This window comes from Staurois parvus, unplaced genomic scaffold, assembly GCF_062004578.1.
Source record: "Staurois parvus isolate SC_StPar_1 unplaced genomic scaffold, SC_StPar_1.0 ptg000059l, whole genome shotgun sequence".
In the NCBI taxonomy this organism is placed as follows: Eukaryota; Metazoa; Chordata; class Amphibia; order Anura; family Ranidae; genus Staurois; species Staurois parvus.
The window spans coordinates 10,571,123-10,715,301 of record NW_028317855.1 but is presented as its reverse complement, the minus strand read 5'-3'; positions in this window follow the sequence as shown (position 1 = coordinate 10,715,301).

Below are 144,179 nucleotides of genomic sequence, written 5' to 3'. Positions count from 1 at the left end.
CCTGGCATCACAAATCCCCCCCCAACAGTAGTGTTCTCTGCCCTCCTCACATCAACTCCCCCCACACCACTGCCCCCTCCCCTTTACATCACCCCTTCAGAGCACTGCCCCCTATACATCACCCCCCCACCATATGCACATAGCACTGCCTCTCTTCACATTTTGCCCCCCTTTGAGAAGTACAGCACAGCACTGAAAAGAGCACGGGAGCTGCAGGGGTTAACTTTTTGTATTAATCAGAAGGTGATTGGCTGCTAGCACTGCCCTGCTTCGAATCAGCCACTGGTTAACTTAAAAAGTTAACCCCGGCAGCTCTTACACTCTATGAAATGCTGTATTGTGCTTTCCACATCTGATCCAGAAATGTTATGACAGTTCCCACTCACGCGATCTGTTCAATACTGTGCTGTTATTCCACACTTGCTTCAGGAATGTTCTGTCTCTTGCTGTCCGCTCTGCTGTTATGACAGCGGTGGAGGATGGGGGGGAAAGAAGCGGCTACTATATGGCATGATCAGGTCTGGATGAAACAGTGGCTAGGTCCGCGTGCGGACCACGGTCTGCCCATTAGTGATGCCTGTTTTATAACAAAACAAAAAATTTAAAAATAATGCAATGTGACATAAAAATCATGATACAACTAATCCTGATATAATATACAGTGTATTGCAAGTGGTGACTGTTATGGCACTTACCATAGGACACCAGGTGGAGCTACAAGGTCTGGTCACAATGAGGCGCCAAGCAAAGAGCCCCTGGGAGAATGTAGGCAAGTCTTTAGACCATAACTGCCTATATGCATATAATGAAAATTCTTTTAGCATAAACAACATATCATGACTATATCCATTTTCAACTAGGAATGATAGGAAACATACCAGGCATGTAGCAACACCACACTTCCAAAATGGGGCTCATGGGACTTAGGCTGAACAACACATGGTGCACACCCCTCAGATCACAAGATGTATAATAATGCAGTGAAAATATTAAGTGGTTGTTAAATCAAGAAGTTCAAAAGATGAACTCACATCACTGCATGATTATATCCATCTTCAACTGAATAGTAAGAAAAGGTATAAAACATACCAGGCATGTGACAACACCACACTTCCAGACTGGGGCTTATGAGACCTGATGCACACCCCTCAGATCACAAGATATATAATAAAGCAATAAGATTGTTTGGATGTTAAGCAATGTGGTTGTTAAATCAAGGAGTTCAAAGGGTGAAAACACACCACTGCATCTGCAAATGGTAACATATACACCCCATAAATATACTGTATGTATATCCATGGCTATGTTGTATAGAACATGTTTAAAGTGTATCCCCAGGACAAAACAACTCACCTCACTAACAAGGACGGCTTCGTAAACAGTACAGCAACCAAATCTATGTATCATTAGCCACAGAAGTGGGAGACCAAACATCCAGATGGCCACTGGGTTGTAAGAAACAACCCAGACATAGTAAGCTCCTATGTAATAACCACTCCAAATGCATCAGACAAAATAAAAATTGCCTGCATGGTTCAAGTGTATACCTGAGGTGAGCATCAGCACATAAGCGGCCATCACCACTGAGGGCTTCAAATGGAAGACTGGCCTTTTAAACACTGCTCCAATCCAGCAACACCCAACCAGCATCAGCCGGCAATGATGTCACAGGACCTGATCCCTAACTTCAGAGCATGTGCAGTGCCAATGTCCAATCCCCAATGAGCGGGGTGAACCACTGCTGAGTGGCCCCACAAGCAAGAGGAAGGAGTTCAGAAGGAGAGAAAGGCAAACCCAGGCTACACCCCAGTGCCAAAACAGCACCAAATCAATACAAAAAAATATAACATAGACACAATATAGATATATAAACAAAACGATAAAGGGAAATAATCAAACAATAACAGTAGCAATAATGTTTCATGCATATACAGTATTTCAAACTGGAATACAATACATCAAAAGAATGCATCATACTAGTATCCCTAAGCCACATCTAAAAAAACTCTAGCACATAAAACCTTTTCCAATTACAACATAAAGAGAACAAAAAAAGGGGGGGGGAGAGATGTGTGCTAATTTACCTAAACCATATTCTAATTAATTGGCAATACCAGACATACAGTATGTAACAACCATCAATAATTACAAAAAAGATTTATATGTATGCATTTCATTTATCCCAGGAGGAATGGTTGCATTTAAACTTTCAATCCACAGTGTTTCATGCTGCAGAATGCATCTGTCCCAGCCACCTATCCCCTTGGGTCTGGGGGAATAAAATTCTAGGACAAAAAAAGAAACCACAGTATTGTCATACCTATAGTGCATCCCTATATGCATGGGGGTCCATAAAAAAATCCATAGCATAACCATAGTCATAATGAGGGTGTGGCATGTAATTTAAGAGGGAACACCACATAAAAAAAAAATGTCTCCTCCGATCCACACTAGACCCTTACCTGAGCATGCAGCCTGGTGGACAAGAGGGGCCAGAAAGCCTGCAGCTTCTCCTGAATCATACCAGACTACATGTCTTTAACATGAGGAGAGTACCTTGCTAGGAGAAGGCTGCCATAGCAAAGCATTGAGCAAAAGGGCCTGTGGAGATCTGAGGAGGGGACTTATCAGAACCTGGAAGCCCCCTTTAAAATAAGGGTCCCCAGACACCCACTTTCTTTTTAATGAATAAGTAACCCATGGTTTCTCATTCACACACAAAAAAATTAAAAGTAAATAAACACATCTTACAAAAAGTCCTTCTCTGGAAAAAATAAAATACTGGTGGCAATGATTTTATTAAAAAAAAAGAAAAAAGTCTTATGATGTAAATCATGACAACTGCTAATACACCAAAAAAACAAAACAAAAACGTGCTAACCCATCAACACATCTAATGCTGGTGAATGCTCACCATGAATGATATTTTATTGGCTGACAGCCTGTGGAAAGTGGGAGTGGAAGTCACTATTTATTGAAAGTAGTAATAATGCCAGTAAATGAATGACTGCCTGCTGCAGTCGCAGCAAGGGGTTCATATGGGTGAACAGCCCAGATAGTGCACTAGTCCATGAACTGTGAATTTGCAGGGTTCAGTGTGAGTCATTGCCGTGGACCCTATTTGCCACAGATCAACATAATGTAAGCCATGTTTAACTACTTTAGCTTGAGTGGTCATTTACCTACAATGGACCATAACAATTTTTGCATTTCAAACTGTAAACAATTCCTTAGTAACTTTCCCCTTTAATCTATTTTTATTGTTTAAAATATACAAATATACTGTGACTTCCATCACCACACAAGTGCTTTTAATATGAACAATATTTTGGACCAATTGTTGTAAAATTGATTAAAAATACACATTTATTTTTCCTTTAATTTGTGCAAAGCAGTGTGCCAGGATCTACAGTAATATAATACTGTTTATGCAATCATACTATTTCAACTGTTACTGAAGAAATATATTTTTTATTTCTATCAATCCTTTTCATTTTCTATTAACTTGTATCTGATATTAATTTCCAACATTCATTTCTGATCATTTTACTGATGAAATTTACAGTAATTATGCACCTGTGAGCTATTGTCAAATGCAGAAAACAAGAAGAAAATACATGAAGGGGAATGTGACATATGTTTAAATCATATGTTTCTAAAATTTGACAGAGCATGAAATTTCATCTTTATGGAAGGTGCCTTTGGGGATTGAAGAATGACATGACTATGCACTTGTTTAAGAAACAGTAGTTAGGAATACTTTTTATCCTTTGGAGAAATCTTATACATTTTCAGAAGAAACTGAAGAACAACTACTTTTTTTTGTAATAAAATATAGAATTCTATTTTATAGGATGTACAGTATATAAGCTGTTATTAAATACAAAATCTATTGAATATTTTTCCTGGATTAAATCAGTGGTGTTAACTTGTCAGTTAATTTGTCAGCATTACCTTCCTGGACCTTCTTGGAGGATCAAAGGAAAGGGTACTATGGGTTGACGCTATGCAAAAATTCACAATGCAGATAAAATAGTAAAATAAGGAAAACCGATGTGATTAAAATTTCCATACTTCCATTATTTCACCCCCATCTAGTCAAACACATTTAATGAATTTTCTCTATTACAAATTAAAATATTATTAAGCATTATACAGAAGTGTGGAACAACTGAATTACTAATAAAAATGTGAACAAAATGTAAACGAATACCATGAGAAACAGTATGCATCTTGTATGTATCTTAAACAAACATAGTTTACTGATTTTGTGGCAAAAGTTAAAAAAAGGTAAGAGTATTTTTGTTTATTTTTATTGAATAGTTTCACAAAAAAAATAGTACAAATGAACAATGTTCCATCATAAATATAAATATAAGACACCGATAACAACAAAGTTTGTCACAAAACAATTGACAGTTGAGGCAAAATGCATATTACAACACAAATCGAGGTTAAGTGTAACTCGCCCAACCAACATAAAAAGGAACAATGTAGAATAGAGGAAAAGGAATAGAGAAAGCAAACAAAAGAGTGGAAGAGGAGGTCAAGATGAGGGACTTTGAGGTACAGAGATGTATTGAATCCACGGGTTCCATGTGTTATCAATTTTTTTCAAACTATTGTGCAGGATACAGGTGAGTTTGTCAATAATCATTATCCAGTTCAGTTTCTTTTTAATATAATCAAGTGGAATGACCGATTGCTTCCAATGTCTAGCTATAGTAATTTTCACTGCCAGAAACATGTAGGTGATCAACTTATGGGACTTCTTGGGAACACTATCTGGAAATTTATGAAAGAGCGCAATCTCCGGGGATATGCGCTTATTTACTCCCGTCACTGAATTGACAAAATTGAACATGCAAATCCAAAATCTGGTTGCAATGGGACATTGCTACCATATGTAATACATAGACCCCACCTGGCCACAATGCCTGGAGATACATTGCATAAGCAGACGGATGCAACCTCGCAATCCAAGTAGGGACCAGATACTATCTCAACAATGTTTTGTACTTTGCTTCAATTAGGGTAGTATTGATAGAAATTTTGGATAATGCCAGAGCAATATCCTGCCAATCCGATAATTCATAGTTGTCAGCTACATCTTGTTCCCAATGCTCCATATGGGGAAGTTTACAATTCTGATCAGTGAGGAGAGCATATACTGTGCAGACAGCCTCTGGAGAAATCCCTATTCTGGCAGGAAATTTGTGGTGAGCAAAGGTGACTCATCCAATAAAGTAAGCTTCGAGTGGAGAAATGAGACAATCTGGTTATAGCTGAAGCTTTCAGTGGTAGGAATATGCAGCTTGTCTTTAAAATATTGTAAAGAATGTATTCAAGCACCATTAAGATAGTCTCCTATCCGCAACAAGCCTTGTACAAGTACAAATTCAGGGTTGCAAAAAACTGGAGCTACAGGTGTATGTGGAGATGCCTGTGACTTGCAATGGTGTACCCTGTCCCAAACCATCAAAGAAAAACGACAGAGTGGGGCAAAATATAGGAGGGCGCAATCGATTAGGAAGCCAAAGTAAAGCACCAACAGCCAGAGGGTGACAGGAGAGAGCTTCGATAGAAACCCAGAGGGGAGTATTTCCCTCAGCAGTGGTGTAAGCCAATTGGGCAATTTATGCAGCTTGGAGATTAGGAAGGCCAATACCACCTCGCGGTCTGGAAGCATACAATGTCTTTTGGTTCACCCGAGGTCATCTACTGTTCCAAACAAAGCAGAGAACCTCAGCTTGTAAATGCTGCATTTCTCATCTCGAAATCAATACCGGAAAGGTCCAAAAATAGTATAGCAATCGGGGCAAAAACGTCATTTTGATAGAGTTGACTCTGCCAAATCATGATATGGAATAGTCAGCCCAATGGCAAAGATCGTCTTTAAGTGTTTTAAAGAGGGGAGGGTAGCTTGATAGAGAGTTTCAATTGAGGTGGTGAGATGTATCCCTAAATAGGGTAACGACTTACTTGCCCACTGAAAATCGTAGGAAATTCTAAGCTGCTGTTCTTCAGAAATGGGTAAGGAAACATTAAGGACTGCTGTTTTTTGGGAATTTAGGGATAGCCCGGAAAGAGTGGAAAATTGGCGTAATAGAGACAATAAATTAGGGATAGTTATCAAAGGGGAAGCAATATACATAAGAACATCATCAGCAAATAGGGCACATTTTTGTTCCTGTTGTCCACATCGGAAGCCATGAATTTGGGGATGGGAGCGAATTGCCATAACTAAGGGTTCAATTGCCAGTACAAAAAGCAGTGGGGAAAGTGGACAGCCCTGTCTAGTATCTCTTCGAACTGGGAACACAGAGGATCTGTAGCCTTTAATGGAAACCTGAGCTGAGGGATTATCATATAATGAGTGCAACAAAGCAAGAAACGTCGGGCCAAATCCAAAGGCCTGCAGCGTAGTAAATAAATATTCCCACGTCAGACTAACTGACGTGGGAATAACTTTTTGGAGCTCCTCAGAAGAATTAGGTTGTTCCATAACGTCTTTATGGCCTTTAGTAAGGGAAGGAATAGGCAAAGACTCCAAAAAGGATCGAATGGAGGAAAGTTCCACTGGTCGAGGTAAACTATATAGGGAAGCATACAAATCATGAAATTCCCGAAGAATCTTCTGAGGATCTTGCGTGATAGTACCCCCCAATAGCCAGAGTTTGGAAAGCACTGTGTGAGTGTATTCGGGGGTAAGTTTATGCGCTAGAAGGGAATCTGGTCTTTTCCGCCACATCAAAATCTATGATTCATCCAGCGTAGTTGCTTTTCCACTTTTGTGGTGAGGCAGAGATTAAGTTCCAACCGAGCTTGCTCCACTTTAGATAAAAGATCAGAGGTCAGGCCAATTTTATGTCATAGTCTCTAGATTTGGCAGAAATCAACTCCTCGTGGGATTTTTTAATTCTGGAATACAGTTGGATAAAGAAGCCTCTAACTGAGGCTTTATGGGCTGACCAATTAATAGGGGGATTCGTATCCTTTAATAATTGCAAAAAAAGATTTTAAATGTTCGCCCACTTCTAGGCAACAGGACTTGTCGCTTAGAAAGGACTCATTTAATTTGATGGTTAAACCACACTGGCGATTAGAGAGCAGGATTGTGGTTCGACCAAGGTGTCGATATAATTTTAGCTGAATGTAGCTTAGTTATCACTTCTAAGGGGAGAAAAATTGATCTATATGAGAATAATGATTATGAACCCTAGAGAAGTGGAAGTAGTCTCTAGAGGTGGGATTGGCCTCCCTCCACACATCAATTAGGTCATGGTGATGCAAAAGTTGCAATAAATCGCAGCTTTGTCTAGGAGGCGATTTAAGTTTGATTACATGGGATTTATCGAGTACATGGTCTATAGCCAGATTTGAGTGCCCAGCCAAAAAAACATCTCCTTCCAGTTCTTTAAACAGAATTTTAAAAAGGGAACAGAAGAAGGCCACCTGGTTTGTATTAGGGACATAGTAAATAAGAAAAGACACCATATTACCTTCCAAATGATCCTTGACTAGAACGTATCACCCCTCCCTATCCCTTAAAACTTTCGTTTCAGTGAATGATAGCCATTTGGAAAAACAGAGTGCCACCCCTCTCTTTTTGTCAGAGGCATTGGCGAAAAAACAAATAAAATCCCTATGAATATATTTGGGAGTAAAAGAAGGGGCAAAATGTGTTTCCTGTAACAATATCTGCTCCCAGAGACTTATAATGAGAAAATATTTTGAGTCACTTAGAAGGGGAGCCTAACCATTGAACATTATGAGAAAGCAAGTGGATCATGAAGTGGATCATAGCAGTGCGTTGTTTTAAGATAGACATGGAAAGCAAGTGGGATAGTTAATATCAGACAAACTCCCTCATCCATGTGGAGTATCGAGTATCCAGAAGCTGTTCGAGATTCTCAGGTTGACCCTCGAACAAGAAAAATGGAAAGGGTTAGAAAAATGAAAGAAGTAGAGAGAAACCAAAGATGCCAAGGCCGAAGAACGGCGTGCATCCAACTACAGGCTAAACAGTAATATGCAACTTAAGATAGTAAAATACCAATATCCTAGACACTAGGTCAAGGACCGGAAGAGTCTCCACAAAGTCAAACAATGGGGAGAGTCTTTTGAATAGGGAGAGCGCATAGACCCTTCCAAGCACCCACATGAAACAAGACTTTTAAAGCCACCAAATTATTTTACCAAAGATTAACAATCAAAACCACAAACCAATAAGCACACATAGAGGCCAGTGTCCCACAATGGGAACATTGAGAGGCCTCTGTTAGGAATCTTCAAGCAGCAGCAAACAGAGTCTTCAAGACACCCAATGTGATGTTGCAGCTGTGGATTTCTTCCAGGAGGCTGGAGACCATAGAGGTGAGAGTGGGGGGAGTCCACTAATTTTAAGCTGGTTCCAGGAGGAGGGGCTGAGGGAGATAAAGCCCAAATTCAGAGAAGGAATAGGATTTTGTGTTATAAAGTAAATGTAGGCGAAGCGGATAGTTCCATCGATAGTGGATATCCCTATGGCTTAAAGGCGAGAGTAGTGGTTTGAAGGCCCTCCTCTTTTGGATGTCTGAGAAGACTTGAATCCGGTATCCGTCATCCTCTAAATCTGGATGTTCCCTAGCGTAATACATCACTGACTCCTTGACCTTGAAAAAGTGAGGCTTCACTATTCTGTCTCAAGGAGGGCCATCTGGCCTCAAAAGGACCAAAGCCCTGTGGATACGATCTATTTCCAGATGAATTTAATCAATTGTCGGTACTGAAGCATGTATAAGGGAATGGGCAATAGAAACAATATCTTTTACCATTTCAGGCAGCCCTCTAATTCGAAGATTGCACTGCCTAGATTCTCAAGGTCATCTATTTTATTTTAAGCCTCATCAAAGCGGTCTTGTAAGTCAGCAATCATGCTAGATTTTTGAGTCACTCTGTGAACTGTATCATCAACTTTAGATTCAATCTTCTCGAGACGATCTCCCAATTCCCGAAATTCCTGTTTCAAGTCAGAGGCCAGCTTAGTGGTAGCTTTATCTAATTCCTGCTGTAGTAAATCAGCAAACCGTGCAATGCGTACAGAGTCCCCTGAATAGTGCGGGGGTGCAGGAGGAAAGGCAGGAGATTCCACTGGGCCATCATGTGTGGAATCTTGTCTACCGGTTTGGCTAATAAAAATATCTGCCATTTCCCTGTCTAGCAGGGAGGAAACTTGGGAATCATGGCCTGAAGATAGGGAGGGAGACCCAGGAGTACTAGGGAGGGAGCCAGGAGGTGCAGGGAGATCACTCACATGATCCATGGATTTGATGGAACTTTCATTCCAATGCACAGGGCTGCAGGAAGGAGGCACTGTCCCTTGTGACCACTGCTGTGAAGCCTCAGCAGCTGAGGAGGTCTTGGAACCAGCACCAAGCTCCATCTTACCTCCAATTCCCCCCCGTGGACTTTCCGGCTGGTCGGGTGGGCATAAAAGGAGCCCCCACCTTCCCAGCAAGTGGCTCAGGTGTATGTCAGGGGTGCAAGTGAGTTGGGGCCATTATTAATCACCCCTGAAGTGCGGCAAGGAGTGTGCCTCCTCTGGATAAAGTTGGAAGCTGTGTCTGCTGACCCCTCAGTAAGGGGCAAAGAGTAGGAGAGTACCCATAGTGTAGTATGTCATAAAGAACTTTATTGATAACAGACTTAGTGCAGGGTATATCAGTAATAGTGCTGGCAGGTGCCCAAACATAGATCCATATAATAAAAAACAAACTACTGACCCTGAATGAGATGGCCGCCAGACCTCCTCGTGGTCTGGGCGGCAATAAGGCGTCACAGGCTGCCAGTTCCTCCTGAGGCCTTTCGTGAGAGCCACTGTTTCTGGCTCTAATGCACCGTTCTGTGTGCTCTGCCAGCAGAGTAAGTTCTTTATGACATACTACACAATGGGTACTCTCCTACTCTTTGCCCCTTACTGAGGGGTCAGCAGACACAGCTTCCAACTTTATCCAGAGGAGGGAAGCCTTTACCTGGAGCCTTTTATCCGACCGACCCATTCCGATCCTTAGGAGGTTCTGTGAGCCCAGCTGACCATCGCTTGGTAACACTCCTTCCTGAGGGAGATCGATATTCTGTGGGATTTAATACACACATGCACATTTCCTATGCGCGGTCGGTGAGTGCGCATTTTTGCCATTTGTTCCGGATTCTTCATAGCTGTGTCCAGTTTATTACATTTGATGATATAATGAACATTTGATTACCAATTTCAGATCGAACTTTTCAGATCGAATTTTCTAGATCGAACTTTCTGTTTGTTATTTTTAGCGCTGCACTATATTTATATAGTTCCCCCCCCCCAGTGTCAGAATGTCCACTGCAGTCCCACTAAAAGTCGCTGAATGCCACCATTACTAGTATAAAAAGAAATTCCAGTATATATACCACCATTTGTAGACACTATAACTTTGATGTAAACCAATTAATTTACATGTATTGAGATTTTTTTTAGCAAAGACATGTAGCAGAATACATTTTGGCCTAAATTTATGATAAAATTAGATTTTTTACATTTTGTTATGGGACATGTTTAATAGCAAAAAGAAAAAAATGGGGATGCATGCGTGGTGAGCCAAGATGGCGGCCACATAATCCCGCAGCTCCGCTATCCCTCAGCTTTCTCGGGCCTCCCGATCGGGTACAAAAGTACACACAGCTCTGGGAGCACCCTCTCCTGTCAGAGGACAATCCGCTAAACATATGGGAAAAAACGGGCATTGGAAACTGCCCTTGCCGCCACCACAGGACCCCAGGCCCTCTCTCCTGGATAGATTTTTTACTAGGCCTGAATCCCCGGCCTCAAGTAACAGCGGCGGCCCGATGATGAGCTCCGGAGGGGCTACAAAATTGGAGGGAGCGGACACAGACATCCCTGCTGCTCAGCATCCCACCTAGAAGGCTCCCCCTCTGACAGTGGATTCCCTGGAGGCAAAACTGCAAGCCTAACGAACATTACCTGCACTATTTCTGCTGAAATTGAGAAACCTGCTCAGGAGCTTAGGAGAGAGATCACCCAATTAGGGGACCGCGCTGACCACCCTGAGTCAAAATTTGATGACCTGGTGCAATATGTTCTAGAAGAGGACAATGTGAATCTGAAAAATTCTATGTCCCAGTTAAAGCGTCAACATTAGGATCTAGAGAACATGGAACATAGCCAGAACATTCCAGTGCGTGGCATCTCCGAAATGGTCTCCGACCCCCATCTTCAATGTTATCTACTGTCTTTATTCTCCACGTTGGCTCCCAAGGTCCCTGATGCTGAATGGCACATCGATCGGGCCCATAGATCACTGGGCCCGATATCTCCAGAGGGCACTAGACCAAGAGATGTTATTATCCTGTTTCATTACTTTAACAGTAAAGAAGCTTTGCTCTATTCTACACACAATAAGTCCTTTATAAAATTTAAAGGAGACAGGCTTCAGCTCTGCTGTGATCTGTCCCCCATTACCTTGGCAAAGAGGCACCATGCCTCTTATCGGTGGGGATTTCCCTTCAAGTTTGTTGTCTCTAAGGATAACGCCCAAGTCATCCTTCCAGAATTGCATGAGGTGGACTCCTTCCTTAAACAGCTGGGACTTTCTCCTATGCCTAAAGAGCTTATTCCGCAGCCACCTACATCTTCCCAGCCTCCTTCTGCTCTTAGAAGGTCCTGGACACCCGCTAAGCCTAGGAGAAAGGGATTCCCGCACACACGTAAATAACCATCATGAATCCCATCACCTGACTCTTCCCCATAACAGGTCTCCCACCTGCTAGCGGGGTCTTCTTACATTTCTTATGTGTTTTACTGTTCGAACGTTTTTCACATTGTTGTGCCCTGACTATCACTGCCATGTGAACTGCTGACGTAGGCACCTGTCACGTTGGAAATGCTGCTGTGCTCCCCCTGATATGTCGGACCTCTGGTCCTGACAACCCAGTGAAAGGATCTAGATAACCTCCATTTTGTTGATGTATGCCATTTTAAGTATTAAGTTAGGTTTTTGCAGATATATTAGAAGTTTAATGAAACTGTTTTAGCTTGCACCAGAATGTATAAACAATGATAAGACGACCCTGATATTTTCTTTGCCCAGCTAATTCTCTGAAAGCTAGCAAAAACAGTTTATACCAAGAAATGTATATGTCACGTTTCATGTAGTTATCTCATGATGGAAACTTACAAGTTACAGTTTTGAAACTCGCTCCCCCCTCCCTTATTTTTTCTGTACCCTATATAATCTTAGTAATGTCTAATAAACTTTGAATATCTCTGAACATAAGCTACCGTTATTTTCATGTTCCCAGAATTCTGTTGATAAACCAGCAATCTCTCCACAGACCGGGAGTCTCTGAGGGGATAAGAAAATCATCCTTTCAGCTGGGGGCTCGTCCGGGATGACCACCCACCGCACTTGGTAAGTAAACATTTTGTCTTTTTATGACTAAAAGCTCTTTCTTGCCCTGTGTTCAGGGAAGGTCTTGAATCATTCTGTATTGTCTATATAGACCCGTGATAACCTGTAGCTGCTTTTGGTAAGCAGACTTAACTCTTTGGTAGAGTTACAAAATAGTGCAATATATATAAAAAAGAGTGTTTTTGGTAAAACACAGATTGTTCTTTGGTAGAACATAAAAGGAATTGTTCTTTGGTAGAACACACTGTCCTTTGGTAGAACAGTGAAGAGATAACTTTTGGGAAGTTATCAAAAGGTTAATAAGTCTGTGGAGCAGATTCTGGTTTATCTGTCTTTTGCTTTTTCTTTCTGTTGCATAGAAGTATAAGATAATTTGTTGTGTGGAACAAAATAAGATTATAAGGTAAGATAATCTTATCCACTGTCTAAATATGGGTCAAGGAGGTAGTTACCCACCAGGTCCTCCAGAAAAGGGAGAAAATTGTAAGGTTTATGTGGGACAGAGTATGTGAGACAGACTACTATTTAATAAATCCCTGGGTGGATTGTATGGCAGGCTGGACAGAAGCCATGGGAAGTACAGACCCATCCCCGAGAGAGAGATCTTATGGGAATTTTAGGGATTTCATTAAGAGTAACAAAAGAAGGAGGTATTGTTGCCAGATTCTCCAAAGCACCCATTATACCCGCCTATTTCAATGATGAGAGTCATCCCTCACATATTACACCCCCTCCTGATACACATCCAGTTTGGGCCACAAATTCTATGGATGTAGGATTCATTTCATGTTCACCATACACAGTCACACTCAAGGAAGGGGCATTGCCCTACAAACAGAGGCAATACAAATTAACACCAGAAAAGGAGGAAGGGATTGCTCCTCTAGTGGAAAGATTTTTGGAAACAGGTATTTTAGAAGAAACTGTTGCTCCTTACAACACACCTATCAATCCTGTTAAGAAGCCGGATGGGCCATAAATAATTTGGTAGTTCCAATAGCCCCAATAGTGCCTGATGTGCCATCACTCCTCACCTCCATTCCATTCGATACAGAATATTTTACAGTGATTGATTTAACAAATGCATTTTTTTTGGTTCCTGTGGACCACCAGACGAGGGCGCTATTTTATTTATATTCCGAAATCACCAGATGACCTGGTGTAGATTGCCCCAGGGTTTTGTAGATTCGCCTGCAGTCTACTCACTTGCCCTCTAGACCACACTGAGGTCCTGGACCCCTCCCAATGGTTCGGTCCTCCTACAATATGTGGATGACCTATTGATTTGTAGTTCAAGTCAGGCGGCCAGTAAGGAGGATAGTTGGTCTCTGTTAGAATGGTTGTCAGGGAATGGTCACAAAGCATCCAAAAAGGAACTCCAATGGTGCCTAAAACAGGTTGAATACCTTGGTCTAAGTCATGGTGAGAGGAATGTCAGTCACAAAAGAGCTGTGGCTCTTCTGGGTCTGCCCCGCCCACAAACAAAAAAGGACATGCTAACTTTTCTTGGTATGATTGGTTACTGCCACCAATGGATACCTGATTGTTCATTTTATGATCACACTCTGAGGTCTGCCACACTTTCAGAATCACCTGACATTCTCATATGGTCAAATGAAATGGTTGATGCCTTTGTGTACCTGAAGAATGCTATGGTAATGGCCCCTGGTCTTGGACTACCTGACTATAAGAAAATGTTTCATCTGTATGCTAGGGAAAATTGTACAGGTCAAATTAGCGTAATTTTTATCCCCTTCTTTTCAAATGACCAAATGGTACACGCCATGGATGCCTGCTCTCTCCCCTCCTGTTTATCCTCTGTTTGAAACCCCTGGCGATATCTATTAGATCCAACCCGGATATACATGGGATACACACTCATAACAGGGATTTTAAGTTGTCTTTATTTGCGGATGATATATTATTGATGCTGACAGAGCCCCACCTTACTTTGCCAGTTTTACATCGCACCCTGCAGCTGTTTGGTGCTCTGTTGGGTTATAAAGTAAATACGTATAAAACGGAAGCACTACCTATCCATATATCACCTACAATCTTATCTTCCCTTCAGCTAAATTACCCCTATAGGGGGAATACCCATGCCTTGAAATATATGGGCACCAATCTTACATCCTCATATCATTCCCCTTTGTGCAGCTAATTTCACCCCCATGTTTCAGGCGTTTTCCCAGTTTTTAAAATCTTGGGACAATCTTGCCATCTCCTTCCTTGGAAGGATTAATGTGCTTAAAATGACCATATTGCCCTAGCTCCTCTATCTATTTGAAACGCTACCCATGCCCAAGTGGCGATCTCTTCAAAAATCCTTCCTTCATTTTGTTTAGCATGGTAGAGCTCACCGAATTGCCCAAACTGTCCTTCTCTCTCAATCTAGGGGAGGCCTGGGGGCCCCAGCCATTGTGTTGTATTATTTTGCTACCCATCTTTGTGCCCTTGTCTCATGGTCCTCTCAGCGTCCCCCTAATAGATGGACCAAGATCGAATGGCTACAGTTATGCCCAATACACTCCTGTTCCCGGCACTGGTCTGAATCCAACGTTGAAAGCACTTCCCATAGACACCTCCTACTCGGGCCCATGTTTTTCAGAATTTCTATTTGGTGGCAGTGTAGGGCTAAACACGCTCTATTTTCACCGTGTTCTCCCCTAACCAATATCATATTCAATCCAAGTCTTCCAGATGGTTTGGCTTTGGCATGTGTATATCCATGGGCCGAGGTGAATTTATTTCAGTTGCGTCACTTGGTTCACCCAGTGACTTGCAAGCTGAAATCCTTTTCTGAGATCCAAAAAACTGCCCATTTACCGCATCACCAATATTATGTATATTTACAGATACAACACTTTTTCTCCTCCAGAACACTATCGTTAACTCTTGAGAAGCCTACCCCCTTTGAACATATCTGTATTCAAGGTCCGCATCAGCGGGGTATAATTTCCTCCATATATAAGTTTCTCCAAGATGCTTGCCCCCTCTCTCTTGACACACACTTTTATATGCATAAATGGTCCTTCAATTTTCTCAAAAGACTGGTTTCTTTATTTTTTTACTAAATTTAACCCTTTAGTGAATGGGTAGGGGTACAAGTACCCCTTACTCATTCACAAGGGGAGTCACCTTCAGGGTGCCCCCTTATTTAAAAAGTTTTTGGAAAAGGCCCTTCTCCCCATTGGCATGGGAACACCATTTCCATGCTGAGGGCGCGTGGCCTGGTAAGCCACAAGGGGGGGCACTCAATCGCCCCCCCCTTTCCTGCCCTGCCAGGCCTGTGCTCAGATCAAGGCCCTTCTCCCCAATTTGGGAGGTGGGGTACCCCTTAAAAGTCCTACCAGGCCTAAAGAACCTGGTATGGCTTTTAGGGGGAACCTTGTACACTTAAAAAAAAAATCTGTGGGGTCCCTCCTAACCTTCCTACCAGGCCTAAAGGGCCTGGTAAGGATTAGGGGGGAACCCACGCTGTTTTTAAAAAATGTCAGTCCTGCTGCAGCAGGTTCCATACATTGTACAGATGTGCAACTTTGCAGGTAGTTTAAGGGGAGCCCTAGGCATGATATTTAAATTAATTTTTCTTTAAGCAATGAAAAATGACTGCCCCTTTAAAAAACAATACTTTTTTAATTTTTTTTTCACGGATTCATGTCCCTTAGGGCAGTACCCGAGTCCCCGTACCCCTTTTATGGCCAATAACTTGCATATAAGCCTTCAAAATGGGCACTTTTTAATTTACAAGTTTGAGTGCCATAGACTTGCTTTATGTTCCAAGTTCACGGTTAAACATTCATTAGGTTTGAATGTTCAACCGCAAACTGAATACGGGGTTGTTAGGCCCATCAATAATAGTTCCTATTCCATTCCATACCCTAAGTGGGGGTTCCCCTTTGATTTGGGGGGTCCTTTTTGGATTGGGGGTCCTTGTTGTCTAGGTTCATGATCATTATACAATATTTCTTCTGGTGTCTCTCTCACTTTAGGGTCCTCTATTCTAACCTCTGGTTCAGGCATCACATTAATCGATTTCAATTCCGTTTTTTGTACATTTATTTAACTTAATTACTTTTATAGTCACCTTTATCGCTTTGCTACTCCTTTGTTTTCCTTATTCTATCCCTTTGATCCTTTTTTTTTGCTAATCCTTACTTAGTATATCTGTAAGTGCTGTAAATTTTGATGAGTCTTTAAAAGGTTCCATCTCTGCTTTGTATTACAATATTTGAAGTTATAATTTTATAATTTTTCTTTGTTTTGTTTTTAGAAGGAACTTATCCAATTTACTTTCTTTTTCATTAAAGAAATTCAACTATTCTTCAGTGGAATCTTTATCAATGAATCCATCACACATGGGAACTTCCCAGCTAAGTCTTCTCAGTACCAGCTCCTTGATATATCTTTCATAAGTTACCACATGTCCTGATGTACACAGCAGTCATGGGAGCAAAGCTTGGAGCTCCCCAGGGGGTGTGCTAGTGCACATGTGCCTGCTGTACCATGCACTTGATTGAAAAGTATCCTGTTCTCTTTATTTGCTTCCTTTGTGTTAAAATCCCTGGTTCCTGCCAGTCCTTCTGCTTTCCTATTAACCACTTGACCTTGGAAGGTTTGACCTCCTTCATTGCCAGGTCATTCTTTGTAATTCAACACTGTGCTACTTTAACTGGCAATTACTTAGTACTGCAACACTGTACCCAAATGAAACTGATACCATTTTTTTTTCACAAAATAGAGATTTCTTTCAGTGGTATTTGGGTTTTCTATTATTTGCTATATAAAAAAAAGACTGAAAATGTTTGAAATTAAAAACAATATTTTCTGCTTTTTTTTTGTTATAAAACATTTTCAATAAAATCGGATTTCTTCAATAAATGTAGCCCAACATGTATTCTGCTACATGTCTTTGGTAAAACAAAATCCCAATAAGTGCATATTAACCGCTTGCCGCCCTGCCACTGTATATATACGTGTGCAGGGCGGCAGTGGAGCGCAAAAGCACGTTTTAAAACGTGCTCCGTGCTCCCGACACATTCGCTGGTAGGGGGCGTGCGCGCGCGCTCCCGCCGACCTGCGGGTGACACAATTCAATCCAGGAGGAATCAATCATTAGATTTCAGCCAGTGATTTCTAGCTGAAATCACATGATCGGTCCCTGTCCTATCCTGTCCTGTGTTGACATTTACACAGGGCAGGATATGATGTCATTCTTCTCTGCCTGGACACATTCCGTTCCAGACAGAGAAGAAGACATCCAAAAAGAGAGTACACAAGCACTACACTACAGTTAGAACACTCTAGGACACATTTAACCCTCTGATCGCCCCCCCCTCCCCCCCAGTTAACCCTTCACTGCCCTGTCACCAGTGTCACTGATCAGTGAAGCGATTTTTACTGATCAGTGTCGCTGGCGACTTCCGATAGAGTTAGCGCCCCTCCCAGATAGCGCCAGATTGCCCGCCAGTAAACCAGTAATCCTGTTTAACCCCTTGATCGCCCCCCCCTCCAGTTAACCCCTTCACTGCCCTGTCACCAGTGTCACTGATCAGTGAACCAATTTTTACTGATCACTGCATCAGTGTCGCTGGCGACTTCCGATAGAGTTAGCGCCCCTCCCAGATAGCGCCAGTTTGCCCGCCAGTACACCAGTAATCCCGTTTAACCCCTTGATCGCCCCCCCCCCCCCAGTTAACCCCTTCACTGCCCTGTCACCAGTGTCACTGATCAGTGAACCAATTTTTACTGATCACTGTATCAGTGTCGCTGGCGACTTCCGATAGTGTTAGCGCCCCTCCCAGATAGCGCCAGATTGCCCGCTAGTACACCAGTAATCCCATTTAACCCCTTGATCCCCCCCCCCAGTTAACCCCTTCACTGCCCTGTCACCAGTGTCACTGATCAGTGAACCAATTTTTACTGATCACTGTATCAGTGTCGCTGGCAACTTCCGATAGTGTTAGCGCCCCTCCCAGATAGTGCCAGATTGCTCGCCAGTACACCAGTGATCCCGTTTAACCCCTTGATTGCCCCCCCCAGTTAACCCCTTCACTGCCCTGTCACCAGTGTCACTGATCAGTGAACCAATTTTAACTGATCACTGTATCAGTGTCGCTGGCGACTTCCGATAGTGTTAGCACCCCTCCCAGATAGCGCCAGTGTGCCCGCTAATACACCAGTAGTCCCGTCTAACCCCTTGATCGCCCCCCCCCAGTTAAACCCTTCACTGCCCTGTCACCAGTGTCACTGATCAGTGAACCAATTTTTACTGATCACTGTATCAGTGTCGCTGGCGACTTCCGATAGTGTTAGCGCCCCTCCCAGATAGCGCCAGATTGCCCGCTAGTACACCAGTAATCCTATTTAACCCCTTAATCTCCCCCCCAGTTAACCCCTTCACTGCCCTGTCACCAGTGTCACTGATCAGTGAAGCGATTTTTACTGATCACTGTATCAGTGTCGCTGGCGACTTCCGATAGTGTTAGCACCCCTCCCAGATAGCGCCAGATTGCCCGCTAATACACCAATAATCCCGTCTAACCTCTTGATCACCCCCCCCGAGTTGACCCCTTCACTGCCCTGTCACCAGTGTCATTGATCAGTGAACAGATTTTTACTGATCACTGTATCAGTGTCGCTGGCGACTTCCGATAGTGTTAGCGCCCCTCCCAGATAGCGCCAGTGTGCCCGCTAGTGCACCAGAAATCCCATTTAACCCCTTGATTGCCCCCCTCCCCCCCCAGTTAACCCCTTCACTGCCCTGTCACCAGTGTCATTGATTACAGTGAACAAATTTTTACTGACCACTGTATTAGTGTCACTGGTGACTTCTGATAGTGTTAGCGCCCCTCTTAGATAGTGCCAGTTTGCCCGCTAATGCACGGGATTTTTTTTTACCAAAAACATGTAGCAGAATACATTTTGGCTTAAATTTATGACTAACTTTGAGTTTACGATATATTTTTTATAGCTGAAAGTAGAAAATATTGGTTTTTTTCAAAATTTTTGTGATTTTTTTGTTTATAGCGCAAAAAATAAAAAGCGCACAGGTGATCAAATACCACCAAAAGAAAGCTCTATTTGTGTGAAAAAAAGGACGTAAATTTCGTTTGAGTGCAGCATTGCATGACCGTGCAATTATCATTTGAATTAGTGCAGCGCTGTATAGCAAAAAAAGGCATAAATTACAGTATCTATACCATAGTTTGTAGACGCTATAACTTTCACACAAAGCAATTAATATACACTTATTGGGATTTTTTTTACCAAAAACATGTAGCAGAATACATTTTGGCTTAAATTTATGACTAACTTTGAGTTTACGATATATTTTTTATAGCTGAAATTAGAAAATATTGTTTTTTTTCAAAATGTTCGTGGTTTTTTTGTTTATAGCGCAAAAAATAAAAAGCGCACAGGTGATCAAATACCACCAAAAGAAAGCTCTATTTGTGTGAAAAAAAGGACGTAAATTTCGTTTGGGTACAGCATTGCATGACCGCGCAATTATCATTTGAATTAGTGCAGCGCTGCATAGCAATAAAAGGCATAAATTACAGTATCTATACCATAGTTTGTAGACGCTATAACTTTCACACAAAGCAATCAATATACACTTATTGGGATTTTTTTTACCAAAAACATGTAGCAGAATACATTTTGGCTTAAATTTATGACTAACTAAGAGTTTACAATATATTTTTTATAGCTGAAAGTAGAAAATATTGTTTTTTTTCAAAAGTTTCGTGGTTTTTTTGTTTATAGCGCAAAAAATAAAAAGCGCACAGGTGATAAAATAACACCAAAAGAAAGCTCTATTTGTGTGAAAAAAAGGACGTAAATTTCGTTTGGGTACAGCATTGCATGACCGCGCAATTATCATTTGAATTACTGCAGCGCCAAACAGCAAAAAAAGGCCTGGTCATTAACCACTTCCCGTCCGGCCGCTGTTTATAAACGGCAGGACGGGACACCTACAGGAGCGGGTTGCCGTCTCTAAACGGCACCTTGTGTCTGAGGCTCGTGCGCGGCTCCTAGAGCGCGCACCCGCGAGCCCGATGATCGCCGAGTCCGACGGACACGGTAGATTACGTGACATGGTATGGGACCAATGAAATCGGTCCCATACCATGTGATCAGCTGTGTCCAATAAGGACACAGCTTAAGTGTAAACAAAAGCCGCATGGTGCGGCTTCCGCCTCCTTCTCCTCACACGGAGTTTCCTGTGAGAGGAGAAACAGCCAAGAAGAGGTAGTAGTCAACTGCCCTCCACCTCAGTGACACCTGATCGCCCCTAAAGTGTCCCTGATCGCCCCTAAAGTGGCCCTGATCGCCCCACGTGTCCCTGATCACCCCAATAAGTGGCCCTGATTGCCCCAACAAGTGGCTTTGCCCATAAGTGGCCCTGATTGCCCCCACAAGTGGCCCTGATTGCCCCAACAAGTGGCTTTGCCCATAAGTGTCCCTGATTGCCCCCACAAGTGGCCCTGATTGCCCCCACAAGTGGCCCTGATTGCCTCAAATGGCCCTGATTGCCCCAAGTGGCCCTGATTGCCCCAAGTGGGCCTGATCGCCCACAAGTGGCCCTGATCGCCCAACAAGTGGCCCAGCAGTGTCCCTGATTGTCAGTGTCCCTGATCGCCACATAGTGGCCCAGCAGTGTTCCTGATCTCCACAGTGTCCCTGATCGTCACAGTGTTCCTGATCGCCACACAAGTGGCCAAGCAGTGTCCCTGATCGCCGCAGTGGCCAAGCAGTGTCCCTGATCGTCACACAAGTGGCCCAGCAGTATCGCTGCAGTGGCCAAGCAGTGTCCCTGATTGCCACACAAGTGGCCCAGAAGTGTCCCTGATTGCCGCAGTGGCCCAGCAGTGTCCCTGATCACCACAGTGTCCCTGATTGCCGCACAAGTGGCCCAGCAGTGTCCCTGATCGCCGCAGTGGCCCAGCAGTGTCCCTGATCACCGCAGTGTCCCTGATTGCCGCACAAGTGGTCCAGCAGTGTTCCTGATCGCCACAGTGTCCCTAATTGCCGCACAAGTGGTCCAGCAGTGTCCTTGATTGCCGCAGTGTCCCTGATTGCCGCAGTGGCCCAGCAGTGTCCCTGATCGCCACACAAGTGGCCCAGCAGTGTCCCTGATTGCCGCACAAGTAACCCAGCATTGTCCCTGATTGCCGCACAAGTGGTCCAGCAGTGTCCCTGATCACCGCAGTGGCCCAGCAGTGTCCCTGATCACCGCAGTGTCCCTGATTGCCGCACAAGTGGTCCAGCAGTGTCCCTGATCGCCGCAGTGGCCCTGATTGCCGCAGTGGCCCAGCAGTGTCCCTGACCACCACACAAGTGGCCCAGCAGTGTCCCTGATCACCGCATTGGCCCAGCAGTGTTCCTGATCACCACACAAGTGGCCCAGCAGTGTCCCTGATCACCGCATTGGCCCAGCAGTGTTCCTGATCACCACACAATTGGCCCAGCAGTGTCCCTGATCCCCACATTGGCCCAGCAGTGTTCCTGATCACCACACAAGTGGCCCAGCAGTGTCCCTGATCGCCAGACAAGTGGTCCAGCAGTGCCCCTGATCACCGAAGTGTCCCTGATCACCGCAGTAGTCCAGCAGTGTTTCTGATTGCCACACAAGTGGCCCAGCAGTGTCCTGATCATCGCAGTGGCCCAGCAGTGTCCCTGATCGCCGCAGAAGTGGTCCAGCAGTGTCCCTGATCGCCGCAGTGTCCCAGCAGTGTCCCTGATCACCGCAGTGTCCCCGATTGCTGCACAAGTGGTCCAGCAGTGTCCCTGATCACTGCAGTGTCCCTGATTGCCACAGTGGCCCAGATCACCACACAAGTGGCCCAGCAGTGTCCCTGATCACCACACAAGTGGCCAGCAGTGTCCCTGATTGCCGGACAAGTGGTCCAGCAGTGCCCCTGATCACCGCAGTGTCCCTGATCACCGCAGTTGCCCAGCAGTGTTTCTGATCGCCACACAAGTGGCCCAGCAGTGTCCTGATCATCGCAGTGGCCCAGCAGTGTCCATGGTCGCCGCACAAGTGGTCCAGCAGTATCCCTGATCGCCACAGTGTCCCTGATTGCCACAGTGTCCCTGATCGCCACACAAGTGGCCCAGCAGTGTCCCTGATCACCGCAGTGGCCCAGCAGTGTCCCTGATCACCATACAGTGGCCCAATCAGTGTCCCTGATCACCTTACAGTGTGCCTGTTCATAAAGTGTCCCTGATCTCTGCCACACCAGTGGATCCTGTTCACTGCCATCGTCTGTGAGGAGAGAGATCCAGTACAGCTAACTGTGAGTAATTTTCAGCCTTTGCACAGAGTTTACACACACTCACAAAACATTGCCAGCCACCTCACTGTATCTCTGATTTTTGCCCAACAGTGACTAGTGTGAACCAACTGCAGCCAGATATCTGTCCCTCACTGCAACACCATCCTGATCACTGCCATACCAGTGGGTCCTGATCAGTGTCAAAAATATGGCCAAAAGATCATATACAAGCGAGGAGGCGTTTCAAATTCTGAGTATGACAGATGAGAGTGACGGAGAACTCTCACTGTCAAACTCTGATTCTGTATATGAACCAGAACACAGCAGCGGTTCACTCTCTGAATCAGAAGAAGGTGTTCCAACAAAAAGAATGAGGAACTCCAAGGAGCAGCAAGCAACCACCAGCAGCTCAATACGTTCTTCTGATATGGCTACTACCAGCACTGTAAGTGCAAGTTCTAGTATTCAGGTGTCACATCAGCCACCAAGGATTAGGGCCTATACTGCTGTCCCAGATGCTCTTTTAAACCCTGTGTGGCTACCTTCAGGATCAAGAGCACCTATAATTCCCCCATTCATAGCCCAGTCAGGCATTCAGGCAGAAACCCAAAATTTTACAGCCATTGATTATTTCCATTTATTTTTCACTGAAGAGTTTTTGAATTCAGTTGTGCACCAATGCAATATTTTTGCCCAGCAATTAATCACTCAAAATCCCAACTCCTGTTATGCTCGAACATTTGAGTGGAAATGCCTCACAGTTGAAGAATTTAAAGTGTTTCTTGGCCTTACATTTAATATGGGACTAACAAAAAAAAATGAACTGCATGCTTATTGGTCGACAAATCCCATTCAACACATGCCGCTCTTTTCTGCCACTATGTCCAGGACCCGCTATAAAACAATTCTGCACTTTCTACATTTCAACGATAATTCCCTGTTCCCCCCCAGAGATCACCCCGAGTACGACAAACTTTATAAAATTCGTCCACTAATCAATTATTTCAACCAAAAATTTTCAGAAATATATTGTCCTGAAAAAAACATCTTTGTCGATGAATCCCTAATCCATTTCACTGGGAGGCTGATCATAAAACAGTACATTCCAAGTAAACGGGCCAGATACGGGGTGAAGATGAACAAACTCTGCGAAAGGTCCACAGGATACGTGCACAAGTTCCGTATCTACGAGGGAAAGGACAGTCAGCTAGAGCCCCCTGAATGCCCAGCCTATATGGGGATTAGTGGAAAAATTGTCTGGGACCTGGTATACCCCCTCTTCAATCAGGGGTACCATCTTTACGTGGACAATTTCTACACAAGCCTGCCCCTTTTCCGCCACCTTTATCTCAAGGACACTGTAGCCTGTGGCACAGTTCGACCCAATCGGAAGGGATTTCCACAACAATTGGTTGCCACCAAGCTAAACAGGGGGGAGTCAGCTAGCTTGAGAAATGAAGAGATCCTGGCCCTTAAGTGGCGAGACAAACGGGATGTGTATGTCCTTTCATCTATCCATAACAGCAGCTCATTGGAAATTCAAGGAAGTCGCGGTCCCATCCGAAAACCCCAATGCATACACGAATATAACCTGTTCATGGGGGGAGTGGATTTAAATGATCAAATGTTACAGCCCTACATACCCAACAGAAGATCAATCTACTGGTATAAAAAAGTATCCTTCTACCTTTTCCATATGGCCCTGTACAATTCCTACATCGTTTTCCAGAAGTCCACACAAAGACCTGTCACCTTCTTACAATATCAGGAAGAGATTATCACATCCCTCATCTATCAAGTAAGACCCGTACCTGAACAAATTCGGTCTGATGCAGTGAGCCGATTGCATGAAAGACATTTCCCCAATATCGTCCCCCCTACCGAAACAGACCGCAATCCTCAAAAGAGATGTCGGGTATGCTCCAAACATAGAATTCGATCTGACACCCGATACTACTGTCCCCAGTGTCCCTCAAAGCCTGGTCTCTGTATAGAAGAGTGCTTCCGTATCTACCATACCGCACTACATTATTAGTGAAGTACGGTGAAGATATATTTCTTTGTCCTCTGTTTGCTATTTCCCTGCCACGTTTCTGCCTGTTGCCTGAATTCATTTTCCTGCCTTCCATCTGAACTGACCTCGGCCTGTTTATTGACCATGCCTCTGCTTGCTGCCTGAACTGACCTCGGCGTGTTAATGGACCATGCCTCTGCCTGCTGCCTGAACTGACCTCGGCCTGTTACTCGACCATGCCTCTGCTTGCTGCCTGAACTGACCTCGGCCTGTTAATCGACCATGCCTCTGCCTGCTGCCTGAACTGACCTCAGCCTGTTAATCAACCATGCCTCTGCCTGCTGCCTGAACTGACCTCGGCCTGTTAATCGACCATGCCTCTGCCTGCCTCCTGGACTAATCTTTTGCCCTCCCACTTTAGTAGTGGGATTCAAGACAACACAGGGGTCTCACGTATGTGAGGGGATCCAGAGTAGTGTTTCCGAGCAGAGAAAACTTTTCTGTTTTCTTTGGGTTTTTTAATTCCCGGATCAGGGTCTGGAGACCAGAGGCTTCGAAGAGATTTGGGTGGGATGAAGCCTCTACCCCTTTGTCCAGTCTTACCTAACCAAGGCCCTAAGCTTAATGTTTCTGCCTGGACCAATCCTTTTACCACGTCTTTGCTTGCTGTCTGTATTGACTGTGGCCTTTTTATGGACCATGTTCCTGTCTTCTTCCTGGACCACTACTTTGCCTGTTTGCTCACCACGTCTATGCATAACACCGGTATTGACCCATCTGCACATCCCACTGGCTACCTTCCTGCAAGACACTGGTGCCACCCATCCTCTGCACTGAAACAACAGGTACTCTTTGGTTTATCTTTTGTTCAACTTCTTGGTGAATGAACATAGTGCTAAGTGGACAGCCACGTACTAGTAGGTTAAGCTTTTAGGAACAGGCTGTAGGTGAAGCTACACTATGCTTTATTGATATATAATGTTTGCTAATTTTTGTGATAAACAGGTTGCAATGACCAGTAATCAGTCCAAACACTGAAAATGTCTTACACATGTGGTATCCCCATACTCAGGAAAAGTAGCAGAATGTGTTTTAAAGTGTTATTCTAAGAATACCTATGCAATGTGTTAGAAATATGTTATTATTGGTAACATTGCATTAAAGAAAAAAGAACTACTTTTTTTCACATTTTCTAAAAATCTGTGTAAAAAATTAAGTCTTCAGAAGACTTTGCTGCTCCAGGACCTCCAAAATTGTGATACGTAGTCAATAAATTAGATGTGTAATTTTTGCCCTTAGTATGCCTAAGGGTGCTTATTGCATGTGGGGCCCCTCCATTTGGTTAGGCTGTGAAAAAGTCTTGCACGTGTGGTATCGTTATACTCAGGAAGAGTTAGAGAATGTGTTTTGGGGTGTAATTTTAAGTATGCCTATGCAGTGTATTAGAAATATCTTCTATATTGACAACTTTGCATAGAAAAAAATACATTTTCATTTTCTTTTAACATATTCCAAAAACTTTTGGCAAAAAATGAAGTCTTCAGAAGACTCCTCATGCCTCTTAAAACATACCTTGGGGTGTTTGCTTTCCAAAATGGGGTCATTTTGTGGATAATTCCATTGCCCTGATGCTCCAGGACCTCCAAAACGGCAATAGGTAGTCAAGAAATTAGATGTGTAATTTTTGCCCTTAGAACACTAACAGGTGCTTATTGGATGTGGAACCCCTCTATGTGGCCAGACTGTGAAAAAGTCTCACACATTTGGTATCGCCATATTCAGCAGGAGTTAAAGAATGCATTTTGAGGTGTAATTTTAAGTATGCCTATGCTGTGTAATAGAAATATCTCATAGATTGACAACTTTGCATAAAAAAAATATATTTTCATTTTCTTTTCACATTTTCCAAAAACTTATGGCAAAAAATGAAGTCTTCAGAAGACTCCCCATGCCTCTTAAAACATACCTTGGGGTGTTTGCTTTCCAAAATGGGGTCTTTTTGTGGATAATTCCATTGTCCTGATGCTCCAGGACCTCCAAAACAGCAATAGGTAGTTAAGAAGTTAGATGTGTGATTTTTGCCCTTAGAACGCTAACAGGTGCTTATTGGATGTGGAACCCCTCTATGTGGCCAGACTGTGAAAAAGTCTCACACATTTGGTATCACCATATTCAGGAAGAGTTAGAGAATGTGTTTTGGGGTGTAATTTTAAGTATGCCTATGCAGTGTATTAGAAATATCTCATAGATTGACAACTTTGTGTAGAAAAAAATACATTTTAATTTTCTTTTCGCATTTTCCAAAAACTTGTGGCAAAAAATGAAGTCTTCAGAAGACTCCGCATGCCTCTTAAAACATACCTTGGGGTGTTTGCTTTCCAAAATGGGGTCTTTTTGTGGATAATTCCATTGTCCTGATGCTCCAGGACCTCCAAAACAGCAATAGGTAGTTAAGAAATTAGATGTGCGATTTTTGCCCTTAGAACGCTAACAGGTGCTTATTGGATGTGGAACCCCTCTATGTGGCCAGACTGTGAAAAAGTCTCACACATTTGGTATCACCATATTCAGGAAGAGTTAGAGAATGTGTTTTGGGGTGTAATTTTAAGTATGCCTATGCAGTGTATTAGAAATATCTCATAGATTGACAACTTTGTGTAGAAAAAAATACATTTTCATTTTCTTTTCGCATTTTCCAAAAACTTGTGGCAAAAAATGAAGTCTTCAGAAGACTCTGCATGCCTCTTAAAACATACCTTGGGGTGTTTGCTTTCCAAAATGGGGTCATTTTGTGGATAATTCCTTTGCCCTGATGCTCCAGGACCTCCAAAACGGCAATAGGTAGTCAAGAAATTAGATGTGTAATTTTTGCCCTTAGAACGCTAACAGGTGCTTATTGGATGTGGAACCCCTCTATGTGGCCAGACTGTGAAAAAGTCTCACACATTTGGTATCGCCATATTCAGCAGGAGTTAAAGAATTTGTTTTGAGGTATCATTTTAAGTATGCCTATGCTGTGTAATAGAAATATCTCATAGATTGACAACTTTGCGTAAAAAAAAATACATTTTCATTTTCTTTTCACATTTTCCAAAAACATGTGGCAAAAAATGAAGTCTTCAGAGGACTCCCCATGCCTCTTAAAACATACCTTGAGGTGTTTTCTTTTGAAAATGGGGTCATTTTGTGGGTAATTCAATTGTCCTGGTGCTCCAGGACCTCCAAAACTGTGATAGACAGTCAAGAAATTAGATGTGTAATTTTTGCCCCTAGAACGCCTAAGGGTGCTTATTGGATGTGGGGCCCTTCTATGTGGTTAGGCTGTGAAAAAGTTTTACACATGTGGTATTGCCATACTCAGGATGAGTAGCAGAATGTGTTTTGGGGTGTAATTGCAAGTATGCCTATGCCGTGTGAGAGAAAGAATTTGTTAAATGACAACTTTATGGGAAAAAAAAAAAGAATTTTTTTTACTTTCATCATTTCCTTAAAAAATTGGCAAAAAATGACAACTTCAAAAAACTCCCCATGCCTCTCATTAAATACCTCAGACTGTCTACTTTCCAAAAAGGGGTCGTTTGGGGGGTATTTGTACTGTCCTGGCATTTTAGGGCCCCAAGAAATTATATAGGTAGTCCGTGCATCAGGATTGATACATTTTCAAATATATCAAATATATATACCGTGGTCTGTGGACTCTATAACTTTCACAAAGACTAAATAATACACACTGATTTGGGTTATGTCTACCAACAAAATGTAGCACAATGGATTTTGGCCTAAATTTATGAAGAAAGTATATTTATTTGCAAAATTTTCAGTCTTTTTTTATTTTTCTAGCAAAAAATAAAAACCCCAGTGATGATTAAATACCACCAAATTAAAGCTCTATTTGTTTGAAAAAAATGATAATAATTTCATTTAGATACAGTGTTGTATGCCTGAGTAATTGTCATTCACAATGTGAGAGCGCCGAAAGCTGAAAATTGGCCTGGACAGGAAGGGGGTAAAAGTGTCCGGACAGGAAGTGGTTAAGGGGGGTAAATCCTCTGGAGCTCAAGTGGCTAAGTGGTTTTTGTGAATGTTATAGCATCTACAAACTATGGTATATTTATTTTAAAATTTATCAAATCTGATGTACTTATCTACTTTCTTGAGGTGTTCAATGCCAGAACAATACAACAATAGCGACTTATAGCAGGACTGTGGTGGGCATTCTGACACTGGGGGGGCTGACTAACAGCCACTGATATCTCAATGACACTAATACAGTGATCAATGCTAATAAAAAGCACTGACACTGTACTGATGATACTGGGCAGGAAGGGGTTAACATCTGGGGCGATCAAATGGTTAATTGTGTGCTGTTTTACATGATGTGCTGTATGTGTTTTACTAGGGAGACAAGCTGCTTTGAATTGCTCTGCTGTGCAGAGCAATACAAAGCAGCCTGTTTGTGCTGACAGGGGAGAGATCTGTGTTGTTTACAGGCAGAACACAATTATCACTGCTGCCAGCTAAAGCAGTAATCGCATGCAAGAAATCTGAAAGGCTTGAGTTCAGTACAACCAGCCTGCCTGTAGATGGCTCAAATCTCAGCCGGTCCTTACTGAACAGGCTGAGATTCAATGCTTCTATGACCAGTTTTAGCTGTAAATAAGCAAAAACTGGACAGGAATTGGGTATATTGAATTCTTCCTTAAAACTTTGAAAGGTATTATCTTCCAACATCAAGCAATTCATAAAATTTTGAAAACAACAGGTAGTGCGATAAAGGGGTATTAGTTGAAATGAAGATGGAAGAGTCAGCAATTTAGTTTCTACAAATAGTAAAAAATGTAAAGGACATTCTTAGTATGTCATATTCAGAATTTGCATATGGGCTATTTCTTTTTTTTTATTACTTCTTTATTACATTTTCCAATAAAAAGGGTACAACCACCCATTATAGTTAGTATATAAAAGGTGCAGCGCTAATATACAGATAAATGAAGATCCATATATCACATGTGGACTCGTATAAAAGTTCAAAGTGACATAGTGCATACAGGTATAAACCACCAACGCCGGTTCGGGACATCGAAGCCCGGGAGAGCTCCTGTGGGAGCCAGGTGTCTTGGAGAGTGGTGACCATCAAAGGAGAAGGCTAACTGCAAGGTGTTTGGACTGAGAAGGGGACCTGACCAGATCTGACCAGACCCTGGATGAGGGATTGGAGATCTTATTTGTTAGAGAAAAGCGCATAAAGGTTGCGCATTTGGTGAGTGCGCAATTTGTACCCCCATTTTTCACCGTAGACACAGTCGGTGTTGCCTGGAAAGCATCAGAGTATTTGAGAATTTATTCACATCCTCACTTTGAACTTTTGTTTGGATATAATCCTTTCCTCACGTTCTACCAGACACATCAGTAGTGTTTTATACCTGTATGCACTATGTCACTTTGAACTTTTATACGAGTCCACATGTGATATATGGATCTTCATTTATCTGTATATTAGCGCTGCACCTTTTATATACTATCTGTTGGGAGGTCTTATATGGTGCCTTTGGTGTACAGCTGCTGTCATTTTGTAAGGCGCTCGCTTATCTGTATATTTTAAACCCATTATAGTTAACATACACTGATATCGTAAATCACTTTTATAGTTTCTTACCCCCCACCCCACCTCCAACATACTCCCCTCCCAAATTACCCTGGCCCATCTCTTGATTTACTTAAATAACTTAATTTTGACTCCTCCAGTATTTATCTATCCTTATCTGTGTCCCTTTCTCTTTCTCACCCATTTTCATTTGTCATGTTCTTCGTCATATTCTCTCTAATTTTTTCTCCTCCTAACTCCCGATCCATTCCAAATATCTCTTAGATGTTTTAAATTCTAACCAACAGCCCCACACCTTCCCAAGTTCTTCCTTTTCATCTTCTACTGCATGACACAGCTCCTCCATCCTAAAAATATTTTCCACTCTATTTAACCAATCCTTAATTTTGGGTGGCTCCAACACTTGCCAGAACTTAGGGATCAGGCCCTTGGCAGCGCTAATTAGATGATACAATATCCTATTTTTACTATTAGTAGTTACAGGCTTCAAATAAAATAAACACATCCAAGGGGCTGTTTGTATAATATTCCCACTGATTTCCTGAATGCCTTAAATTATTTCCTTTCAGAACTCTTGTATTTTTGGACAATCTCACCAAATGTATGCCATTGTACCTTTTTTACCACAACCTCTCCAACACAGAGGTGAAGCATCAATCTGCTGCTTATGCGCCACACTCGGTGTAATACACCATCTTGTCATTCATGTCTACTGTGTTCATATCTATCACCTCATGTGTAAAATTAAATATTTTCTTCCATTGTTGTACCTCTAATTTTGTTCCTAAATCCCTTTCCCATTTTCCAGAAAACCTGGGAAGATCTACTCCCTTCATATCTACAGTATAAGGATCTTATATATCCTAGAAGTAATATGTTTCGGAGCTATGTTAACATTCATCAGTTTTTCAAATGGATACATATCCTCCGCAATCCCCAGTGGCTGAAACAAAATCTCTTAATTGCCCATACCTCCACTCATCTAATGTGACAAATAAATAACTTTCCTCCCTTAACTCTTGATACGTGTATAACTTCCCCTTAGTCAAAATATCCTTCAAACATGCAACCCCATTCCCCTGTTTTTTTTACCCTACACAGTACCTCATGTCTGATTCTTGGTTTCTTATTTGCCCATATAAACCTTAGTATCAACTTATTACCTTGAAAAAAGACCCTGGCAAACTTATTGGGAGCATGTGGAACTTATATAGAGTTTTTGGAACTATCACTACTTTTACCAAGTTTATACTACCTAACCAGGAAACCCCCCCCTTTGAAAGTCTACTCAACTCCTCTTTTATTTCATTTATTAAGGGGACATAATTTGCCTGAAATAAAATTTTTATTGCAGGTGTTAAGTTATTTAGGAAAAAAACTCTTTATCCTTCCACGTTAATGGAAACTCCTTTTGAAGGCTCAACATCTCTTGTTTTGGGATGTTAATATTTAGGATCTCTGATTTTGCTGGATTTATTTTCAAATTTGACAGCTCTCCATATTGTTTTAAGAGTCTCATTAAATTGGGTAGTGTTATTCTAGTATTTATTACATAAAATAACATATCATCTGCATATGCTGCCACCTTGTGATCCACCTCCCCCATCTTTATTCCTGCAATATCTGCACTCTGTCTAACCTTTGCTAGAATAGGTTCTAATGATAACACATACAACAAAGGGGATATCGGGCATCTCTGTCTCGTACTATTATACATTTTTAATGACTGGGAAAGGGATTAGTTAACCTTCACTGCTGCTGTGGGGCTGTTGTAAAGCCCTTTTGATAGTTATATGTGCTTTTAATGATTCTTCTCTCATTTGCATTCCTTCCCCTTTCACTTTCATATTCCCGCACATTTTAGGGACCAGAAGGTCTCTAAATTTTTTAAAGTAACCTACAGTGAATCCATCCAGCCCAGGGCTCTTTCCTGAGACCGTATTCTTCAAGGCCATGTTAACTTCCTCCAGGGTTATAGTTCTTTCTAGATCTAATAATTTATCTTCTGCTATTCTAGGCATCTCCAGCTCTTTTAAATATTTCTGCCTCTTTCTCTTCTCATCCTCTGTTTCTTTTTGGATTCTGAAACTTACATTATAAAGCCTACTGTAATATTCTTGCAACCTATTAGCAATATCAGTGGTGGAATACACTAGTTCTCCTTTATCAGTTTGTATTTTGTCTATAAAATATTTTGCTTTCATTTCCTTTAACCTCCTCATTAAATATTTTCCAGGTCTATTCCCCTACTGATATCTCTCCTTAAATACCCTATTAAATACCCTCCTCACCTCCTGTTCCATAAGATCTTTTAGTTCTTCTCTTTTAGGGATTATTTTCTGGAATATATCCATACCTTTATTCTTTTTATGGAACTGTTCTAATCTATATAGTTCCTCCATCACCCCTCGTTCTTTCTTTTTTCTAGCCCCTATTGTTATCAGTATTCCACTTATATATGCCTTATGGGCTTCCCACACTGTGGCTGCCATAACCTTCTTGGTCTCATTGAGCTCAAAGAATTGTTTGCTTTCCTGCTTCAACTTTTTCACTGTTTCCGGATCTTGTATGAGCGTCTCCAAAAGTTTGTCCTACCCTGCTCTACACCAATCCAGAGTGACGTTGTGACAGGAGCATGGTCAGAGCTGATTGTAACCTCTATTTTGGAGCTCACAAGCAGCCCCAACTGTTAATGTTCATCTATATATAATCCAATCTTGAATACATGCCATGTACAGGGGAGAAGAAGGTATAATCTCTTTCTCTTGGATGTTTTACTCTCCAAGTATCGTCCAGTTGGCCTTGCTGTAATAACATCTTCAGTGATTTTAATTCCTACCACCCTCTCTTACTGTACTGGAAGATGCATCCAAATGTGGGTCTAAGCACATATTAAAGTCTCCTGCCACAACCAAACTCACCCTTTTATATTCAAAGATTTTGCTTAACATACCTTCCAGGAATGTTACTTGGTTTTTATTTGGGCCATAGATATTAACTAGTGTATACGCCACTCCTTATAGTTTCCCCTTCAGAAATAAAAACCGACCCTCTGGGTCCTCCACTCTCCCCTCTAAGTTGAAGCTCACATTCTTTGAGAACCCAATTGCCACTCTTTTAACCCTTCTGACTGGGAAATCAGCGTAATACCATTCTGGATAGTACTTTGAGTATAATTTAACATTTGTATCAAAGGTTAAATGTGTCTCTTGCAAGAACACTACATCTATAGTATGTAGGTACATTTCCCTAAGGATCTTGCCTTTTTGTCGGAGAGTTTAATACTTTCACATTATATGTCATAAACTTGAGTGAGCTCCTTTGTAGAATTCCTTCTTCCTCCTTTTTTTACCTACACCAGGGACACAGATATCAGTTACTTGAGGACTGGACCTTCTCCCTCCCTGTCCAACCCCCCTCTTTATTCTTCCTCCCACCAACCTCCCCAAACTCCCCTCCCCCTACACTCCCCAACCTCCCTCCCCTAAAAAAATTGTGGCCTACATGATGCCCTGGAATATGTCGTGGATAATTTCCACAGGTGATTCCGTATTTGGGTGAGACTCTAAACACACATATCCACTCCAATCCCTAGTTCATGTCATTAGTTAGATTGGAGTCTGACAGCGCGTTCAACCTCCGGGCTGCCAGCCAAAGCAAATTTCTCCCTTTTAATCCTTCTTTCCCTCCCTACCACCACCATTCCTATGCGGGGCTGTATCACTGACTGGGCAATCTATTGCCAACCTCCTACTTCCCTTACATTTTCTTCCTGGTTACCTGCTGCCATTTTCCCACCCCCTGCCCCCTACTCTCATCCCTACCTACTGACCACCCTTCAATATCTATTTTTTGTAAATCCTGGGACCCTACTGACAGTCTGGAATGATCTCCATCTGTCCCACTTTTTCCAGTTTGTTGTTTTTCTATAGATCGATTCTCTGGGCTTTTCTCCTGTAGGGGCATATACTTTTTTATTCTTGTAGCCTTAACATTCTGTTGGGGTTTTCTTTTTCACCTCCTCCTTTAGCTTGTTTGCCCTTCATTTCTGGTCAGTTCCCTTGTTGCTCTTCTTATGGTCTTCGTCTTCCTATGGATGTCAGTTTAAGAGTCATTTATTCATCCATTTTTCTCCACCTTAGTTCTCTTAGTTCTCAATCACACAGTCACCCCCCCCCCCACCTCCGGGAAAGTCCTCTCTCAATCACCTCTATTGCTTTTTCTGTTACCTTGAACCACAGGGGCAGGAAAACCAATGAGTCAGTCCAAGAGAACAAAAGGCAAGAAAAAAGAGAAAACCAGTGGCTGCTCTGAAAACCAGGCAGCCACCAGCTGCGCCATACACTCCAATGGTAAATTAGCAAATGCCAATGGTGCTAGACTCATGGATGAAAGGCCCAGTACCAGCACTGGAATATCCAATCAAACTCCAAGAATCAGGCCCAAACATACCTCCCAGACACTCTTGCCAACCCAATATGGCTGGCCTTCAACTCAGGATCAGCAAGCATCCCCGGCTTTCACCGCACAGCCAGGTGTGCAGGCTAACATGGAAAATTTTTCAGAATATGATTTTTTTTTATTTATTTTTGTTCGACAGTTTACTTCATTTTATTGTGGACCAGACACACCTTTTTGCCCAACAATTTATTTCTAACAAACCCAGTTCATTCTATGCCTGTCCATTTGAATGGAAATCTCTTACACCAGAGGAACTGAAGTTATTTTTACATGGGGCTTGCAAAAAAAATGAAGGATATGCTTACTGGTCCTCACACCCAATCCACCACATGCCCATTTATTCTGCTGTAATGCCCAGGTCACGTTATGAGCTGATCATGTGATTCCTTCATTTCAGTGACAATACCAAGTGCACTCCACAAGATCATCCCAACTATGACAAATTCGCCCACTTCTTAATTTTTTTCCCAAAAATTTCCTACACCTGTACTGTGAAAAAACCTGGCCAGGAAGACACTGTCCCATTCAAAAGCCTGCATGCATCCAAAATGATAATTTCTACATGGGAGGTGGGGTGGATCTCAGCGATCAGATGCTACAGCCCTCTTTAGGAACAAGGTCCCGTTTCTGGTATACAAAAGATGCAATTATCTTATTCATTTGGCTATTTAGAATGCCTATGTTATCTACACCAAATCCACAGAAAGACCCACCGCCTTTCTCAAATTTATAGAAGAAATTGTCATGTTCCTGATCTACCAGCAATGTCCCCCCCCAGAAAGCATTTGTTCCAATTCTATGAGCAGACTTTATGAGCGCAATTTCCCTGAGATTATTCCACCAACAAAAGCAAGCCAAAGGCCTATGCTTCAGAGACTGCTTCTGACATTTTCACACGTCACTAGAATACTAGCCCATATTTCTAACTGCCATTTCCCCATTTTTAATATCTCTGCTTTTCATTTGCCTGCTGCCTCAACCAACCATGCCACTGCCTTCTACCTTAATTGACCCTGGCCTGTTTATTGACTATGCCTCTGCCTGCCCTCTGCATTGTTTATCCACCATGTTTCTGCCTTCCACCTGAACTGACCCTGGCCTGTTTTTTGACTATGCTTCTGCCTGCCGTCTGGATTATCAACCACGTTTATGCCTTGTTCTTGGACTGACCTTGGTCTGTTAATCGACTCTGTTTTGCCTGCTGCTTGGATTGATTTTTTGCCCTGCTACTGTAGTAGTGGGATTCAAGATAACACAGGGGTCTCACATATGTGAGGGGCTTCAGATTAGAGTTCTGAGTAGAAAAAAACAGTTTTTGATCTTCTCCAGGTTTTGTAATTCCCAGCACAGGGTCTGTTTTTCTGGAGGCTTCGAAGAGATTGGGTGGGACGAAGCCTCTACCACTGTGCCCTGCTCACACCTGACTGAAGCCCTAGGCCTGATGTTACTGCCTGGTACCTGGACCAATACTACTGCCTACTGCCTGTACTGAGCCAGGACCTTTTATGGGCCATGTTCCTGCTTGCTGCCTGGACAAATACTTTGGCTGTGCTGACCATATCTCTGCTTGCTGCCTGTAATGACCCAGGACATTTTATGGACCTTGTTCCTACCTGCTGCCTGCATGTCAGCCTGCTTCCTGTACTAGCCTGGACCAATGATCTCCTCAAACCACAGGTAATCTTTTGTTTACATTGTTTCCTATACAGTGTCTGTTGACTTTTGTGTTACACTTGTTGCAATGTCAGGCACATAATCTATTCGGACATTTAAAAGGTCTCACACATTATTATTATTATTACTACGAGTTTATATAGCGCCAAAGGGTTTGCTCAGCGCTGTACAATAGGGGGGACAATACATGGCACAGTACAACAACAACAAACAACGTACGAGGGGTAAGAGGGCCCTACTCTTACGAGCTTACAATCTAGGAGGGAGGGGGTAAAGGTACAGTAGGAAGTGGCTGAGGGGGATGAAGTGGTGGGAGGAATGAAAGAGGATGGCCGTTAGGTGAGGGTGGGGTAGGCTTCCCTGAACATGTGTTATTATCATAATCAGGAGAGGTAGCAGAATGTACTTAGGGGTGCAAATTTTGGTATGTGTGTCGGAAATATCTAATAAATGGACAACATTGTTTAAGGAAAAAAAGTTTTAATTTTCTTTCCACATTTTCTGAAAAGTTGTGAAAATAAAATGACATGTGCAAAAGACTCATTATTCTAACAAAAAATACGTTGGAGTGTTTGCTTTCCAAAATGGGGTCATTTTGTGGTTGTTCCCACTTTTCTGGTGCTCCAGGGCCTTCAGAAAAATGAAATAGGTTGTCAAGAAATTAGATGTGTAATTTTTGCCCCTAGAAGACCTGAAGGTGCTCCTTGGCCAGGCTGAGGAAAAAGTCTCGGACACATGGTATCCCCAAACGTAGGAGGAACAGCAGAATGTATTTTGGGGTGTAATTTTTGCTATGTATTGGAAATATATTATAAATGGACAACATTGTGCAAAAAAATACGTTTTTATTTTCTTTCCACATTTTCCGAAAAAAAATGACGTGTTCAAAAGACGTATTATGCCTCATTATGTAGAATATACGTTGGGGTGTTTGCTTCTCAAAATGGGGTAATTTCGTTTGTAATTCCATTGTCCTGGTGCTTCAGGGCTTTCAAAAGTGGAATAGGTAGTCAGGAAATTGAATGTGTAATTTAAACCTCTAGGACACCTGACAGTGCTTCGTGCATGTTGTGCCTCTCTTTGTGGCTGGGCTGTTAAAAGTCTCACACATGTGGTATCCCTATATTCAGGAGGAGTAGCAGAATGTGTTTTTGGGGTGTAGTTGAAAGTATGCATATACCATGTAAGAGAAATAACCTGTTACTATGACAATCTTGTGAAACAAAAAAAAATCTTAATTTTTAATAGAATTGTGGGAAAAAACTACAACTTCAAAAAACTCACTATGCCTCTTACTAAATACCTTGGACTGTCTACTTTCCAAAAAGGGGTTATTAGGGGGGTATTTGTACTGTCCTGGCTTGTTAGTGTCTCAAGGAATGAGATAGACCCTTGTGTGAAAAAAGGACACAAATTTCATATGGATACAGCGTTGCATGAGTAATTGTGAGTCAAATTATGACAGTGCTGAAAGCTGAAAATTGGTCTGGGCAGGAGGGGGTAAAAGTGCACAGTAGGCAAGTGGTTAAATAGGTTTACTCTACCCATCACGTTTAGCCATAATTTGGACCATGTGGCCACACAATCCCTCAGTCTTTCCATAAGGGGATTCACATTGTTGTCAATATACTTGTACAGTAGGTGCATAAGGGGGACTGAACCTAGATTTCCAGGTATCAGAATTTGGGAAGTTTTTTTTAAGAGTGATAGACTGGTCAATATCAGGTGCAGAATGGGAGTCTAAAGAAAATACATTGTATTTGTTTCCGTTGACTCTAAAGCCTGAAAACTCCACAAATACAGTTATAAGTGAAAGGGCTCTAGTTAAGGAAGCCGTGAAATCATCCAAGAACAGCATATCCGAATCCACTACTGTCTTTTCTTAGGAGAAAAAATATATACATACAGTGGGGCAAAAAAGTATTTAGTCAGCCACCAATTGTGCAAGTTCTTCCACTTAAAAAGATGAGAGAGGCCTGTAATTGGCATCATAGGTAGACCTCAACTATGAGAGACAAAATGAGAAAAAATATGGGACAGATGGCTTTCCAAGCCCTTACTTTTTCCTCTATAGCTTCATTATTTTGAGTGAGTTCTTTCCACCTAAGCACCTAAGTTTGGTTATGTATAGTCCCCCCCCCCTTTTTTTTTATTGGAGTACATTCATTCAATCTGTTGTGTACTTTGATATGTTGGAAATGTATGGCAATGTGATATGCTTTGACTGTTTACTGTTTTAATCGTCAGACCTTGGTCCTGGGTTTTGTATTTCTTGTATGTCTTGTGTTAAAAATCAATAAATATATCTTAAAAAAAACTGAAATCTTTTAGGTGCAGGGAAGTAAAAATAAAAAACTAAAATAATATGGTTGCATAAGTGTGCACAACCTTAAACTAACACTTTGTTGCAGAACATTTTGATTTTATTACAGCACTCAGTCTTTTTAGGTATGAGTTTATCAGCATGGCACATCTTGACTTGACAATATTTGCCCATTCTTTCTTGCAAAAACCCTCCAAATCTGTCAGATTGCGAGGGCATCTCCTTTGCACAGCCTTCTTCAGATCACCCCACGGATTTTCGATTGGATTCAGGTCTAGGCTCTGGCTGGGTCATTCCAAAACTGTAATCTTCTAATGAAGCCATTCCTTTGTTGATTTTGATGTATGCTTTAGGTCGTTGTCATGCTAAAAGATGAAGTTCCTCCTTATGTGCAGCATTCTAGCAGAAGTCTGAAGGTTTTGTGTCAATATTGACTGGTATTTGGAACTGTTCATAATTCTCTCTATCTTGACTAAGGCCCCAGTTCCAGCTGAAGAAAAACAACCCCAAAGAATAATGCTGCCACCACCATGCTTCACTGCGGGTAGGGTGTTTTTTTGGTGATGTGCAGTTTTGTTTTAGCGGCAAACATATCTTTTGGAATTATGGCTGAAAACTGGATGGATGTTTTTCTTCATAAGAAAAGGCTTCCATCTTGCCACTCTACCCCATAGCCCAGACATATGGAGAATACGGAATATTGTTGTCACATGTACCACACAGACAATACTTGCCAGATATTGCTGCAGCTCCTCTAATGTTGCTGTAGACCTCTTGGCAGCCTCCCAGACCAGTTTTCTTCTTGTTTGTTCATCAATTTTGGAGGGACGTCCCATTCTTGGTAATATCACTGTTGCACCAATTTGTGTTCCATGGTATATCTAATGCCTTGGAAATTCTTTTGTACCCTTCTCCTGACTGATACCTTTTAACAATGAGATCCCTCTGATGCTTTGGAAGCTGTCTGCGTACCATGTTTTTTGCTGTAGGATGCGACTAAGAAAATTTTAGCAAAGACCTACTAGAACAGCTGGACTTTATTTGGGGTTAATCAGTGGCACTTTAAATGATGGTAGGTGTTTACTGACTTCTATTTAACATGATTTTGAATGTGATTACTTAATTCTGAACACAGCTATATCCCCAGTTATAAGAGGGTGTGCACACTTATGCAACCACATTATTTTAGTTTTTTATGTTTACTTCCCCCCACCCAAAAGATTTCAGTTTGTTTTTCAATTGAGGTGTACAGTTTATAGGTCACGTTAAAGGTAGAAAAAGTTCTGAAAGTCCAAACCCCTCCAGAGCATGTGTTAATGAAGCAGCAGCTAGGCGAGCCTCATAGCTTGTCTCCATTCCCAGCCACAACCGATCTTTTACACCCTATGAAGGAAACAGCTCTTGGATGTTCATCAGTGATATCGGGAGGGACTTATGAGAATGCCTCAGCAACCAGTTGGCTGAGGAGACATTGTGGGTGGTACAGCCTATAGCCCACCCACAGGCTGCACCACCTCCCGCTGTCCTCAGCCAATGGGTACACAAACTGCAGTGTCATTGAAAGTAAATCCCGTGGCTTCCTGTTGTAAAGGTGCTGGATTGAACAAGACTGAGCAGTGGCTCTCATGAGGGAGAAGCCTGTATTCAAACTCCTGAACTTCACTTCGATCCTCCAATGATCGAGCTGAGGGAGAAGTTTTTGTCAAATGTTTGGCTTGCTGTTGTGGTGCAGCCCCATTGACTTAGATAATGCTGGAGACCTGCCCTCCCTCTCTCTCACTGCCCTCTCTCTCTCTCTCCCTGCCCTCTCTCTTTCTCTCTGCTCTCTTTTTCTCTCCCTGCCCTCTCTATTTTTCTCTCTCTCCCTCTCTCTCTCTCTTCCCTCTCTCACTCTTAGTCCCTGCCCTCTCTCTCCCTGCCCTCTCTCTCTTTCACACCCCTCCTTCTCCCCCATCTCTCTCTCTCTCCCTCTCTCCCTCTCCCCCCTGGCCCTCTCTCCCTGCCCCCCTCTCCATGCCCCATTTCCCCCTGCCCCATCTCTTCCCCTTTCTAACTCTCTCTCTCCCCTCTCTTTCTCTCTCTCCCCCTCTCTCTTTCTCTCTCCCTCCCTGCCCTCTCTCCCCCCCTGCTCTCCCTCCCTCTCCCCCTGCCATATCTACCCCCCTCCCTCCCTCCCTCCACCTCTCTCTCTCCCTGCCCCCCCTCTCTCCCTGCCCCCTCTCCCTTTTTAGTTCTCCCCCCCCTCTCTCCTCTCTCTCTCCCTCTGCCTTCCCTCTCTCTCCCCTGCCCCCCTCTCTCTGCATTCCCCCTCTCCCTGCTCTCTCTCCCCGTCTCTCTCTCTCTTTCTCTCCCTACTTTCTCTCTGTCTCCCCTCACGCCATCCTTTCTCTCTCTCTCGCCACCCTCTCTCTCCCCTCTCCCCCCTCTCTATCTCCCATCTCTCTCTCTCTCTCTCTCTCTGCTCTCCCTCTCTCTGTCCACTTGCCACCCCTCTCTCTTTCTCTCTCCCTGCTCTCTCTCCCCCTGCCCTCTCTCTCTCCTTGCTTTCTCCCCCCTCTCTCTCTTTCTCTATCTCTCCCGCCCTGCCCTCTCTCTCACTTGCCCTCTCTCTCCCCCTGCCCTCATCCTGCCTTTTGCTCTCTTCCTCCCTGATTTCAGTCTCTCATCCTCCCTCCCTGCTCTCTCTCTATCCCTGGTTATGGGTTAGGGACACAAATTACTTGCCTTGCCCTGGGTGCAGAAAACGTACTCTACGCCACTGCAGCCATGGCTGAATTGACTGAAGCAGGCAAATAACGTCACATCTCCACCTCAGACAATCAGAAAAAGCCTTGTATTCATTGATAAAATACAAGGCTTTCAGTGACTGGCTGAGCAGTGATCAGTTGCTGCAGCATATGGGAAGTCCCTGTCCTGCTGCCAGAACAGCTCTGTGTACTGTATGTACAACGTAGTTGATACTACACACAGTTTGTACAGACAGTGCGCACATCTGTTCAAAAAGGAAACAGTTAATTTGGACCTGCTTGGCTCAAATTAACCATTTAAAGTCACTGTAAACATGGATTTAAGCTTTAAACCCTCAACTGTGCTGTAGGGATAGCGGGGCCTGCTCTTCCATCTCCATCCAGACTACAGGATTGGCCATCAGGGGATAGACTGTTGAGCCAGAGGACCATGTGGATGGCAGGTTAGAGAGAAAGGCCCAGAGCATTACTGGCTATCTTTGGCTTTGTTAGAGTAGGGGAGATTGATCACCATCAGGAGGTCATCGGTGTGGTGAGAGGTATTTGCCCTTCCTTATTTGTTTCATATTTGTTTGCTGTCACAGAGATTTGCTGCCACCAGTAGAGTTTTGCCTAAAGAGGACTGCATACACTAGGCTGTATATGACATTCTGTTGACCGCTGCAATATTTATGCTGTATTATACTGATACTGGTTGCGCAGTAGTTCCTATTAATGAAATTCTTCAAGTTAGGCTGTTTGCAGAAAAGCATATGGTAGAGTTTTCAACAAATCATTGTGCTGAGGTCTGTACATGTCTGTTAGGCTCTTGATTGTAGCACAGTAAGTAATGCATGTTTTTTAGTTACAAGGACTGTGGCATGTATTATCCTGTACACAGCAAGTAAGTACCTCCCACTGTTAGCACAATTTTGCAGCACCTAGCAAGGCAGGTGCACTAATTAACGTCATCTGGGTACCCAAGGCTAAACCCCCCAGGAGAAAAAATTATCTATGGCCCTGTCCAAAAATAGAATTTGTCCTGTCACCCAATACTATTGTCCCGACCAGCCTGACCTCTGTGTAGGAGAGTGCTTCGCTCTCACACTTCAATTCAATATTGGTGAAAGTATGGAGATGATATTTCCCTTGTTACTACCTTCCATTTCCCTGTCACGCTTCTGTCTGCTGCCTGAACTTTTTATCCACCAAGTTTCTGCCTTCTTCCTGAACTGACCTTGGCCTGTTAATCAACCATGCCTCTGCTTGCTGCCTGAACTGATCTATTGCCCTGGCACTGTAGTAGTGGAATTAAAGACAACATGAAGGTCTCATGTATGTGAGGGGCTCCAGAGTAGTGTTTCTGAGTGGAGAAAAGTTTTGAGTGGGAAGAAGCCTCCACCCTTTTGTCTTACCTGTCTTTAGTCTTACCTTACCAAAGCCCTAAGCCTAAAGTTTCTCTGCCTGGCACCAGTACTGACCCATTTGCACATCCCATTGGCTATGTTCCTGCAAAACACTGATGCCACCCATCATCTGCAGACAACTACACTACTGAAACCACAGGTACTCTTTTGTTTAATCTTTGTACAACCTCCTGCACTTCCTGGCCAGTGTACATAGTACTATAGAGGCAGCCTTGTACCAGTAGGTAGTCAGGAAATTAGATGTTTAATTTATGCCCCTAGACTTCCTTTACTGTAGATGCTCATTGGATGTGGGGCTCCTCTATGTGGGTAGGCTGTGAAAAAGTCTTACATATGTGATATTGCCATACTCAGGAGAAGTAGCAGAATGTGTTTGGAGGTGTAATTTTAGATATGTTTATGCTTTGTGTTAGAAATATCTTGTTAATTGTCTAAATACATTTTCAATTTTTTCAAATTTGTGGCAAAAGCAGGAAGTGTTCAGAAGACTCCCCATGCCTTTTAGAAGATACACTAGGGTGTTTACTTTCTAAAATGTGGTAATTTTGTGTTTCTACTGTCCTAGTGCTCCAGGGCCTTAAAAAATGTGATACAGTAGGTAGTCAAGAAATTAGATGTGTAATGTATGCCCCTAGAACACCTGAAGGTGCTCATTGGATGTGGGGACCTTTTGTGTGGCTAGGCTGTGAAAAAGTCTCACACAAGTGGTATCACCATACTTAGGAGGAATAGCAGAATATGTTTTGAGGTATAATTTTAAGTATTCCTATGCTGCGTATTAGAAATATCTTATTAATTGACAACTTTTCTTAAAAAATAAATTTTCATTCTTTATTTTTCAAAAACCTGTGGCAAAAGCATGAAGTCTTCAGAAGACATTCCGTGCTTCTTAGAAGAAACCTAGGGGTGTTTGCATTCTAAAATGTGGTCATTGCCTGAATACATTTTCATTTTTTAAAAATTTGTGGCAAAAGCAGGAAGTGTTCATAAGACTCGCCATGCCTCTTAGAACACTGGGGTGTTTGCTTTCTAAAATGTGGTCATTTTATGGGTGTCTCCACTGTCTTAGTGCTCCAGGGCCTCCAAAAATGTGATAGGTAGTCAAGAAATTAGATGTGTGGCTAGGTCATGAAAAAGTCTCACACATATGGTATTGCCATACTCAGGAGGAATAGCAGAATGTGTTTTTAGGTGCAATTTTAAATATGCCTATGCTGTGTGCGAGAAATAACTTGTTGAAATGAGAACTTTGGGGGGAAAAAAAATAATATTATCTGCGTTCATAATTTTCCAAAAACTTTGGCATAAATTATATCTTCAAGAAACTCACCTTGCCTCTTACTAATTGCCTGAGACTGTATTCTTTCCAAAAATTGGTCATTTGGGGTATTTGTACTGTCCTGGCATTTTAGGGCCTTAAGAAATTATATAGGTAGTCAGTACATCAGGACTGATCACTTTTCAGATATATATCCCATATTTCATAGACTGTATAACTTTCACAAAATAATATACACTAATTTTTGATATTTTCTACCAACAAATAGGTGGCAGAATACATTTTGGCCTAAATTTCTGAAATATTAATTAACAGTGACAGTGACATTTTAACCTCTCCCCAAAACAATCCTACAATCATTGGTGGTCACTGGCACTTTAAATCTTCCCCAAAACAACCTCACAATATTGGTGGTTGCTGGCACTTTAAATCTTCCCCCAAAACAATCCCATAACATTGGTCGATGGCTCTTTAACACTCCACCTTCAATTTTGGCTTTGCTCTTCTAGTCAGAGGAAGAATGGAATAATTAATTATTTGCTCTCCAATCAGCTCCATGACTTTAGCCATGCTGTCCACTGTCTAATAATAAAGAAGGCAGAAGATTTGAGTATGCACAAAAAGTGCACACATTAGTAAACAACAAAGATATAAGGGTATGGCCACCCACCCCAGTAAGGGTGCCATCTGCCAGTTTAGCTAAATGACTGAAATGATTAAAAATTATTTTTGCCTGTACAAATATGTCCACACAGGCAGGGCTAATAAGAAAATGTACTCCAGCACTGCAAAGCAAAGGACTAATGTAAATGTAAGCAGTGTAAACCAAACCAATAAGATTCTCCTATTCACATTCATATCATATCACTTGAAAAAAAAACATTGAAAAAAAATTGTAGCCAGCAACAATTAAGAAATAGGTATGAGCCAAACTGCCCTTGGTTAGGTTTGACCAGGATTCCACAAATTTCAAAGAAGTTCAGATGCCACATGCGAACCCCACTGAAGTCAGTGTGCGCCAAATCTGTCAAATTAGAAATTCCAATTTTCTGGGCTAATAGGCAAGGGGTTGACAACAAAATAGCTAGGAGGAGGTGGGGGGGTTAAAAGTTATATAGATATTCCTCCTATACAATCTGTTTTTTGGTTGGGCCCACAAAAAGAGCAAGAGATTGTCCCTGACATCGGTCCTTTGGAATAATATCACACTTATACTCAGTCACACCAACATCTCTACACCATACTTTGGTGTCCCCACATTTCCTTAAAGGCTCTTAATCTAAACCACATTTTTTACAACTCTGCTGCACTTGCTGATAGCTCTTGCTTTTACAGTTTTTTTGACCCAGATCATCAATAGGTCAGGGTTCAGCCCTATGGTCTTTCCAGGGTTGGGTATCAAAATATTGTTACCTGCATCAGCACTGCATGTTGCCATGACATTCTTTGATCCATAGTCTGTTCAATCAATAAAAATAGATATTTTCTGTGGGGAAGATACAGCCCTGACAAACACTCAAAGGTATTACCCATAAGACTGAATGTTTTATTTTTTGCCTCTTGACATTTGTGTTTTTTTATTTGAGAAGGTTAACCCTGCTCCCTTGTGCTTGGAGGAGATACAGGCTATTCAGCTAGAACACAGATGGTCCTTACGAACTGTATCACTTAACTCCATAGTAGCCAACTTCACAGATATTTCAACTGACTGCTTAGTAACTGCAATTATATATCAGCATGTTTCACAATCCAAAAGGTACCACAGGAATCAGTTCAGGGCAGGGGTGGACTGACCATTCGGGTACTCGGGCACTGCCCGAGGGCCCTGGGTCAGTAGGGGGCCCCATGAGATGCCCCTGGTATCTTTCATAGGCTTTTTGGGTGTGATTTGAGTGTGGGTGAGGACACAGGGGCCCCATGATCCCCTATTGCCCGGGGGCCCCATAAGTTGTCAGTCCGCCCCTGGTTCAGGGTCACATTCGCTAAAGCATTTTTATTAGCAACTTATTGGCTGACCTCGAAACTAAGGGGTCTTTACTTTCAGATTATATTAGACAATGTAGAGCTATAAATGATAATAAACATATGAATTTACTTTAAATGGGCAAATTAAGCTTAAAGGGTAATTGCACTTTCATGAAAAAAAAAACATAGGAAATAGAAAACAATAATATAGCATATACAATTGCTACACAAACCATATTGTTTTCTAATGTTGTTAAAAATTACCTTTAATTTTCGCTGGGCAGTCAATGTAATTTTTTGTAAAATTCAATGCAATATGGCAACTTGCAGACCTTCTGTATACAGTTACTATACAGAACTTCCCCAGAAATGTCATTTTCTGCTTGTGTAATTGGCTCACTGATTTACAAGTAACATTTTTAGATATCTTTTTACTAGATACAAGTACAATTTTCAGCATCCTCTGCAAAAATAATTTTGATGAGATGTTCCTAAAGGTTAATTACTTATAAATGGATGCAGACACTGCAACTTTCATCATTAGAACACCAAGTACATCAGCTGACTACATTGACCACAGGCACTCCCATTCAGAAATCAGTATTCCAAGGACATAGTAGAACATACAGTTTTTTACTTAAGAACAGAAACTCTCCTACAAAGTTTGTTAAAATTGGTGATGGGCTGAAAACCCCTGTAATGAACGTTCAACCGCGAAGTTCGAACCCAGTGCAAGTCTATGGGACTTGAACTTGTAATTAAAAAGTGCCCATTTTGAAGGCTTATATGCACGTTATTGGCCATGAAAGGGGTATGGGGACTCGGGTACTGCCCAGAGGGACATAACTCAGTGACAAAATTTTTGCAAAAAAAGTTTTTTAAAGGAGCAGTCATTCTTAATTGCTTAAAATTAAAAACAATTCCTTTAAATAGCATGCCTGGGGGTCCCCTTACACTACCTGAAAAGTTGCACATCTGTACATTGTATAGAACCTGCTGCAGCAGGACTGACTCTTTTTTTATTTTATATATATATATATATATATATATATAATTCCATTTTTCCAGAAGTGCATTTGTGAGGTAAGGCAATAATGTCAGACGAGGAGGCCTGGCTCGCAGTCCCAAAGGTGTTCTGTTGAGGTCAGCACTCTGTGCAGGCCAGTCACGTTCCTTCATTCCAAACTTGCTCATCCATGTCTTTAAGGACCTTGCTTTGTGAACTGGTGCGCAGTCATGTTGGAACAAGAAGGGGCCATCCCCAAACTGTTTCCACAAAGTTGGGAGCATGAAATTGTCCAAAATGTCTTGGTATGCTGATGCCTTAAGAGTTCCCTTCACTGGAACTAAGGGGCCAAGCCCAACCTCTGAAAAACAACCTCTCGGCTCCACCAAATTTTACACTTGGCACAATGCAGTCAGGCAAGTACCGTTCTCCTGGAAATCGCCAAACCCAGACATGTCCATCGGATTGCCAGACAGAGAAGAGTGATTCAGCACTCTAGAGAACACGTCTCCACTGCTCTAGAGTCCAGTGGCGCCGTGCTTTACACCACTGCAACCAAAGCTTTGCATTGCACTTGGTGATGTAAAGGTTGGATGCAGCTGCTCAGCTATAGAAACCGATTCCATGAAGCTCTGTACACACTGCTGTTGTACTAATCTGAAGGCCACACAAAGTTTGGAGGTGTTTAGCTATTGATTCTGTATACAGTTGACAACTTCTGTGCACTCTGTGCTTCAGCATGCACTCACCCCACTCTGTTATTTTATGTGGCCTACCACTTTGTGGCTGAGTTGCTGTTGTTCCCAGTTTCTTCCACTTTGTTATAATACCACTAACAGTTGACTGTGGAATATTTTGTAGCAAGGAAATATCACGGGTTTACTTATTGCACAGGTGGCAACCTATCACGGTACCACGCTTGAATTCACTGAGCTCCTGAGATTGATCCATTCTTTCACAAATGTTTGTAGAAGCAGACTGCATGCCTAGGTGCTTGATGTTATACACCTGTGGCCATGAAGGTGATTTGAACACCTAAATTCAATGGTTTGGAGGGCTGGCCCAATACTTTTGGCAATATAGTGTATATTTATTGATGTGCAAAATCCTTACTGAGTGCAACAATAGAACAAATTATGTGCAAAACGGCAATAAAGTGCTCATGCTCTTTCAAGAACTATAAGTCCATAAAAAGTCCCATAAAATACAGTATATAGTGCAGTATTTATTTTTAAAAATGAGCCATACAGATGTTAAAAATATCCACATGGAAAACAAACAATAAGACTTTGCTGAACTATCTAAGATGGACGCTGACTTGGAAACCAGAAACGGTGGTGTGATGTCAGCATGTAAGGCCCCATCTAGTGCGTTTAGTGCACATGCACGTCTTACAATATTTTGGGTGCAAAAATCATTTAAAATAAATTGACTCTTCACCTGTGTGAGAAGGAGCGTTAACCATATTTTGGCTTTTTTTTAAGGTTTTAATACATGGAAGTAAGTTATTGTTACCATACTTGGATAAAGGCAGTTTAATAGCAGTCCCTAAATATTTACATTTGTTCAAGATTTGCGGGGGGGCACTCCAGTGGATTTACCCCCTTTCCTGACCTGGCCATTTTTTGTGATACGGCACTGCTTTACTTTGACAATTGCACAGTTATGCAACACTGTACCCGAATAAAATGTATGCCCTTTTCCCCCACAAATAGAGATTTCTTTTGGTGGTTTTTGATCACTTCTGCGGTTTTTAATTTTTGAGTTATAAACAAAAAAAGACTGACAATTTTGAAAAAAAAAGCCCAATATTTTTTATTTTCTACTATAAATCATATCCAATAGAAAATTTTTAAAAATCAAATTTCTTCATAAATTTAGGCTAAAATGTATTCTGCTACATATTTTTGTTAAAAAAAAATCCCAATAAGCGTATATTGATTAGTTTGCACAAAAGTTATAGCATCTACAAGCTATGGGACATATACTGGAATTTTTTTAATATTTTTTTTTTAACTAGTAATGACGGTGATCAGCGATTTATAGTGAGACTGTGGTATTGCAGTGGACAATTTTACACTTACACTTTGTGTGAACCAGTGACACTAAAACAATGTTTAGAGCTAAAAATATACACTGATCACTGTACTGATCAAAGAGTTAAGTGTGTGCCTGGCTATGTGCTTGCTGTACACTAGGTGATGCTGGTACAAGGGGAAGCCATGGATCATGTTCCCAACTCAGTTCTGACACATGATTGATCACTCCTCCCTGTCAGAACAGAGCTCTGCCTATGTAAACATAGGCAGAGCTCTGTTGTTCCTTCCTGCGGGAAGATCTGTGGGTGTCGGCGAACATCTGACAGTTTACAGCAAAGTGATTTGCATGACCACGTAATTGTCATTCAACGTGCGACAGTGCTGAAAGCTGAAAATTGGCCTGGCAGGATGAGAGTGAAAGTGCTCAGTATTGAGGTTGGTAAAAATGTCTGTATTCAAGATCGATATTCTCGGTGTCAACTGTCCTTTTCAATGGATAAGCCATCCGGGCTTGTTTTATGTTTATCAGCTGCGCCCATGGTTTGTTCTATCTCTTCCCTAGTGATAGGGTCTTCAAGGAGTCATTTTTGGGTATAAGTTAGGGTGAGTAAGAGTATAGATTTCAAATATATGGAGAGAACTCCATTGTGCTTTGGTATTTGTATAATTTAGAGTAAAACTGAAGAAAGGAGTTCATGATTTGGTCAGTGGATGTATGTACAATAGAATGATGATCAATAATCCTAGGAAAGGGCAAAGGTTCAGCTAGAAAAGCAATCAGATGACCACTTCTGTCTACTAACCAAAAGACATGTTGTGACTGATAAAGCAGTTATTTTAGCTTTTTTTTTCATATGTGAAAGCCAATTTGTACAACCTTTGTGAGTCCTTCTAAATTTGATACATCTGTAAGATCAGTTTTATTTTCTAGAACCTTTTTATTCAAATTAAGGAATTTTCCTCCATTAGCTTTTTTAAGCTGAGCCACCTCAGGCATATAGGAGCCTTTCATTATGGCCTTGAAAGCATCCCATTTGAGACTCTCAGAAGCTCTCTGATTGCTTTCCTGCTAATAGTGATTCATAATTATAGTAATATGTGAGCTATAAATACAGGACACCACATCCTTATAATGTGATAAGTGTAATGTTGAAAGTTGACTTTTCTGATGCTCACAAAATGTACAAAACATTTTAAAATTGTACAAATTTGATAATACAATATATAAGAATACATTCACATAATGACAACATTATATTGAAATAAACATATCCTGCATATAGAGCAGCAGGAATATGAGACTCCCAATGAGAGTCATTTTACATGAGTAATCTACTGGAATGCAATATTCATGGGGGATGAAACCTCAATGTGTTTTATGTATGGGTACCCTGCTTCTTCAGGAGAAAAAAGGGAGGTCAATAATTCTACAAGTAAACAAAATATTAAGACATTACATACAAGTAAATATACACTTATAAACCATATAGGTAAACATTGTTGGCTACCTGTACACTACTGGTCCCACAAGAATTATAATCCATGCCTCAGATTTCCCCCATGGGGTGAGCATGGGGATATACACGGAACAAAACTGGAGGGGAGAAAATAGAAAATTTAATTGGTCAAATGAACCTATAGTATATTACAAATGTCAAGATATGAATCACTAAATGTGAATGCCCAGTGGATGTGTTACTTGTAGGATTAGCTCCAAAGGAGTGTGATAATAAAACAGCTTTAGACAAATACCATATTATGCAATATACCAGTAGATGTAAAGAACATATCTAGCTTGGAAAGAGTACTGTGCGAATGAGATTGACAGCAGTACTCCCTGTGATCAGGGTGCTTCCAACTCCATACTTTGACAAGATTAAATCTCTTCATCCAATCCTTTAAGACCAGGGAGTACGTTCTGCTGCTATGGAATCTATCATGTAATGGGTCCATTACTGTATTAAACCAGCTATAATGAAGACACCCTTAGCTACATTGAGGATCTTACCAATGCATTGATTTATTCTGTGGACATCAAACTGTGGAGGTGAACCAGTCAGGTGAGTCTCCTGAAGGAGTATATTATGTAGCTTAGTTTGTTTAATCATTGCAAATGCTAGGGATCTCCTTCTTTTATAATTAAGACCCTGGCTTTACACAAGCAATGGACCAAAAGGTGCATAGAAATGTACCTGATAAAGATAACCCTAGTCCATCAAATTAAAAGCATAGAGTAGAAAGTACAACAGGTGAATATCAGAACACCAAAAATTGCCCAATCTCACCGCCCAGCTTATTGAACCAACCTGCAATGAGCTTTTTCCCAAACACAGTAGAAACTTGTGGGGACTTGTCCATGCCGACCCCTAAAAAAGATTCAAGAAAAAAGCAGAGACAGTCCAAACATAATAAGAGTTTGGTTAGCTAAGAATAGAATAATGTCTATTGGAAAGTAGCAACAATGCAGCTCAATGGAATAGAAATGGTATTGCAACATCAGTCCATCTCTGTAAGATGGAGTGGAGGAGATAATTCTGCATACTAACAGTACCATAGGGAGGTCCATGATATCCAGTTAGAATGCTGAGATGTAAAGAGAGTCACAGATGAGTGATTTGATCATTTGTGCTAATAGGGCATGGATCATAATGTTCTTTCAGAGTGTTCAACCTGGAAAAGAACATGTAGAGAAGGGGCTTTGCCCCACATGGTAAACTGCAGAAAAGAAAAAAATAGTGTGAAAATAAAGATATCCCAGCATGTCCCAGGCCATCCAGCCATGCTGCAGCCTCCACAGGGGAGGAGAAGAGCTGCGATTTGCTGTTATATATCACCCTGAGTTTTACAGGGTATTACATGCTGTAGGTTAGGTTTTCTTTTTTTTCTGTAGTTGTCCTTTTACCATTAGGAATGCAGATCCTAGTTTTTGACTAGTTACAGAGAAATCAGGGAAAATCGTGATCTTATTATCATTGCATTTAATTTCCTCTAATTGCAGGCATCACGCAAGATAAGTTCCTGTAGAATTTTTGCTATTAATAGATGTGGGGGTGCACAGGGGGCAGTGTGTGCATAGGTATATGGAATGCCCTCCCAATGGTGAATAAGGAAGAAATCTCATCTGAGCCTATAAGTGACTTAAGCCAGTTTTCCAGAAATGTTTCAGGTTCCATGCCCTCCACTTCTTCAGTGAAACCTTAAAATTGGAGATTGTTGTGATTGAGATAGTCTTACAAATCTCCCAATTTAGTGGATTAATCAGTCAGATTTTTCTGCATAGTACACAAATGTGCATTCAGAGGATTGACTGTATCATCCATGTAGTTTTTTCATGTCATGTTTCATAATAATAATGTCTAGTCTGACTGAGTCTAATTCAGTAGTCACTACAGCCTGTCATGTAAGTATAGCCTCAATTACATGTTTAAGAGTGAGCTTTTTGGCATCCTGCTGAGCATGGGTCCCCTGGGTGTCTTTGTTGAGATTGTCAGCAATTTCCTGTGAAGCCTGAGTTAAGGTATCACAGTCAACCCAATCCTTCACAAGGTTAATGGTACCTGTGTCATCATTAGCATCTTGTATGTCTTACAAATACAGTGATTAGTGCAACGCTACAGCATCAGTAGTAAATCACAGAAAATGTGTAAACAAGTTAATTTATCTTCATTGCAGTGCTTCCATCCTTCTTTCCTAATATAAACACCACTTGCTCCAAACCATAAGGGTGCAAAACAACTCCACCACCAATTGTTTGCTCACCTCCAGCAGTGTGACCTTACATATTATTATGTTTGGTCTAACTGCGCTTTTCGTCCCAGTGGAGACACTGAAGTTGAACTTGATGGCCCCCAGTTACCATTCACAGCTTCTCCAGAATTGAACTCCATCCATCATATCACCTCATGAATAAAAAAACTCCAACTAGTGCGTAAACTTTAAAACATTTTAATAGCTCTATAACAAAATAAAATGCGCACTCACATGTGAAGGGTGCCCAATCGCACCAAATATTCCTGATATGAGATAGGGTTTTGGGTGCACTAGCAGCTACATATGGTTAAAATTTATTTATTTTGTTTAATATATATTGTGGTGATTTATTAGATGTGTAGTTGATCTCTTTAGAAGCACGCAAGATTAATTGATTTATTGATCATTGTATGTCTAGTATTAGTATGTGTGTGCAGCACAGAGAAGGGTAGAAGGGTGACCACCTTCAACAAAATACTCCTTAATTGTGCTGGGCAAACATGCTTTCTGAGGAGACTGTGGGTGCTTGTGATCAGGAACTAGTAATTCACCCACCCTTGGCTTCATGTGCTTGTCCCATCATGGGACAGTTCAAGATACGGAGGATCTGCCACCAACTTTGGAGTTGCCATGGGAGGACTTATTCAGCAAGTCTCCTGCTGGTGTCAGGGCTCTGTCCACAGCAGAGGAACTCGGAGACCTGACAATCCTGCCAGAACCTTGCATGGCTACCGAAATGCACACTGGTGCACATTGGTGCATGGATGCGAACTGAAACACGCTGTCAGGGGAAAAGACGAGGAAGCCCTGGCAAATGCACCAATGCCCAATATGGCTGAGCTAATTCATGCAAAAATGTACGCATGCTCATAGGCGCATGGCGCATAATCGCACATCACTGTGTGCGAAAGTGCACCGGCACAAACAGGGCGCGATAATTGCTGACACTCAGTGGCCTTTATAAGGACTGCAGTTCCTCACAATAATTGCTGGATTATCATCAGCCTCCTGTTCCCGTGTTCCTGTGTATTATCCTACTGCTGATTATCCGTTACCGACCCGGCTTGACCTTGACCTGCTTTGGCTCTCCTCGTGGCTCTCTACCTCAGCTTGATCCTGACCTTGCTCCTGTTTGCTGCTCTGTGTATGACCCCGGCTTGATCCTGACCTTGCTGCTGTCTGCTGCTCTGTGTATGACCCGGGCTTAATCCTGACCTTGCTGCTGTCTGCTGCTCTGTGTATGATCCCGGTTTGATCCAGATCTTGCTCCTGCCTGATATTCTGTGTTGATCCTGGTTCTGGCTACTGACTTTGCTTCCTACTCTACCCATCCACCTGGATCCATGTGTCCTCTGGAGGACCTCCTCCTGCATCTGGAGCTCCCATGGGTACTGTGTCATCAGGCATCACCAAGCAGTGACACCACTGGCAACCTGTGCTGCTTTGGGCACTGCACCTCCTGTTACCACCTCCAGGGGTGCACTGCACTTAGCCGTAAGGGGAGCCCTCTCTCTATTCCAGCCCCTGGTCAGGTACGTGACACACGCATTTGCACTGGCAAACAGTTACACATGCATTAGCCCATTTTGGTGCCAGACGGCCTTTATAAGGAAGCCTGTCACTCTCTCAAATTGCTGGTTGATCTCTGGCTCTCCAGTACCTTTGTCCAGTGTTCCCTTGCTATTGTGATCTGCTGTTACCGACTTGGCTGACTGATATTCTCACTTGTTCTCCTGTGTGTGACCCTGGCTTGGCTAACGGATATTCTCACTTGCTCTCCTGTGTATGACCCTGGCTATCCATCTGACTATGTCTGCTCTATTCCCCACCTGGCATCTGACCCTGGTTCTGAACTGACTACTTTGCTGTCCTCTGCTACTCTGAAGGCCTGCTATCTCTCACTGGTGCCACCTGTCTGCAGACACTATTCCAGTGAATCAGCTGTGTTCCTGGGTGTACCTCTGACAAGTATCCTCAGTTAGATCATCTCTACAAGCACTCCTGCAGGCGACCTGTGCTACTTTGGGCCTAACTCCTTCTGTCCCATCTCCAGGGGAGTCTGGAACTTAGCCGCAAGAGAAGCCTTCTCTCCATTGGCTTCCAGCACCAGCTACGTGATAGCTGGTTTAGGCGCATTCTGGCAATTTTAACCTTGGCTGAGGGTTCAGCAAAGTATCTGGGTGCTTTTCCTGTAATGTAGAATTTCTAAGCAATACTGAAAAAATGAGCCACAGGATCAAGTGGAGCTGCTAGAGCTCTGAAGGTGTGCTGCTCAAATTTGCTCAGCTGGCCACAATCTTTAGCATGCCATTAAATTATAAGTTCACCTTTAGTAACAAGTTACATGTTATTCAGGGTGAAAGATGTAAAACTTTACTAAACCACCTGCCCGCACCCAACCAAATCCCCCATTGTGACAGCAGGTGGGGGATCCTCTCCCCACACCTGCTATCACAGTTCAAAAACAGCATGTGTGGGGCTCCATGGCCTCTTAGGGTTCTGTGAATTAATGAAGTGCAAGTCCCATCTTCCTCCGAGGCAGAAAGCTTGTAATACTAGTGCTGGTGAGCACTCTTGTGGTTTATATTCCTGGACTTCAGTAACTGACTGTCCATATAGGAGGTACAGGCAAACAAATTTACAAACAATCTGCACAAGCCTGTCATTGCACCTGTGATCTGCTAATCGTGGGTGCAATGCTCTGCAGGTTCCTAAAAAAATAAATAAATGTTTTTACCTGCAAAAAATGTGTGCATTTATTATTTTTTTTACGTGAACCTATCCTTCAATTGCTATTGTGGCAGATTGAATTAGACCCCTTCCCTCATAACTTAATATAGAGTAAACATATCTAGTGTATTCTATGGTTTGGTGGAATATAAACCGTCCATTAATTTTGACTAAATTCAATAAATGTTTAAAGTGCATTATCCATAGCATCCAATCAGAATCCATCTTGATCTTGTCTGACATCAGTAGAGTAGTTTGGTAGAATGTGCATTTATATATATATATATATATATATATATACACACACACACATCAATTTCCACTTTAAGACTATTTTAGAAATAGAAATAGGCTTTTTTTTCAAAGAAATTAAAATGTTTGTGCTATTTTACATATAAAATCCTTTCATATTAAACATTGCAAACTATGAGATTAATTCAAATCTTGACATTTATACCCAACAAAATAAAAACTAATAATAATCACAATGAACAGACGACCTCCCACTTCTAATGGCCTCTTTTATCATTGCTGTTTATTCTTGCTGCTGTCTGCTGTTGCCACCACCTCCCAGCATTGGGAATTAATGTATACAACATCTCCTAATTCTCTCTCATTATGTTCCTCTGTTTTCTTAGGAACAGCCAAATTCATCAAAGTTCATTTTAATGAATGTGAATCACTTCACGCAGAGAGCAGCTCAGGGTAGAAGAAAAAATCCAGACAATGCAGGGCAGTGTTACAAGATAATAGAACAGTAAAGCTGTTTCTCTTGCTAATAATAACCCAATAAATTCTGATTGATGTCAAATTTCTGTTCCACAAAATTACAGGTAATGATAACCATTATTATATTCTGCCATTACTGGTACCTTAGGCATTGTTTATATAATACTTCATTCAGCATGAGCTTTAACTGCTACTGTGTTGTTTGTATAGCATTTGAATTGTCATTCTCAGGGATTTTAGCAAAGTTTTGAATATTAATAATATTAATTCATAGCTAGATAGGTATGCTCTAAAATGTCATTAATAGTAAATTGTGTATGTAATTAACTGCTTCCCAACCTCCCTATAGCAGATATACTGCTACAGGGTGGCACGGGTGCGCAAAATCACGTATATATACATGATTTTGCATTTCTGGGAAGGGGCACGCATGAGGCACACATGCGCCTTACCCGCTCTGCCATTCGCGGCTGTCAATCACTGGGTCCAGGCCTGTGATTACTCGCAGGCGCATGGTGATTGCCGAGCATCTCTGATGGTGGGGGGAGAACTGCTTGTAAACAAAACAGTTCCCCTCCCTGTCAGCTCACACACATTGCTTTGGATGACTGTGTACAGCACAGCCATCCAAAGCAGTGTGCTTACAGTGAAGCACACTGATAGGCCCTCTATACACCCAGCACACATTTAACCTTTTCATCGCCCCTCAAGTTAACCCCTTTCCTGCCCAGTGCCATTAGTATAGTGTCAGTGCTTTTTTTTTTAGCACTGATCACTATTGGTGTCACTGGGGATGTTAGTGACACCAAGTCAGTTCCCCCGCCGCAGTACCACTATAAGTTGCTGATCGCTGCCATTACTAGTAAAAATTTAAAAAAATAAATAAAATTTCATTATCTATACCACCATTTGTAAACACTTTAACTTTCACGTAAACCAATTAATTTACACGTATTGGGAATTTATTTAGCAAATACATGTAGCAGAATACATTTTGGCCTAAATTTATGACAAAATTAGAATTGTTTTGATTTTTTTACTGGGCATGTTTAATAGCAAAATGTCAAAAATATTGTTTTTTTTTATACTTTCACTCAAGTTCTTGCCGATACCGAGTACTGATACAATGCGGTGTGATTTGTGTCCATATAAAATGAATGGGCACAAACCGCACTACAAAGAAAAGCATGTAATTTGAACAGGAATGCAGTGCAATTCCTTTCCAATTCACATGCAGTTTGCTCACTGCTCCTGTGTGAAACCAATCAGAAGCCGTCTAGCCCACTGCAAGCAAAGGAGAGAAAACAAACAGTGGGGATTTCAAATCCCCTCCCCGCCGGGAGGTTTCCCATAAAGCTCCTGGGTGAACTCAGGCTATGACAAGCCTGGATTCACACAGAAGCAGTGAGAAAACCACATGTGCTTTGGACAGGAATCACACCGAATTCCTGTTCAAATTACATGCTATTCTTTGCAATGTGATTTTCGCCCATTCATTTTTGTATGGACACAAATTGCACTGCAAAGTATTGGTTTTGGGTATCAGGAACATTTTCACAAGTATGAGTATTCGTAAAAATACTCTGCATCTGCCTGATACCAATACTGGTATCGGTGCATTCCTAATATATATATATATATATGCTAATATATGTAAAGTAGTATCAATATGGAACAATAGAAAGAAAACAGGTGCTAAAGTCCCTAAAAGCTATCTTGCTAATCCCATGGCTATAGTACCAGAAAGAAGGTTTAGGACTAAAACACTTTGCGCAGAGAAAAATGAATGTAGTAATCACCACCACAGTATATACAAAATGATTGTTTAATAGGTAACTCCACTTTTGTAAAGAAAATATAACAAATATTTAAAAAAGTAATATAGCATATACAATAGCTACACAAGTCATATTGTAATTTAATGTTATTAGAATTGCCTTTCCTTTCTGCAGTCACTGTAATATTCAGTACAATTTGAAGCAATATGAAAACCTGCAGGCCTTCTGTACTCAGTGCACACAACTTCCCCAGAAATGTAATTTCCTGTTTGTCTGATTTGCTCACCAATTTTTCAAGATACAGGTGAAATTTTAGGCATCCTCAGCAATAGAAATTACATTTTTGGTGAGATACTTCCTATGGGTTAATTACTTTTAAAGGTATTCAGAAACTGCAACTTTTCTCATTAAAACTCTGAAAGTGCATCAGCTGGTTAGACTGAACACAGACACTCCCATTCAGGAGCCAGACTTCCAAAGACTGTTGTGTCCTTTTATGAACCAGCAGTAATAGATCGCTGCTCAGTTCTCCAGCAGTCTCGGAGAACACAGTTCTCCTGTGAATGCCTTTTATGAAGCAGTTCTCCGAACGAAAAGGAGAACGGTCTCCAAATGCTGGAGAACGGTCTACAAATGCTGGAAATGGCTTATTTTACTATAATCTCGAGAGATTACAGTAAAAGATCAGTTTACTAAGCAGAGGTAAATTATCGCTGCTTAGCTTGCGGTCCCTCCGATTCTCTAGCTCTGGGCTGGAGAATCTGGAGGGAGAACACAAATCTCCAGTGAAGGGCTGAACATTTTCTCCGCTGATCTCCTGAGTGTCATAAACTGTGAATGAGCAGAGAGTAGCTGCGATCCTCTGAATCGCAGCTATTCTCTGTGTCATAAATGGACACCATAGTAGAACATACTGCATTTTCTTAAGAACAGAAACAGATAGGACTCTGCTACACAGTTTATTACATTAATCACCCAGAGAGGATTTTTTTTCTTCACAGATTTTGAGTTCCTCTTTAAGTGCAATCAATAACATACTGTATTTAAATATATAGTATACGTAGTAGCTCATATATGCAAAGTCATGATCAGGGGTGGACTGACCATTTGGAAACTCGGGCACTGCCCGAGAGCCCGGGGTCAGTAGGGGGCCCCATGAGATGCCCCTGGTACCTTTTTCATAGGCTTTTTTGAGTTTGGGCAAGGACACAGGGGCCCCATGATCCCCTATTGCCCGGGGGACCCATGCGTTGTCAGTCCGCCCCTGGTCATTACATCAGCAACAAAGCAAGTATATACATAAATAGAGCAGATTACCCCCCAAAGCACAGGCAGCCCAATTAACCTCCCTAGCGGTATGATTATGTCAATATTTCCGTGCTCAAAGCAGTACATTTTTTTTGCATGGAAATATGTCGTTTTTGTTATTGTAGGCTTGTAATTTTTTAGGAATAATTCACTGAAATCTGTCCGAACAAGAGTCTAGTAAACATCTCGGGTATGATAAATTTGAAACATGAAATCATAAATTATAATATAATAAATAATCATAAAAATAATAATATAATGATAAATTTAATTCAATAATGTAATCAAACCAAAAACACTGAAATTTTAAGTATAGTGCCAAGTTTGCACATCAGTGAGGTTAGTCGCAAAATCGTTTTCAGTGTCTGATGACGAATTTCCCCACTAATCATTATCACTCAATTCTGCAAGTGGTTCTGATTTACTATCACTGTTCTCTAGCCGGTCTAAAACTGCTTTCGACCTAAAGGGACGCTTTTTGGACGCCATGGACTTTTCTCAGTTTCCAGGCAGAAAGAACAGTAAAAATGCAGGCAGGGCACAGGACAAAGCAGTAGGGACAAAATGTATGTGAAATGTTTTTAAACAGTAATGTTTTACTATTGGATTTTAGTGTATTTGATGAATGTCACTTTTAAAATGTTTGAATTTCCCCCCGTACGTCCCATACGTTCCGACGCTCTCAGGGACCAGAACCCGGATGCCGGCATCGGCCAGAGGAGATGGCCGGGAATGCTGCAGGGGGGACATCGCAGGAGGACAGGACTAGGTAAGTGGAACAGGGATCCCGGAGCAACACTGCAGGGTAATCCTGAGTGTAGCTCGGAGTTACCGCTTTTGGTACTGAACGTTTACCCTGAGCTACACTCGGGAATACCGCCAGGGAGGTTAAGCAAAGGGGAATGAGGTCTTTTAAAATGGTATACACTTTGTTCAGATCAGACTTGATTTTTTTCTGCCTTCACCCTTCTTATAACACAGACAATGTGACATGACATGGTGCCAGTGACATCACTGCAGTGGAATATGTCACTTCTAGTGAGATGGAATACCAAAGCAAACCAAGGCGTCTGGCAGCAGGGGAAACAGCTGCCAGCCCCAATTGAAGTATGACAAGCGGGGCTCCAGGGACACCAGAAAGGGTAGTGACAAAAGCAAAATAAAGTGTTATATGGAAGGCTGAGTCTTGTAGTATTGCATGTATTATACATCTTGAGTATGCAGTCCAGTTTTGGTCATAATCCTTAAGAAGGATGTTCTTGAGCTGGATTGAGTGCAATGAAGGCAATGAAGTTAATAAGGGGGATGAAAACAATTAAACATATTCTCCCTGAAAAAGAAGCACCACCAAAATAAAGCTCCATTTGTGTGAAAAAAAATTATAGAAATTTAGTTTGGGTACAGCATTGCATGACAGCGCTATTTAGTAATGCGGTGCTGAATAGCAAAACATGGCCTGGTCAGGAAGGGGGTAAATCCTTCTGGAGGGCAAGTGGTTAATCTAAACTCTCCAAAAGGGGGTAAATCCTTCTGGAGGGCAAATGGTTAATCTAAACTCTCCAAAAAAGACAAGTGGCCACACAATGAAGTTGGACAAGCAGCAGTTCAATCATAAACTGCATAGAGGGTTCTTTACTGTTAGAGGGGTAAGGATGTGGAACTCTCTTCCGCAGTTGGTGGTATCAGCAGGGATTGTAGATAAATTCTAAGTTTCTTAGTAAACACAATGTACAGGGATATGGAAAGTGGTAGTGACATTAACACACACAGGAACACACTCAGGTTGAACTGGATGGACCATTGTCTTTTTTCAGCCTAACTATGTAATTGTTACTATGTATGTTGAAGTATGTAGACTTTCTAGGGAGTAAGGAGGCACTCTATACCACTGAAAAAGAAAAATGTAGATTAGAAAATACAGTTTTGATAAGTATCTCTATTATTCAGGAAAATAAATAAAAACAATAACAAATATGAAGAATAATAAAAAAAAATGTGTATGTCACCAGAAGCAGAAGATACCTTAAACTACTGCTATAGAAATAGAGATAGATCACATTCATAATTTCATTCAGCATATAGAGCCAATTAACTCCCTCTGAGAGAGTTTATCATGAAAATTAGCTCCTTTCTTGGCCTTAATTTTTCAATCACTATAAATTGTAGCTGGGACTAATTGTGAGCGGGTTTGGCAAAATTTCTAGGTATAGGGGAGGAAAATTCAAATGCGTGTATATTGCTCAGCTGTTTGCTGATTTGAACACACACTTTCTGAGTGGTATGGATAATATAACTCAGGCCAAGTATATTTGCACTTTTAACATGAGCCCACCTCTGAGGCAGCTGGCTCTCCCGGCGAAACCGGTCAGGATGAATCTTTTTTTACTCCCCATGACCTCTCAGCATGATGATCTATAAATGCCAAAGGACGACAAGTATACAAATGCCTACTTTGTCAGAGTATAATTTTTACAACCTCAACCACTATTACTTTGGAGGGATTTTTGGCCATTGAACTGTGGACTGTTCTTCTTGTCATGTGGCTTATATACCTAGGGGAATACAGCTTCAAGCAAGCATCCCAGACAATCCATAATGTATTAATGTATGAGGGAGTACCGATGTGCTTATTTAATTAATCCTCCCCTGGACAGAGCCCACACAATAGGTGTCATAGTATTTCATACTGGTTTCCTCCCCTGGATCACATTTTGTCTTGATATTAATTGGGACTCCTGCCTTGTTTAGTCTCTACTGGGACACTGCACATTTACATTAACTCCATGCCAGTGTTATAGGGAGGTTCAGCATAGAAATGAACACAATATAACATGAAATCCTACCCTGGATTACACATTTTCATATTTGCATAGAGACCCCTGTTATCATCTACCAAGCTTTATTCTTTGAATGGCATCAAGACTCCAAAGGTTGATCCATCAAGATATGTCCAAATGGTCAACTGATAACCCCAAATGTTATAACCAGATATGATGACTAGTGGTTGATAATTCTATAAATGTTCACATCCTTCCTATGATATGTGGCATCATAACGCTTTTCAATAAGTGTGTATTTGAAGAATGTTGAATGTTTGGGGGATGTTTTAAAATATGTTTTGTATTCAATTTTGTACAATTAAAGGAACAATTTATATGCTCTGACCACTAATGTATTATTCTTAGGCGTGAGATACATAAAAACCCCACATATTCTGGTTAAGTCCATAACTAATCTTGTTTGCATTTTAAGTCAGTCATAGTTATTAGTTTGATTAGGGAATCCCGAATCATGAATATTGAAAACCTTGAGGTTTTTGAATGGTAGATTTATTCATATTTTCACTTTTGAAGTCAAATTTGGGAAAGCCCCACTATATGTTTCTTATGTGTTTACATTCAAACAGCATGCCTACTTTTTTTTTTGCTTAAAGCATTTCTTACCTTTTAGATGTTTCTCAGGATAAGGTGTTATGGTCGATTGAACCTTTTTTGAATGTTAAGCTGATCATATGTAGCTGAATGAAAAAAGCTGAACTAATTTCCCCATCCACACATTTGGGGTGGATGTGGGAATCCTCCCCACTGTGTCATTGTATTTTGACAGCAGAGGAGTCAGCTGGAATCCTCCATCAGAATGCACTGATCAGTACTGCAGCCCATTTAATACGATACTGATCAAGGTAAAGGATTCCAGCAAGCCTGTTTATGAGCAGTTGATCAGTAGATAGACTGCTCTCGAACAGAACCAGCCATAGATTAATTTAAATTCAGCCTGTCCCTGCTGAACTGACTAAATTTCAAATCATCTACATATGGCTAGTTTTGGATTAGTTTATTGTGATTTTGGCTGACTGAACCTTTGTAGAATGTTAAGCTGGCCATTCATGGCTGAATGAAAAAAGCTGGACCAATTTCCCCATCCACACATTCGAGGTGGATGTGGGAAGCCTTCCCGCTGTGTCATTGTAAGGACTGGCCATAGATGAATTTAAATTCAGCCTGTCCCTGTTGAACTAATCTAATTTCAAATTATCTACATATGGTTAGTTTTGGATTAGTGTATCGTAAGTCTTCTATTTTTAACATACAATGAAAGAAGTTCAGACCCTAAACCTCTAACCCTTTGCTAGGACAGGGTTAATTATGGCAAACACTGTTGCCCAGCCTCCTCACAAACACAGAGAACTATTTAGTATTTTCCTTGCTAGAGATTCCAGAATAGGGTATCCAAAAGAGGAAAATTGCACTTTTTTAAAGTTATGATATGTGAATGGCGACATGTAACAAATATACTGTAAGGTAAGTGTTATTTCAGTTTGGCTGTAAAAGTTGAAATACACTTTGAGCATATAAATAATGTCAGTTGAACCTGCAATTCTGAAAGTTGATATACTGAACTTTTTACCAGTTTTTGGGTAAAAAAATTATCAGCCTTTTTAACAAAATTATACTGAACACAGTGACCATATGGGTATATGTCATTAGGGGTGGGTAGAAGAGATAACCAATTACCTGTAATGAGTTTTAGAAAGCTAAAATCTGAATGCACTAGTTGGTTCTCTTTGTTTCTAGACCTTTTATAAACTAAGATAGGAGGACCCTGAAATGTGTCTGAGATGCATGAATTAGTAGATAGAACCAGCCAATGCTTCTCTAGGATTGAGTAAGCTTTCCTGTAATAATAAGAAAACATAAGTGTAATGGGTAAACATGAAGTACGTAAGTTTTAATTTAATAAGTGTGTGTCTGTTAGCTCTGTCAGTATCTCCTGAGAATTACCTTTTAACCTTCTTGTAAATAAACTTAGGTTTGGCAAATGACGCAGGAGCTAGCTCTAGCACAAAGAGGAGGCTATCAGTTACGTGGATCTGTGTAGCTGCTAGCTTGAGCAGACCAAAATCCTCCAAAGGCAACACAGAAGTAAATACTAAATGAATCAAGCAGCACTCACACTAATTTCTATTATAGTAGCAAAATTTAAACAGTCATGATATGAAACAAACAGTAAATCACTCACATAGCCTGCTAGATACACAGCGGTAAAGAAATTAATCCCCCAAGCTTGCAGTGTTAGTGTAATAAAGCTTGCTTGTGCAAGTAAATAAATATTCCACATAACAGTGTAAAATGAGGGGCAAAAAGGACAGGTGCTGGATATATTGGCAGCGGCCTGGCCCTTGACACTCTACCTCTCTCCAGTCCAGGGGCGGACTGACAACTTATGGGGCCCCCGGGCAATAGGGGATCATGAGGCCCCTGTGTCCCTGCCCAAACTCAAAAAGCCTATGAGAAAGGTATCAGGGGCATCTCATGGGGCCCCCTACTGACCCTGGGCCCTCGGGCAGTGCCCTAGTTTCCAAATAGTCAGTCTGCCCCTGCTCCAGTCCCAAAAAAAAGTCACTGCATGACTGCAAAGACGAATGGGCAAACACAGTACTCCTCTGATGGGGCATCACCTCTAGTCCTATTCTCCCTCCCTCATTTGGCATTAATTCTTCAGTGTCCAGCCCTCAATACCAACAAAAACAACATGGATTATTGTGACACATTAAAAAAAGAAAAACTTAAGAAAAAGGGGGAAGAAAACAGATAGGTAAAGACAAAATATTTTTTTTTTGGTCCTTAGTGACCTTGAAAGTTTGCTGCTTTATGATATTAAATGCCTTGTCTGATTATTCATGGTGTGCTGATTATTTTTTGGACTAAACTTATGCTTTGGCAGCACCATCTTTGATTTCAACTCAGCACCCTCCTGTGGCTGCCTCTCGTTGGTAATATGAAGTGTAGTGGACTCTTTTTTTTTCACTAAAATTGCATGGTGCAAAATCTGGTGTAGCTCTGCATAGAAACCAATCAGCTTCCATGTTTTATTGTCAAAGCTTAATTTAAACAAGCTGAAGTTAGAAGCCGATTGGCTACAATGGACAGCTGCACCAGATTTTTGCACTCTGATTTAGTTTTAGTAAATCAACCCTTTTGTATTTATAAAGAAATACAGCTTCACATAATATTTCCAGCTGAAAAAGGCCTACAAATTTGACATCTGTTAAAAAAGATATGTCTGTTAAAAAATAAAATCGGTATAATGTTTACAATTTGTGTCTAAAAAAAGTTTCTTGTAATATTTCTAGTTGAAATATCAGCCTAAAAATGTGCTTCCTGTTAATAATGATGAAAATGGAATTTGGTATGGATTTTAAAGGGGAACCTCAAGCTAAAAACAAGAAAGAAATGCTCGAGGTCCCCCCAAAATCCATACCAGATTCTTACTCAAGCATGCAGCATGTGGGGATGAGTATACACTCACCCTAAACCATATCAAACCACCTTCCCTCAGCAATGGGAAAATACCTTGCCAAGGGGGCCCCCATATACCAGTCCCCCCATGTGAATGAGTAAGGGGTACATAGTCCCATGATTTCCATCCATCATCAATTACCTTATCCAGCAATGCAGGTCCACTTCAATCATGATGAACAATGGCCACTGACCTACCAAAAGAAGAAGAATGCTGAGACACATCCAATCCCATTGCTTCCCTCATACTGAATAGAAAAGGGTCACCCAGTGACGTCATTGACCACATATGGACATGTCCATATGTGGACAATGATGTCACTGGATGACCCATTGTTTACTTTAGTGGCAGGGACCAGGGGATGTCATTCAGATGATCCTTGCCCCTTTTTTTTACTTTGGTGGCAGGGATCATCTAAACTCCATCTCCCAGTTACTCGATGATATAATTGACCAAATATACCATATCTTGTCAATAAGGTCAATAACGTCACTTGGGGGACCCCACCCCTTTTTTTACTTTGGCAGATGGGACCTGGAGATGTCATTTAGTATGCAGGATGGAATGGGATCAGGCACATCTCAGCTGCATCAGTTTTTTTTCTTTGGGAATGCCAGCGGGCATTGTTCTTCATGATTCATGTGGACCTGCATCATTAGATGACATGATTGATGATGGATGTATATCATGGGGCATTTTTTAAAAAATGGAAGTGTTAAATGTTTGGGTTGCAAAAGTGTTAAAATTTTCCAACTTCAGTCTCTAAAACAAGACACTTATATTGGTTTCTTGATGCAATGTGCCTTTTCAGGTCCTCAAAAATTGTTGCCTAAAAGGCTTAATAACTGCAGTGCACATCTGTAACCTTTTTATTTCTTCATTCTCTATAAAAAAAACACATTTTCTCTTTCCACATGCAAGCTGCCTGTTCTTTTCCCCAGAAAATGCAACCTAAACAATATACCTGCTCAAATGCTCAAAAATTGCGGCCTGTCCCTACAGCCTTAAAAGCTGTGATGCAAATCGTGTCAAATGTACCAACTTTATTCAGTCCTGGAAAAAGGAAACAATTTATTTTTTCCAGCTGCTCTACTTGCTCTCTCTTACACGTTTTGTATTGCAAGATGCAATCTGGTTATTCCCCCCACCCCCATAAATTGCAGCCTATTCAATTAAGGCTTCAAAGGCACGGTGCAAAGCAATGTTTATCTTTGTAAATCAAATGTAAAACAAAAAGAATCAGATTTTTTTTTATTTCAATGTGCCTGCTCTATCCCTCAGTCCCCCAGAACTAGCTTCCTTTCCAAAATGGCTTAGTAGCAGTGATGCAAATGTGTTAATTTTCTCCATATTCAGTCTCCAAAACAAAGCATTCATTTTTTATTTCCAGATACAATCTGCCTGCTCTCTCCCTCTATACAACAAAGGCTAAAGATAGCTTAATAGCTGTGGTGCAAATCTGTGAAATGCTTATGTTTCCAATTTCAAACAAAAACACACACATTTTTCCATCCAAATTTTTGGAGTTTGACAAACAGCCAAATCATATAGGGTGTTTGGCCTAGCTGAATCTCCAGCTACAGCATGAAGTGAAACATCAAGCAGAAGTTTTATCTGAGTTTCCATATCAGGATAGTTGTTAGGGATCCACCGGCTTTCTATCAACCAGTGAAGTATCCCTGCCTGGTCCATTCAGCAGTCAGCCAGAGATTATGAATGAGGAATTACTCCAGCACAAAGGTTGGAAGATACAGGTGATCATTGTAGTAGCATCTACAATGACAGTGATTGTCAGCTTCCACAGCTGTTCATCATATATGAATTATACATACTTAAATTTTTTTCTAGCTGGACCAATGTAACTATGCATTTAAGATCATACCTGGAGTTTAGATTTATATTCAAATATTTTTTATTGGAAAATATGAAACATACAAAGTAATTGAAACATTAGTATATAAAGATGCACACTTAATATAAAATCTCGTATAAGTAAGGTAAGATGGGGTAACGGTACCCCGCCATCCGGCCGAAGTACCTTGCAAACTCTTAGTTCAGCTACATGAGAGGTATGCTCAATTTAGTGCACCGTAGTGAATTGTGGTATGAACATTAAAGAAGAGATTGGGAAGGGAAAGAAGGAGGGGGAGGGGGAGGTAGAGGCACCTAGAATGTTATAATCATGTACTGTAGTCGATTATTATATCATCATTTTATCGAGCAGTTGGGGTTGTGTAACCATTGGGTCCATTGAGTCTCAAATTTATGGTATGTGAAGTTATGGAGGGCTGTTCTCCTCTCCATTTCACATAAGAAGTTAAGATCAGATATTAGTCGGGACAAAGAGGGAGTGTTAGTAGATCGCCATAGTCTGGTGATATTGAGCTTTGCAGCTGACAGAATATGTATAGTGATGGTTCGTGATGCCAATGGAATTTTGTCTATTCCTATATGGAGGAGCGCTAGAGCCTGGTTTGGGGTTATTGGCGTCTTAGTAATGGAAGATATTATGTGAAAAACTTGGTTCCAATAGGAAGTCAGGGACTTACACGCCCACAATAAGTGTGTGAGAGTACCTAGTTCCCCACAATGTCTCCAGCAGGATTGTGAATGTTGAGGATAGAATAGGGCCAATTTGACAGGAGTTAAGTACCCTTGATGGAGTACTTTCAGATACGATTCCCAGTGCGAACTGCACTTTGAAGATTTGTAGGTAATGGTAAAAGTTTTTTCCCAAGTGCTCAGAGATATGGGTTGTCGAATTACTTTTTCCCAGTTTGCTATGGACGATGTGTGTGTATTAAATTGCGATTCGACTAGGAGCTTGTAGAACAAGGAAATGCCTTTTTTTGGATAGGTTGATTTTTGTAAGAAATGCTGTGTAGTCGCTGGGATTTTAATACCACATGGTACATTCGCCTTAGATAGGGCATGGGTTATACGTATATAGGAAAAGTATTCAGTAGCTGGGATTTGGTATTTTTCTCTAATAGTTTGAAAGGAATGTAGTGTATTGTTGGTGTACAGGTTTTGTATGTAGAGTAGGCCATAGTCATTCCATAATTTTAAGTTTAAATGAGGAGAGAGGAATTGTAGGGAAGAGAGCGGAGTGAGAATTTGGATATTGTCCTTACGTAGTTGGGTATGAGAAATAAAGTCATACCAAGCTGTTAGAGAGGCTATTATGCAAGGGTGACTATGTAAATGCGTAATGTGTGCCCCTCGAGGTACGAATAATAAGTCTGACAAGGTATGTGGTAGGAACAAGGAAGTTTCTAGGAGAGTCCAAGTTTTGTTGAATGTGGGCTGCCGCCAAAAAAAGAGCTGGTCAAGTAGAGTGGCTAGGTAGTATGATTTCATGTGTGGGAGTCCTGCCCCGACGCTGGAGGATGGGCGGATCAGGAGATTTGTAGCATATCTAGGCTTTTTCAAATTCCAAAGGAATTTGTTTAATATTGCCTGAAGTTTTGTAAAAAAGATATGAGGAACTGGTATAGGGAGCGTGCGAAAGATGTAAAGTATCTTGGGTAAGATGCACATTTTAACTGTCGCCAATCTGCCAAGCGTCGAGAGAGTAGTGGTGCATAGACCTTTAATCTCTTGCGGAATAGATTCAAGTAGTGGCTTAAAATTTGCGGTATATAGTTGGTTGGTCTTTGGAGTCAGTTTGATTCCCAGGTATGGTATGCTAAGTGTTTCCCATGTGAAGGGGAAGTGTTTGGAGATTAGATTTTGAGTGACCTCTGGTGTGTGTAAATTCAGAATAGAAGATTTCGGTTCATTGAGTTTATAGTAAGATACGGATGTGTAGTTTTGAATATGCGTTCGTATAGTTTTAAGGGAGTTGTATGGATTAGTGACCATTAGGATAATGTCGTCGGCAAATAGACTAATCTTGTGTTCGGATTTTAGGCATCTAATTCCCGTGAACTTGGGGTCGTTTCTAAGGGTGGTTGCTAGTGGTTCAATGAGTAGCGCAAAAATTATAGGGGAAAGTGGGCAGCCTTGTCTAGTTCCGTTAGAAATGTAGAAAGGTTGAGAAAGTGTGCCGTCAGTCAGGACTCTGGCCGATGGCTTGGAATAAAGGGATAAAATGGCCGATAGCATCCAGTCAGATATTCCAAATTTTTGGAGTGTATGTGTCATAAACTTCCAATGGATTCGGTCAAACGCTTTTTCTGCATCAAGCGATAGCAAGAGCGAAGGTTTGATATCTAATTCAAGGTGGTGTATCAGGGATATAATCCGTCTAGTGGCATCAGGGGCTTGTCTACCAGGGATAAATCCTACCTGGTCAGGATGGATTAAAGTCAGTAGGTAAGGGATCAGTCTTAGGGCAATTATTTTAGCGTATATCTTTATATCTGTATTGAGGAGCGAAATTGGTCTGTAATTTTGTACTAGTTGAGGGTCTTTTCCTGGTTTCGGGATGGTGGTAATTATTGACTGCAGCATGTCTTGGGGGAATGCGCCACAGGTAGCAACATGGTTGTACAGGGGGGATAGGTGCGGAGAGAGGTCGGGGGCAAAGGTTTTGTAGTATTCATTAGTGAAGCCATCGTTTCCCGGTGATTTATTCAGTTTAAGAGTGCGTATGATTTTTTCAATCTCCGCCGATGATACCGGTACAGAGATGGATTCAAGTTGAGACGGGGTTATGCGTGGGAGATTAATGTTACATAAGAATTGTTCTATTGAATGTGATGTGGGTTGAATTGTATTGACATCATCTTTTAGGTTATATAATGTCTGATAGTAGGCCGCAAAAGCATTTGCGATATCCTGTGGGTTTGTCAGAATGTTGTGCGAAGCGGGATGGCGGATTGTGGATATTTTGGTTTTAAGACGTTTTTGTTTGATAGTTTTACTAAGGAGTGAATTTGCCTTGTTACCGAGTGCATAGAATTTAGCTTTTGTTTTTTGTAGGTTAGTGTCGTATGTGTGGAGTAAAATGGTACGTAATTTGTTTCTGTCTGAGTTTAGAGTCGCTGTTATATCAGGGTTTGGATTCTGTTTGTTTAGTTTTTCATTGGAGCGGATGGAGGTCATAAGCTGATCAATTTGTTGAGAACGTTGTCTCTTAGTATGGGCGTTTAACTGGATAAGAATACCTCTCATGTATGCCTTATAGGTCAACCAAAGTGTGGTAATAGAAATATCATGTGTGGCATTGGTGTCAAAAAAGAGTTTGTGGGCTTCTTGGATATGCTTCTGGTTCTCCGGTGCTGTCAAAAGTGAAGAGTTGAGTCTCCAAATGGGTGGGAGCGCTGTGTTTTGGTCATCGTCTAAAGATATATGAATTGGGGCATGGTCCGACCAGGTTATAGTTCCAATTTTGGATGTTGTCACTTGTTGCAATGTCCATTTGTCTGTGATAAACATGTCTATACGGGAAAATGAAAGATGCGGAGGAGAGTAATAAGTATAGTCTTTTTCAGAGCCATGTTGACATCTCCAGATGTCGTAAAGGTCATTGTCGTGCAGAAATTGATTGAGAGTTGGTTTTGCGGATTTTGAAGTAGAAGAAGAGTCCATGTTCGAATTGCCCATAATGTTAAGATCACCACCGATAATGAGTTTCCCTTGTTTAAGTATAGAGATGGTTTTGTACAGTTTACGGTAGAAACATAGCTGTTTGCAGTTCGGGCCATAAACATTTACTAGTGTATAAGTCTTGTCATTTATTTGGCATACTAAAATGTGAAAGCGACCAAGTGGATCTGCCCTCTGTGATAAAAGGCGAAATGAAAGAGAGTTCCTAATGGCCGTGATCACTCCATTCTTTTTTTTGGGGTTAGTTGCCATAAATGTTTGAGAGAAACGGTGAAGGTATAATTTGGGCGCCTTTTCCGTAGCAAAATGTGTCTCCTGAATAAAGAGTATGTCCGCTTGTGACTTCCGGGCTTCTCTAGAGCGTAGCGAACGTTTATATGGCGAATTAAGGCCTCGGACATTAAGTGATGTAAAACTAATCATTTGGAATCATGATTTCATGCTTTTTCGTAACCTGAGGTGGTATTTGGGAGAGGCAGATGATCCTGTGTCTTGCTAGAAGATGTATATGTAAAAGGAGATGATAGGACTGTGACTCAATCGGATAGTTGAGAGGAGTATTCCAAGATGTGTCGAAGTACGTGATATATGGGTGTTGCGTGGGTGTCCAAGGGTGCCATGATAGGGAGGGGGTAAGGGTAGAAAGAACAACAATAAAAAAGAATTTGCGAAAAATGCAAATATCCCGAGTAGCCAACTTTGCTACCTCAAAACTGGGGGGTGCGGGTGGGCATGACCGCCAGACAGGGGTCGAGCCAATTACAACCATTTTTAACGAACTTTGCCAAATGTAGGCCAAACGCCAGACAAATCAGATGAAGAATTGCTCCTGGGTAAAAGCACGGACATATTTTAGTGAAAGGAGGAAAAATGTGTCTTGTGAAGATCATGTTGCCTCCATAGAGCTATACGCGGGTTCTTGCGGTTCCGCAGGGAGAATATTCCAGGCTTTCAGTAAGTCTAGGCCCGTCTCCAGTGTTTTGATAGGAAAAATTTTACCTTGATGCCGCACCAATAGTTTGGTGGGGAACCCCCACTGATAGGCTATGCCATGGTTTCTTAGGGCCTTGGTGATAGATATCATTCGTTTTCTGTTAAGGAGGGTCGCTTTGGACAAATCAGCATACAATCGGAGATTTGTGTACAATGGTGGGAGCGACGGTGGGTTTCAAGCCGCCAACATAATTTTATCTTTCACATGGAAAAAATGAATGCGGGCCAATACATCTCTAGGTGTGGATGTCGGCAAAAAGGAGGGCTTAGGTAGGCGATGTGCCCGGTCAATTGCAAGCTCCAAGTCAGAGATAGAAGGGAGAAGTATTTTTACATATTGCTGTATGTATGGGGTTAAGTCAGCATTGGTGACAGATTCGGGAATGCCTCTGAATTTGATGTTGTTGCGGCGCGATCTGTCTTCCAGATCAGCTAATTTTTGATTGATTTGCTCAATGTCAGACGAGTGCTCTGTGTGCGCATCAATTAGGTTGTTGTGCGCCGTTGTTATGTCTCCCATGGTATTTTCAATGTGGCTGATTCTATTGTCTTGCTGTTGTACTAAAGTTGAAAGTTGGTTAAGTGGCGTAAAGATATCGTTATGTAAAGATTGGCGCAATGACGTAAGCATGTTTTTCATGCATATTTCTGTTAAAGGTATGTCTGACACAGGGAATGCCTCTAAGTCAGGCATAGCTGCATGGGGTGGCTGCAATGGAGGATTTAAGGCCTGGTGAAATGTGCTATGGTCCTGATCCAGCCGTGGCCTGGATTTAGCTGGGCTGCGTAGTGTAGGAGACAGTGGGGGTGACAACTCACCAGGGTCCCCGGGGTATATTGAGTGCTGTAGCCTGGAATCCGGTTGCTGAGCCCTGTAGTCCTCCTGTTGAGCACTGCTGTTGTCTCCCTGTCTGCAGCCGCGGGCGCCATCTTGGATTCCCGGCCCGACGGCCGGGAAGAATTGTGTCAGTTTCCCTGGTTGATTTAGTGTTTTTTTCCTCCTCGGCATGGCAGCGGGTGTTAGAGTACCTTATACGGATCGGTGCCGTGCAGTTGCTAATACCCAGGGCCGGTTTGAGCCGCTTATATGCTGGCGGGTGGACGGCGCTGCTCTACTGCACGTCTACCTTCAGTGCTGGCCGCGCATGCGCCCTGGAGTTTAGATTTAAGAGCCAAGGGCATGTGGAACATACTCTGCTTAGGAAACTTGAAGTTTTCCCAAATGAAACAACGGCCTCATATTACAGGTACTAGTCAACGCTTTTCTTTTATCTAAGTGGTGCTAAAGCAAAAAGTTACTAGCAGAATACTCTTATTCTTGGCAAACCCAACAGTAGAAAAACTTCCCTACAGTTCATAACAAAAATAGATATATGTGGAATCCAAGTACAGATTATGGAGTTGCAGTTACCCCTTTTCTTGTATTTTCCAAGATTGTTCACCAATGGGCATGGATGAAAAATTATGCCAGTTTATCATTCTTTTCCTTCAGTACAACTGTAAGACTTCTGGTTTTGTACTTAAAAAATGTCTCCACAGAAAACCTAGTCAAAACAACTTAAAAGGTCAAATACTTGGAAGACCCTGTTGATCAGTGTGTCAGCGCCGGGTGCCCATTGGTCGTGCCAGTGTGCATGCTCATGAGGTTGTGAGCATGCGTGCACACACTGACGTGCACAGAGGGGCTATTTAAACCCCTGCTGCACTTAGAATGGTGCCTTCTGGTCTACTACATGCTGTGCTTGTATCCTGACTCCTGTTATCTACCTGCTTGACCTGACTACAACTGAACTCCTCCTGCACCGATCCAGCTCACCCCTTGACTATCCTCTTCCCTGCTCCTCTGTACCTGATTAGCTCAATTGATCCTGACCTGGCTTGCCTGACGGTTCTACCTCTCCTCTTGTGACTATTCCTGGCTGCCAGCTGCCACGGTTGTCCATATCTCCACTATACCTTCCTGCTGCTGCACCTGCTCAACTGCATCTGCAACCGTCCCGCATCCTGGTCCTCCGGATCATCACCTGCCAGCTGTCACCACAGACCCATCAGGCACTCATGCCTCTCCTAGCTCGATACCTTCTGTCTACCCTATCAGGGGTCCCGAGCGGGAGTGGTAAGAGGACGCCCTCTCTCCACATCAGGCACCCCAACCAGGTACGTTACACAGTGCCTCATTCACAAAAAGCACCATCCCCACAGAAGCCACATTCACAGAAGCTTTAGGGGAAAACCTATTGACAACTGAAAATCCTCTATAAAAAAAAAATTTGTTTCAGGTGATGTGAGTCAGTATGTGACAAGGGATGGTCTTCCTTAAATTTTCAGAATGCAACAGTAAAGAGGACATTGCAATTCTACAACCTGGTCCTCCTCCCTTCCTTGCCTCCAGAGAGATCTGAAGATATAAAAAATGTTGCCAGAGAGCAAAGTGAAGACGTAACAGCTAAGTGCACAGAAATCTGTGGCAAACCTAAAAGTTCATGATAAGGCTCCAGTATCTCTATACAAACAAATATATCCAGCTGGAAAGAAAATGCAATGAAAATGTATGCAGCATTAGATGAAAAAGTTAATAACTTGCAAAGTCAGAATTTCTTAAATATCATTGACAATAAAACAAGTACAGATCTACATACAATAAAATATGTTCAGGGACAATGGGAACTTCAGGATTAGAAGAGTTATTGGCTATACTACTGAATTGTTCAATGAAACTCTACCACCTTAATTGAGTGTGACATAATACCTGATGAATAGGGATAAGCAAACGGTTTGGATTAAACTTTAGCCTGTTTGGCCCCCTCTTCACCATTTCACATATGTCACCTCTATCACCATTTATGTGCCATTTTTGTTTTTAAAAAGAAGCCAGGAAGGTGGTGTCTTTTCCCAGCAATTTAAAACTCTTTTTTCCTCAGTGTTTAAAAATAAATTACTTCTCCCAGCCGCATGGAGTTTTTTTAAAATGTATTTGCATTGGTACATACCCCAGTGCCTGTCAGCCCAGAAGATTGGCGTTTTTAATTTGACAGTTTTGGCTTCCATTGATTTAATTGAGGTTTGGCATCTGCACAACTTTGAAGTTCACCAAATCCTGCTCAAATTGAACCAAGGGCAGTTTGGATCATCGCTAGTCTCCTTCTGTAGCCATCTACTGCAAGTGACATGCTGCCTTGAAAAGCAATAAACAATATAAAAGCGATGCCAAATCTATACTAAGTTAATGCTATGCTGATTGTGGTGGTCTTGCATCAGCTACCACACCTGAGAAAGCTAATGACATTTTGACCAGAATTAAACAAATGGTAGTAAGTCTAATTTACAGCTTTAACAATAAACAAGTATTGGAAGCCTTCCCACCAGAAGATTGTGCTAGAGATTTAAATGACTTTGTTTTGGGGTATATTCCCCCATCATAAGAGTTTGTGTTAGTATACAGCAATAGGCGCTCTGGCCTACCTCATTTCTCTGGCCTACCAGAGTTTTTAATAATGAAGGAAACTAGCATGTCGGATTTGTTACGTGAAAGTCAAAATTAAGCTCTCATAAACTCATATAATTCCATGGTGAGAGTTATGTGCTGCCATACTAGAGGCTGCTTTTATTAGAGAGTAAATATGCAGCAATCTAAATAACATAAAATCTTTTACTGACATTAAAATTCTTTTTGGATATATTAACCTCACCAGAAAATGTTTTGTTTGTGTCTCCAACTGAGTTTCTAGAATCTGCAGATCAACATGTCCTGATCAATGGTTTTATGCTCTCAGTTGTTGTAAATAGTAACAATGATAGCTAATAATTAAGAATGATGAAACAGGAATGTGCAGACAGGTGCATAACACAAACTCCTCCAATCCAAACCAAAGCTATTTGGTTCTTCCAGTCACATTTATTGGATCCACCAATAGACGACAAATTCCAACAGATTACTTGCAAAATAATATAATGATCAGAAGCTTGCAAAGTAGCTAGCTCAGCTCCCCTGTCATAGCAAGCATATGGTCACTCCATCCAACTAGCATACTTATGTCCAATCTATAATATCTACCTAGGTAGCTTCCATTTATGCAATAATATATTGTATAGTATATTCTAGACTGATCCTTCATTAACACTTCTTTCAGCAATTATAAAACAAATCCTTCTCTGATATACAATTTCTTTCCCCATCTACTAAGATATAAAGGCAGCTGATTGGTAGATCAAACAATGTTGATGTTGCTAAACAAGATGAAAAGACAAATTCAGGCCAACTGTACTTTTTTCCTTGTTTACCTTGTTTATTAGGACAATAAAAAATTGCAAATTGACCAATTAACATTTTGAATAGAATTAGCATAAAAAAAGTCTGCAATTTCTATGAGCCTTGATGACTTCCCTTTTAACCTCCCTGGCGGTATGATTATTTCAGATTTTTGGTGCTGAAAGCGGTACCATTTTTTTGCATGGAAATATGTATTTTTTTTATTGTAGGCTGTAATTTTTAGGAAAAACTCACTGAAATCTGTCCAAACAAGAGTCTAGTAAACATCCCGGGTATGATAAAATTTGAAACACAAAATCATAAATTATAATTTAATAAATAATCATAAAAATAATATAAAAATAATAAAAAATTTAATTCAATAATATAATCAAACCAAAAACACTGAAATGTGAAATAGAGCGCCAAGTTCGCACATTGCTGAGCTCAGTCGCAAAATCGTTTTCAGTGTCTGATGACGAATTTCCCCACAAATCATTATCACTCAATTCTGAAAGTGGTTCTGATTTACTATCGCTGTTCTCTAGCTGATCTAAACCGCTTTTGACCTAAAGGGACACTTTTTGGACGCCATGGACATTTCTCAGTTTCCAGGCAGAAAGAATAGACAAAATGCAGGCAGGGCACAGGACAAAGCACTAGGGACAATATGTATGTGAAATAGGTTGAAACAGCAATGTTTTACTGTGTAAAATGTAAAAAAAAAAAAATGACATTTTTTAAAATTTTTAAATTTCCCGCCGGCGGCGGCGGCGGCGCCCGTACGTCCCGACGTCACAGGGACAGGACACAGAAGCCGGATGCCGGCATCGGCCGGAGGAGATGGCCGGGGACGCTGCAGGGGACACATCGTGGGAGCGCAGGGTAAGGTAAGTGAAGAACACTTGCCGGAGCAGTGCCGCAGGGTAAGCCCGAGTGTAGCTCGGGGTTACCGCTTTTGGTACTGAAATGTTACCCCGAGCTACACTCGGGAATACCGCCAGGGAGGTTAATGTGTAAATGGATTGTTACCTGTATGTGCCTGTATATTCAGAAACACACACTGTATATTATACAAAATAAATAGCCTACACCACTGAGCACAGTCCAGCAGATCATGTGACTAGATACAATATATTCAAACAGCTGGCTTGCAACACAAAAAATGACTCTAAGGCCCAGCATTTTTAAGTTCCTTCTGAGGAGACATGAAACACATATCTATGCCCTTGAAGCAGATCCAGTTCAACCTGAAACTACTGCCCTTGGCATTAGGGCTTCTCAAGCCAATTTTGGCTTGCACCATTTTAAAAGATTTTCTAAATGGAAGACAATCAAACTATAGCTTGACTTAATGGATAAGTTCATCTTTGGGAACATGTTACATGTTCCACCTGTTTTAAGGTGGAACATGTAACATGTTCCCATAGCCACAGATGGTGCCCAACCCCCCCCCCCCCTCTGACAGATAGTATGGGGAGATGTGTCAATTATGAAAACAGCGTGGCCCTGCAGGGCTTTGCCCACATAGCAGCATCATTCATTCATGGACTTCCATAAATGAATGAACTGCAAGTCCTGACAGCCTTAGCAGCTGATGGCTTGTAGTTTTTAATTAACTACTACCGCTCTGTGGAGTGCCCTGGTAGTTCATTGAAGCTTCCTGTCAGAAAATCTGCTTGCTTGTACATCCTGTACAGCAAGCAGATATTCTGACAGGTCTATGGGAGACCCACATTGCATCAGTGATCTACTGATCGCTGGTATAATGCTTTCCAGGCTTCTGTAGACAAAAATAATAAATGCACATTTTTTTGCAGGCAAAAAAATGTGCATTTATTATTTTTGCCTAAAAGGTGAACTTATTCTTTAATCATTTTGCCAAATCTTTCGAGAGCAAGCAAGATAGTTTTCATTGTAGAAGCTGGACAAGCTACAATGAATCCCATAATAAGGAGAAAAAATTCTTCTGACCAGCAGGGCAACTTCAAAGATGAATTATTAAATACTTTTTGCAAACTAAACTGCCTTAAAAAAAAAGCCCAGTACTGGATAAAAATGCATTTTTGAGAGTTGGAGGTTATTTATCATCTACTAATCTGACAGATGGGAAGCAGCCTATTATAATCCTTAACAACCATCAGGTAACAACTCTTCTTTTTAGATATTATCACAAGCAAGTTATGAATCAAGGACATCACATAATAAAACAAGCAATAAGAGCTGCTGCAATTCCTATTATTCAAGGCAACAATCTAATATCTGCTGTTATACACAAATATATAATCTACTGCAAATTCTAAGGAAAACTAGAAAGTCAAAAGATGGCATTTTTACCAGTGGACAGGATTAGTTCTGAGCCACCATTCTAGTGATGGAATTCACATTAGTGGCACATGGTTTCTGATGACTCATTGCATGAGAGAAGGTAGTGCTGACAGCAAATTATGAACAGTTCTTTTAAAATATGTCTTTCAGAGCTGTAGACATACAGGAGAATTCAGTAAAGCCCCAATGATACTTTCACAGTGATATGGCCCATTAAAATGGCCTGCATCAGATTGAAAAATTATTGTTGCCAGCTGCTTTACTCACACTTCTTCTTAATAGCATTACTCTTACAAAGTGTGAGCTCTGTAACCAACTGCCATGTTTGGTGTTGTTACCCCATACTATCCCTTTCCTCATCCCACCTGCTACGATTGATAAGGATATTTTTGGCTTAACAGTCAAAAGCATCCTATCAACTAGTGAAAATTAGGGAGGTTGAGAGACTAGTTCCCTATCAGTAGCAGTGCCTCTACTATGGAAGCTTTCAAAATTTGTAGAGTTAGGACTACAGAATATTGGGGTGCTGTGGCGTGGCTCTGTAGCTTATGTATTTATTTGCAAATGTGTGCTAATAAAACCACTGTTTAACGCATACAGTTAGACAGGTTAATTTGGTTTGTTTGCAAGCTGGCTAACAAGTTGAGCTGGGAACTTTTCTCTTTTGTTGTTTGACATGCTTCTCCCTTCCATGTGTTCCTTGCTGTGAAGGCCAGTTATAGACTGGGGCAGTGGCCATTTGTTGTACTGTTGAATTGTTGGTGAGGGGGCACACTGGACACCCTAGCTGCCATTGTGCTACATGCTGGGTGGCCGGTGCACTCCTGTACCTTTAGGGAGGGGTGGACTCCCTCAGGTGCACCTGCCCTTGGTCTATCCATTAAATACATGTACCCCTACTATGGGGGCTCTCAAAATTTGTAGAGTTATGACTACATAATTTTGGGGTGCCGTGGCTCTGTAGCTTATGTATGTATTTGCATGTGTGCTAACTAAACCCATGTTTTAACGCATGCTGTTAGACAGGTTATTCTGATTTGTTTGCAAGCTGGCTGGCAAGTTGAGCTGGGAACATTTCTCTGCTGTTGTTTGACATGCATTGCCCTTCCATGTGTTTACTGTGAAGGCCAGTTATAGATTGGGGCAGAGGCCATTTTTTGTATAGTTCCCTATTAGGCCCTTTCTTTCCTTGTGATTATTATTATTATACAAGATTTATATAGCGCCAACAGTTTGTGCAGCGCTTTTCAAAATGAAGGTAGACATTACAGTTACAATACAATTTGATACAGTCACTGGGGAGGAGCCTGGAGTTGGCTCTGGTCGGGAGATCGAGATGAGATCTCACAACACCCAGCTCCTCCAGCGTCCCGCCAAGTAAGCACGGAGATCGAGGACGGCAGAGGGGACTCACCCGATGTGGCTCCGGGCTGTCTGGTCTGTCTCCCGCAGACCTCGGTGAAAGGGAGATGCAGTTGGGCCGGCAGATCCGTAGGAGTGAGAGGAAGCGGTGAGTTCAGGAAGCCGGAGCCTAGAGGAAGGACACGTGACCAGCTGCAGAGGAGAAGTGTCAGAAGGAGAGAGATGCAGGCCGGCACACAGGAGCACAAACCGCCTTGGTCCTCCCTGTCTCCCTCACCCCCCTAAAATGGAAAGCGTTCCCTATACGAGATATTAGAACCAAAGGAACCCCAATTCCGAACTGAACCTGAGGGCTTCATCTTTCTGCAACCCCCTTTGTGGTAGAACAGCCGGACTCCACTCCACCCCCCTCTTTGAAGTGAAGGAGAAAGGACTATAAGGGTGAGTGAGATTGGCAGAAGATTTCTAAATGCTAAATGTGAAATAATTGAAATAAATTAACTAGTTAATCTGTGTTGAAAACAAATGTGGATGGACTAGATTATGGGGGTTGCACATAGGGGGTCATTTGGGTGACTAATATAATCGGTTGAAAGTTAAACAAAAGAGAGATATTTTGAAAAGATCTTAAATTCCTGAGGGAGGAAAGAGGGGAAGGAGGAGAGGAGAACATAGGAGAGGAGAGGAGGTGAAGAGGAGGAGAAGGAAGAGAAGGAAAAATATAAGATTGGAGAAGTGGATATCTGGATATCAGAGTACCCAAATTGTCAGATATAAATGAAGAATAAGGCAACAAAAGGAGAGGGGGTCAAAGGCCCTGCAATCAAGTTCAATTAAAAATATATATTCCCGGGCTGGAAAAACAGACTCCTGAGAGGCAAAATGGAATAAATGAAAAATGTTTGTTGGAAAACAGTTTTGGAGAAAGCTCCAGATTATCTTTGGGATTACCTAATATCAGTCAAAATCTAGAAGAAGCAGACGCTGAGAAAACAGGTCCACAGGAGAACTTAGAAGAGCAGGACACTATCCTTTTCTTTCTAAAACTAATTTCTAAAATACATTATTCGTTTCAAGAGGTATAAATCAAGTATATTTCACTTTCTGTCTAAATTCTTCCCATTTTCCCCACTTTTTATAGTACTTCTCCATCCCGTCTATGTGTGTGTAATAAAGTCTTTCCATCTCACATAACTGATTCATTCTGATATACCAATCTTCTTCCGCCGGCACCTCACTTTTTTTCCAAAACCTAGGGATCAAGCTTTTGGCTGCACTCAGAAAGTACCAAATCCCTGAATCCTTATATGATCTCACTGTAAGCTCAGAGATATGAAGAAGACATAACTCTGGATCCAATCTAATATTGATCTTAGTAATTTTCCTCATTAAATGGACGATTTTCCCCTAGAACACCTGTATCTTTGAACATTCCCACCATATGTGTTATAGTGTACCCACTTCTCCACAACCTCTCCAACATAGTGGAGAGTTCTCCCCATTCATCTTGTGCTCCACAATCGGTGTAATGTGCCATCTAACTAAACACTTATAATTTAATTCTACTTCTCTCATACTAATATTTTCATGAATTAATCTAAACATTTTCCTCTGCTGTTCCTCATCTATCTCCCTGCCCATATCTTTTCCCCATTTCTCTACATAAGTTAATTTTGTGTCAGTGTCTAGTGCCGTTAAGATTCTATATATTTTGGCAACTCCGTGTCTCCCATCTCCTTGTGTATCTAATAAACTTTCAAATGAATTCCACTCCTTTCTAATTCTCACTGGTTTTGGAAAACTCTCAAAAAAGTGTTTTAATTGGTGATATCGAACCTCATCCATTCTGCTAAAAACCTCTCCCTTTAATTTCTCCATCTCTCTATAAGATCTTAGTTCCTCACCCACCAATATATCTCTCAGTTGCGCGTCCTGTTTAATAATCCAATTCCCTGTGATGTCTTCCTTCCCAGGTGCAAAGTAATCTGTATTTTTAAGTGGCATTAACTGTGAATTGAAAACCCAACCCTTTTGTCTGTGTAACATCTCCCAGACTTTTAAAACAATAGAAGTGTACACACTTGTGTTAATGTCTAGACCTCTATAATGTGTAGGTAACCATATAATTCTGTTTAGATTGGACCCACTCAATATATTTTCAATTTTGACCCAACTTTTCCCTGGGTTATGAGTCCAGTCAAAGATTCTCGCGATCAAGACCGCTTTATAATATCTCTTGAAATCAGGGAGCCCTAGGCCTCCTCTCTCTTTAATTCTAGTCAGCGTTTCATAGCGTATCCTCGGTTTTTTTTCCTCCATATATACCCCAACAACATTTTCCTTAGTGTCCTGAAAAAAACCTCTGGAAGTTTAATTGGGATCATTTGAAACTTATATAAGACTTTGGGCAAAATTATAATTTTTTTTTTTTTGTTCTCTCTCGGATTAGAAAAGAAAGGCAGAGTGGGTTGGAGGGGGGAGGGGGGATACGAGGACGGGCGTGGGGGGGGGGTTCAGGAGGGAATTAGGGTTGTGGGAATTAAATAAATTATGAGGAATATAATGATCTTTTAATGAAGAAAATGTTTGTTAATTATATTTGATTGAAAACCAATAAATATTTATAAAAAAAAAAAAAGAAGAGCAGGACACACATATGCCAACTAAATCAGAAATTGCAGGAATGTTTAAAGGTTTGGAAAGATCTATAAAAAAGGAAATGGTGAAATTACATAAAGATCTGGAGCAGGTTCTATCTACAGTAGAGGAGACGGAAGAAAAAATAAACAATCATGCCCAAGTGATACAGTCCATAGGTAAACAAATGGTGGAAATGAAGAAAGAACACAGAAATCTGCTATATAAATTTGAAGATCAGGAATATAGGTTCAGAAGAAATAACCTCAGGATAAGAGGTTTCCCAGAAATTTCCCAAGGAGAAGACTTAAGGGAAACAATGGAGAAGATGTTAGACAGAATAATGGATAGAACTTCAGCTGAACCGTATAAAATAGATGGGGTGTACAGAATTGGGAGATTCCAACAAGAAGGTGGAAAAGGTAACCCGAGAGATGTCATAGTTCATTTCCATTACTACTGTGATAAAGAAGAGATATGGAAGAGGATGAAAGGAAGAACAGCTATAAAATATGGTGAAATAAATATACAGTTTTTCGCGGATCTGGCTGCAGATCTTTGAAGCCATTAGTAGAACAAATGAGGAAGCAGAACGTTCGGTACAGCATGTTTAATTGGTTGGAGAAATGGTCGTTCTGCTAAATTAAGGTTTCCTGATTAATTGAGGGACTTATGTGAGAGGCTGGAGTTGCAATATATAGATATCCCTGGATGAGGTGTGGAGGAGGAACAAGTGGGAATGTAGAAAGTGGAGAGTGGCAGGAGGTCCGTAAGAGAACTTGAAACCTGAGGGGATGGGATGGGGGGGGGAGAGGAGGGTGTCGAGAGGGGTTTGTGTGTTTTTTTTCTCTTCCCCTACTGCCCTCCTCCTCTTGTCTTTTTTCCCTTTGTCCCTGGGAAGATGTTGTCTGCATTTCTTCTCTTCTCTTTAGAAAATATTTTTTTGCCCCCTCTTCTTTCAAACATTCCTCCTTCTGGTTAAGCTGACTAGACGCTGGGGGAGTATAAATGGGGAAAGGCAGGCATGCTCAGAGCTTCACCCTAAAGTGGAATCAAAGGTGGGACTTATACCACAAATGATTCATAGGCTATTTGCCTAAAAATGGAGGGGAGTTGAGAGGGAGCAGGGGGGGGGGGGTGGATGGGCGGAGGGTATGAGGGAAGGGTAGGTAGTTTTAGACTCTGTAAAATAGTAAGAAATATATTCGTCTTGTGAAAACCTAGAAGAGGGAGATGGGAGGAGAAGTAAGGAAGGAAATTCAGCACAGATTCTCTTCAGTGTTTTTTTTACAGGAGACACATTTAGAACAAGAAGCAAATGTGAAACTAAATTCCAGATATTATCCAATATGCTATTATGCAGATTCCCCAATTAAACGAGACAAAGGAGTGACAATAGGTTTTGCGAAAAATATCAGGTTTAATTTGGAAGACAGTGTGGTAGACCTGGAAGGGAGATGTTTGTTTCTGAAGGGGAAATTACAGGATTGGGAATGTACTCTAGCAAATATCTATTGCCCAAATAAGAAACCGGAGGAGTTCCTAAAGAATACGCTGAGGAAATTAATGGATTTCAAGAAAGGTGGTTTATTTGTGGCGGGAGATTTTAATCTTTGTATGGACCCTCAGATAGATTCGACTTCTCGTGTGCAGAGGGATAAAAGTAAGTCTCTTAGATTTTTAAAGAATATGCTATATAAATGTCGACTTGTGGATATATGGAGAATTAAGCATATGAAGGACAGAGACTACACGTTTTATTCTCATGCACATGAGACGTATTCAAGATTGGATTATATACTGTTGGACCACTGACTTATTGAGTCTCTGGTTCAAGTAAAAATAGAGGAGATATCAATATCGGATCATGCTCCAGTCACAATGAAATTACTTTGGGGAGATGAGATGAATAGGAGGAAATTGTGGAGGTTAAACGAGACACTTCTACAGGATCAAGAGACGGATCAAAAGATTAAAAAAGAGATAGAGCAATTTTTTAAGGAAAATTATTCTGCGGAGGTGTGTGTGGCAATGTTGTGGGAGACTCATAAAACCTATATCAGAGGTATCCTGATAGCGATTGGAGCAAAAAAGAAGAGAGAAAGGAGATAAAAAATAAATAAGCTTCTGAAGGAAATCTGGGAGTTAGAAACATAAAAATAAGGTAACAAAAGAGACTATGCAGAGGGTTATGAATAAAAGAGAAGAATTAAATAATTTTCTGGAAGAAGATAAGAGAAGAGTATTTATTAAAATGGTATGTGAGAGATATAGATAGGGAGATAAACCAGAAAAATATTTAATGAGGGCTCAGAAGAAAAAGAAGTCCAGGAACTATATAAAGAAAATAAGGGACAACAAAGGTGAATTAGTGTATTCAACTAAAGATATAGCTAAAGTGTTTAAAGAATATTATAATAAGCTATATAACATCATTCCCCATAGTAAAGAGGAGGCGGGAAAAATAGAAAAAAGACGGACATATTTAAAAAAAAGCGGGACTACCGAAATTAGAGAAGGAACAATTAAAATCTCTGGAATCAACAATAACGCAGGAAGAAATATACTTAGCATTAAAAAGTACTGTAGCAGGGAAAAGTCCTGGACCTGATGGGTATACTGTGAGATATTATAAAAAATATAAGGAATTATTAGTACCCAAATTGAGGACATATATGAATGCATTGGGAGGAGAGATGGAAATGAGGAGGGAATCTTTACAAGCCTATGTAGTTCTTATACATAAGGAAGGTAAGGATGACACCCAATGTGCAAGCTATAGACCGATTTCCTTGTTGAACACAGATACCAAACTATATGCAAAAGTTCTGGCAAATAGGTTAAAAGAATGGATACATATGGATCAGGTAGGTTTTTTCCCAGGAAGAGAGGGTAGAGACAATGGATTAAGATCTTTGTTTCTCTTCCAAAACGTAGGAAAGAGAAAATCCTGGCAGTGGTCCTCTCGATAGATGCAGAAAAGGAATTTGACAGAGTGGATTGGGGTATATGTTGGATACACTGGAAATATTGGGGATAGGACCCAGAATAAGAGAATGGATAAGGAAATTATATAGTCAACCCTCTGCAGCAGTCATGGTTAATGGGAAATTGTCGGAGAGCTTTGGAATGCGGAATGGAACTAGACAGGGATGTCCTTTGTCTCCACTGTTGTATGTTCTATCTTTGGAATCCTTGCTGGCTACAATAAGGAATAGCATAGATATAAACAGGATCAGGATAGGACAGATAGAGCATAAGGTGGCAGCTTATGCAGATGATATGTTGTTCTATGTGCAAAGGATAACATTACCAAACTTAATGAAATCATTGAGGGAATATGGAGAGATGTCAAACTTAAAAATTAACCCAACTAAAAATGGAGATTTTAAATATACATCTTTTAATCAGCTAAAAAAACATACTACAGGAGGAATTTCCCTTTGTATGGAGAGAAAAAGAATTAAAGTATTTAGGTATAAAATTAACTGTATCTTATAAGAATTTATATAGATCAAACTATATTCCATTATTAAATGAGATTAAGGATGAACTAAGAAAACTAGGTGGGGAAACTCTGTCATGGATAGGTCGTATAAATATGATAAAAATGGTGATTGTTCCAAAAATTCTATATAGATTTCAAATGACTCCAATCAAAATACCAGAAGCATATTTTAGAATAATAAAAAAATGTTAACAAGATTTATTTGGAGGAAAAAAAAACCTAGAATAAGTTACGAAATCTTAAGTAGGAATAAAGAGAAAGGTGGACTGGGAGTTCCAGATTTAACAAAGGTACTATAACTCGGTAATACTGACAAGAATTTTTGATTGGACACATAATTCACATGGGAAAAGTTGAGTAAGTATAGAAAACACACTAAGTAACACAAACCTTAGTAGAGTTGTATGGTTACCCCAACAATTCCGAGGATTAGCAGATAGCACAAGTGTTTTCACACTGAATGTGTTAAGAGTATGAGATGTTTTACATAAACAAAAAGGGTGGGAATATAATTCACTTTTAATGCCCTTATGGTCCACAGATTTTTTTCCTCCAGGTAAAGAAAGTGTTGCTGGGAAGTGGATAAAGAAGGAAGATGTACGGTTGAGAGATGTAATGGTGGGGGAGGAAATAGGTTCACTTAAGGATTTGGAAAAAAAGACGGAAATATTTACGAGAATTAATAAAAGGTATTATTTTCAGTTGAAACACTTTATAGGGAAGCTTCCAAGGCCATTGAGAACAATGGAGGATTGAAACCCTTTTGAGCACTTGTTAGACGCAAGGGGAGACGGGAAACACAGGATATTAAAAATATATAAGATTCTCACTGGAATATTCACAGATACAAATCCACCATTTATAGAGAAGTGGGAAAGGGATATAGGATTAATGATGGATAAGGAAAAGCAAAAGAAAATATATAGTTTAATACACGAAAATGTAAATATGAAGGAGGTTGAGATGAATTATAAATGTCTGGCAAGATGGTATATCACACCGAGTGTAGCACACAGATTGAATGGAGATAACTCACCTTCATGTTGGCGTGGATGTGGGGATAAAGGTACAGTGCATCACATTTGGTGGGAGTGTCCTAAAATTCTAGAGTATTGGGGGCAAATAGTAGACATGATTCAGAAAATAACGGAGGTTAATATCTCAAAAGACCCAGAGACTTGCCAAATCCATGGTACTAAACTTTCGGTCAAGAAATATAAAAAATATGGTTTATTGTGTTATCTTAATGCAGCAAAGGGATTGATACCCAAGTTTTGGAATTAACAGGAGGTACCAGAAATAAAGGATTGGATAAAGAGGGCGGACCAGATATATAGATTAGAAGAACTTTACCACTTGAGTGAAGATAAGATGGAGAGTTTTTGTTCCAAGTGGAAAAGGTGGGAGGATTTTAAGGAGTCAGAATTAATCCTAGAGTATATGGGAGTGTAATAGAGAAATAATGTGGATATGTTTTTGAATTGGGATCTCCAGAGGGAGTGGGAAAGATGCAGAGTGGAGGTTTTGGGGGGTTGGAGGGGGGGGGGGTAGGTGGTGGCGGGGAGGGGAGGGAAAATGTTAAGGAATTTTTGGTTAAACAAGCAGATATTATGACAATCAAATCTGTGGTAGTTTTATGTGTTTATTTGTTTATGGTTTGTTTGTATAAATTTGATATTTTGAACATTTTATAAAATATGTAAATTAAAAAAAAATACAATTTGGTATAAGAGAAAACAGAGGGCCCTGCTCCTAGCCTACAATCTAGGAGATTATCAGGCCACCTTTTGGTTATTACTGTGCTCACTACCAGTTATGAATTACAATTGCAGTGGACCTGACTCCATTGGGACTTTTCCCATTGGGTTCCACTCACCCAGCCAAAAAACTCCTTGACATTGACTAGGAGCTGGAGAGAGCTCAGTTGCACGGAGGACTGAGTGTCCAGCCTCATTGTGTCTCTGCATTCTGTGGTCACCCCAAATGCCTATACATATTTACTACATTGACATTTGTGTCATAGACACTTTTTTTTTAATTCCCATTTTAGAATTAGTTGAATCTATGTCCTAATCTAGTTTCATCAATGAACAAAGAAGATTCTTCTCTATCTGTGGTCCAGGAAAAGTGCTACAGTCCAACAGAGGAACAAACTGAAAATCAGCATAAAGGCAGCACAGGAAAGAAGCTATTTACAGGAGAAAAGATGTGTATGGATATTTGATGCTCCACATTAATCACATATTGGTGGTGCTTACGAAAGACTGATAGCTATTGCTAGATGTATTTTGGATGCCATTTTGTCCTAGCAAAACCTGCTTATCTGACTCATCAGTTTTTGAGTACCTTCATGTCTGAGGTCATGACAATCCTGATGTCAGGCCTTTAACCACTTGCCCTCCAGAGGATTTACCCCCCTTCCTGACCAGGCCATTTTTTGCGATACAATGCTGGATTACTTTAACTGACAATTGCGTGGTCATGCAATGCTGTGCATAAATTAAATTTATGCTATTTTTTCCAACAAGCAGAGCTGTCTTTCAGTGGTATTTGATCACCTGTGCGTTTTTTATTTTTTTGCGCTATAAATAAAAAAAACTGATGATTTAAAAAAATATATATTTTTGACTTTTTGCTATAAAACATATCCAGTAGAAAAAAATTTTAATTCTAATTTCTTCATAAATTTAGGCCAAAATGTATTCTGCTACATGTCTTTGTTCCCAAACAAATCCCAATACATGTAAATTAATTGGTTTACGTGAAAGTCATAGCATCTACAAATGGTGGCATATATACTGGTATTTTTTTATATATATATATATATATATATATATATATATATATATACACTAGCAATGGCGGCAATCAACAATTTCTAGCGGGACTGTGACCGGCCTTCTGACACTATGTGGGAACTGACTAACTGCCACTGACATCCCAATGACACTAATACAGTAATCAGTGCTAAGAAAAACCACTGACACTGTACTAATGACACTGGGCAGGAAGGGGTTAATGTTTGGGGCGATCAAAGGGTTAACTGTGTGCTGTTTTACATCATGTGCTGTGTGTGTTTTACTAGGGAAACATGCTGCTGTGTATTTCTCTGAAAAAGTACCCTCTGAAAAGAAAAAAATCTGGTAACACATTGACTAAGAAATCAAACTAAATACAGCTTTTCAATTTGTTTGATTGACCATATGAAAATAACTTTATATACTGTAAGTTGTTCAAAAGTGGAGCTTTTTGCAGTAGAGGTCCATGTATTGTTCCAGTCAGCCTCAGAAATTATGGTCCCCAATTCTTCCTCCCATTTTGCCATATTGTTAATTTTAGTCAAAGTTTTGGAAGAGGAGAGGAGAGGTGTGACTGTGTGGCAAAATTAGGCCTAGGCATGTGGGTGTTCATGGCATCTGTTTTCAAAATGTGTAGGTACAATGTCACAATGTAAACGTAGTGAGGAGATAAAGTGGTGGAGTTGTCTTCTTTGAAAGCTGTATTAGGTATTTTATAAGTGTCTTGCAAATATTAAAATGCTTTAACTCCAGTGAACATTAGGAACAAGTAAACATCTAAGAAGCCAACAGATCAACCATCTTAAACTAGTAGAGGTATACATTCATTGGAGAGGAGAAGGCCTTAAGTGATACAAAGTAATGGTAGGTGAGGTGAAAGAAGTCCCCCAAAATATTTATTGAGTTCCAGACAGAAAATGTTTCAGGGCTGGGCACAGCTCTGTAGGGCATATGTAGGAGAATGCCAGATCAGGGAAGTAATAGCAACCTGACCACAGACCAATGTTTCCAGCAGGACCCACATAGATATCTTCATCTTAGAGAGCAATAGGACAAGTGGAGCTACATATGCTGCTTTCCAATAATTTGCCAATATGGTGATTTCCAGTCCTGCACTAAGCTTATGATCATGCAGTGGTGCATCATTTCATTTCAGAGAGAATAGAACCTCTGAAGATGCCCAGTGTGGAGGATGAAACATATTAGGTGGTAACTATCGGTGACAAAATTTCTGGTGGAGCACATGGTGGAACTTCCAGGGCGGTGATCCTGCTCCGTTTTATAGTTTACGGGAGTGTAAATTTTGCATATGATTTTAAATAAGTGGAATTACGCTATGTGGATGCCTTCTGTCATTCCCTTTACATGTGAGAGTAAAACAATCACTTTCAGCATTATTGCTACACTAAAGGAGCAGTCCCAGAGGAGTAACACAAGTACCAGAAATCCTAGGAACGCTGCTGCACAAAAGGAGTGGTCCTAAAGGAGCAATGCAAGCCCCAGCAACACCAGGACATTATCAAGAGCATATGACTCTTATCTCACATGTAAGAGTATGCAACCAATGGTGAATGAGTGGAAACATGGGAGGGGAGCACCACACTGAAAATATGTTGCACTTTAGTTAAAGGAATAGCACACAGCACTACTAAGAGACTGCACTTTTGCAAATACACGTGAATGTGGACTATTTTTTGCATGTGTTTAAATGATTTTTTTATTTATGCATGGTAGTATAATTAGGTAGCTCTTTAGTGTTTGTTTGCAATTTTGAGGGTTCAGAACCTTACCAAAACAGCAGCCTATTATAATAATTTAAGGTTTATTTTCTGGTTTAATTGTTTCACATAATTTGATATCACACAATTTAGAGCTATTTATCCTAGCGCAGGCTTTAAAATATTAATTTAACATAATTTTATTAGCTTTTAATTGGCCTCTTCAGGAGATACAATAATGGCTCCAGGTTCTAGTAAGGCATCAAGTCTATGCATGAGCGGCAGAATACAAGAGGTACTGTATGATGGATACCTAGATATGATAAGTGATCTGTCCAGCCAATGCTGAAACTTCATTTTTAGTGTCTGAAGAGTTTCCCCCACCAAAGAAATGTTCATAGCTGTAGATTCTGAAGAATTTGCTTTAAGCCATGAATTTATCAAAAGTCTGCAACAGACAGGACAGTGAAATATGAGGTGAAGTTAAGAAATTAAAAAGGATGTCTTCAGTGAAAGTGAGTAATTTTGTTGTCTAGACCTACTGTCTCCAAATCCCTGATATATTTTGCTGTATATTGAGCCAAGGGATCAAGTGCTGGACAAAAAGCAGCAGGGGCAATAAACAGCCCTAGCGTGTTATCTTGCTAATATTAAAGTGATCAGAGTGGAATTCATAAGATTTCACCACGGCTTTTGGAGCTGCATAGATGCCCAAAAGACAGGTCAGAAAATGCTCTCTTAATCCCCATTTTCATAGTGTGCAAAACATATAGGGCCAGGAGAGTGTTTCAAAAGCTTTTTCCATGTTGATAAACAATAGCAATTATTCCTGTGGGTGTGTCTGGGCACGGAGTGAAAACGTAATAAGTGTTTGGCAGATATTATCCCTGAAAGGGACAAAATTAGCTTTATGTGTATTTAGACACTATGCAAGAATAATTGCAAATATTTTGAGAGCTATATTTAGCAAATAAATAGTTAGACCATATTTGAGGGTGCCTGGTTTTGGCACAATTACTATATTGGCCTTTACATTTCAGGAAAGATGGTACATGACTCCTTCACAGCACTGAATAAATTATTGTGGGGATTTAAAATAACTATAATTTTTAAATAGAAGATGGGAGAATAACCATCTGGACCCTAACTTTTGCTTGTCATCAAGGACTTGATGGCATGCTTGACCTCTAACAGGGTAATGCTGCTTTCAAGTAAAGAGATAAGTGCCTTAATAGACATCCAAGCACACCCATTCCTAAAGGCCTTTAATTCACTTGATACTCCAGGACAGTCCATGCACCACCTTTCTGAAGCCCACATTACACTTATACCGAAAGAAAACAAAGACCTGACTTCGCCAACGTACTACCGTTCCATCTCCCTCCTCAACGTTGATTTAAAGATTTTTGCCAAAATACTGGCCAATTGTTTACTTCACATCATAGACCCCACTATCTCTACTGATCAGGTGGGGTTCATACCTGGTAGAGAGGCTAGAGACAATACGATCAGGGCAATAAATGTACATCACTGGTTGAGACAGAAGAAACAATCTGGATTCTTCCTCTCTTTAGACGCTGAGAAGGCCTTCAACAGATTACCATGGGATTACATGGAGGCTATTTTGACTGGCCTTGGGCTTCCTCCATGTCTCTCGACCTTTATCATATCCTTATATACAATATCTACGGCTAAAGTGAGAGTCAATGGCCTCCTTTCAGATGCTTTTTCAATAAGCAAAGGGACCAGACAGGGTTGTCCTTTATCCCCCCTCCTATTCATTCTTAAGTTAGAACATTTTTTGAACTGCATTAGACAGAATGATAACATCAAAGGAATTTTAATCAATGGCAAAATTCACAAAATAGCGGCCTTTGCCGACGATATATTACTTTTCCTGACAGACCCACATATTACGCTACCTAACTTACTACACGATTTTCAATTATTTCAGTACTTGGCCAATTTTAAAATTAACTCCAATAAATCCCAAGCCCTCAATGTCTCCCTAACCCAAGATACGGTCAGACAGGCGAAAACGAACTTCCCTTTCGTATGGCAGCCTGAAGCCATCACCTACTTAGGAATTCAATTACCAACTCACCTTTCAGAACTCTATGCCAAGAACTTTTTACCCATCCTACGTAGTATCACCAAAGATCTGCAGACATGGGACAAACCATTTTTCTCTTGGTTTGGCAGAGCAGCGATCCTCAAGATGAACGTGCTTCCTAGACTACTATACTTGATGCAAACGACTCCAATCAAACTGCCTAATTCCTTCTTTAAGTCATATAAAACATTATGTACCTTGTTTCTATGGAGTAACAAATGTCCCAGAATCAGTTTTGAACAACTTACCATGCCTAAGAGGAGCGGAGGTATTGGACTGCCTGATATCACCCGCTACTATAGAGTCTGTCACATGTCAAGAATAGTAGATTGGTGTACAAACTGCAACCGTAAGGCTTGGGTTACCTTGGAAGCTGCATTTTCGGGGACCCCACTCGCCACTTCCCCTTAGCTGAAAAAATCCCACATTCCGTCTGAGTTCAGGGAACACTTTCTTATAGGCCCCACTCTATCGTTTTATCATCAGTTAAGTCAGAAAACAGGTTTCTCTTCTACCCCTGGCCCACTCACACCTATCAAAATGAACCCAGACTTTCCCCCTGGTATGTCTCATGCCTTTTTTGCCTGGTCTAACCCCACAGATAACTTGAAGTTGCATCAACTTTTCAAAGATGAGTCGCTTTTACCCAGAGACCTCCTTCTAATCAAATGGCCATCCTTAACCTTGATGCCGTGGATGTACAGACAGCTCCCCCACTTTATACATAGCTCCTCACATTTTAAAAATTATGCTACTCATCCCATTTGAAAAACTTTGCTCAGCTGACTCTCCCCAGAGACATGTTATATCTAAGCTCTACACATGCCTCGAAGACACCATTGACCTGCCTTCCAAGAAAGCTTGCAAGACCTGGTGCTCTGACTTACAACTCCAACTATCACCAGAAGACTGGGATCACATTTACGAACATATACACAAAGGGTCCATTTGTGTCTCTACACAAGAAAACTATTTTAAACTTTACCTTAGATGGTACAGAGTTCCATCCCTGCTTCACAAATTTGACCCTAACTTCTCAGATTCGTGTTGGAGATGTCACCAGGCGACGGGTACACTCTTGCATATATAGACACTATGCTGTTTTAGGGAGTGCCTTGTCCACCGAAGACGCATTTGGTGCATATTTGGTTGGGTTGTGACTTGGCATCGTGGCCTACATTTCATATTCTTGACATACGTGTTACCCCTTTGACTGACCCTGCATGCATTGCATCCTAAACTATAAGACTATTTTTTTTAGCTCGTACCAAAATGATGTGAATGATTATATCCACAATTGTCCACCTTAACATCCCCTTTACTCTCTACCCATTTCCCTCCCCCCTTTTTTTTCTCCGCCTCTCAAACCCCCCCCACTACCTCACTCTACGTTTCCATCTCTTTCTCTAGCTATTCTCCTCTCTGACTTTTCTTTATCTTAAGCTTTTTTATATGCCTTCATTATTCATATATTCCCAACAAATATGGCATTTCATCTCGTATACAGGTGTGCCTGATTTCACATGGCTTACACGCTCCCGAAATGGACACACACGCTTTGCCATATAAATCATCCTGTGCTAGCATTTCCCAACACTTAACATTCACTCAACATAAGCGCTCACCAGTACATAGGTCAGTAATCATTTTACCTATTTTGATTTATCTATCATACTCTTTGTATCTACTGGTTTGCCATATACATTTGCAATAAGGAATTATTTCAACCAGATGTGTACTTTTGTTTAAACCCATGGCCCGTCTGTGAAACGGGATGCTACATGATGTGTCTATGTTTGGACTGTGATCCATATTTGTATGTGCACTGCTATACCTTACTTTTTCTGATAAAAAATATTTTTGGAAAAAAAAAGAGATAAGTGGATCAGAAATATTAGGAAGTTGGTTGGAAGAAACGTATTAATCTGCCAATGGCCGATTAAAAGCTAGGGATTCCTTATATAATTTTGTAATCTGCGTGCAGATTTCCTCCAAGAGTTTGTTTAGGTTACCAGCTTTAGGGTTGGTTCTAGCTTTGAGGTGAACAGAGAAAGAATGCAGGCCAGGGCATTTCAGTTTGTTGAATAAACCTTATTGCTTTTGGCATGGTATTTTTGCTTTGACCAGCACAATTTTTGTTTAGCCTTGTCTGGTTGGACTAGATTTACTTAAATTCTGACTTTCTTGCGTTTACGAAGGCTTGCCTGGGAAAGGGTATTGTTTAAAAACGTTTGCTGCTGGCAACAAGTTAAATCTCAGCTTTAAAAGGATCATTTTGCACACCTTTTTTTGTTTTGAGAATAAATGTATGAAGTGCTCATTATAAGAGTCTTATTGGCTCACTATAGTGTTGTGGCAGAATTAACTGTATCAGCATTGAAGTGGAAATATTTTGTCGTTTGTGTTTTATCAGTTATTGACAACAAAGAGTCATTGTGTATCCAAGTCAATGATTTAGGTTTAGCAATCAATTACGCAAAAACTACTGTGAGGTCCTGATCTAGCCATGGCACTGTAAAAATATGGGTTTAAGATATAAAGATCTATATTTGATAAAAAGCACTGATGTACAAAAAAATATCAATTGGAGAGTGGAGATTAAGAGGGTGGGAGTAGTAAGTATAATTTTAAGCATATGGATGCAAGTCTCTCCAGTGGATTAAAAGGTAAAAATGTAAGAGTGAATGAGTTGCAGTGCCAGGAGTGATCCAATGTAGGGTTATAGGTCAAAATGGAGTCTCCCAAAATAAGGTTGCTCCTTTCTGGTCCTGCTTTAATAGAGAGAAATATGACAGAAAAAAAGGCATGTTGTGTGAAAAGGAACACATACGAATCATATAGTGGGGATTTCTCAAATTTTACTGCAAATATGCTTTAAGGACAACTTGGGTCCTGGACATTCAGGGGTTTATTTACTAAATCTGACTCATTGAGAATCGTGTGCACTTCTGCATGAAAACCAATCAGCTTCCAGGTTTTATTGCTAAAGCTTAATTGAACAAGCTGCACTTAGAAACTGATTGGCTACCATGCATAGGTGCCGAAGATTATGAGCAAGCTAGCTTTAGTAAATCTCTCCCTCAGAGTCAGCACACTAAGAGCTAAGATGATTTAGTTTGGGAGAGGCAGATAAGAGGAATATGCAATATCTGTTAAGGACAGGCTAAGAAGGGGTTTGGAAAAAGGAAGGAGGGAACAAAAAGGAGGAAGGGAAATGGGGAAAAACCAAGGGGTGAGAAAGAGAGAATGAAAAAAAAGTAGAGAAAGAAAATAGAGAAAACAATATATCCTGGAAGAAGACAAAATAGGAGGAAGTTAAATGCTATGCATGTGGTGCCCAGTAAAATGTCTGTGCAAGTTGGGGTAAGCATTTTACTATGTTTGTACCTGTGTAGTACCAGGTAGGGGATTATATCAGAATATAATACATCATGTGCAGTGGGGTGGCTAAACCACGGGGCTTGCACATAGATGCTAACATATAGGTAAGTGATGTTGACTTGGAGTGCAGTACAAAAATATGCAAAGATAAATCAACTCTCGTGTAAGCATTGAAGTAACTTAATATTGGCAGGTAGAATATTCTGCTTCACAGTAAGATGTTTGGGAATTCAAGAGTGAAAAGTACCACATGTAGAGCAGTGTGAGATGGGAGATTATACACAACTGGTAAATAACTACAGTATATACAGTATGCAAGCTAAGTATATGTGTAGATGGTTTGTCCATAATATGAAATGGATAGGCTGTGACCAAAACATTGAGAGTGACAAAACAGGAAGCATAAGAACAACAGACAGCGCTAAAACAGATTCACAATAGCCACAGTACAACCACAACTGTAAATCATTCTCCCACTCAGGGAGAAGTGTAGAGATGATTAAGCTCATTTTGACATCTGAGAGGCATGTTTACTTTTAGAGTTTGTAGAATAGTAGGGAAATTTAGCAGACTATAGGAATGGCTATGTAGAGGTAAAGCTGAAGAGGGAAATATTTACCCAGGAGGATGTAGAGGTATAGATTTCAAATGACTACTAAGCTGTCTAGAACTGACTAAAGCAGCTAATTTAACAAGATATGACCATGTGATGCTAAAAGAAGTCTCTAAGAACCCCAAATTTTCATTGACCGGTGTTCTCAACAGTTGCATTTTAATCTCTGATCAGAAGGAGATTGCGCCAATTCAACCTGCAGGTGTCTTTGCTTTGCAGAAATAACATTAGAGAAGGACTACAGTTTGCTTTGAACTTATAGGCAAGGACAAGACCTACTGGAACAATGTGCTGTAGAGTGGGTTCTTCAAAGTACTGTAACAATAGACATGATTAATACAAACCTTAAACAAACTGTGGTGTATGATGGTGGACATGATAAAGCTTGGGGTTACTTTGCTGTTTCAGGGACTGGACAGATGGGAGTCATTGAGGACACTTTAAATTCTGCATCATATCAAAGTATGCTTGTTGAAAATGTGAGGCCATCCGTCCACAAACTAAAGTTTAATTGCAAGTGGATCTTTCAAAACAGCTGTCAGGGCTCCCGGTAAGACCAGAGATGTGTGAACTGACACAGGGAAACGCAGGCTCAAGTATGGTATAACAATATAATGTATTAAAGGTTATACACAAATATAAACGCACAATATAACAAAACCAAACCTCCAACTGATAACGGAATGTACACAGACAAGAGCTGTCAAGGCTGGTGAGGTGGAGTGGTCAGGAAGGCCGGGTCAGGAACCATCAGGCAGACAAGACACAAAGGAGCAGGCAGAGCGTAGTCAGATGGGCCAGGTCAGGAACAATCAGGCAGACAAGGTACCAAAGGAGCAGGCTGGAGAGTGGTCAAGAATAGCCGAGGTCAAGACAGGCGGAGTTCATTCAGAGTCAGGATCAAAGCAGAATCAGGAATCAGGCAGGAAGCAGACAGGATGCAGGTACAGGGGCTCATGGGAAACATACACCAAGGCACTGACTGCAGGTCTGACCATTCCTTAAATACACCTCCTGCTATCAGCCTCAGGTGATGGCTGACTGCAGGAGTGAGCTTCTGGTTGCTGAGAGCACCCGCTGGCCATCCCTGGTACTGCAGCCCACACGGCAGATGAGTCCCACCACTAATGGTGAGTCCATTCCTGACAACAGCAATGCTCCAAAACTCACTGACAAATCCATTAAAAATTGTTCAAAGAGAATGAATGGAGGGTTATGAACTGACCTAATAAAAGCTCGGATTTGAATCTCATTGAATTGTGTGGATTTGAAACAGACAGTTCATACAAGTCAGAGACTAGTGAAGAGTTCTGAAAAAGCCTATGAGAAAAATGTTTTTGCAAAATGGCAATAATGACTTCTGAAGCAGAGGGTACTATTTCATCTATTGATATTTTTGTTGAATAAATTATTCCAAAGACAAAATTTTCTTTCCTTTTTACTTAAGCATGTCTCCTGTTGGTACAGCTTGAATAAAGTTCCAATATTTGCCAGTTAAAATATGTTTAAATATTCAACAATTTCCATGGGCTGTACTTAACTGTAACTATTAGAAACTCTTTATATACTCCTTTTTTTCCGTTTTACCATACCATAAGCCCTTCCCTCCCCTCCCTACCTCTCCCCCCCCCCTTTTTTTTTCTTCTTTCTCTCTCTCTCTCTTTCTTCCTTCTCCCTTTCTATTTACTTACGTTATCACCAAGTTACTCTAACTCTTTCTACCTGATCTTTAGCTCTCGCCTGTGTTCTACTCTTATCTTCGTACCATAACCAATACAGAATGCTGTACCTCAAACAGACGTATTACGCTCCATAACACTTACACTTCCAATTCTTGGACATGTGAAACGGATCTAAGGCTTCCATAGATGCTGTTCATATTCGATATCACACACTTCACACTTCCCTGACAGAAAATCCTGCTCAACGGTCAAAAGACAATATATCTCCTAACTCATTTCTTATTTGTGGTACATTTCCTGGATTGTAATATTATGTTGACAAAATGTTTTACAACATTATGTTTTGTATTGCCTGTTATGCTTTGACCCGTCTGTGCCACGGGAGTCGACATACAGTAATCTGTCCGATTTTGGATTCACGTCTGTAGTCTGTATATGTATTGTTATGCCTGATTTCTTCTAATAAAAATCTTTTTTGGGAAAAAAAAAAGAAACTCTTTTGGAAATGGCTGAGACTGAGAGTCACCAATATACTCTAGCATTACAGTAATGCAGTTTAGGTAGTGTTTGTGTTGCAAAAATGCATTGTTTAAAATTACACACTACAAAATAGATATGGTTTATGCACTTACTGTATGTCTTTTTTTTTAAACAATTTTTATTGAATTGTATATAATAAGTACAAGAATACATCTTGACATACAAATCTATGAACCATCGCATGTAACAACTACGAGCACAAAAGTCAATACAACAGATGTAATGGGACAGAAACCACACCAGATTAGACACAAATAGTACAACATAGCAGGTAAACAGAATAAGCTGTACCTCAAAATTGAGCAAATCCCTAGGAACAGAAGCTTGGTTACAGTAGCCTGAACCCCCCCCCCCAAAAAAAAGCCAGCTCTATCGGAAAAGACATATGAGGAAGAGTATTGAGTGGGCTAGGAATCGTAGCCTCCCTAACAGTCTGATTATGTCAGTATTTCTGTGCTCAAAGCGGTACATTTTTTTGCATGGAAATATGTATTTTTTTTATTGTAGGAATAACTTACTGAAATCTGTCCGAACAAGAGTCTAGTAAACATCCCGGGTATGTTAAAATTTGAAACACGAAATCATAAATTATAATTTAATAAATAATCATAAAAAAATTATAATATAATAATAAATTTAATTCAATAATATAATCAAACTAAAAACACTGAAATTTGAAATACAGCGCCAAGTTCACACATCACTGAGCAAAGTTACAAAATCATTTTCAGTGTGACGAATTTCCCCACAAATCATTATCACTCAATTCTGCAAGTGGTTCTGATTTACTATCGCTGTTTTCTAGCTGGTGTAAAACCGCTTTTGACCTAAAGGGACGCTTTTTGGACACCATGGACATTTCTAGGTTTCCAAGCAGAAAGAAAGGTAAAAATGCAGGCAGAGCACAGGACAAAGCACTAGGGACAAAATGTATGTGAAATGGTTTGATACAGTAATGTTTTACTATGTTATTTTAGTGTATTTAGTGAATGTCACTTTTTCACACTATTAAATTTCCCTCCGTTCCGTCCCCGTACGTCCTGACGTCACAGGGAACGGAACCCAGAAGACAGATGCTGGCATTGGCCAGAAGACATTGCCGGGGACACTGCAGGAGGGACATCGCAGGAGCACAGGACAAGGTAAGTGAAGAAGAGATCCTGGAGCAGTGCTGCAGGGTATTCCCGAGTGTAGCTCAGGGTTACCGCTTGTGGTGCTGAAACTTTACCCCGAGCTACACTCGGGAATATCTCTAGGGAGGTTTAATGAGGAGCGTGGACTCCACTGTGAGCCAGGGAGGAAGGAAACTGTGGGGAGGGGCTACAAGGGGAGTTGAGTACGTGGAGTTTACCCAAAGTATTGGTTAGTTGAGCTTTGAGATACCAATGTGAATATCGGAAGGGTTACATATGAGTGGCTAAGTCAGCAGGGGTAAAAGAATGCTCCAAGTACGCCTCCATCTTGAGATAAAGTGACAGGTAGATTTGAAGTTTTGAGTGATAGTGTCCAGCTTCTCCATGTTAAATATGGTAAATAATGCCTGTGTCACCATCTTGAGCTGTGGGGAGTTAGGACGTATCCAGGCTTGCATGAGGGTTCTGCAAGTATCCACTAGGGAAGAGTGTTAGAATGTGCCAACTTTGCGGGTTCTTGGTAGCTGAAGAGACAAAGCATGGGGTACTTGCAGAGATAAACGTTGTATAATTGATTAATTCACCGAAGAACTCAATCCCAGAAATTAGAAACTCAGGAACATTCCCATATATGATGGAACAGGGTAGATCGAGTGTAATCACACCAAGGACACAATGGGTGGGCAGCGACAGCTGAGTTTGTTGAGAAAGGATAATAGGTTTGGTGGGTGATTTTAAATTGGGATTCTGTTTTGGGGAATAGCACATCCCGAGAAATGTCACCAACTGATGATGGTAAAAGAGGTGAGATCCCAGGAATGAGTTATTAGTAACTAGCACTGAAAAGGGTTGAAAGGAACATTTGGTATAATCAAAGACGGAAATAACCTTAGTAAGTCCTTTATGAGACCATTGGGTTAAAGTCGCATGCTCACTTGCTGGAGGGAACATAGGGTTACCAAGGATAGGCAGATAGGAGGATATCAGTAGTGGAAGGGCAAGAAGTCTCCGCTTTTACCTCCAGTCCAATACTGTGTCTCTGATCAGGATATTCGATCGGAGAGGCCCAGGTAAAGCCTTGAGTTTAGAATGCAGAATGGCTGAGAGATGTAACAGAAACACCAAGGACTCCTCCAGAGAGTAATTTGAGTAACATGATTTCCTGGCTATCTAGTCAAGACTGACGAGGAAGGCAGGACAAGTTGTAAAAATCTAATATTTGGCAGGCCTGCACCCCCTTCACTCTTTGGGAGATTTAGCTTTTGTGTAATTGTTTTACGTTGACATAGGAAGGCTTGTAGGGCCTTATGAATCTTCTGAACATCAGAATGTTTTAGCAACAGAGGGAGAGTTTTTAGAGGATAGTGCAGTCTTAAAAATGAAACCATTTTGTAGAGATGGCATCTCCCAAAGAGTGAAAGGGGAAGAGTCGTCCAAGCTTCAAGTTCCTGTACAATACTGTTAATTAAAGGAGGGCAATTAAGGTAGTATAGAGACAATGGTTTTCTGCGTATATGAATGCCCAAATACGTAATTGAGTGCTTAGTAACACTAAAAGGGGAGGATGGGAGCCAACATGTAGAGATAATATGATTTAGAGGAAGTACTTCACTCTAATCAAAATTGATATGTAGACCAGAACATTTATGGAAGGCCACAAACAGGTTTTGAAGTGATAGAAAATCTTTGGGTGGATCTGAAAAAAACAATTATATTTTGTCCGCAAAGAGAGCTGAGCGGAGAGTGTGTTCGCCATTCGTGACACCACTAACCCCTGACTTCGAGTTAAGTAGTCTGGACAAAGGTTCTAGGGAGATGTTAAAGAGAAGGGGGGAGAGCGGGCTGCCTTGCCTGGTGCCCTTGGTTAAAAAATCCAAAATAGGGCTTGAAATACCAAACTTCTGCATGACCATGAAAAGCCAGATAAAGCTGATATTGTCAAAGGCTTTTTCAGTGTCTAAGGATATAAGTGTCAAATCAAGCTGTGGGTGAATTTTAGCATATTCCAGGGCTAACAGTACTTTGCGAATATTATGCGTTGCAGTAAGACCCAGCACAAACCCTGATTGAGCTGGATGCAATATGTTAGGGAGCAGTAGTGACAACCTGGACACCACAATTTTTGAGAGTATTTTGGCATCAACATTAATTAGAGAAATAGGTCGGTATGATCCTGGTAGCAGCGGATCTTTCCCCTTCTTAGCTATGAGTTTAATATGTGCCTGGGGGTCAGTAGGGAGATAAGGTCCATCCTCTTACATTGCCTTGTAAACATGATACAGAGTGTCTGGGATGAATTCTAAGGAGGTTAACTTATAGAATTCAGCACTAAGGCCATCAGGCTCAGGAGCCTTAGCCGAGGGTAAATGTTTGATAGTGGCATGAATGTCGTCCAACATGATAGGAGCATTTAGGGCATCCAACTGGGACCCAGAAAGCTTAGGCAGATTTATAGAGGCTAAAAAATCCTCAGTGGCTCTAGAATCAATTAGATCCTTTGAATACAAAGAAGTGTAATAAGACGTAAGGAAGTCATTAATGTCAGAGGAAAACGTTAGTATATCACCTGTGGGAGACCAAAGCATGGAAATATAAGTAGGAGCACTAAGCCGTGCCAGCAACCTTCCCACCTTATTGCCATATCTATAAAATTTTAGGGTAGAAAAGGTCGATTTGACTGCTTCCTGGTGCTCAGCCCAGTAGTCAAAGGCTGTTTAGTGGACCATCAATTCAGCTTGTTTGTATGAGTGCAGTTGAGGGACAGCATGATGTGTGCCTGACGAAGAGATTCACTAGCCTGTTGGTACTGTAATTGGGATCGTTTTTTTAACTGTGTGGTATAAGAAATTATGCGCCCTCATAGGAACACCTTTCCAGTTTCCCAGAATAGATTAGGATTGGTTAAGTGTACTCCATTCGTGATTGCAAATTCCTCCCAGGCTGCATAGAGATGAGACTTGAAGTCCTCGTTATTATTATTATTATTACACAGGATTTATATAGCGCCAACAGTTTGCTTAGCACTTTACAATATAATGGGAGACAATACAGCAACAATATAGTTCCATACAAGAGGGATTTGAGGGCCTGCTCCTTGGAGCTTACAATCTAGGAGGAAGGGGCTAGTGGTACAAAAGGTAGTAACTATGGGGGATGGACTCGTTGGAAAAGTAGAAGATTCCAGTATTAGCTGAGGGCAGGACATGCTTCCCTGAAGAGATAGGTTTTCAGAGATCGCCTAACAGTAGGCGATAGTCTGATAAATTGGGGTAGAGAGTTCCAGATGATGGGGGAAGCTCTGGAGAAGTCCTGGAGATGAGCATGGGAGGAGGAGACAAGGAGAGAGTAGGAGGTCTTGCGAGGAGCAGAGAGTACAGTTTTGGTTGTATTTAGAGACAAAATCGGTGATGTAATTTGGGGTAGAGTTATAAATGGCTTTATATGTTATTGTTAATGTTTTGAATTTTATCCGTTGGGCAACGGGAAGCCAGTGGAGGGATTGGCAGAGAGGGGTGGCAGATACAGAATGGTTAGTAAGGTGGATGAGTCTGGCAGCAGCATTCATGATAGACTGAAGAGGGGATAGCCTGCGATGAGGTAGGCCAATGAGGAGGGAGTTACAATAGTCAAGGCAAGATATAACCAGGGAGTGAATAAGTTGCTTAGTAGTTTCCGTGGTTAGGAACGGGCATATCTTGGAGATGTTGCGGAGGTGAAGTCTACAAGATTTGGACAGTGATTGTATTTGGGGCTGAAAGGACAGATGGGAGTTTGGGATTACACCTAGTACCCTGGCATGAGGGGAGGGACTGATGATTGTGTTATTGGTCTTGATGGAGAAGTCAGGGGAGGGGGCACAGGCTGGAGGGAATGCTAAGAGCTCAGTTTTGGAAAGATTGAGTATAGAGATGGTACTTAAAGCCATGGGAGTTTATCAAGTGACCAAGAGAGGAGGTGTAGATGGAGAAGAGAAGGGGTCCAAGGACAGAACCTTGAGGGACCTCTACAGAAAGAGGGAGTGAAGAGGAAGAGGCAGCGTTATAGGTAACACTGAAGGAGTGCTGCGATAGGTAGGAGGAGAACCAGGATAGAGCAGAGCCTCTGAGGCCAGAGAGTGGAGTTTTTTGAGGAGAAGGGGATAGTCAACCGTATCAAAAGCCGCAGAGAGGTCAAGTAGTAAGAGTACGGAGTAGTGGCCATTGGTTTTAGCTGTTAGTAGATCATTAGTGAGTTTTAGTAGGGCAGTTTCAGTGGAGTGTAGTGAGCGAAAGCCACACTGTAAAGGGTCAAGAAGGTTGTTGTCGGTGAGGTGGGAGCTCAGGCGATTATAAACTAAGCGTTCTAGGAGTTTCGAGGTAAATGGCAGCAGGGAGATGGGTCTTAAGTTGTTCAGGTTGGTGGGGTCCAGGGAGGGATTTTTAAGTATGGGAGTGATGTGCGCATGCTTTAGAGGGGAGGGGAAGGCACCAGTAGAGAGGGAAAGATTGAAGATGTGAGTGAGGGAGCATAGGATGGAAGAAGAGGGTGACCGTAGTAGTTGTGAGGGGACAGGATCCAGTCGGCAGGTGGTGAGATGGGCTTCTGAGAAAACCTTAGTGACCTCTCCGGTATTGGAAAGGTCAAAAGAGGAAGGTGTTGAGGGAGGTTCAGGGGCGGACTGAGCAATCGAGCACTCAGGCACTACCCGAGGGCCCAGGGTCAGTAGGGGGCCCGATGAAATGCCCCTGGTACCTTTTTTATAGGCTTTTTTGAGTGTGGGCAAGGACACAGGGGCCCCATTATCCCCTATTGCCCCATGAGTTGTCAATCCACCCCTGGGGAGGTTTAGTATAAGGTATGTTAAGTGGGATGGATGTCTGTGCAGTGGTGATGCCCCTACGAATTGCATCAATCTTGTTTTTGAAATGATTTGCAATCTCGTGAGCAGTGAGTGAGGTACTGGGTGGAGGCGTAGGTGGAGAAAGTAGAGAGTTAAAAGTAGAGAAGAGACGACGAGGACTGGATGACAAGGTATTAATAAGAGTGACAAAGTAGGCTTGTTTGGCAGCATGAAGGAAGGACTTGCATGTTACGAGAGCAGATTTATATAGGGTGAATGCTTGTTGAGATTTGGTTTTACACCACAATCGCTCTAGCGCACAACTATGTCGTTTAAGATTTCTGGTGTCATCAGTTTGCCAAGGTTGTAATGGTCGTGGCCTGATGTGTCGTGTAGTTAGAGGAGCAAGTGAGTCTAATGCGGATGAAAGCGAACTGTTGTAGACAGTAGTGGCCAGGTCAGGGCAGGACAGGGGAGAGATTCTGTCATAGAGTTGGTCAGTTGCAGAGTGGAAAGGAGCAGGGTTCAAGTTGTGAAGGTTCTGCGGGTAATTGTTTGCTGCTTGGAGGGATAGGTGTTTGAAGACGAGGAGACTGAAGGTGATGAGATTGTGATCAGAGAGAGGAAAGGGGGTGTTTGTGAGGTTATAGGGAGTGCAAATATGGGAGAAAACAAGGTCTAATTTATTCCCATCAGAGTGATTGGAGGACTGTATACATTGTGCTAATGCAAAAGATGAGGTTATGTTGAAGAGTTGGGATGTAGCCGGGTTGTTGACATTAATAGTGATGTTAAAATCTCCAATAATGATAGTGGGTAGTGCAGAGGAGAGAAAGTAGGGTAGCCAGGCAGAGAAATCATCAAGAAAGCAGGATACCGGTCCAGGAGGCCGATAGATCACTGCAATCCTCAGAGAAATGGGAGAAAACAGCTGGATGCAGTGAGTTTCGAAAGAAAAGAAGGATAGAGATGGAGGGTTAGGGAGGACATGAAAGGTGCTAAGTGGGGATAGAAGCAAACCAACTCCAGCTCCTTTCTGGCCACTGGGTCTAGGTGAGTGGGTCCAGAGAAGGCCTCCATAGGAAAGTGCTGCGGGAGAAGCAGAATCTGCTGCTTGAAGCCAGGTTTCTGTAATTGATAGTAGGTTAAGGGAGCGGGAGACAAAAAGGTCATGGACAGAGGTGAGCTTATTAAAGACAGAGCGAGCATTCCAGAGTGCACATGAAAAAGGCAGGGTGGTTTTTGGGAGCACGGGGACCAATATTAAAATGAGGGAATTGCGGCTATTCCCAGAAGAAAGAGGATGCCTGGTGTGGGGGTGAGATAGTGGAGGATCAGGGTTTGGGGAGATATCCCCAGAGGTTAGGAGAAGAAGGGTGAGGAAGGTAACATGGGAACGGGATGTAAACGAGTGCACATGCCTTCCAGTCCTGGTGTTTGGGTCAGCAGGAGAGTGAAGTATCAGCAGGAGGTAATGAGAGCAGTAGTAGGGAGATGGTAGCAGTGAGGGTGAGATGTACAAGTTTTGGGGTGGAGCAGTGGGGTAAAGAAGTGAGATTTTGGGAATGCAGGAAAGTAATATGAAAAGGAGGAGTAGATGGGACATATTAAAAGGTACACAGAGTGGGACTCAGACTTGTAAGAGATTTTTCCCAGGGTGTTTGCTTGCAGTCTGTCCAGCATGCAGTAGAGTTTCTTGTTGTATCTTCCTGCTGCTTGAGTTATCCTGCTTTAGTTAAACTGCTGTGTTTAACTGCGTCTTAGCACTCCATCAACGCAGCACCCATGCAAAAGCAGCACCCATGCAAAAGCAGCACCCCATCTGTGACCACCCCCCATGAGCTGATCTAAATTTATACAGAGATGGTCAAATGAGCACTCATCTCCGCCCCAATTAGAAACTGATAAGGATCACATGAATAGGGGGGGATGTTTCTCAAACACAGACCAGACACGGGCTACAGTCATAAAAAAGGGTGCAACTAGAGGTGAGAACTAATCAACAGACAAAAATATATATACACTATTTGTTCTGAAATTAACAGGAGTCTATGCGTTGTTGTAATTAAGAGTGGAGTGGAGAGGAGATAGCAGCATTGCCAGGACTTCCCCTATCCTCTGGAACTCACTACCCCAATCCATCAGACTGTCATCTACCCTCCTCACCTTTAGGCGCACCCTGAAAACCTATGTCTTCAGGGAAGCCTACCCCACCCTCACCTAACAGCCGATCTCCTCCACTCCATCCCCCACAGCCACTTCCTCCTGTACCACTTTCCCCTCCCTCCTAGATTGTAAGCTCGAAAGACCAGGGCCCTCGAACCCCTTGTGTATTGTTTTGTTACTGTATTGTCTCATGTTCTGTCCCCCACTATAATGTACAGTGCTGAGCAAACCTTTCTGGCGCTATATAAATACAGTATAATAATAATAAAGCATGTGTGCATTGGAATTTGTGAAGGATCACTTGTTTGTCAGCATAGTTCAGGTAGTGAACAATCACCAGCCTGGGTTTAGGGTGAGAATCAGACAGTGGGCCTATACCATGGGCCTTTTCGACCGCACATGGAAACCACAGGCCTAGTTGCTCCGGAATGGATGTGGCACATACGTTAACCAGCATGAAGGGAGTATAAGCTTCGAGCAGGCCAATGATGTGCAAATTGTTCCGCCGTGAGCGGTTTTCAAGATCATCTACCTTGGCTTGTAGATCCCTTTGAACCGTGGTGAGTCTGGCTACTGCGGCAGAAACAGATATCGAGTCATCTTCAATGGTGGAAATACTATCTTCCATCTGAGTAATGCACTGGGCCTGGACATGGAAATCTTTATGAAGCTGTTCCAGCCCTTTAAGAACAGCATTGTCAACAGCTGCCATGAGAATAGGTGTAAGGAGTGCCATCACTGCATGGGCAATGCCTACTGGGGAGGCAGGGTCTGGAGTCTAAGAGGCAGAGGGCTGCGGCTGCAGGGTAGTTGCCTGGTCCCCTGTGTCTGTAAAACTGCTGGGAGCAGCCACCATCTTGGCTGCAGAGGCCGCTGTGTCCCCCTGTGACAGGCGAGGGACAGAGGAGGAGCAGATGTGGGACCACTCAACAAAGTGGTCCATAGGGTCCCCTTGAGCTGTGGGTGTGAAGGGAGGTCAGCCCCCAAGCCATTGTACGCTTTAAATAAAGTAATGGAGGGAGGTAGCGGGAGCAGGGACAGCTCACCTCCTCTCCATGTGGCACAGGAACCGGTATGTCTTAATGAAAATAGGCATACTGTATGTGATTTTAAATGAATCAAGATATTCACTTAAAAATGTTGTTTTGATGTTTTATCATCTGGAAATGTAGCTTTATCACCTGAAAATTAAATGACAACACTCCACCATAAAAAAAATTGTATACCTATAAACATTACACTTATCTTTAGCACCAAGATACTATAGCACCTTAGCAGCACCTTACTCAAGTTTACCTAACAGCCACGCAGCTAGCGGTGTTGATATGACACCTCGCAATCAGGAAACTGTCAGATGTAATCACAATTCAATTTACCATACAGATCACTGGACTCTATATAATAGTAAAACCTGCAATCTATCACTTTCAAACACCTGATCAGTCAAGCTTCTGGCAAAGATAGCAATTTTAAATTAAAGTTTGTCATACATACACACACATACATGTATAAATATGTTGAAAGATAAGGAAAGGCATGCATTTAACAAATGTTGTATTTTAAAGTTCCCATTTCTAATCACTCAGTTTCAGTTTTTTTTTAACACTTATGAAAATACATAGCTTAAAACCTTATTGCTGTAGTTTCTTTTGCCTTTTTGTAGCATTTGTTTTTAAGTAGAAGGCCCCTTGTGCTTTTTATAGTCTGTGCATATGGTGGTAGCATTGGTAAAAACTAGTGGCTGAGAAACTGGTGTAAGAAGCAGGGTTTTGGGTTCGTGGGGAACTGGCATGGCTTTGAAGTCAGTTACTGGCTCTACAGCAGAGACTGAATTCACCAAAATGAAGAGGGTGCAGCTCTTTGGAGGAGAAAATGGTGGGAAGTTGTAGGAACTTTTAAACTAGGATGTTTATCCAAGAATGACTTGTGTTCTGCACAGATGGATTTTCAGAATCAGGATCAGGGCCAGGATCTTCAACAGTTAGGGTGTGCTCTTACATTTTCAGAGGTCTTACCTGTTCATAATGGAAAACAAGAGAAAGTACTTTGTATAGCAGAGTTCAATGTTTGGTTAAAGGATCGGTGCAAAGCTGAAGGTTTTGTTTATGTTAGTCATGATGCTACCAGGTGGTCTGACATGGAGGTGTACAAAAAAAAAAAGATGGTCTACATCCCTCACATAAAGCCACCAAGCTGCTTAGCATGGAATATAGGAATTTTATAGGAGACATTCATTTAAACTGAGAAATGTGGCAGAGATGTAATTGATGAGGAGCATTTCTGTCCCCAGCAGGTTAAAACAAATGTGAGGGTTTTTTTTACTAAGGACTGGGCTGATGGGGTAGTCATTTCAGTTAATGTTTCTGCCAAAAAATAAAGCAGTGGATAAGTGTTTGTCGTGTCATGTGTACTTATGCTAGTAGTTAATAAACATCAAGCTTTGCGAGCTGACAGCTCCTCAGTCTATGGACAACATGGACCTTGTTGCAATTACAGAGACATGGTTCAATTATTCAAATGACTGGGGAATAATACCCAGGATACACCCTATACAGGAATTACAGAGTAGGGAAGAGGGGAAGTGGAGTTGCCATATATGGCAAAAATAGCATAACACTAATATTAATTAAAAAACAAATGAAATACTCAAAACCTCTGGGTCTGCCTTTCAACCAGAGAGGGATCTTCCCTTAGAATTAATGTATTATATAGAACCCCCAGGACAGACTGAAAATTATGATAACTTGTTGATTGAGAAGATAACTCAAATGGCAATGGAAAGGTTTTAACTATGGGTGACTTCAACATGGTTGACATTAACTGGAATTCTTAATGAAGGCATTGAATGGCTTTTTCTAAAACAGTTCGTAAAAAGCCCAAGCTGGGGTGATCATATTCTAGACCTAATGCTGACAAGTGGGGATCTGACGTTGATGTGGTAGAAAATTTGGGTTGTAGTGATCACCAATGCCTTTGGTTTGATGTTAAAAATATAATTGTTTTTGTATATGATTTTTCAAACGTTTTAGATTTTAGAAGGACAAAATTTGCTGAAATGGGAAACACCATGGGTAAGTAATCAGTGGGCACTGTTAAAGTCTACTGTTCTGGAGACAACTAGATTATATGTCAGGCAAACTAGTAAGAATAAACAAAAGACAAAAACAATATGGTTCACTAAAGAGGTAAGTGGAATAGTAAAGGAAAAAATCAGAATATAGGAGATTCAAGGAAACAGGAGGCGTAACTGACAGAGAAGAGTATAAACATAGACAAAAACCAAACACATTATCAGTGCTGCCAAAGTACAGAAAGAGGAGTAAATTGCTAAATTATTAAGAAAGGAGATAAAATCTTTTTACGTACAGGCGATGGTAGGTACACATACTTTGGGATTAATAAAATGAAAACTGGGTACAACACTTATGTTGAGGGAGACCTGGATGTAACAAACAATTATTTCTGTTTAGTCTTCTCAGAAATAAATTGTATTAGCAATCATATTGGTTTTAGTAATGACAGTTTAATTTTAGCATTTCTACCTTTCTAAGGGCATGGTATTGATTGGGGGGGATCCCCACGTTGTTTTTTTATTTTTAACTGGCACTTCTGTTGTTTACATTCTGCTAACAGTGGGGAATACTGCTAACAGCAGATGAGTCATGGTTGTTAAATATGAGATGACTGCCCTTTCCTTAAAGTGTTACTAAACCCACAACAGTAAAATCAGTTTGTATATGCAGTAACCTAAGGGGTTAATCCTCACCTTATTCCATAGTCACCAATCCATCTGCTGATAGTATAGATTCCTCGGAGACACACTGCACATGCTAAGTTTGGTGTGTATTGCTAGAGATTTTTTTTTCTTAGGGTGGATGCATGAGATTAGCACAGGTTCAATCAGAGGGACAGGAGTCATGCAGCCTCATAGGACAGTCAGGGCAGAATGAAAACTCCTCCTACAAAATTAACCAGTGCTCAGCTGGACACTAATAGAAGTCACAAGACTGCTATACACTGCTAATGAGAAAAAGTGTTTAGCAGTTTATATTTACTAAAATAATTGCATTTCCATGTTCTGTGTACTGTGGAAGACCAGATATAGTGAATTCAGGGTAATGGGTTTAGTAACACTTTAACGACCGGCTCTTCTCAATAAATCTGAATGATCTGAATGAATCTGAAAATTATGTTATAACGTTTTCAGATTTGGTCAGATTTGTTACTATGTCCATTTGGAAATTTGGATATATCTGAATCTTTAAAAATTAAATTTTCATCCAAAAAACAAATCTGAACAAACCAAATCACACATTTATTAAGCACCATGCTTAGCAAGCCTGCATGGACAGGCTGTAATTTCTGAGAGATTGAGCAGGCATTTAGTATCCATAAAAAATTGTATATTTTTTGGAAATAGCACACAGGTGTGCACTACAGCTAACAGTCCTTTTTAGACAGGCCAACGTTTCTTTGTGACTCAGCAGGCATTTACCATTTGCAAATAAATATTTGTGTCTTTTTTTAGGACACTTGAGATTGAAAATCAGAATTTCTGAGAGGTTGAGAAGGCATTTAACATCTGTAACTAAATAATAATTTTTTGGACACTGATGATCGAAATAGAAAACAGCTAGAAAGCCTATTTGGGCAGACTGCAATTTCTAAGATATTGAGAAGGAATTTAGCATTTGAAAATAAAGTTAGTGACTTTTTTTTTTTTACAAGATGATGGAAAAAGTATACATGACACAATTTCTGAGCAATTCAGGGAGCATAATTTCTGAGAGAATGAGAAGGCATTTAGCATCCAACATATCAGCTTGGATGTCACATCACTACCTTAAACTCAATCTTTCAAAAACTGAGCTTGTAATATTTCCTCATCCCCGATCCCCCACTCATGACTTTACCATTAAGATCAACGGCACAACCATTGGTCCTTCCCCTCATGCCAGGGTGCTAGGCGTAATCCTAGACTCTGACCTCTCCTTTGGGCCCCACATCCACTCACTGGCTAAATTCTGCTGCCTCAACCTTCGGAACATTTCCAAAATCCGCCCCTTCCTGATCAATGACATCACAAAACAACTTATCCACGCCTTGGTTATATCCCACCTCAATTACTGCAACTCCCTACCCACTGGTCTACCGTTACACAGGCTATCCCCCCTTCAGTCTATCATGAATGCTGCTGCTAGACTCATACACCTTACCAACCGATCAGCGACAGCTGCCCCTCTTTGCCAATCCCTCCACTGGTTTCCACTAACCCAACGTATAAAATTCAAAATACTAACCACAGCTTACAAAGCCATCCACAACACTGCCCCTAGCTACATCACCAACCTCATCCACAGATACCGCCCAAATAGCCCACTCTGCTCCTCCCATGATATCCTCCTCTCTAGCTCCCTCATCACCTCCTGCCACGGTCACCTCCAGGACTTCTCCAGAGCCTCTCTCATCCTCTGGAACTCCCTACCACAGCATGTCTGGTCAGCCCCCACCCTGTCTGCCTTTATCTTTGAAAACTCACTTCTTCAGGGAAGCCTCCTCCACCTAAGAACTGTACTTGAAATCACCTCCGCCAGATCATCCCCCGCAGTTATCCCCTTTTGTATCACCTCCCCCTTCCTTTAGATTGTAAGCTGCACGATCAGGGCCCTCCTATTCCTTCTGTACTGAAATATATTGTAATTGTACTGTCTCCCTTATATTGTAAAGCGCTGCACAAACTGTTGGCGCTATATAAATCCTGTATAATAATAATAATAATAATCCAAAAATAAAAAATTATTTCTTTTTTTGGACTCTGACAATGGAAACAGCATATAGGTTTGCACCACAGCTAGAACGTCTATGTGGACAGGCTGCAATTTCTTAGAGACTAAGCAGGCATTTATCAGGAGATACAAAATACGTTCTTATTTTTACACTGAACATGGAAACAGCTTACCATTTAGCACCACAGTTAGCAAGCCAGTTTAAATAGACCACAAGTTCTGAGAGATTAAACAAGCATTTACCAACAGGAAATACATGATGAGTGTCTTTTTGAACACCAAAGATGGAAATAGCATACAGTTTAGCACCAAAGCAAGAAAGCCTGTTTTGACAGTTCACAATTTCTGAGAGAATGAGATGGCATTTAGCATCTGAAAATAAAAAATTATACTCTTTGTGCGCAATTTAGAAAGCCTGCGTGGGCAGATTGCAATTTCTGAGAGATGAAGGAGGCATTTAACATCAGGAAATAGAAAAATAAAAGTATTTTTTTGAATACTGATAATGGAAATAGCATACATGTTAGCTCCACAACTAGCAACCCTGTTTGAACAGGCCACAATTTCTGAGAGCTTGAACAGGCATTTAGCATCAGGAAATTAAAAAAAATCAGCATTTTTTGGATACTTAAATGGAAAAAGAATATAGTTTAGTACCACAGCCTGCCGGCCTGTTTGAACAGGCCATGATTTCTGAGAGAATGAGCAGAGATTTAGCATCAGGGATTACATAATTAGTGTCTTTTTTGGACACTGATAATGGAAATAGCACACAGTTTAGCACCAAGGCTACAAAGCCAGCTTGTACAAGAGAGATTGAGCAGGCATTTAGCATCAGGAAATAAAATGGAGTCTTTTGTGGACACCAAAAATGAAAATAACATACAGTTTAGCACCACATCTAGTATGCTTCTTTGAACAGTCTACACTTTATGACAGACTAAGCAGGCATTTAACATCAGGAAATAAAAATAATAATCTTTTTTGGACAATGACAATGGGAATAGCATACAATTTAGCACCAAAGTTAGCAAGCTGCACTTTCTACAAGATTAAGCAGGCATTTAGCATCTGTACGAACCTTTAAAAAAAACATTTTTTGTACACCTAAAATAGAAATAATATACATATTTGCATCACAGTTAGAAAGCCTGTGTGTACAGGCTACAATTTCTGAAATCAAAAAGTATTGTATTTTTTGGAAAATGATTAAGGATTATGGTCATTGTTTTTTTTTTGTAAGTCAATAGGTGGTGGGCCTCATGATTGATGATAAATTTAAAATGTGGGGCATTTTTTGAGATTTTTATTTATTTTCGAATAATGAACTTGTCAAACTTTTGGGTGTCTTTATTTCTGGCCTCTTTATTCTGATGCTCTGCCTTAAGTACCCTACCCATGATGTAATACAGTATGTGTTCCATCAAGAACACAACTGGTACAGTGTCACTGATGCACACATCATCATTGCTCACCATTCTTATTGCCTCTTAAAACAGTGACAATACAGTGCACATGTCCTGTATGAGCAGCCATTGGCAAGGGGAAAAGTTGGTAGAAGCAGAGCAAAGTTGAAGCCTATGCTTGCCTACACTCTGCTTGGTCTCATGCAGACCCTCTTTTCTGCTGGAGGAGTCAAATGGTAAACCTCTGAAACCTCTTGATATACCATCATCCCTATTACAGGTGGCTGCTAAGAGGGAATCATGTATAGTGGGGGAGAAGTGGAAAGGAAGGAGCTGGAAGGAGGAGGCATGTGGCCCTTTTGTGGATCACTAGCATTCTGGTAGTGTTCCCAATAAGGTGTGTGGTGATTGGACAGGTGTATCTTCATGCATGTGGTGCTCAAATGGCAAGTTTGATATGCTGGAGGTAGAGACTGTAAAAAACAATAATGAGGTCTACTACACATACTGAAAAAAAGGTCCAGGCAGATGAGCTCTGAGAAGCAGACCTGGGGAGAACAGTATCCTGCAAATGTAGATTTCTGCCATCAGGTGGAATAAGACAGTTGCTCCCTAAAATTCTCTGTGAGCTGTCCCTGGATGAAATTTTGCTTTGCTGGGGTTGTGTCTCCTCCTCCTCCTCTTCTCCATTGGGCACCAATGTACACTCAGAGACATCATTATCATCTTTCCTCTAGGCTCACATTACTCTCCTCCTCAACTTCAGAGCCAAGTATTTTCCTGTACATCCTCTTACAAATGGGGAATGCTATAATCAAATAGTTTAGCTGACATTTTGGGGAGTAACAACCCTTTGGTAGTAGAGAGCAAGTCTATACTTTTGCAAGAAAGGAGGAGGACAAAGAAGACTTGGTTAGCCACTCCACCACTGACTTGACATGCTCAGGCATTATAACATGCCCATTACCTAAAAAAAGGAACACACATGAACTTCCTGTAAATGATGCATCACATTCACAACCACAGATTTGGCCAGGGGACAGAGGCTGTTTGTCCCCTCATGGCCCTATGGTGACTTCATGCTTCTCCCCGTAGGCCTGCCAGACATTATGCTGATAATGTGGGGCTTACTCCCCATTTTTATGTGCTGCAATTGGAAGAGCTGTGAACTGTATTGCTTTGATGGTGCACTTTAAACTGTGATGGTCTAAGCAGTACCAGACCTGTGGTGCACCACTGCAAACAAAGGGCAGCTGTTGTGATGATGCCAACAGATTTAACCTGTTGTTGGGGCTGCTGGCTCCATAAAACAAACAATAAATAAAAGACTCTACCAAAATAACACCCCCCCCCCACAAAACAAAATAAAAATAAAGCTCAAATACATAAATAACAAAAGCAACCACCCAAAAATTATACAAGCAAAATATCTTTTTTTATGTCATATTTTTTATCTGCAGTAACACTACTTTTCAACTAACACTGCTAAAAAAAAAAGAAAGAAAAAATGCCTTCTATTTAATTTTGTTATGTTTAATTGTCTAAGAATTGCATAAAAAATAAAATCATTGTTGCAAGACAATATTCGCAAAAAGAAAGCTGTAGTTTTCCTTAAGATAACAAGGTAATATATATATTGTTTTTTTTTAAGTAATGACAAAGTTATTGACTAATAAACAGGTCCATAGCAGAATTGTAAACATGTCTTTGGTCCATAGGGGCTGAACAGGTGTGAGAGGTGAAGTGGTTAAGGAAAAAAAAGGAGTGTTGGGTCTGTTTAACAGCTTGACTATTGGGTACTTTTATCCCCTTTGTGCCCAGGCCAATTTTCAGCTTTCAATGCTCTCACACTGTGAATGACAATTGCACGGTCATGCAACATTGTACCCATATGAAAATTTTATCATTTTGCACAACTTCTTTTGGTGGTATTTAATCGCCACTGGGGGTTTTATTTTTTGCACTATAAATGAAAAAAAAGAGTGAAAATTTTGCAAAAAAAAAGATTTCTTTGCTTCTATTTTAAAATTTTGCAAACAGGTAATTTTTCTCCTTCACTGATGTACGTTGATGAGGCTGCACTGATATGCAGCACTGATGGGCACAAATAGGCAGCACTGATGAGGTGTCATGGATAGGCAGCGCTGATAGGCTACACTGATGAGGTGGCACTGGTGGGCATTCATGAGGAGGCACTGATGCTGCTGCACTGATATGCAGCAATAATGAGCACTGATAGGCGGCACTGATGGGTGGCGCTGACTGACGGCACTGACATGCACAACTGCTGGGTGGCACTGCTGGGCAGAACTGATGAGTGGCACTGCTGGGCACTGATGGGCTTTGGTGGGAGGCACTGCTCGACACTGGTGGGTGGCACTGCTGGGCACTGATGGGCTTTGGTGGGAGGCACTGCTCGACACTGGTGGGTGGCACTGCTGGGCAGCACTGCTGGGCACATCAGTGTCAATCTGCTCTGTGACGATTGCCGGTTATCGGCAGTAGTTTCCTCACGCTGTGACAGCGTGAGGAAAGTGCAGCTGATAACCGGCAACTTTATTTACTCAGTGATCTGCTGTGTCATTAGCCGCTGTGATTGGCCTTTTACCTCATCATGTGATCATCTATGTCTGTAGGACACAGCGATCACAGAGTTCGCCAGTGTGCACCGCTGGGGGGAGGGCGAGTTCTGGAAGGAAGTCATATGACGCCCTCCTAGAACTGGACAGCCATGCTGTAGCCATCATCCGGCTATAACGCGGTTGGTAAATGGTTAAAGTGCACTGAATGTAGGTGGGCTTACACTCCACACTAATTAGGCAAGCAAATTGCAATTTACTGAAAAGTATCAGTAGCAAATATACTGTATATTACAGAATAAAGTATGGTAGATACAGGTAGAACTGAGTACTGTGTATAGCACAAAGCTATAGTACTGTATATAGCACAAGCTATAGTGTTATATACAGGCACTAAGCTGTTCTTGCACAATTCGCTACACAGCATGTGTAGTGTGTGAGCTGCAACTTACATTGTAAATAATATTGACCAAAATTTTTCACCTCACCAGTGGTCAGATGCATGGCTTCGGCTAATGTTGACTCTAACAATGCATTATGGGACATTCAACAGAGCACTTTCTGCTAAACATCCCAAAAGTTTGGATCCAATCTGGACTTCCAAATAACCAAATTGAGCTGAGATCATCCCTAATCATAATCCATTGCTTCTGTTTGAACATTAATGTGGGTACTTCTGCTGGATCATCTATACCCTTGTGATGCAGCAGTTTGCCAAGCAAATACCAGTGCCTCAGAGTGGCCAAGGTAAGTATGCACACCATCAGCAAATTTGACCCCTGCCTGTCTCCACCACAGAACTCTGAATGTTTATGTACTACGCATATGTACAATTTTCATTATGCAACTCCATCTCCCTTGTGCATATGACCACTTAGTTTGGCTGGTATCCATTACAATACAAACTGCCTTTTGTGTGTCTGTGAAGATTCTCATTTATCCAGGTCATGGTATATTTAGTAATAGCTAATCACAATCAACTGGACTTGTTCTGCAATGTTGAAGGTGTGTCATAGCTTACCAAGCTATTTCTTCAGTTCCTAGTATCAGAAAGATACCTGAGAATTTATAGTCACACTACTTATGACACCTTAGTCCAATCAGTAGGAAATGTGGAAATGTTGATTGTCCAAGAGGAAGATGGGGGAGGTGAAAGTTGCCCTGCCATCCTGTCCTAGTCACATAAGGAAGAGAGCAGATGTGTGTCTGCTCTCCTCTCTCCCTTCCACCTGCCGACATCTGCCATGTCGGTCCTGGGCCCGCAGACAGGCAAGCGGAGCTTGTAATACATGGCAGAGACACACGCGCACATGTGTAGATGTAATTCGGTGGCAGCGCCGCTACCTGACTTGTTCCACCTGGCAGGCAAGAGTCTGCCTGTCAGTTTTAAACACAATACCTGTGGTGGCAGCCACCTGATGGTGTGTAAACCCCCCCCCCCCCCCTGTCAGACCTGTAAAAAATAAAAAAAAAACTTTCTATGCAAATAAGAGACATGTGTAGATAAAAACAAGCTGTGCAGCTTTGACCAAAGTTGAATAATGTCTTTGCTATAGGTGTAGGCTATTTATGTATGTACCTCATGAAGCTTGACTGGAAAACACCTAGGACATTGCTAAGGACATTGCTAAAAGAAGCATATTATTACTGCTTCACCATCACAGGAAAGAGCTCTTTCTCTGATTTAAATCACCACACATGCCCTTTTTTATTCCCGATGCTTTATCTCTGTGCTCAGCATTTTAAAGGTCACTTTCTTGATGGTGAAGATAAGAAGTAACATTAGGCTTCTCTTAGCAACATCCTTAGCAATGTTGAAGAACTTATCCAGTCAGGTTTCATCACATACACTATATTGCCAAAAGTACTGGGACACCTGCCTTTACATGCACATGAACTTTAATGGCATCCAAGTCTTAGCGTGTAGGGGTTCAATATTGAGTTGGCCCACCCTTTGCAGCTATAACAGCTTCAACTCTTCTGGGAAGGCTGTCCACAAAGTTTAGGAGTGTGTCTATGGGAATGTTTGACCATTCTTACATACCCTGGCAGAAATTGTGAAATTTTGGCATTGAAATTGAAAATATGACTGATCATGCCACAAAAAGGCTCTTTTATTGAAGGATGATGGTCATATGAAGCCATTTTTTTTATCAAATAGTTGTTTGGCTCCTTTTTAAATCATAATGATAACAGTAATCACCCAAATGGCCATGTTTAAAAGTTTACATACCCTGGAATGTTTGGCCTTGGTACAGACACACAAGGTGACACACATGGGTTAAAATGCCAATTAGAGGTTAATGTCCCACATCTGTGGCTTTTTAAATTGCAATTAGTGTCAGTGTATAAATAGTCAATGAGTTTGTTAGCTCTTACGTGGAAGCACTGACTGGGCTAGATACTGAGCCATGGGGATCAGAAAAGAACTGCGTAACAAGGTAATGGAACTTTCTGAAGATGGAAAAGGACATATAAAGATGTCCAAAGCCTTGACTATGCCAATCAGTACTGTTAAATTACCTATTAAGAAGTGGAAAGTTCGGGGATCTCTTGATGCCAAGGTCAGGTAGACCAAGAAAGATTGCAGCCACAACTGCCAGAAGAATTGTTCGGGATACAAAGGGAAACCCATAGGTAACCACAAGAAAAATACAGGCTGCTCTGGAAAAAACAGTGTGGTTGTTTTGAAGGAGCACAATATGATGACACTTGAACAAAAATGAGCTGCATGGTCAAGGTGCCAGAAAGAAGCCTTTACTGCATCAATGACACAAAAAGGTTTGGTTAGGCATGTCAAGGTGTTGTCAGGCATATTGTAACTGGGCTTTTTTTGGCATTGGTGCAGTAAAAGCTTATTTCTGGCACTTTGACCAAACAGCTCATTTTTGTTCAAGTATCACCGTATTGTACTCCTTAAAAACAACCACACCATTATTTTCCAGAGCAGCCTGTATTTCTTTTGAGGTTGCCTGTGGGTTTTTCTTTGAATCCTGGACAATTCTTCTGTTAGTTATGGATGCAATCTTTCTTGGTCTACCTGACCTTGGCTTGGTATCAAGATTTCCCCAAACTTTCCACTTCTTAATAGGTGATTTAACAGTACTGATTGGCATATTCAAGGCTTTGGACATGTTTATATGTCCTTTTCCATCTTTATAAAGTTCCATTACCTTGTTACGCAGGACTTTTGACAGTTCTTTTCTGATCCCCATGGCTCAGTATCTAACCTAGTCAGTGCTTCCACGTAAGAGCTAACAAACTCATTGACTATTTATACACTGACACTAATTGCAATTTAAAAAGCCACAGATGTGGGACATTAATCTCCTAATTGGCATTTTAACCCGTGTGTGTCACCTTGTGTGTCTGTACCAAGGCCAAATATTCCAGGGTATGTAAACTTTTGAGCATGGCTATTTGGGTGATTTCTGTTATCATTATTAGAGATGAGCGAATCGAACCTGGCGAAGTGGAATTCGTTTCGAATATTAGGAAAAATTCGATTCGCGCCGAATCCGAATATTAGCAAACTTTGGATGCGCGAATCGAATTTTCCCCGATCGGCCGATTTTCATCCCTTCTACAGCCGGCAAAAAGTGTCCCTGCAGAGAGCTCTGCTATTTCTGACAGTTCTCTGACAGTTCCTTCACATTTACAGCAGTTGAAACATTGTATCTATTTGTTTCCATTTAGGATACAGATGTTTTTATTCGGAAACAAATAGATACAATGTTTCAACCGCTGTAAATGTGAAGGAACTGTCAGAGAACTGTCAGAAATAGCGGGGCTCTCTGCAGATACACTTTTTGCTGCACTGGAATTCTTCTTCATCCTCATCCTACTTCTTCTTCTTCTTCTTCTTCTTCATCCTCATCCTACTTCTTCTTCTTCTTCTTCTTCATCCTCATCCTTCTTCTTCTTCTTCATCCTCATCCTACTTCTTCTTCTTCTTCTTCTTCATCCTCATCCTACTTCTTCTTCTTCTTCTTCTTCTTCATCCTACTTCTTCTTCTTCTTCTTCTTCTTCATCCTCATCCTTCTTCTTCTTCTTCTTCTTCTTCTTCTTCTTCATCCTCATCCTACTTCTTCTTCTTCTTCTTCATCCTCATCCTACTTCTTCTTCTTCTTCATCCTCATCCTACTTCTTCTTCTTCTTCTTCATCCTCATCCTACTTCTTCTTCTTCATCCTCATCCTACTTCTTCTTCTTCTTCTTCATCCTCATCCTACTTCTTCTTCTTCTTCTTCTTCTTCTTCTTCTTCATCCTCATCCTACTTCTTCTTCTTCTTCTTCTTCTTCTTCATCATCCTCATCCTACTTCTTCTTCTTCATCCTCATCCTACTTCTTCTTCTTCTTCTTCATCCTCATCCTACTTCTTCTTCTTCTTCTTCTTCATCATCCTCATCCTACTTCTTCTTCTTCTTCTTCTTCATCTTCATCTTCATCCTACTTCTTCTTCTTCATCCTCATCCTACTTCTTCTTCTTCATCCTCATCCTACTTCTTCTTCTTCTTTTTCTTCTTCATCCTCATCCTACTTCTTCTTCTTCTTCTTCTTCTTCTTCATCCTCATCCTACTTCTTCTTCTTCTTCTTCTTCTTCATCCTCATCCTACTTCTTCTTCTTCTTCTTCTTCATCCTCATCCTACTTCTTCTTCTTCTTCATCCTCATCCTACTTCTTCTTCTTCTTCTTCATCCTCATCCTACTTCTTCTTCTTCTTCTTCATCCTCATCCTACTTCTTCTTCTTCTTCATCCTCATCCTACTTCTTCTTCTTCTTCTTTTTCTTCTTCATCCTACTTCTTCTTCTTCTTCTTCATCCTCATCCTACTTCTTCTTCTTCTTCTTCTTCTTCTTACTTCTTCTTCTTCTTCTTCATCCTCATCCTACTTCTTCTTCTTCTTCTTCTTCTTCATCCTCATCTTCTTCTTCTTCTTGCCATGGGCCCCTGTACCGCCTCCTCATGCTGCTGCCAGGTCCAGAGTGTGTCATGGGTCCCTGTACGGCCTCCCATTGCTGCTGTCTCCATCGCCACACTCTGCCATGTGCCACTTTCAGGTCTCCTCACACTGCTGGTGGGTTCAATTTTGTCATAGGGTGCTGTATGGCCTCCCATTGCTGCTGCCTCCACCGCCACACTGTGGCTCCACACTCTGGTTTTGGCCCCCGTGACTGCCCAAATGAGTGAAGTGTGCGGTGATTCTAAGATCGACGGCACTCATCTGCATGTCATACTGACTGACAGTATTATTTCTCTTCCCCAGCAGACTCCAAGGGCATTTAAATTAAAGGTACAGTGTTCTGCACTAATATAAAGGCTCTCTGAAGCCTAGAAACCCTTTTTATAAGTTAAATTCGCAGCGAATTAATTTCGCATCGAATCGAATTTATTCCACAAATTCGGCGAATCAGCCGAATCTAATTTTTGAATAATTCGCTCATCTCTAATCATTATGATTTAAAAAGGAGCCAAAGAGCAATCTGATAATAAATGGCTTCATATGATCATCATCCTTCAATAAAAGAGCATTTTTTGGCATGATCAGTCATATTTTCTATATCAATGCCAAAGTTTCACAATTTCTGCCAGGGTATGTAAACGTTTGAGCACAACTGTATATACAGTATATATATATATTTCTTTTTTTAATATTTATTATATTTCACCACTGCTATACCTATTTTATATTTATTTTACAAAGGCATTACCAACACTGTAATTCTGTAATTGCTGTATTTATTTTCCATTTTAAGCACACAGCTATTTCTAATATTAACTTACTACCCTGGAGTCTGATAGAGTTTTTGATCCCAGTGCCCACTGAAGTAATTACTTCAAGTGGCACAGATAGTTACTTCAAGTGATGCTTAATGTAACCTCTGTGAGTAAAGAGGTTAATGAATCAAGCTCCGAGACTTCTAGCAGCAAGGATTTTAATGGCACGTTGCACAGAAATTCTCACTTATATTGTAGGACTTAATGAAGCGACTCTGTGCAGGTCTTTTTGGCAATAAAACAATATTTCGCAAGTAAATGTGACTGTAAAACATATTATAAATAGTTCTTTGCTCTGGGGTGAGCTTTGAACTGTTAATGAGTTTAGTTGTTTTGGTGAAGGACAGCATGATAGTGTAATTTTTGCCAAAAAGTTTTTAAACAAAAATAAAAGTCACACATAAATAAAAGCATTAGTCTACATTATAGTACTGAAGTAAATTGTAATACAATGAACATCTGGGGGTATAATTAAAAAGTATAATACTGGATTAAAGTGCATTCACCCGCCAATAAGCTATCTAGTATTCTGTAAGCAGAATGAGAATGTGGACATTTAAAACTATGACATTAACCTAAATTCTTATTACACAGAATAAGGTGGGCTAAGTTTCCATAGAGAATTAACAACAGAATCAACTCTTAACCATTTGCTCTCCTGAGGATTTACCCCCCTTCCTGACCTGGCCATTTGTTGCGTTATGTCGCTGCGTTACGTTAACTGACAATTGCACTGTCATGCAACACTGCACCCAAATGAAATTTACGTCCTTTTTTCACATGAATTGAGCTTTCTTTCGGTGGTATTTGATCGCCTGTGCATTTTTTATTTTTTGCGCTATAAAAAAAAAGACCTACAATTTTGAGAAAAACACAATATTTTTAACTGTTTGCTATTAACCACTTGCCTACCGGACACTTCTACCCCCTTCCTGCCCAGGACAATTTTCAGCTTTCAGTGTTGTCGCAATTGAATGACAATTGCACGGTCATGCAAAACTGTACCCATATGACATTTTTATTATTTTTTTCACACAAATAAAGCTTACTTTTGGTGGTATTTAATCGCCACTAGGTGTTTTATTTTTTGTGTGATAAACAAAAACAGAGCAAAAAATTTGAAAAAAAAAAGTTTCCATTATTTTTGCAAACGGGTAATTTTTCTCCTTTGCTGATGTGCGTTGATGAGGCTGCACTGATAGGCAGCCTCATGATGAGGCTGCATTGATAGGAAGCACTTATGGGCACTGATGAGGCAGGACCAGGGACGGACTGACCATTTGGAAACTCGGGCACTGGGTCAGTAGGGGGCCCCATGAGATGCCCCTGGTACCTTTTTCATAGGATTTTTTGAGTTTGGGCAAGGACACAGGGGCCCCATGATCCCCTATTGCCCGGGGGCATGAGTTGTCAGTCCGCCCCTGGGCAGGACTGATAGGCAGACCTGATGAGGCAGCACTGTTGGGTGTTCATAAGGAGGCACTGATAGGCAACACTGAAGGGCACTAATAGGTAGCATTGAAGGGAACTGACTGGCAGCACTCTCTGGCAGCACTGTTGGGAACCTATGCACAGCACTATTGTGCACTTTTGGGGCTGCACTAATAATCAAGGCACTGATAATCAGTGCCCTGATTATCAGTGCTGATGTCTGCTTTGACAGTTGCTGGCTACTGGCAGTACTTTCCTCACTGTGACTGCATGAGGAAAGTGCTGCTGATAACTGATAAGTGTATTTCCAATCACAGCGGCAAGAGGCCATGTCATGTGCTCATCTATTTCAAAAGGACCCAGCAATCACAGGCAGCGCCAAGTGCACACCGCTGGGGGTGCGTTCTGGCAGGAAGTCAAATGACACCCTCCTAAAACAGGACTACTGTGCTGTAGCCATCATTTGGCTATAGCGCGGTAGTAAAGTGGTTAAATATCTCCTTAACCGCTTGCAGCCCGCAATGTGCTGCAGCCGGGCGGCAGCTACAGGCAAAGCAATGTACGGCTACATTGCTCTTACATTGCAATGTACGGCTACATTGCTCTGGCAGTACTAACACAGGGGGCACGCAGCACTCCCCACCCGCGACTGCTGTGTCCGGCGGATGCAGCGAAATGAAGAACCCGGTGAAAGGGACCCAGTGATCAAGTGATTGCTATGCGATCACATGATCACAATGTAAGAAAAGCTGTTATGAATCAGTCTAATTCATAACAGCTCTGCTTCTCTTCCCAGTGAGCTGTGATTGGCCCATAGCCGTCACATAATACATGGGGCCAATCACGGCACCCTGTACCATGTGACCAACCAATCACAAATCACTATCTTGAGCTGTCAAAAACCTAACTCATTCATGACAGTTCATGAACGAGTTAGGTCCAGGAAAGCAAGCTTTGCATTGCAGAAGAAATTATCTTTATTTCTCCTTCAAAGTAATGTGTAAAAAAAAAAAAAAAATCCCTGATCACCCCCCAAATTACTATGGTAACATTGTACTATTCTGATAAAAGCTCTACATTTTACACACACACGTTAGATTAGCACATCTAACCTTTTTTCGCCCCATCACCCAGCCAGTACCATTAGTACAGTGTCAGTATATAGCATTTTTCACTGATCACTGTATTCCTGCCACTAGCAACATCAGATAACATCAGGATCAGTAAGCGCCCCTCTCAGCCAGGGTCAACTAGCGTTAGAATTCCTGCACACTATCACACTCATGATATAGGTCACTGATCACTAGTATAGTGTTTGTATGGATCAATATAATGATCAAGAACAGAACTATACTTGTGCCTCCTTTGTATAGTCTCCCCAAAAACGCAGCATTAGCAGCATCAGCCCAGTTCTATGCCAGCACTAGCGTTTAGCCCCTCCACTGTTTTTTATGGAAGATTTGTATCAGTTGATTGTGGGCAAAAGCAATTTATACGCACAACAATACATCGCCGCCCACTCAAATTCAGCTCTTGTCAGAAAATGTGCATGGAAACCTATCATGGTTTCTGAATTTCAAAGTTTTTTGGGCCTATCCCTGATCATAGGCATTACAAAAAAGAATGAATTGTGGTCATATTGGTCCACAGACTCGATTCATCATATGCCCATATTCTCTGCTGTTACATATATGCCAACATGGACTAGCAATGTACTGGTACCTCGCTTGACTGGTTTTTCAGCTACAGGCATCATCCTGGTATTGTTTTTTTCAGCTGGAGGTCGGCTTTCATGTAAAAACAATCCTAGTGGCCAATTAGCTGCTGAATTGTTTTTATAAGCAGCTGGAAGGGACAACCCCCTCCTGCCGCCTTCCACAGTTTTCTTGGGCTCTCCTGTCCCACAAGGAAACTGAGAATGCAGCCAGCAGTTCCGCTGGCTGACTATAGATCTGATCAGAGACCAGAATGGCTCCAATCATCTCTATGGTCTAAGAGACTGGAAGCTACAAACATTTCATCATTTCTGTTTTCACCAGACTTTAACAGCACCATTTATAAATTGGGAAAGCATATGATCACATCAATCTTGATGAGATCAGATGATGTTAGGGCAGAGGAGATATCTAGAGTCTGACAGATCACAGATTTCTCAAAAAAAGAATACCTATCAATGCCTATTGCAGTCACAGGGAATATTTACATATTGTGATAGCAATAAAAGTGATAAAAAACCCCTCTGGTGTAAATATAAATTGGTGACCTGTAAAGGCTTTTAAAGCATTGTCTAGCGATCTTAAAAATGTGTGTACTTTGTTGCCATTGCACAGGCATGCGCAATTTGAAAGCATCTCGTGTTTGGTATCTATTTACTCAGCGTAACATCATTTTATACTTTTATATTTTATCAAACAATTGGGCAATACATTGTGTTTTTGTGCATTAGAATTCTAAGAAGTGTATTTTTCCCAAAAGATTTGAGTTTAAAAAATTGTTGTGCAAATACTGTGTGATAGAAAATTTCAACACCCACCATTTTATTCTCTAAGGTCTCTGCTTTAAAAATATATATAATGTTTAAGGGTCCAAAGTAATTTTCTAGTAAAAAAAACTGTTTTTTCATGTGAACACAAAGGGGTTTATTTACTAAAGCTGGAGAGTCCAAAATCAGACTCCCTTCTGCATAGAAACCAATCAGCTTCTAACCTCAGGTTGTTCAATGAAGCTTTGGCAATGAAATCTGGAAGCTGATTGGTTTCTATGCAGAACGGAGTCTGATTTTGCACTCCAGCTTTAGTAAATAAACCCCAAAGTGTCAGAAAAGGTTTGGTCTTCAAGAGTAGATGATATGTGGCAGAAGCTTCTATTGTTGGCCCTGAAATGCTAGGATAGTAGCAACCCCTCCAAATGACCCCTTATTTGGAAAGTAGACACTCCAAGGTATTTTCTAAGAGGCATGGTGAGTATTCTGTAAAATACTTACCATGCCTCTTATCAAATTCCTTCAGGTGTCTGCTTTCCAAAAAGGGATCAATTGGGAAGGGGGAGGAGGTGTTTGTACTATCCTGGCATTTTAGGGCCTCCGAAACTGTGATAGGTAGTGGGGAAGTGATATGAGGAAATATGCCCTTTGAAAGCTTGGAGGTGATCATTGGATTTTGGGGGCCTGTATGTAGCTAGGCTGCCAAAAAGTTTCTCATATGCGGTATCCTCATACTCGAGAGAAGTAGAAGAATGTGTTTTGGGGTGTTATTCCACATATACCCATGGCATGCATGAGTAATATATCATTTAAGTGACAAGTTTGTTTAAAAAAAAAAAAGTATTTTTTTTTTAAATTTGTGGCAAAGAATAAAATGTTCCATGGACTCAACATGCCTCTCTGCAAAATCCTTAGGGTGTCTACTTTCCAAAAATGGGTCATTTGGGGGGGGGGGGTGCATTGCCCTGGCATTTTAGCACCTCAAGAAATGTGATAGGCAGTCAGAAAGTAAAAGCTGTGGAAATTCCATTATATATACCATAGTTTGTAGATGCTATAACTTTCACACAAACCAATTAATATGCATGTATTGGGATTTTTTTTTACCAAAGACATGTAGCAGAGTACATTTTGGCCTAAATTTATGACTAACTTTGAATTTATTGGATATTTTTTATAACCAAATGTGAAAAATATAATTTTTTTCAACATTTGTGGTCTTTTTTTGTTTATAGCAAAAGTAAAAACTGCAGAGGTGATCAAATACCACCAAAAGAAAGCTATATTTGTGTGAATAAAGGACAGAAATGTTGTTTGGATGCAGCATTGCATGCCAGCGCAATTACCAGTTGAAATAGCACAGCACAGAACAGAAAAAAATGGCCTAGTCATGAAGGGGGTGGTTAATTTAACATGCAGCATATATAGTAGTTGTGCATAATTGTGCTGCATATTATGATACAGTGATCTGTAGACCCCCTTACGATGGGTAAGGTGAGCCATATCTAGTATAAAATTAGCCATGAGCAGAAAAATCTTTTATATAAGAATATGCTCATATTTGATTCAACAGTAGAAAGTTCATGTCAGTGAAAGCATTTCAGTAGGTACATTATTTTTTTAGTCATTATCTTTTAGGTGTGACATTCCATACAGAATAGTTTTACCCTCCCAGTTTCTTACTATACACTGAATAATACAGTATACAAAGCCTATAGGAATAAGTACCCTGGTGAGCTATTGAAAGCAGCATTTCTATACATATTCCATAACTGTTTCCCTTGGCTTTTATCCAATGTCTCAAGTTAGGTATGACCTTGCTCCCATCTTTTGAATATAGTTTGGATATTTGAAATAAATTACAACCTCATACAAAGACAAATTTCTTTACCAAGAACCTTTCTATAAATAACACATTTTATTAGCTGCGATAGAGTACACCTGGATAAAATTTTCTTAGCTTCCAGCCTGAATTTACTTGTCTATAAAGTTACTGTGTGGGAGACTCTTGCCGTAGCATTTAATAGATACAGGTATAATAAAACTGGAAAGCTATTTTTCTTTCCTTTTCTCATCCGTTTCCCTGGCTGTTCATAACTAAATTGAACTACGAACTGTAAAATCTTGTCAGCAGAAAGTTTGCATAAATTTTACAGACAGAAGAAATTTCCATTAAGGTTGATGCGACAGGAGGACTCATTGCTGGAAAATGCAGAAAAAGCAGAAAATGTAACATGGGAGGGTTTGTATTTACCACAATGTGGGATAATAGAGAGGCAAATAAATGCTTGACATCAACAGTGGCAGCAGTTTGTGAATGATATGACATATATATATATATATATATATATATATATATAAGTACTAGAGATGAGCGAAGTATTCAAAAATTCGATTCGACTGATTCGGCGAATTCGTGGAAAAATTTCGATTCGAGTCGAATATATTCGCTGTGAATTTAACTTAAAAAAGGGTGTTTCTAGGCTTCAGAGAGACTTAATATTAGTGCTGAACACTGTACCTTTAATTTAAATGCCCTTGGAGTCTGCTGGGGAAGAGAAATAATACTGTCAGGCAGTATGACATGCAGATGAGTGCCGTCGATCTTAGAATCACCGCACACTTCACTCATTTGGGCAGTCACGGGGCCAAAACCAGAGTGTGGAGCCACAGTGTGGCGGTGGAGGCAGCAGCAATGGGAGGCCATACAGCACCCTATGACAAAAATGGAAACCACCAGCAGTGTGAGGAGACCTGAAAGTGGCACATGGCAGAGTGTGGCGATAGAGACAGCAGCAATGGGAGGCCGTACAGGGACCCATGACACACTCTGGACCTGGCAGCAGCATGAGGAGGCGGTACAGGGGCCCATGGCAGATTACGGGCCTGGCAGCAGCATGAGGAGACGGTACGGGGGCCCATGGCAGATTACGGGCCTGGCAGCAGCAATGGGAGGCCGTACAGGGACCCATGACACACTCTGGACCTGGCAGCAGCTGCTGGTGGAGCTGCCACTGCTCCTACCACCCCACCCCTCCCCTGCTGCCATGGCAGCGGAACGCGAGCGCACAGGGCCCACAGTGTCTGAGGATGGACGTTGGCGCAGACAGGCAGAGACCAGCTGACTACATAGGTGGTTTTTATAGTACGTTATTTTGGCCTCCCTCTCAGCAGGTGCCAATGGCTGACATCTAAGTTACACAGGGAGTACCTTTATCCGCTTTTAACATCAGGAAATCTGTGATGGCCTTTCGCTGTTCGTAAAGGCGGTCTAACATATGTAGGGTTGAATTCCACCTTGTTGCAACGTCACAGCATGAGGAGTCGGTACGGGGGCCCATGGCAGATTACGTGCCTGGCAGCAGCAATGGGAGGCCCGTAATCTGCCAGCACCCTATGTCAAAAAATTCTACACACCAGCAGTGTGTGAGGAGACCTGAAAGTGGCACATGGCAGAGTGTGGCGATGGAGACAGCAGCAATGGGAGGCCGTACAGGGACCCATGAGAGACTCTGGACCTGGCAGCAGCATGAGGAGGCGGTATATAGGGGCCCATGGCAGATTAAGGGCCTGGCAGCAGCTATGGGAGGCCCGTAATCTGCCAGCACCCTATGTCAAAAAATTCTACACACCAGCAGTGTGTGAGGAGACCTGAAAGTGGCACATGTTTGAGGCATGATTCATGGCGGATTTAGTCAGTTGTGTCAGGAACTGGTGGTTTGAAATCCAGACTAATCCACGCCTGATTCATTTTCACAAACGTCAGTCTCTCCACACTTTGGGTGGACAGTCGTGTCCTCCGCGGAGTTATAATACCTCCTGCCGCACTAAACACGCGCTCCGATGCCACGCTACTGGCCGGGCATGACAGCCTTTCAAGGGCAAATTCAGCTAGTTGGGGCCAAAGGTCAAGTTTCGTTGACCAGTAGTCAAGGGGATTGTCTACCTCGGTTGGCAGGGTGCTGTCCAAGTAGGCCCAAGCCTGTTGTTTGAGGTCCTGCTCCAGGTCCACCTGATGCTGCTGCTGCTGCTGCTGCTGCTGCGGCTGGTTAGTAGTTTCCTCACTGCGCTGGTGAAGAAAGCTACTCATCATCGACTGCAGACTGAGGCAGCCGCTGCTGGTGGAGCTGCCACTGCTCCTACCACCCCACCCCTCCCCTGCTGCCATGGCAGCGGAACGCGAGCGCACAGGGCCCACAGTGTCTGAGGATGGACGTTGGCGCACAAAGGCAGAGACCAACTGACTACATAGGTGGTTTTTATAGTACGTTATTTTGGCCTCCCTCTCAGCAGGTGTGAAAAAGGCCACCATTTTTGAACGGTAGCGAGGGTCCAAAAAGGTGGACAGCCAAAAGTCATCCCTCTGTCTGATGGTTATTATTCGGCTGTCGCTACGCAAGCAACCGAGCATGCTATGGGCCATTTGTGCCAAGGAATGCGAGGGACTTCCTGCCTCCATCTCCACAGCATACTGCCACGGTGCGTCTGGGTCCTCTGTCTCCTCCTCCTCCTCCTCTACCAGATGCTCCTGCTCCTCCACTCCTGTCCGCTGAGTGGAAAAACCACCCATTTCACTCAATAATTCCTGAGCACAAATGTCCTCCTCTACCTCCTCCTCTTCTTCCTGTCCTGCCCCCACAGGGGTCATGTGGCGTTGAGATCTGTGCGCCACGTCTACCGCACCCTGACCAGCCATTGTTAACAGCATTTGTTCAAGGACGTGCAACAGAGGAATGACGTCGTTCATCCCATAGTCCTGCCGACTCACGAATAGCGTGGCCTCCTCAAAGGGCCTGAGCAAGCGGCAGGTGTCACGCATGAGCTGCCAATGGCTGACATCTAAGTTACACAGGGGAGTACCTTTATCCGCTTGTAACATCAGGAAATCGGTGATGGCCTTTCGCTGCTCGTAAAGGCGGTCTAACATGTGTAGGGTTGAATTTCACCTTGTTGCAACGTGGCAGATCAGGCGATGATGTGGAATTCCGTTCTGCCGCTGCAGCTCAAGGAGGGTGTGCTTTGCGGTGTAGGAATGGCTGAAATGCATGCAAAGTTTACGTGACATTTTAAGGATGTCTTGCAGTGGGATGGTGGATTTTAGGAACCGCTTGACAACCAGATTGAACACGTGAGCCATGCATGGCGCATGGCACAACCTTCCTTGACGCAGAGCAGACACCATGTTCTTTCCGTTGTCGGTCAACATGGTTCCGATTTTCAGTTTGCGCGGAGACAGCCATCTGTCGATTTCTCTGTTCATTACACTCAGAAGTTCCTCCCCTGTGTGACTACGTTCGCCAAGGCATACCAGGTGCAGAACAGCGTGACACCGTTGCGCCCTGCACATGTGATATGCCGGTCGGGTAATGGGACTTGGCACGGGGGTGGCGGCTGAGGACACGGCGGAAGAAGAGGTGGTAGAGGCGGACATCTTTGCCGGACCAAGGACGTGCAAACGTGGAGGCAAAAGCGGCGTGACCTGTCCAAGTTGCTGGTGCGGCTGTGACGGCACCACGTTCACCCAGTGGGCCGTAAATGACATGTACTGTCCCTGACCGTAGTTACAGCTCCACACGTCGGCGCTGCCGTGCACTTTGGCAGAGACCGACATGCTCAAAGACTGGCCCACCATGTCTTCTACATGTGAATGCAGGGCTGGCACTGCCTTTTTGGCGAAGAAATGACGGCTTGGCACTCTCCACCGCGGCGCGGCACAAGCCATCATTTCTCTGAAAGGTGCTGAGTCCACCACTTGGAAAGGGAGGGACTGCAGCACCATCAACTTGGACAGGAGGACGTTCAGCTTTTGCACCGTCGGGTGCGTGCTCGCAAACTGTTGTCTCTTGGAAACGGATTCCAAGAAAGACTGCTGACGGAATCCGTGAAGAGGAGTTGCAGGAGAAGGAGCATCTGAACGAGCGGAAGATGCCAACGAGCGACAACTCCCCTCAGCAGAGGTGTTGGAGCCTTGACTGGCTGATGGAGGGCGATTGACGTCGGGTGACGGAGCAAGTAACGGAGCGGGTGATGGAGCAGGGGCTGGGGCGGGCAGAACCGCCGTATCTTTATCACGGTTTTCCCAGGCCACCAAATGGCGACGCTGCATATGCTGCCGCAACGCTGTAGTCCCAACATGGGCCCCCTGGCCACGCTTGACTTTCTGGCCACATAGTCGACATACGGCTACGTTTACTTCCTCGGGCGGCTTGACGAAAAATTGCCACACCGCCGAGTAGGAAACTTTGCCCCCGATACTCCTCACTGGCTGACTGCTGCTTCCTCCGTGCACACCGGCACCACTACTGGCCGTGGTGGTAGGCTGCAGTGGAGCTGGTGCTCTACTCCGTGGCCGTTTGGCTCCACTGACACTGCTTCCACTGACACTGCTGCGACCCTGCTGCTGTCTCCTGGGCAACCCACCGACTGTTTCGCTCACTGCCAAGCTGCCACCCTCTTCTCCTGATGATGCGGAAGAAATTGCCTGATGACGACGAGGCTGCCAAGTGCGATCAACCTCCTCATCATCAAGTAGGGTCTCCGCCTCACTACTAGCCCCCTCGGCTGCGTCTGGGTCAGGAGACAGACCTGTCTCTAGACCGGCTACCGGGCCACTCTCCTCGCCACTACTTCTTCGCCTGGCTGCTGAAAAGGCGGATGTCTCCCCCCGTTCCTGACCGCCCTCTGTTAGCTCTTCCTCACTGTACAGTGGGGCTGAGCCCACAGCATGCGATACTTCGCTTGGTGAGGGAACACCAAAGGACAGGGGCAGGTAGAGGACACGTGATTTCAGTGGGCTTGGTCCCGGGCCATGCCAACTAACGGTTGTGTCTGACGTATCCACCGACCGTTGGCTGTAGGTGTCAGAGGTGACCTGGGAAGAGGAAGACGACCGAGCCAACCAATCGATGACGGCAGGGTTGTCGGTGGAGACACGACCGCTGGATGACACCGGGAGCACTGGCCTCTGGCTGCGAATAGTGCTGCCTCGACCCCTTCCTCTGCTGCCACGTCTGCTCGCTCCTAAAAAATTGCCTCCTCTGCCACTCCTCTGCATGTTGTCTGACATACTCTTTAATTAAACGATTCTGTGTCCCTGAGTAACAATTCTGTGTCCCTGAGTAACAATTCTGTGTCTGTGCGAGTAACAATTCTGTGGCCCTAAGTAACAGTTCTGTGGCCCTCAGTAACAATTCTGTGTCCCTGATTAACGTTTCTGTGGCCCCAAGTAACAGTTCTGTGGCCCTCAGTAACAATTCTGTGTCTGTGCGAGTAACAATTCTGTGTCTGTGCGAGTAACAATTCTGTGGCCCTAAGTAACAGTTCTGTGGCCCTCAGTAACAATTCTGTGTCCCTGATTAACGTTTCTGTGGCCCCAAGTAACAGTTCTGTGGCCCTCAGTAACAATTCTGTGTCTGTGCGAGTAAGAATTCTGTGTCTGTGCGAGTAACAATTCTGTGGCCCTAAGTAACAGTTCTGTGGCCCTCAGTAACAATTCTGTGTCCCTGATTAACGTTTCTGTGGCCCCAAGTAACAGTTCTGTGGCCCTCAGTAACAATTCTGTGTCTGTGCGAGTAACAATTCTGTGTCTGTGCGAGTAACAATTCTGTGGCCCTAAGTAACAGTTCTGTGGCCCTCAGTAACAGTTCTGTGTCCCTGAGTAACAATTCTGTGTCTGTGCGAGTAAGAATTCTGTGTCTGTGCGAGTAACAATTCTGTGGCCCTAAGTAACAGTTCTGTGGCCCTCAGTAATAGTTCTGTGTCCCTGAGTAACAATTCTGTGTCTGTGCGAGTAACAATTCTGTGTCTGTGCGAGTAACAATTCTGTGTCTGTACGAGTAACAATTCTGTGGCCCTAAGTAACGGTTCTGTGGCCCTCAGTAACAGTTCTGTGTCCCTGTGTAACAATTCTGTGTCTGTGCGAGTAACAATTCTGTGGCCCTAAGTAACAGTTCTGTGGCCCTCAGTAACAATTCTGTGTCCCTGATTAACGTTTCTGTGGCCCCAAGTAACAGTTCTGTGGCCCTCAGTAACAATTCTGTGTCTGTGCGAGTAACAATTCTGTGTCTGTGCGAGTAACAATTCTGTGGCCCTAACAGTTCTGTGGCCCTCAGTAACAATTCTGTGTCCCTGATTAACGTTTCTGTGGCCCCAAGTAACAGTTCTGTGGCCCTCAGTAACAATTCTGTGTCTGTGCGAGTAAGAATTCTGTGTATGTGCGAGTAACAATTCTGTGGCCCTAAGTAACAGTTCTGTGGCCCTCAGTAACAATTCTGTGTCCCTGATTAATGTTTCTGTGGCCCCAAGTAACAGTTCTGTGGCCCTCAGTAACAATTCTGTGTCTGTGCGAGTAACAATTCTGTGTCTGTGCGAGTAACAATTCTGTGGCCCTAAGTAACAGTTCTGTGGCCCTCAGTAACAATTCTGTGTCCCTGATTAACGTTTCTGTGGCCCCAAGTAACAGTTCTGTGGCCCTCAGTAACAATTCTGTGTCTGTGCGAATAACAATTCTGTGTCTGTGCGAGTAACAATTCTGTGGCCCTAAGTAACAGTTCTGTGGCCCTCAGTAACAGTTCTGTGTCCCTGAGTAACAATTCTGTGTCTGTGCGAGTAAGAATTCTGTGTCTGTGCGAGTAACAATTCTGTGGCCCTAAGTAACAGTTCTGTGGCCCTCAGTAACAGTTCTGTGTCCCTGAGTAACAATTCTGTGTCTGTGCGAGTAACAATTCTGTGTCTGTGCGAGTAACAATTCTGTGTCTGTGCGAGTAACAATTCTGTGGCCCTAAGTAACGGTTCTGTGGCCCTCAGTAACAGTTCTGTGTCCCTGTGTAACAATTCTGTTTCTGTGCGAGTAACAATTCTGTGGCCCTAAGTAACAGTTCTGTGGCCCTCAGTAACAATTATGTGTCCCTGATTAACGTTTCTGTGGCCCCAAGTAACAGTTCTGTGGCCCTCAGTAACAATTCTGTGTCTGTGCGAGTAACAATTCTGTGTCTGTGCGAGTAACAATTCTGTGGCCCTAAGTAACAGTTCTGTGGCCCTCAGTAACAGTTCTGTGTCCCTGAGTAACAATTCTGTGTCTGTGCGAGTAACAATTCTGTGGCCCTAAGTAACAGTTCTGTGGCCCTCAGTAACAATTCTGTGTCCCTGATTAACATTTCTGTGGCCCCAAGTAACAGTTCTGTGGCACTCAGTAACAATTCTGTGTCTGTGCGAGTAACAATTCTGTGTCTGTGCGAGTAACAATTCTGTGGCCCTAAGTAACAGTTCTGTGGCCCTCAGTAACAATTCTGTGTCCCTGATTAACGTTTCTGTGCCCCAAGTAACAGTCTGTGGCCCTCAGTAACAATTCTGTGTCTGTGCGAGTAACAATTCTGTGTCTGTGCGAGTAACAATTCTGTGGCCCTAAGTAACAGTTCTGTGGCCCTCAGTAACAGTTCTGTGTCCCTGAGTAAGAATTCTGTGTCTGTGCGAGTAAGAATTCTGTGTCTGTGCGAGTAACAATTCTGTGGCCCTAAGTAACAGTTCTGTGGCCCTCAGTAACAGTTCTGTGTCCCTGAGTAACAATTCTGTGTCTGTGCGAGTAACAATTCTGTGTCTGTGCGAGTAACAATTCTGTGTCTGTGCGAGTAACAATTCTGTGGCCCTAAGTAACGGTTCTGTGGCCCTCAGTAACAGTTCTGTGTCCCTGTGTAACAATTCTGTGTCTGTGCGAGTAACAATTCTGTGGCCCTAAGTAACAGTTCTGTGGCCCTCAGTAACAATTCTGTGTCCCTGATTAACGTTTCTGTGGCCCCAAGTAACAGTTCTGTGGCCCTCAGTAACAATTCTGTGTCTGTGCGAGTAACAATTCTGTGTCTGTGCGAGTAACAATTCTGTGGCCCTAAGTAACAGTTCTGTGGCCTTCAGTAACAGTTCTGTGTCCCTGAGTAACAATTCTGTGTCTGTGCGAGTAACAATTCTGTGGCCCTAAGTAACAGTTCTGTGGCCCTCAGTAACAATTCTGTGTCCCTGATTAACGTTTCTGTGGCCCCAAGTAACAGTTCTGTGGCCCTGAGTAACAATTCTGTGTCTGTGCGAGTAACAATTCTGTGGCCCTAAGTAACAGTTCTGTGGCCCTCAGTAACAATTCTGTGTCCCTGATTAACGTTTCTGTGGCCCCAAGTAACAGTTCTGTGGCCCTCAGTAACAATTCTGTGTCTATGCGAGTAACAATTCTGTGTCTGTGCGAGTAACAATTCTGTGGCCCTAAGTAACAGTTCTGTGGCCCTCAGTAACAGTTCTGTGTCCCTGAGTAACAATTCTGTGTCTGTGCGAGTAAGAATTCTGTGTCTGTGCGAGTAACAATTCTGTGGCCCTAAGTAACAGTTCTGTGGCCCTCAGTAACAGTTCTGTGTCCCTGAGTAACAATTCTGTGTCTGTGCGAGTAACAATTCTGTGTCTGTGCGAGTAACAATTCTGTGGCCCTAAGTAACGGTTCTGTGGCCCTCAGTAACAGTTCTGTGTCCCTGTGTAACAATTCTGTGTCTGTGCGAGTAACAATTCTGTGGCCCTAAGTAACAGTTCTGTGGCCCTCAGTAACAGTTCTGTGTCCCTGATTAACGTTTCTGTGGCCCCAAGTAACAGTTCTGTGGCCCTCAGTAACAATTCTGTGTCTGTGCGAGTAACAATTCTGTGTCTGTGCGAGTAACAATTCTGTGGCCCTAAGTAACAGTTCTGTGGCCTTCAGTAACAGTTCTGTGTCCCTGAGTAACAATTCTGTGTCTGTGCGAGTAACAATTCTGTGGCCCTAAGTAACAGTTCTGTGGCCCTCAGTAACAATTCTGTGTCCCTGATTAACGTTTCTGTGGCCCCAAGTAACAGTTCTGTGGCCCTGAGTAACAATTCTGTGTCTGTGCGAGTAACAATTCTGTGGCCCTAAGTAACAGTTCTGTGGCCCTCAGTAACAATTCTGTGTCCCTGATTAACGTTTCTGTGGCCCCAAGTAACAGTTCTGTGGCCCTCAGTAACAATTCTGTGTCTGTGCGAGTAAGAATTCTGTGTCTGTGCGAGTAACAATTCTGTGGCCCTAAGTAACAGTTCTGTGGCCCTCAGTAACAATTCTGTGTCCCTGATTAACGTTTCTGTGGCCCCAAGTAACAGTTCTGTGGCCCTCAGTAACAATTCTGTGTCTGTGCGAGTAACAATTCTGTGTCTGTGCGAGTAACAATTCTGTGGCCCTAAGTAACAGTTCTGTGGCCCTCAGTAACAGTTCTGTGTCCCTGAGTAACAATTCTGTGTCTGTGCGAGTAAGAATTCTGTGTCTGTGCGAGTAACAATTCTGTGGCCCTAAGTAACAGTTCTGTGGCCCTCAGTAACAGTTCTGTGTCCCTGAGTAACAATTCTGTGTCTGTGCGAGTAACAATTCTGTGTCTGTTCGAGTAACAATTCTGTGTCTGTGCGAGTAACAATTCTGTGGCCCTAAGTAACGGTTCTGTGGCCCTCAGTAACAGTTCTGTGTCCCTGTGTAACAATTCTGTGTCTGTGCGAGTAACAATTCTGTGGCCCTAAGTAACAGTTCTGTGGCCCTCAGTAACAATTCTGTGTCCCTGATTAACGTTTCTGTGGCCCCAAGTAACAGTTCTGTGGCCCTCAGTAACAATTCTGTGTCTGTGCGAGTAACAATTCTGTGTCTGTGCGAGTAACAATTCTGTGTCTGTGCGAGTAACAATTCTGTGGCCCTAAGTAACGGTTCTGTGGCCCTCAGTAACAGTTCTGTGTCCCTGTGTAACAATTCTGTGTCGGTGCGAGTAACAATTCTGTTGCCCTAAGTAACAGTTCTGTGGCCCTCAGTAACAATTCTGTGTCTGTGCGAGTAACAATTCTGTGTCTGTGCGAGTAACAATTCTGTGGCCCTAAGTAACAGTTCTGTGTCCCTCAGTAACAATTCTGTGTCTGTCCCTGAGTAACAATTCTGTGGCCCTAACTAAAGTTTCTGTGGCCCTAAGTAACAATTCTCTGGCACTCAGTAACAATTCTGTCTGTCCCTGAGTAACAATTCTGTGGCCCTAATAACGTTTCTGTGGCCCTAAGTAACAATTATCTGGCACTCAGTAACAATTCTGTCTGTCCCTGAGTAACAATTCTGTGGCCCTAATAACGTTTCTGTGGCCCTAAGTAACAATTATCTGGCACTCAGTAACAATACTGTCTGTCCCTGAGTAACAATTCTGTGGTCCTAATAACGTTTCTGTGGCCCTAAGTAACAATTGTCTGGCACTCAGTAACAATTCTGTCTGTCCCTGAGTATGAATTCTGTGGCCCTAACTAGCGTTTCTTTGTCCCTAAGTAACGATTCTGTGGCCCTAATTAACAATTCTGTGTCCCTGAGTAATAGTTCTCTGTCCCTAAGTATCGTTTCTCTGTCCCCAAGTATCGTTTCTGTGGCCCTAACTCTGTCCCTGTCCCTAATACAGAGCGGTCTGCCTCTGTTCAATGACTGCAGGCAAATGAAGAATTCCAAAATGGCCGCTATTTATAGCTCGACCATTACACAGTGCTAGCTGGCTGGCTGCTGATTGGCTGATGCGATCACATGTCGTTGAGGAATGCATTATGGGTCAGCGCGCCTTGTCTGCGCGCCTTCCCAGACATCCCCGCTCCGTCGCCGCACATGTCAGCCGCCATTTTCGGAAAAATTTCGATTCGCGCGTCCGAATTAGGCTATTTTTCGGATTCGGCGCGAATCGAAATTTTTCCGATATTCGACTCGAATTCCACTTCGACTACTTCGATTCGCTCATCTCTAATAAGTACCATTGGCATATCTAGGTACCTCTGTAAAATGTGGGTCCCTATCTCAAAGTTATCTAAGATTCCAACTATGGCACCTATATATAGCAAACATGTATATAAATATGCACCAGAAGGCAGATGTTGCTCAATGGCAGCTAATAAAGCCCAGTGTGATTCTGCACAGAATCCATCAAAGCTACAATGATAATTGTTCAATTCAGTTGAAAGTTAGCAAACATATCTGTGAATCCATTCTTCTCTATGTTTGTGCAAGTGTCTGCACATTCCTGTGATCTCATTGTAATTGGACAATTTAGACCACTGGAAAAAGGTACAGAGCCCATGAAATTTGCTATGTACTATTTGATTGCTTTGACCAATCACAACAATCAAAAGTATGCGCAATGGCTGCAAATAGCAGCCACCTTTTCCTCCTTTCTAGTAACACACAGAGCCATTTTGATAGGAAAGAGAGAGAGCTAAGTGCTTATTGTCACCATTGTTCTAGTATATGCCAGTACCCAACTACAGCCAGTACCAGAGCCTCTTAGCAAATACCTTGGTATGCCTGATTTTTCCATTGTCCTGGAACTTCAGGGCTTCTAAAAATGTGATAGGAAATCAGGAAATAAGATACTTAAGGTGGTCCTTGTATTTCAAGCTCTCCTGTGCAGCTAGGCAGCAAGAATGACTCACACATATGTCAACACTCAGAAGGAGTGGAAAAGTATTTTGGGGTGAAAGTATGCCCATGCTTTGTGTGAGAAATAACTCCCTAAAATTAAAATGTGAAAAATAAAATCAAATTGAATTTACTTTTTTCATTTTCTAAAAAAGTTACAAAAATGCCAAAATACTCATTATGCCTCTTAATAAATACTTTGGGTTGTCTACTTTCCGAAAAGTTATTTTTAAGGTGTTTGTACTAACCTCAAGAAATTTGATAGATAAGCAGAAAATCAGGTTTTCAAATTTCAACTATATATTGTATATACCACACCAAAGTAATGTAACAGAATACCTTTTGACCTCAATTTTATTTCAGAACTAAAAGAAACAGGGTTTTTAATCAAATGTTTTGGTCCTTTTTATATATATATATATATATATATATATATATATATATATACATATATATATATATATATATATATATATATATATATATACTGTATATATATATATATATATTTATTTTTTTAAAAGTTAACTTAAGATTTCACCTTCTGAACTGTTGGCACCCAGTCTTTTGTTGTTGTTTTAATTTATGTTCCTTGTATGTCTTTAACTTTAAGAGCAAAAGATCCGCCCCAGGTGAGTGCCGAATCTGCACAACCGCTCCACAGACACGCAGGTGCTGGCCCAGTCTGTGATCACAGATGCAATGGAAAAACAGAATGGTTGGCCGCACAAACAGCAATGTGGCGGATGAAATCCTTTACATGCAATATTATAAGAACATGACAGCTCCAAGACAGGACAGAGGAGCAGTAGACGCGTTTCACATGAACACGTGCTTAGTAATTACTCAAATAACACAGATCTCTCTCCTGTCAGCATGGACATGCTGCTTTGTATCTCTCTGTACAGCAGAGAGATACAAAGCAGCATGTCTACCAAGTAAAACAGCACACTGATCGCCCCTTCCTGCCCAGTGTCATTAGTACAGTGTCAGTTAGTCAATTCCCACCCAGTGTCAGAATGCCCGCTGCAGTCCTGCTATGAATCACTGATCGCCACCATTACTAGTATAAAAAAAATAAAAATAAAAATTCCAGTATATATACCACCATTTGTAGACGCTATAACTTTCACGTTAACCAATTAATATACACTTATTGGGATTTTCTTTAGCAAGACATGTAGCAGAATAAATTGTGGCCTAAATTTATGAATAGATTAGATTTTAAAAAATTTTCATTGGATATGATTTATACCAAAAAATCAAAAATATTGATTTCTTTTCAAAATTTTTAGACTTTTTTGTTTATAGTGCCACCACTGAAAGAAAGCTCTCTTTGTGGAGAAAAAAATGACATAAATTTAAAATTTTTGTTGCATGATCGCACAATTGTCAGTTAAAGTAATGCAGCTCTGTATCGCAAAAAATTGCCTGGTCTGTAAGGAGGTGGGGGGTTAAATCCTGTGGAGGGCCTGGTCCTGGTTGCTGGGGAGAACCCCGGGATGGAAAGCACACAGTGCCACCTATTGAGGCATAATGGAGTCATGCACATAACGAACAACCGGCACACTATACAGTAGTCTGGCCGAGGGTGAAGGACTCCCATAGGAGAACAGAGAGTAGCAAGGGAAATGAACCCCAGCCCCACCTCCCCATACTACTGTGAGGAAGGGGGCTGGTCAGGGAAGCCATGGCTTGCCCCAGTGAGCCAGGTGGAGAAGGCCATGGCCCTAGGGGTGCATTGGCAACATCTGGTGGCAAGAGCGGAAAACACAACAATGCACAGCCTGCACTGTGGTGAAAACAAACTATCGTATTCAACCAAAAAGGTATGAAAAAATTAGTAAGCTAAGCAGGGTTTATATAAACAGTGTGCTATTGGATAGGAAAACCTATTTAGATATATACAAGGTTCAACAGGATAACCGGTGAGAAGAAGAGTATAGAATTACATATATTAAAAAACATACATCTGTTATTCCATTATTTTTCACATCCCCTGAAGCAAAACCATCTAAGAAGGAGACCAGGGGTTTGGGGGGGTGTGTGGCTTGCAGGTAAATAATCCACCTGGTCTCATGCTGGTGCAAAACTGTTCCAGTCTTTTCCACTTAAACTAGGAGTGTTAGTATTATTACACGATATATCAGACAGCACAAAATTATCAGAAGGATCTTCCAGAAATATTGGCACCTTCTGTATTTAAATGCCACTTTGAACCCCCATATATCTGAGACCCCTATGATAACCTATCACCGAGCCAAACACATAAGGGATTACTTGGTTAATAGCGAATTTGTAGGTAGCTCCAAAAAAGCCCCATGTAAAAATCTGGGCATGTTCAAATGTGGGGGTTGCTCCTACTGTCAATACATCAACAGTAATAAAAATATAATACTACCCAATGGGGACTCATACAAGCCCAAATATTTTGTCAACTGTAAAACTGCAGGTATAGTATAATTGCTTACATGTCAGTGTGGGGGTTTTTATGTGGGCAAAAACCAAACTAGAGTTCTGGAAAAGGGTGTATCACCATTTTGCAAGTATGACATCTGCCAACCCTGATCTACCCCTAGGACGCCATGTGAGGGACATGCATGGAGGTAGGTTTCCCAGAATCCTTTTTCTCATCCTGGATCAGATCCATCCAAGTGTAAGAGGGGGAGACTGGAACAAAGTTTTGCTCCATGAGCCCAGGTGGAATTTTTTACCTTCAAGCCAGCTCCCCCCCCCCCCCCCAAAGTCACAATGATACAGTGAGCTTCAGATCTTTCTTGTCTGGATTTGCTTCAGGGGGGTGAAAATAATGGAATAACATACATATATTTTTAAGATATGTAATTCTCTTCTTATTCATAACTTTAATGGCATCCCAGTCTTAGTCCATTGGGTTCAATGTTGAGTTGACCCACCCTTTGCAGCTATAACTGCTTCAACTCTTCAGGGAAAGCTGTCCAAAAGGTTTAGGAGTGTGTCTATGGGAATGTTTGACCATTCTTCCAGAAGTGCATTTGTGAGGTCAGGCACTGATGTTGGGTGAGAAGGCCTGACTTGCAGTCTCTGCTCTAATTTATCCCAAAGGTGTTCTATCGGGTTGAGGTCAGGGCTATGTACAGGCCAGTTAAGTTCCTCCACCCCAAACTCACCCCAAACAAAATGTCTTTGTATTCTGATGCCTGAAAAGTTCCCTTCACTGGAACTATGGGGCCACGCCCAACCCCTGAAAAACAACTCCACACCATAATCCCCCCTCCATCAAACTTTACACTTGGCACAATGCAGTCAGGCAAGTACTGTTCTCTTGGCGACCACCAAACCCAGACAAGTCCATTGGATTGCCAGACAGAGAAGCATGATTGGTCACTCCAGAGAACACGTCTCCTCTGCTATAGAGTCGAGTGGTGGCATGCTTTACACCACTGAGTCCGATGCTTTGCATTGCACTTGGTGATGTAAGGCTTGGATGCAGCTGCTTGGCCATGGAAATCCATTCCATGAAGTTATCTACGCAAAAAAAAATCCCCCCCCTCCAAAATAAGAAAACACAAAAAAAACACACACACACACACACACACAGACCACTCTTTTTCTGCCATCAGTTTTCTATGTTTCTATAATGTGCCCTGTTCCTACATAATGTACCCTGTTTCCATCTTATGCAGTGTGCCCACCTGAGCCCTTGTACCCTGCCCTGCTGCCCCCTTCCCCCGCACATACTGTTTATTTCAAGTTGGATCCAGAATGGAACATCTCTGCAGAAAAAGAAAACACAAGTTTCACATTAAATAGGTATGTTTTAATATTTATCCTTTTATTTAATGCTATT